Here is a 110,840-nt window from a genome sequence, read left to right as displayed (position 1 = left end):
CACATCAAAATGCATCACAATTTTTTCAAAACCAAAACGAGTGTCACTCCTGTTGAGCGATACTTCAGGTCTGAGAAAAATGCAATTATGCAAAAATTATGCAAAAATGACAATTATGCAATTTATTTATAGCCACTGAGATGCCAGCAATGTCTCCCATTTATGGGATTTCCATATTTTAGAGAAAAATGACCTGTATACAAAGCAGAGAATAAAAATAAAAGAAGCTGACAATCTATAGGGAAATCATAGTATCATGATTGGCCTCATCCTGTACTATACCTTTCGGCCCATCGTGCCAGTGCCGGCTCTTTGAAAAGCTATCCAATTAGTCCCATTCCCTTGCTCTTTCTCCATAGCCCAGTTAATTTTTCCCTTCAAGTATTTATCCCATTCCCTTTTGAAAGTTACCATTGAATCTGCTTCCACCGACCTTTCGAGCAGCATACTCCAGATCATTACAACTCGCTGCGTAAAAAAATGGGAGTAAGAGAGAGAGAAAATGTGCCCTGGCTTTCCATTACAAGGTCATTGCTGCCACTAAAAGTTTTTTTTTTCAAATCCTGGACCATTTGCACACTTGTGGATATATAGGAAAGCCATCAACAAAACAAAGCAAAAATGCAGTCTGCAGGAAAAGTACGAGAACGGCCTGGAGCTGGGAACAGTGGCTTACTTGTCAACAGCAAAATACTGCGGATGCTGAAAATCCAAAATAAAAACAGAAAATGCTGGAATACTCAGCAAGTTAGGCAGCATCAGTGGAGAAAGAAACAGAGTTAACATTTCAGGTCAATGAACTTTCGTCAGAACAGATGCTGCCTGGCTTGCTGAGTATTTCCAACATTTTCGGTTTTAATACTTGTCAACAGTCCTGTTTCTCCTGATATAATTAAATTTTATTCCAAATACCAATGCTTTTAAAATAAGCAAATTCTTCAGTTGTTGTAAGATCCTGACTTTTCCAGGATATAGTGTTCCGCTCCCTCAGACTATCTTTGGAAGCAATTTTGTAAAGTTACCAATTGTACAAAGAAATTTCAAACTGATAACCAGAAAGACATGCAGCAGAGCCTTTCCAAGTATAAATAGCTACTTGTTAAATATATGGATATTGCATCTTTCTAGGGAGTTTTTGGGCACACTGGATTTCTGGAACAGTCAGCAGCAGTATTATTTCCGTAAATTAATCTGAAAATTGACGATTTGAACTGGCCAACCCCAAAGCATCAGCTCTAGAAAAGGTAGAAATGTCTAAAAGCACAGGAGGGTTACTGGTACAAATGTTTCCTAGTTAAGGTGCTCTCAGGTCAGCATATAGGCCAGTCTGAAGCTCCAATTTCTGGATTAGTCAATAAACTGCTTTGGGATATATCCATAACCTCCTGAGTTCAGGAGAAAATCCAAAATAAATGGCCTTCATGGGAGGTGAAATGACTAAAAAAATTGATGATATCTTTTTTTTTATTCGTTCATGGGATGTGGGCGTTGCTGGCGAGTCCAGCATTTATTGCCCATCCCTAATTGCCCTTGAGAAGGTGGTGGTGAGCCACCTTCTTGAACCGCTGCAGTCCGTGTGGTGAAGGTTCTCCCACAGTGCCGTTAGTTAGGGAGTTCCAGGATTTTGACCCAGTGACGATGAAGGAACGGTGATATATTTCCAAGTCAGGATGGTGTGTGACTTGGAGGGGAACATGCAGGTGGTGTTCTTCCCATGTGCCTGCTGCCCTTGTCATTTTAGGTGGTAGAGATCACGGGTTTGGGAGGTGCTGTCAAAGAAGCCTTGGCGAGCTGTTGCAGTGCATCCTGTGGATAGTACACACTGCAGCCACAGTGCGCCGGTGGTGAAGGGAGTGAATGTTTAGGGTGGTGGATGGGGTACCAATCAAGCGGGCTACTTTGTCCTGGATGGTGTCGAGCTTCTTGAGTGTTGTTGGAGCTGCACTCATCCAGGCAAGTGGAGAGTATTCCATCACACTCCTGACTTGTGCCTTGTAGATGGTGGAAAGGCTTTGGGGAGTCAGGAGGTGAGTCACTCGCTGCAGAATACTCAGCCTCTGACCTGCTCTTGTAGCCACAGTATTTATGTGGCTGGTCTAGTTAAGTTTCTGGTCAATGGTGACTCCCAGAATGTTGATGGTTGGGGATTCGGCAATGGTAATGCCATTGAATGTCAAGGGGAGGTGATATCTAATGTGATGTTTGCTTAATTTTTTTCACATCATACATTTGTGGTATTTTCAGTTATATTACACTTTTCTTCTATTTTTAAACTGATGAGTGCTGAGAGACATGACTGGCAACACAATTACCTCATCACTTAACCTCTGGTCAGCTGGCGTCCCCACAGACCAGTTATTGTATCAAGGTCACAGGGACAGCTATAAGACCATGGCCCAGAATTTGCTGTCAAAATAACGGTGAGGCTAACGACGCTCACTTTTATTTATGCCCGAATCGCATTGCAACTTCAGGCGAGGATAGATGCACAGTTAAATGCTAAAATCAGAAAGTTACTGTCCAAGATGCGCTGCTCCACCATTAGCTTCACAAAAACAGCATCTCATTGTCTGACTCACCATTGAAATGCATTGAAGGGTGTGAACTTCCTGTACTTGCATGGTGGTGATGAACTAAACTCGCCACAGAAAGTTAGGGCTTGTCCATTTCAGTCTAAGTACCTTTTTAATGATGTGATAAGTGTTAATTACTCTCAGCCAACCTCTCTGGCACTGAAAATTAACTATTACAAGTGTGGAGTCCTTCAGGTTTAATTGTTGTCAGAGATTTTATTTAAATAATTTAAAATTGAAAATGTTCTTTTTTTACTTTACCTTTCTGTCTCTTTTTTTCTCTCTCTTAATCCAATCTTCCTCTTCCTCTCTTTATTTCTCTTTCTGTACCTGATTTGACATTGAATTCACCCATTTTAACTTACACTTCCTTCTCAATCCTTGCACTGTTCATTTCACAATCCTTCAATCTGACTGGTTAAGGAGATACACAGTTGCTTGCCCTGTTTACTCAGGTCCCAGATGCCCCGTTTCCATCTTGCACTTCCAGCAACTTGCATCGCAAAATATCATGGAGATTAAACAAGCAAAGGCAAATCTAACAAATGGGGGGTGCCGTTCATTGACCGGTTACAACAAATTCTGGGCCTATGTTACATTCTTGCAAAATTGCAGCTAATACTTACATAAGTCAGACCTGTAACATACATAGAAAAAATCTGCATATATTCCTTAATCCATCTAGATTGTTTGATAACACTCCTGTGAAGTGCCTTGGGATGTTTTATTACATTAAAGGTGCTATATAAATGCAAGTTGTTGCTGTTGTAGATTGACTTTGTTAAAATAGAAGTTTTTAAAAAGCAGAAACATGGGTACTTTAAAGTAATCACCATTAGTGATTAAAATAATAATGAAAATCAATTGCAGCCCAAGAAAATCAAATGTCTTCATGGTATCAAGTGTATCATAAAATGTACCACCACAGCATTCATTTGAACCAACTCCAGAATAATATAGAGCTTATTTGGTGCAACCAGGTTGAGCCAAATCCTACAATTAAAACATGAACATGCCGTGTAATTTGTTCAGATTTTGTGTCTGATTGAGAGCTCCTTTTGAATTTAGCAGTTAAATTCATGAAACCTCAGTAACTATTTTGAGAGTATTTATTAGCCTAAACTGTTCAAATCAAGAAGTTTTATGTAGAGATTTTGAAGATAGTCTCTGTTGGATTTCCAAAGGGTATTGGTTAAGGTAGCTAACTCTTGTGGTTGATGAAAAAGGAGACAAAAACACTATGTTTAATACTTATAATGATTAATTTAGAACAGAATTGAAAACTATTTATTATTTTCTACTATATACAAGAAGATAGCAAAGTTTAACAGCTTCTGTAAAATATATGTTAAATTTCTGCTATTTATTCACATTCATTTATTATTCAATAAATCCATTTGGCAGCTAAAGCCTATAACAAGGTCCATTGTAGTGTTAGTCTGCTGCTTCTCAAAGACATGGAGCATTCTGTAGAGGCACATGATAGAAACAATAGCTAAAGCAATCTAAAGAAGTGTTTTCTATTTGTTAATGTCTATTTGGGCATGCTATCAAACTTACTTAGATATCAGGCCGAGTGTAAACACTCTTAATGATGTCAGGAGTGAAGTCTCACCTAATCGTGCCATTTGTGACATAGAAGCTAAAAATATATAGAGTAAAAAAAGGTAAAGAGACCCAAACACATAAAATGGGCAAAATGTCTTACCTGCACAGATTCAACAATTTGAATGCACATTTTGGGGCCGATTTTCGGATGGCGGAGCAGGTTCGTTGGGGGCGGGGTGGGGGGGGTGGGGTGGTTCGTAAAATGGCGGAATCCAGGAGCGGGTTGGAGCCGGGCTCCAACCCGCTGACTTCTGGATTCCCCAGTGACACGTTCGGGAGCGTTTGCACCTCCCGAATGTGGGACTCCCGCCGGCAATTAAAGCCGGCAGGATGATCATTTACATAGTTTGACAGATAGTTGAGGTACTTGAGAGACCTCATTGAGTGGAGATTTTGGCAGGGGTGCAATTTTGAAGGATCCTCTGCGTGTTTCCTCTGCTGTGGGAAATACTCCCTGTTGCACCAGACGTGTTTCAGCCAGCAGCCAGTGGGAGATGCAAAGGATTATTTGACAGGTCGGGGGAAAACCTCATTTATTGCAGCAGGGCACTCTGTCACTTCAGACAAAGTTTTGGCTGCAAGACCTTTGTCTTTCCACTCAAAATTCTTAATTTATACCCTAAACTCTGCTGTACAAACACATTTACCTACTTTGTGTACCCCCTTAAACTCACACCGTTAAGATGGGGGGCGCCATGGCTGCATTCATCACTTCATCCGAGGACGAGCAACATCACCAGCCTCGCCAGGCACAGCGTCCACCTTCGCCACGTGGAGCTCCACAACACAGTGCTGTGCCACGGCACCTGCATGAGAGCACGGAGAGCAACAACAGATAGAGCGATGTCGCAGGAGGCACTACACTCACCAGAAGGTCTACAGACTGAGGCTCAGTTTCCTGGACCTCTCTGAGGAGCAGTGCATACGAAGGCTCAGACTCAGTCACCAGGTAGTCATGGACATCTGCAGCCTCCTTCATGCCGAGCTACTCCCGGCTGGCCCGAGCAGCATCTCCTTAACTGTCGCTGTCAAAGTCACCACTGCCCTCAACTTCTTCACCTCCGGATCGTTCCAGGGTACCACTGGGATATCGCCCTGGTCTCTCAGTCGTCTGCACACAAATGCATAAGGCAGGTCACCGACGGCTTGTTTTGCAGGGCCTTGCACTACGTCAACTTCCCCACGGATGACCTCAGCCAGACGGAGAGGGCAGTGGGATTCCACGCTGTGGCTGGCTTCCCACGGGTGCAGGGTGCAATCGATTGCACCCATATAGCAATACGAGCACCTCCACACGAGCCAGAACTGTTCATTAACAGGAAGGGCTATCACTCCATCAACACTCAGTTCATCTGTGACCACTGAAAGAGATTCTTTCACATGTGCGCCAGATACCCTGGCAGCTGCCACGATTCCTTCATCCTCCGGGAGTCCAACATCTCGCCCCTCTTCCACGCACCGAACACCCACAAGGGCTGGCTCCTTGGGCACAAGGGATATCCCCTGCACACATGGCTTATGACACCTCTGAGGAACCCCACCACCGAGCAACAGCATTGATATAACGACAGCCACATCACAGCTAGGTCTACAATTGAGCAGGCTATAGGGCTGCTCAAGATGCGCTTCAGGTGCCTTGATCGTTCTGGGGAAGTGCTTCAGTATGCACCAGACAGAGTGAGACGCATTATAGTCGTGTGCTGTGCGATTAACAAAAAGCAAATATAATTAAAAATCATGACAAACCGTCAAACACCCTTGTGCATTCCCTTTGTGCTCACAAAACCTTTGCCTTTCTCTCCCGACTACTTCTACGTGGTGCATCCCCTGTGGCTGCAGCAGAGATAGTGGCAGGTTGCTCTTGTTCATGCCCTGACCGATTAGATGCTTTGGGCCGACGCCCTCTGGGTTTCTGTGCCCGTGAGGGCCCCTCCAAAGACTGCTCCACCTGCACCTGTGCAGGGGCAGACTCGATCACCTGGAGAGGAGGCAGCATTGCGGGTACTGATTGAGAGGGGGACAACGGGTGAGATGTGGGGGCGCTTTGAGTGGCGTCCCCACTTCCATGTCCCCTTTCGCCATCTTCCCTCCCCTGAGCCAGGCCCGCACCACTCCTACCACTCTGCTGGTCGACACTTTGGAGAACATGTGTGAAGCCTTGTAAGGCCAGTGCCAGAGTAACTGCCTTCCTGTTCAGGGCGGCAGAATGTTGTTCATCCTGAGTCCGAAGGGCCGTTGTCAGGGCCTCAATGGACTCATTGGTGAGCTGCGCTTGAAGCTCCATGGAGGCTAGCCTTCCCTCCATCGCAGACATTCCCGCACTACCCGCAACACTATCTCAAAGATGCCCTCAATTCCCTGTGACAGTATCTCAGATATGCCCTCCCTTACCCGTGCCACCATTCCACTTATGCATGAGTTGGACTCCTCCATCCTCTGCATGATTGTGGAGAGCGAGCGTGGCATCTGTTCCAGCACCTCGCAAATGCGCTACTGCCCCTCGATCATTCTCCTTTTCATGGATGGCCCCCAGGTTTCAGCATCTGTGTCCAGCTGAGCAGAGCCTGGAGAGGAGTGCTCCCACCGACGCGGACTCTCCACAGATGCCCCTGCCACCAGTGTCTGCTCGTGCTCACATGTGTGTGGTGACTCACCATGTGCGATCCCAACTAAGTGAGGATGGGGACCCACCAAGGTGTGTGTATCTGCGCTGGTGGATGGCTTGCTTAGATGTGACGGTACCCCCTCAGAAGCCGGCAGGTCCTCTGAGGAATTGCCCTCCGCCATCACGGTGGTCGCTGAAGGCCCTGTAAGAGAACAGAATGCAATATTAAGTTTGATGACAGATGTTGAGGTGCTGAAGATGGCAAGGCATGTTAAAATCAATTCATAGTGTGTGTGGTGAATGTTAAAGTTCTGTCACCAGCCGTTTGTTGGGTGCCATTCTCGGCGTCCACAACGGACAGGCACTTGAGGGTGCGGCTCAGTTCCAACACCTCCTGCTCTGCATCTGTGAGGACGAATAGATGTTGTGGCCCCCCTCCGTTCTTCGCCTTCTCCCGTGCATTCTGGACTCTCTTCTCCTATAAAGGGAGATAGTAGAGACGCATGAGTGAGTGATGGTGACGTGGCCAACCGATGAATGCATTGGTTTGGGTGAGGCTGACCGTGAAAGAGATGCATCAGAGGGTGAGTATGAGACAGACCCATGACATTGTATGAGGATTGAGTTGAGTGGTAGTGGTGGGATGAGTACTGGGAGGTGAGGAAGTGGTGAGTAAGTGCAGGTAAGTTGAGGATAAGGTTTAGTAGGTGTGAGGAGTGATGTGATAGAGTAGTGTTGGCAGTGCAGAATGAGTTGTGGGGTGGGGCCGGTGATGTGGAAGATGGAGTGTAGTAGAATGAGTAAGTGTACTCACTTTGGCTGACCTAGTTAGGTCATTGAAGCGCTTCCTGCACTGTATCCAGGTGTGGGAGACGTTGCTGCTGCTGGTGACCTCCTCTGCCTCCTCGAGCCAGGCCTTCTTGGTGGCAGGGGCAGACCACTTCCTCCTGTCCGCCGGGTAGAACACATCCCTCCTCCTCCTCACCCCATCCAGTAGCACCTGGAGTGAGGCATCACTAAATCTGGGAGCAGCCTTTCCCCTGGACTGCTCCATTCTGTAATTTTGGGTGTTTGCTCCAGGAGCAGCATTGGAGGATTGCCCCTTTAAATAGAGCTCCTCCAGCTGACAGCTTGTGATGCGGGTGCGCAGTCCGTCCGCTGCGCAAGTTTACAACGGGAAACCCGGAAGCCACATTATGTGGCTCCAATTTACTCGCGATCGAGTGGGGAACGGACGGATTTTACTGGGTGGGTTACCCACGCTCCCAGTCGCCCTCCTGCTGCCATCCCGCCTCCCTGATAATATCGGGGCCTTTGTGTCAATTGAAACAAAAGGTGTGTGACTTAAAAAGATGCTGGCCTTGAAATGCTGCATGGGTACTCCCAGTCTAACATTATAATTTCAGTGGGAGACTGGTGGAACCTACAGAGAAATGGCATAAACGCTTGTTTTCAGCCATATTCTCTGGGGGTTCTACTGGTTTTCCATCAAAGTTATGGTTTGAAATCAGGAAAAAACCCACTTTATGTGAGACTCAACAACCGATCACTAAAATGGCACTGGAGTTTCTCATTAGGAACCACACAGAAAACATATATTGTTATTATGATTTTAAAATTTTCTAACGAAAACATCTGGCAGGATCTTTTCCAATCATTGATGATTAAATTTGTCCTGCATTGAAAATGGTGCCGAATTCTCCAAGTTCTAAATATGAAAAGATGTTTTACTAAAAACAATCTTGGCAGAGAAACTAATAAAATGAATAAAGGTAAAGTCCTCTGTTTTTATTCTCCCTTCTTTCCTGTAGAAGGAACTTCCACAGGGACTCCAACTTAGTATGCAGCCATCTTATTGATTTCAACCACAGGAGATACAAGTAGAAGTAATATCAGCTTGGTTCAGTGGTAGTACTCTTGACTATGTGTCAAATGGTTCAAGCTTACTACAAGTATTGAACGCATAACCTAGGCTGACACTTCAGTGCAGTACTGAGGGTGTGCTGCATTGTTGGAGCTGCTGCCTTTTGGATAAGACATTAAACAAAGGTTCTTCCTGTCTGTTCAGGTAAAAGATCCCATGGTACTTTTCTGAAGAAGTGCAGGGGGTTCTTCTGATGTTCTAGCCAACATTTATCCCCTCAACAAAAATAGATTAGCTGGTCATTCATTTCACAGCTGTTTGTGGGATATGCTGTGGACAAATTGGCCACTGTATTTGCCTACAAAATAATAGTGATTACACTTCAAAAGTAATTAATTGGTTATGAAGCTCTTTAGGACATCCTGAGGACATGAAACATGCAATACAACTACAAATCTTTCTTTATTAGTAGATTAGGTTCAACAGCACAAAAATCACATTGTTTTAGAAAAAGGAAACACAATGATGCACAACAGCAGGGCTGCATACTCAAAGCACTTATGTAGGGATTAATTATTTGGCAACACTGAAGCAATTATGTGTCCAGAGAGTATCCTTGCTGTTGTGTTAGATGATGGTTCGTCGTCGTCGTCATCATCATCATCAACAACAACAACAACAACAACAACAACAACTCACATTTATACAACGCCTTTAATGTAGTAAAATGTCCAAAAACTCTTCACAGGACCCTCCTGCTAGTGGAAACAGTTTCTCCTTAACTACTCTGTCAAAACCTCTCATAATATTGAACACCTCTATTAAATCTCCCCTTAACCTTCGTTACTCTAAGGAGAACAATCCCAGCTTCTCTAGTCTCTCCACATAACTGAATTCCCTTATCCCTGGTAAATCTGGTAAATCTCCCCTGCACCCTCTCTAAGGCCTTGACATCCTTTCTAAATTGTGGGGCCCAGAATTGGACAGAATACTCCAGCTGGGGCCTAACCAGTGATTTATAAAGGTTTACCATCACTTCCATGCTTTTGTACTCTATGCCTCTATTCGTAAAGCCAAGGATCCCTTAAGTTTTTTTAACAGCTTTATGAACTTTTCCTGCCACCTTCAAAGATTTGTGTATGTGAACCCCCAGGTCTCTCTGTTCCTGCAACTTCACTAAAATTGTACCATTTAGTTTATACCACCTCTCTTCAATTTTCCTTCCAAAATGCATCATTTCACATTTCTCCGCACTAAATTTCATCTGCCTATTTCATCAATCTGTGTAAGAAAATTAGAACAGAGCGAGGCTAGACTTCTCAATTAATATCAAGGATCTTCAAAAGTGCACTTCGAGGCCTTGTAGGGTGATAAATTTTGTCAGGTTGTATTCAAGCATCTTATTAGTATGTTTAATTGTACTCTTGTATTTTAACATCTTTGTTACTTATTATGGCTTCTTAATAAAATCATTATACTTTGCAGCAAAACACCTTGCGGTCTTTTTGATTAAAGACTAAACCCGTAAATGAGATAACTCACATATTGGCTCTCCAACGTGGGGCTCAAGGTTTAGTTTTGTACAAAGTTTAAGTACATGTTAAACGGGCGAAGTTGAGATCACACATTTTGGGTTGTGGGAGACCTGTGTAATAGTCCAGAGGCAGTACCGTGGTGGGTTGATTAATGTAACGAGAGATTATATCCTCACACAGGCTCACGATTTTGAAGGGGAGTTTTTTAACGTGACGAGAGATTATATCCTCACATGGACTCACGATTTTTGAAGGGTGAGTTGTTTAACGTGGCAAGAGATTATATCCGCGCACGGACTCACGGTTTATTTTAATTTTACTTTTTTAAAAAAAGGGGAGTGTTCAGCCATGGCAGGTGAGATTAATAGTTGCGGGAAGATGGAAGAAAAGCCAGTAAAAACTCTGGTGAATAAAACAAAGAAATATATTCAGGAGACAAGGAACTTGTGCTTTATTAGTTAAATAACTGTCAGACTTTGTGTGAGGTAGAGGATAAAATGAAAGAGTTAACTAAGGAGAAAAAGATCAAAGGTAATGATTGGAGCAGACAGGCGTTTCTGCGGCTGCAGATGTGATTCCAGGATGGTACTTTGCCTCCCTGGTGCCAGGGTCAAGGATGTCACTGAGCGGTTGCAGAACATTCTGGAGGGGGAGGGTGAACAGCCAGAGGTCCATATTGGTACCAACAACATAGGTAGAAAGAGGGATGAGGTCCTGCAGGCAGATTTTAAGGAGTTAGCAAAGTGATTAACAAAAAGGACCTTAAAGGTTTACTCCCGGTGCCACGCGCTAGCGAGTATAGAAATAGGAGGATAGAGCAGATGAATGTGTGGCTGGAGAGATGGTGCAGGAGGGAGGGCTATAGATTCCTGGGGCATTGGGACCAGTTCTGTGGGAGGTGGGACCGGTACAGGCCGGACAGGTTGCACCTCAATGGAGCTGGGAGCAATGTCCTCGAGGGAAGATTTGCAAATGCTGTTGGGGGGGATTTAAACTAATTTGGCAGGGGGATTGGCACCAGGATGTAGCATTGGAAAGGAGAAACAAGGGGCACAACGGATTGGGAGAGAAAGATAGCACTACAGCAAGAAATAGTACGATATTAGGTGGGATCAGACTAAGAGAGAGTACAATAAAGTCCAAGTCTGGTTTACAGTGCACGTGTGTAAACGCACAAAGCGTGGTAAAGAAGGTTGGTGAGCTGCAGGCGCAAATAGCAAAATGGGAATACAATGTTGTGGCGATACCGGAGACCTGGCTCAAAAAAGGGCAGGATTGGGTACTAAACATTCCTGGATACAAGGTGTTCAGGAAAGATAGGGAAGTGAAGAAAGAAGGTGGGGGGTGGGGTTGGCAGTATTGATTAAGGAGAATATTGCAGTGCTGGAGAGAGAGGATGCCCTGGGAGGGTCAAGGACAGAATCTATTTGGTTAGAGTTAAGAAACAATAGAGGTGCCATTACACTACTGGGTGTATTCTATTGGCCACCAACTAGTGGGAAGGTTGTAGAGGAACAAATTTGCAGGGAAATTACACAGAGGTGCAAAAGCTATAGAGTAGTGATAACTGGGGACTTCAACTACCCTAATATAGACTGGGATAATAATGATATAAGGGGTAAAGAGGAGGAGGAATTTTTGAAATGTGTTCAGGATAACTTTCTTGACCAGTACGTTTCTGGCACAATGAGGAAGGAGGCATTGCTGGACTTGGTTCTAGGGAATGAGGCGGGCCAAGTGGAGCAACTGTCAGTGGGGGAGCATTTAGGGAGCAGCGATCATAGCATCATAAGGTTTAGAATAGCTATGGAAAAGGACACAGACCACTCTAAAGTAAAAATATTCAATTGGAAGAAGGCTAATTTCAATGGGATGAGAACAGATCTGGCCTGGGTAAATTGGAATCAAAATTTGGCAGGCAAAACTGTAATTGAACAGTGGGCGGCCTTTAAAGAGGAGATGGTTCGGATACAGTCTAGGGACATTCCCATGAGGGAGAAAGGTAGGGCAACTAAAGCCAGACCTCCCTGGATGACAAAAATGATAGAGAGTAAGATGAAACAGAAAAAAGGGGCGTATGACAGATGTCAGGTTGATAACACAAGTGAGAACCTGGCTGAATATAGAAAGTTCAGAGGGGAGGTGAAAAAGGAAATATGAGGGGCAAAGAGAGAGTCTGAGAATAGACTGGCGGCTAACATAAAAGGGAATCCAAAAGTCTTGTACAGGCATATAAAAAGTAAACGGGTCGTAAGAGGAGGGGTGGGGCCAATTAGCAACCATAAAGGCGATCTACTCATGGAGGCAGAGGGTATGGCCGAGGTACTAAATGAGTACTTTGCATTTGCTAAGGAAGAAGATGCTGCCAGAGTCTCAGTAAAGGAAGATATAGTTGAGATACTGGATGTGTTAAAAATTGATAAAGAGGAGGTATTAGAAAGGCTAGCTGTACTTAAAATAGATAAGTCACCCGGTCCAGATGGGATATTTCCTAGGTTGCTGAGGGAAGTAAAGGTGAAAATTGGAGAGGGACTGGCCATAATTTTCCAAACATCCTGAGATATGGGGGTGGTGCCAGAGGACTGGAGAATTGCAAATGTTACACCCTTGTTCAAAAAAGGGTCTAAGGATAAACCCAGCAACTATAGACCAGTCAGCTTAACCTCGGTGGTGGGGAAACTTTTAGAAATGATAATCCGGGACAGAATTAACAGTCATTTGGATGAGTGTGGATTGATATGGGAAAGCCAGCCCGGATTTGTTAAAGGCAAATCATGTTTAACTAACCTGATAGAGTTTTTTGATGAGATAAAACAGAGGGTAGATGAGGGCAATGTAGTTGATGTGGTGTATATGGACTTTCAAAAGGCGTTTGATAAAGTACCGCATGGTAGGCTCATCATCAAGATTGCAGCCCATGGAATAAAGGGGGCAGTAGCAACATGGATACAGAATTAACAGGAAACAGATAGTAGTGGTGAACGGTTGTTTTTCAGACTGGATAGAGGTGTGCAGTGGTGTTCCCCAGGGGTCAGTGCTGGGACCACTGCTTTTCTTGATATATATTAATGACTTGGACTTGGGTGTACAGGGCACAATTTCAAAATTTACAGATGACACGAAACTTGGAAGGGTAGTAAACAGTGAGAAGGATAGTGATAGACTTTAAGAGGATATGGACAGGCCGGTGGCATGGGCGAACACATGGCAGATGAAATTTAACGTAGAAAAATGTGAAGTGATACATTTTGGTAGGAAGAACAAGGAGAGGCAATATAAACTAGAGGGCACAATTCTAAAAGGGGTACAGGAACAGAGAGATCTGGGGGTATATGTGCACAAATCGTTGAAGGTGACAGGGCAAGTTGAGAAAGCGACTAAAAAAAGTTAACAGGTTCCTGGGCTTTATAAATAGAGGCATGGAGTATAAAAGTACGGAAGTCATGATGAACCTTTATAAAACGCTGGTTCGGCCACAATTGGATTATTGTGTCCAGTTCTGGGCACCGTACTTTAGGAAAGATGTGAAGGCCTTAGAGACGGTGCAGAAGAGATTTACTAGAATGATTCCAGGGATGAGGGGCTTTAGTTATGTGGATAGACTGGAGAAGCTGAGGTTGTTCTCCTTGGAACAGAGAAGGTTGAGAGGAGATTTGATAGAGGTATTCAAAATCATGAAGGATCTAGACAGAGTAGATAGAGAGAAACTGTTCCCATTGGCAGAAGGGCCAAGAACCAGAGGGCATAGATTTAAGGTGATTGGCAAAAGAACCAAAGGTGACATGAGGAAAAGCGTTTTTACACAGTGAGTGGTTATGATCTGGAATGCAATGCCAGAGGGGGTGGTGGAGGCAGATTCAATCATGGCCTTCAAAAGGGAACTGGATAAGTACTTGAAGGTAAAAAATTTGCAAGGCTACAGGGATAGGGCGGGGGAGTGGGACTAGCTGGATTGCTTTCTCATGGAGCCGGAGCAGACTCGATGGGCCGAATGGCCTCCTTCCATACTGTAACCTTTCTATGATTCTATAATTCTATGATTCTATGGTTGGAAAGCAAGCGTACTGCTGTTTCAGCTTCAGCTGGTGGTCATATTAAAGGACAAATTTTAGATGGTTCAGGCTGAGAATAAAATGCTGAAAGATAAAGCACAGAAAGAGGAGGAGGAACGTAGCAAGACTGACGAAAATAGAAAATATACAGAGATGCTGCAGAGATCAGTGCAAACACAGGTATCAAGCAAAACACATGAGGCTACTCAAAGACAGGCAGAGTTGGAGGAATTTAAATATGAATTACAGAAAGCAAAGGCTAAAACAAATGAATTGACTGCGGCCACTAAAACAATGGCTGATATTATGAGAAAGGAGAAAGAGGCAATTGAACAACTGTGATGACAGAGAGCAGGTGCGAATGATACTATATGCCTATAGCACTGAGGTATTCAAGTGTCTGCCATCAGGGATACGGGAAGGCAGGCAGGGCTGGGCAGATACTACAGCTGTGGTCTGGAAAGCAGTGGGGATAGGATAGGATACTCTTGCTCCTATTTTCTATGTTTCTAAGTGGAGGTCAGGCTGCTATGCAAGATCTGATGAATTGTAAGCAAGAGAGAGATGAACTGCCCCACACTTTTGCCCCGTGGCTGTGGAAGCATTATAAGCATGTGTTCACGATTGGACCCGTTGTACCAGTACGGGACAGATTGGAGGGGGTGGAACTGCGAAGGTGGCTCAGGGCGATCATAGGTGGTTTGTATTGGGTTGTACAAGACAATTGGGGACGTATATGACCCCACCAGTGACCTGCACACCGAGGTATGGGTTCTTGCCTGGATGTATAGGAAATGAGAACAAAGTAAGGAAGAAAAGGGCAGTGCAGTACAGGGGACTGCAGACCGCAGGCAACCGTGGAAGGATGAGGGGAACATTAGACGGCAAAGAGGGGTAATAGAATGTTGGAGGTGTTGAGGAAACGGACATATATCCTGCTCCTGCCCCACTAGGGCAGCAGGGGGACACAGAGGTGTAATGGCTAAGGAAATGCCTACCAAATTCCATGAGGATAGTGAGTAGAATCATAAATTGGCTACTACATTTGCCTATAACAGCAGCGAATACACTTAAAATAGTAATTCATTGACTGTGAAGCACTTTGAGACAGCCAGAGGATGTGAAAGATACTATATAAATACAATTACTTTTATTCCTTGTCTTCCTGATTTAGTAATGAGCAGGTACTATTGCCCATTTTCCCCAATTGATTCACTTTTAGGTTCTTGGATACTTAGGGTTGTGGCTTATAAAACTCCTACTAATGGAAGTAGTGTTTGAACTCTGAACTTCAACTGGAACAAAATGACAGACAGTAGTTTCTTTCTTCTTCCCTCTGCTTAGCGTAGATGCTGAATTGTGCAAAAGATCAGCAAAATTGCCTCCGCAGTGAATGAGTTCTCAGTGGATTTAAATTCCCCACGCTCCAGAAAGCTGCAGTGATCGACGAGGTGGCTCCTCGTAGTGGGAAATTTCAATCTGCTTGTTCCCATTGCAGTTAAATCAGTGGAGGCAGATTTCTCGCACTCCAAATGTGACTTCATAGAATCATAGAATCATAGAAGTTACAACATGGAAACAGGCCCTTCGGCCCAACATGTCCATGTCGCCCAGTTTATACCACTAAGCTAGTCCCAATTGCCTGCACTTGGCCCATATCCCTCTATACCCATCTTACCCATGTAACTGTCCAAATGCTTTTTAAAAGACAAAATTGTACCCGCCTCTACTACTGCCTCTGGCAGCTCGTTCCAGACACTCACCACCCTTTGAGTGAAAAAATTGCCCCTCTGGACCCTTTTGTATCTCTCCCCTCTCACCTTAAATCTATGCCCCCTCGTTATAGACTCCCCTACCTTTGGGAAAAGATTTTGACTATCGACCTTATCTATGCCCCTCATTATTTTATAGACTTCTATAAGATCACCCCTTAACCTCCTACTCTCCAGGGAAAAAAGTCCCAGTCTGTCTAACCTCTCCCTGTAAGTCAAACCATCAAGTCCCGGTAGCATCCTAGTAAATCTTTTCTGCACTCTTTCTAGTTTAATAATATCCTTTCTATAATAGGGTGACCAGAACTGTACACAGTACTCCAAGTGTGGCCTCACCAATGCCCTGTACAACTTCAACAAGACATCCCAACTCCTGCATTCAATGTTCTGACCAATGAAACCAAGCATGCCGAATGCCTTCTTCACCACCCTATCCACCTGTGACTCCACTTTCAAGGAGCTATGAATCTGTACTCCCAGATCTCTTTGTTCTATAACTCTCCCCAACGCCCTACCATTAACGGAGTAGGTCCTGGCCCGATTCGATCTACCAAAATGCATCACCTCACATTTATCTAAATTAAACTCCATCTGCCATTCATCGGCCCACTGGCCCAATTGATCAAGATCCCGTTGCAATCCCAGATAACCTTCTTCACTGTCCACAATGCCACCAATCTTGGTGTCATCTGCAAACTTACTAACCATGCCTCCTAAATTCTCATCCAAATCATTAATATAAATAACAAATAACAGCGGACCCAGCACCGATCCCTGAGGCACACCGCTGGACACAGGCATCCAGTTTGAAAAACAACCCTCTACAACCACCCTCTGTCTTCTGTCGTCAAGCCAATTTTGTATCCAATTGGCTACCTCACCTTGGATCCCATGAGATTTAACCTTATGTAACAACCTACCATGCGGTACCTTGTCAAATGCTTTGCTGAAGTCCATGTAGACCACGTCTACTGCACAGCCCTCATCTATCTTCTTGGTTACCCCTTCAAAAAACTCAATCAAATTCGTGAGACATGATTTTCCTCTCACAAAACCATGCTGACTGTTCCTAATTAGTCCCTGCCTCTCCAAATGCCTGTAGATCCTGTCCCTCACAATACCCTCTAACAACTTACCCACTACAGATGTCAGGCTCACTGGTCTGTAGTTCCCAGGCTTTTCCCTGCCGCCCTTCTTAAACAAAGGCACAACATTTGCTACCCTCCAATCTTCAGGCACCTCACCTGTAGCGGTGGATGATTCAAATATCTCTGCTAGGGGACCCGCAATTTCCTCCCTAACCTCCCATAACGTCCTGGGATACATTTCATCAGGTCCCGGAGATTTATCTACCTTGATGCGCGTTAAGACTTCCAGCACCTCCCTCTCTGTAATATGTACACTCCTCAAGACATCACTATTTATTTCCCCAAGTTCCCTAACATCCATGCCTTTCTCAACCGTAAATACCGATGTGAAATATTCATTCAGGATCTCACCCATTTCTTGTGCTTCCGCACATAGATGACCTTGTTGATCCTTAAGAGGCCCTACTCTCTCCCTAGTTACCCTTTTGCCCTTTATGTATTTGTAGAAGCTCTTTGGATTCACCTTTGCCTGATCTGCCAAAGCAATCTCATATCCCCTTTTTGCCCTCCTGATTTCTCTCTTAACTCTACTCCGGCAATCTCTATACTCTTCAAGGGATCCACTTGATCCCAGCTGCCTATGCATCTCATATGCCTCCTTCTTCTTTTTGACTAGTGCCTCAATCTCCCGAGTCATCCAAGGTTCCCTACTTCTACCAGCCTTGCCCTTCACTTTATAAGGAATGTGCTTACCCTGAACCCTGGTTAACACACTTTTGAAAGCCTCCCACTTACCAGACGTCCCTTTGCCTGCCAACAGACTCTCCCAATCAACTTCTGAAAGTTCCTGTCTAATACCATCAAAATTGGCCTTTCCCCAATTTAGAATTTTAACTTCTGGGCCAGACCTATCCTTCTCCATAGCTATCTTAAAACTAATGGAATTATGATCACTTGTCCCAAAGTGATCCCTCACCAACACTTCTGTCACCTGCCCTTCCTTATTTCCCAAGAGGAGGTCAAGTTTTGCCCCCTCTCTAGTCGGGCCATCCACATACTGAATGAGAAATTCCTCCTGAATACACTCAACAAATTTCTCTCCATCCAAGCCCCTAATGCTATGGCTGTCCCAGTCAATGTTGGGAAAGTTAAAGTCCCCTACTATTACCACCCTATTTTTCTTGCAGCTGTCTGTAATCTCCTTACATATTTGCTCCTCAATTTCCCGTTGACTATTTGGGGGTCTGTAGTACAATCCTATCAAAGTGATCTCTCCCTTCTTATTTTTCAGTTCTACCCATATAGACTCCGTGGGCGAACCTTCGGATATATCCCCTCTCACTACTGCCGTGATGTTCTCCCTAATCAAGAACGCAACTCCCCCTCCTCTCTTACCTCCTGCTCTATCTTTCCTATAGCATCTGTACCCTGGAACATTGAGCTGCCAGTCCTGCCCCTCCCTTATCCATGTTTCAGTAATAGCTATAACATCCCAGTCCCATGTACCCATCCATGCCCTGAGTTCATCTGCCTTGCCCATCAAACTTCTTGCATTGAAATAAATGCAGTTTAATCTAGACTTCCCTTGGTCTTTGCCCTGCTTTCTCAGACCATCTGTCCGGTCATGTTCTGTACACTCTCCCTTACTGCCTTTTGTTTCTGTCACCATTTTATTTCCCACTGACTTCCTGCATCGGTTCCCATCCCCCTGCCACATTAGTTTAAACCCTCCCCAACAGCACTGGCAAACACTCCCCCTAGGACATTGGTTCCAGTCCTGCCCAGATGCAGACCGTCCAATTTGTACTGGTCCCACCTCCCCCAGAACCGGTTCCAATGGCCCAGGAATTTGAATCCCTCCCTCTTGCACCATCTCTCAAGCCACGTATTCATCTTAGCTATCCTGTCATTCCTACTCTGACTTGCCCGTGGCACTGGTAGCAATCCTGAGATTACTACCTTTGAGGTCCTACTCTTTAGTTTAACTCCTAACTCCCTAAATTCAGCTTGTAGGACCTCATCCTGTTTATTACCTATATCGTTGGTGCCTATATGCACCACGACAACTGGCTGTTCACCCTCCCCCTCCAGAATGTCCTGCAGCCGCTCCAAGACATCCTTGACCCTTGCACCAGGGAGGCAACATACCATCCTGGAGTCTCGGTTGCGTCCGCAGAAACGCCTGTCTATTCCCCTTACAATCGAGTCCCCTATCACTATAGCTCTGCCACTCTTTTTCCTGCCCTCCTGTGCAGCAGAGCCAGCCACGGTGCCATGAACCTGGCCACTGCCACCTTCCCCTGGTGAGCCATCTCCCCCAACAGTATCCAAAACGGTATACCTGTTTTGGAGGGAGATGACCGCAGGGGACCCCTGCACTGCCTTCCTACTCTTCCTCTGTCTGTTGGTCACCCATTCACTATCTCCCTCAGTAATTTTTATCTGCGGTGTGACCAACTCACTGAACGTGCTATCCACGACTTTCTCAGCATCGCGGATGCTCCAAAGTGAGTCCATCCGCAGCTCCAGAGCCGTCAAGCGGTCAAACAATAGCTGCAGCTGGACACACTTCCCGCAGGTGAAGGAATCAGGGATACAGGAAGGAGCCCTGAATTCCCACATCTCACAAGAGGAACATGACACGGCCCTGGGATCTCCTGCCATGACTTAACCCTTAAGTTAGCTTAACAACAACTGCAATGTCAAGAAAGTTATGAAAGGAATTGCAGAAACTGCAGTTTAAAGACGGTGCTGGAGGGATTACACCAGGCTCGACAGCTCCACTGACCCCACAGTGGGAGGGAGACTTCCACTCCTGCTGACCGGAACAGGCCTTGGTAAAGCTGAAGGTATCCCTTGAACAACTGCAGTGTGATGTGTATGGAAAACCCAATGTGGCTGTTCTGGTTAGAGGCCGCCAGAAAATATCTGTGGTCGATACAGGAGCATCCCGTACCTGCATAAGGGGATCCTCTCCTGGAGGAAGTAAAATCATGGGAACTATTGATTTAGGCAGGTTTGCCAGTGGGGTAAATACTGGCGTTTTGACAGAAACAACCATGAAGGTGGGCAATATTGATATGGAGTAAGCTGGAAGGTATGGATGGGATATTAGGGGCAGATTGGCTGGAACAATATGGAATAGCAGTAGACATGCATAAGCATTGCTTGTGGAAGATAGTACTACTCTGTTTGGAATGTATGAAAATAGAGAGGGAAGGATGTATTCATTTAGTCGGAATTCACAAGTGATATAATTTAGAGACCCTATTAACCCATGAGGATCCAGTAGTACAAGAGATCCTTGTACAGACGAAGTATTGGACTGCTCACAAGAATGATTGTGGAAAGACAGAACAGGAAGTGATGGTACAGAGACCCGATCCTCTGCAACCTGCCCGACGATATCGATTCCCGAAAGAGGCAGAGGGACCGGCAGCTGAGATTATACAGTCCCTAGTGCAACAAGGGGTTTTGTGAGAGACAGCCAGTTCTAACAACTCCCCAACAAGACCAGTTAAAAAAACCACACGGTTCCTGGCTACTGACTATTGATTATTGAGAGGTGAATAAGTACACACCCTTATGCGCACCTAGGTGAGCTCTTAGATATTTTCAGTTCTTGATATATCGAATGGTTTTTGGTCAGTGCCCCTAACCTCTGAATGCCATACCAAATTTGCATTTACAGTCTGTGAACAACAATATACTTGGAACTGTTTACCCCAGGGTTTCCATAACTCACCCTCAATATTCCATCAGTTACTAAATAAGGTGTCACAACGGTTTAGCCGACTGGAGGCCCTTGTCCAGTATGTAGACAATATATTACTCCATACGGAAACTATAGAAGAGCATTACTCCCTGCTCAGAAAACCTTTGACTCTCTTATGGGAGAGCGGGATAAAAGTAAACCCAAAGAAGGCTCAGAGAGTACAGTGTGGTATCTGGAAGAGATTATAGCATATGTTTTATGTAAGGTCAGTGAAGATAAAATTAAGGCTATAGGAGAGAATATGATTCCCAGAGCTGTCTCCTCCCTCTGATCATTCTTAGGACTGATGGGATACCACCAAGATTTTATACAGAATTTTGCTGCCCGTACAGTGACGTTGTATGCCTTCCTGTGGAAAGGGGTGACATGGGAATGGGGCCCTCCCCAGGAGCAGGCAGCAAAAGATTTAAAACAGGCTATGGCACAGGCACTGGTGTTAAAACCTCGAGAGAACAGTAGACCCTTCTCCATGGAGGTTGGGGCGTCGGACATGTCCTTGTCCGCCATCCTCCTCCAAGAGCGCCATGGAAAATTAGTTCCCATGGTTCATGCCTCCTGAGTATTGATACCGGTGGAGCAGACATATACTGCTAGCGAGAGGCGTTTGCTGGCAGTGTAATGGGGGACAGTGAAATTCTTCTACATTACAGGACTGGATAAGATCATTCTTTTGACCGCTCACACGTTATTGTTATCAGGGGTTCTCAGGGATGGGTCAGATTCTTACAGCCATGTAGGAAGGTGGACTTTAGAACTGCAGGAGAGAAATTTAGAGGTCTGACATGTCCGCACTCCTTTGTATTTGGCGGCTGGGCTGTTGCTACCTGGAAAGCCACATGAGTGTGCTTTATCCATCCCTGAGCTCGGCGAAGGGCCCTTTATCCCAGATCCTATAGAAGGCTCCACGCATGTTTTTGTGGACAGATCTAGTCACCTCACTCCAGCAGGATCGATAGCGGGGTTTGGGATCTATGGTCCAAGTTGGGGATTGAAAAATCAGTGCGGCTAAGAGGAAGTCACTCCGCCCAATAGGCAGAACGAGCAGCAGTAGCTTATGTGTGACAGATGTTGGAGCACCAGGGCTCTCTCAATATATTCTCCAAGGCACTTTAGCTACTTGTCTTTAACTGACTACCTACTGATTTGGAATAAAAGGGGATTTACCCCTGCGGACGGTAAGACGTTGCCTTCGGCAGGGCTGATCCAATGGATACTGGCAGAGGCTGAGAGGAGGTAACAACCTTGGAGGTGGTCAAAGTCCGAGCCCATCCTAAAATCGCCCCCTGGGCCAGTGAAAATGGCAAGGCAAGAGGTGTGAGATCATCCTGTGAGTATGGGAACCACCGTAGCCATGCAGGGCCAGATAACTAGAGTGCAAAGTGAAACACCCACTGTGGATCTTGCAGGGGTGCAAGATCAGGACCCCTGGATTAAATCAGTCCAGGTGGTCATCAAAGTTGAGGGCTCATGGCCCAAAGATACCTTTTACAGACGGGACAATTTTACAGTAGAGAATAACGTGGTTTTATCAGGGCAAATGGGTAGTCCTGCAGTCACTTTGTGATGAGGTGGTCCATTTTGCCTATGCCTCTAGTAGGCACCAGAAGGGTGACAGCCTGGTCCAAAGGCTAATGCAGCAGATGTGGTGACCTTGTATGGATCAGACTGTGAATGCTATCATTAATGATTGCCTAACGTGTGCCCAGTATGATCCTGGACCCAGAATTAAAATGCATCCTAGCCATCCGATGGCCTGTGGGGAAATTTGCAGATTGATTATGTTGGCAGAGGACACAGAAGGGTGACTAGTATGTCTTGGTTATAGTTGACAGCTTTTCTAAATGGGTTGAGGCTATCCCTGTGAGACAAGCCACAGCTACCCAAACTGCAAAGGTACTTATTGAGCATGTTTCCACTCGCTGGGGACTGCCAAATACAATTGAGTCTGATCAAGGGACTCATTTGACTGGTCAGGTCATGAAGGAGACACAAAAGTTCCTACGAATCAGGCAAAAATTTCACATTCCATATAATCCGCAGGCAACTGGGATGGTCGAGCATGTGACTCGTACTCTTAAGCAGTGAGTTATCAAGGCAGTGGGAATGGCTGGTAAGACTTTGGGCGGATCTCAACAAGAGAGTGTGACCATGGACGCATACAAGGAGCAATTACACGCTCATTTAAAACAGGTGTACCTAAGTTCTGCCCTATCAATTGGCCACAATAATAAGTACTGGCACAAGTTTGGCCCTTATGTTAAGGGTCTTGAAGTGGGGGACAAGGTGATGGTGAAACTAAACAATGTCACAGGAAAGTGGGCAAAGAGATCCAAAGGACCCTTCTTGATAATAGACAAATTGAGTAGTAATGTGATCAAAATTCAAGCTGATAAAAGGGATTCTATGATTAATTCTGAACCCTCCTTACGTGCGGATATAGATGAAAACAATTAAAAACACAAAGAGTTGGAAATTCCAAATTCAGTTGTCCTATGCACATTTGTATGTGGGCTAGACAGATTTAATTTCAGACAGGCTGCTAGTTCCAAAAGAGAGAGAGAAACCATGGGGAGATAAGTAAGAGAAGCTAGGCAGTCTCTCACATGTTTTTTGGGATTTGTTTTTCTGAATTTGTCACGGTCAAAGTAAAATATTCTTTGAAATGTAGTAATATTGTTGTAGCGCTTTAGTTTACTCTTGCCACATAATTGAATAAATAATTGTGTCAGATACTAACCAAGAACATACATTACATCTTGCAGGTATATTACATGTTACCAAGGTTGCACCATGAACCCATTGCTAGCTGTTGTGTTGGGCTGCATCTTCCCCCTCGGTGAAGCTGGACGCCTTCGGGACAGCTGGGACTCTGTCGACATGAGTTATACCACCAATGTTACCAGGTCATGGTCAAAACGGGACTTTTAATTATACGTACCAGCGGGTAAAGGGATTTGATTGGTGTGTACATGTATCGGCAATGGAAAAGAACCAACTGCTATCAAGTGGTATCGGATGAGTGCGATCACCAGTAAAGACAGTGACATTGGGGCTTTTGGCATGCCCTAAATGGATGATACTAAGAGCACCTTTGCATTCCCTAATGGGACATGGGCATTGACCAGCTCTCTCAATTTCCTTCAGGTCTGGAAGCAACATGCTGATTGCTATGGGTGCATACCTAGAGGAGCCAGTGGAGTGTCATCCTGGTCCTTCTGCTTTAAAATAATCAAGAATGTGAAGTCATCAGATGCAACCACTTTTTTGGCCTCTACCAGATGCCCGGTTGCAGACAAGGGCCCCAGCAATGGTTTATTAGTTTTCAAAACATATCAGATGCTATATAACGATGTGAGATTTGAAATCTTCCCTGTTCTGTTTAATTTTTCAAAAATTGCCCTGCTATCAGGTTTGTGTAATGAAACTTATGAGAGGCTCTACCAACAGATGTTGTCCGAGAAACTTAGACAGTTTGTGGAGAGAAATTCAGGTCGAGATATAGATGCAGTCCCAATGAATAACCCCACACCCCCCATTAGACAGAGAGGAAAACGAGAAGTAGCTGAATGGTTGGGTATAGGAGCTACAGCAGGGATGGCTGCTTGGAACAGAATAAACACAGAAAGCGGGAACATGATGAAGTCATGCATAAACAATTAAAGGGTATTACGAAAGGGTAGTGACAGGGTCGTTGGATGAACAGCAACAAGTTTTAGTGTCTTTGAAGGGGATGGATGACAACTTTCAGCAGACTCAGAAGAAAATTAATGAAGTAATAAGTGACACAGTGACATCTAAGATTCAGATCTCCAAAGGGATTATGTGCAGCATGTATGGCGCATTTATGCTGTCTCAGGTGCAAAAGCGATTGGAAGATATTGAGAGCAATCATATCCTTTCTGTTATAACTGGTGAGGAGCTCGATAAATGGAGTGATGATAATGGAGGAAACCATTGTAATGTTAGGCATCTGGATTTGTATGCCCATCTGTATGTGAAGTGCGGAAAGAAGGACAAGTTTTCCCTGTGACTATTGCCATTCCAAACCTTTCACTCAAACAGAAGCCTTTAGAGGTCTTCAAGGTGGAGTCCATAGGCATCCTCAAAGGTGACATACATTTACCTTGCTGTGCTCAGATCAAAGGCACATGGGTGTGTTGGTGTGATGTCACCCAGAACAGTGTCCCAGCTTGTGGTTTCACCTTAGATGAGCACTCCCCTAACTGTACTGTTAGTAAGGAATCTTACAACACCAGGTTATAGTCCAACAATTTTATTTTAAAATCACAAGCGTTCGAAGATTATCCCCTTCGTCAGGCGACGAAGGTGACGTCATTCACCTGACGAAGGGGATAATCTCCGAAAGCTTGTGATTTTAAAATAAAATTGTTGGACTATAACCTGGTGTTGTAAGATTCCTTACATTTGTACTGTTAGTATTCAAAGATGGAAATTGGGACAGGCAAGGCATGGATACAGGGGAAGAGGTTGTTACTGTGTGACGACATCGGACTTGGCTTACCATCATGGGAAACAGGAGTGCCCTGTATTAACTCAATCATTTTGCTTTACTCCTGAGTTACCTATGAGAATTGCAAATTCAGTCCTGATCCCAGTGAACATTCATAATGCTACGGAAATTCAGGTGGAAATCGGTTTAAAGGAGGAAGCCCAGAAGCCGGTTATATAGTTTGGACATCCAATTCCACCACTGTCACTGAGTCTTAAAACTATACTTGACTGGACCGTCAGAGCGTCACCTAATTGATCTACAATAACGAAATGCAGCCATAGAAAGCAATATAGGACAGCTGGGGGAACCTAAATAGTGGGAAACAGTACATAACGTAGGACAACACCCTTGGACTAGAATTCTCTCACAGGTTTTAATCCTTGCTCAGTTTGTTCTAATTGTAGTTGCTATCATAATGCTTTGTGTAGTATCCTCAATGTATAAAAATGGGCAAATGTATATATTGTGCTACCGAGCTGTGAACTAAGGATGGGACGGGAATGTCAAGGACAGTCAACACGGATTTGTTATGGGAAGGTCATGTCTGACTAGCTTGATTGAATTTTTTGAGGAGGGAGCAAGGAGGGTCGATGAGGGTAACGCATTTGATGTAGCAAGGCTTTTGACAAGGTCCCACATGGCAGACTAGTCAAAAAAGTAAAAGCCCATGGGATCCAAGGGAAAGTGGCTAGTTGGATCCAAAATTGTCTCAGTGGCAGGAAGCAAAGGGTAATGGTTGATGGGTGTTTTTGTGACTGGAAGGCTGTTTCCAGTGGGATTTCACAAGGCTCAGTATTAGGTCCCTTGCTTTTTGTGGTATGTATTAATGATTTGGGCTTGAATGTCGGGGGCTTGATCAAGAACTTTAAAGATGATACAAAAATTGGCTGCGTGGTTGATAATGAGGAGGAAAGCTGTGGACTGTAGGAAGATATCAATGGACTGGTCGGGTGGGCAGAAAAGTGGCAAATGGAATTCAATCCGGAGAAGTGTGAGGTAATGCATTTGGGGAGGGCAAACAAGGCAAGGGAGTACACAATAAATGGGAGGATACTGAGAGGTGTAGAGGAACAAAGGGATCTTGGCGTGCATGTCCACAGATCCCTGAAGGTAGCAGGACAGATAGATAAAGTGGTTAAGAATGCATACAGGATACTTTCCTTTATTAGCCGAGGCATAGAAATAAGAGCAGGGAGGTTATGCTAGAACTGTATAAAACATTGGTAAGGCCACAAGTTGAGTACTGCCTACAGTTCTGGTCACCACATTACAGGAAAGATGTGATTGCACTAGAGAGGGTACAGAGGGGATTTATGAGGATGTTGCCATGGGTGGAGAATTTTAGCTATGAGAAAAGATTGGATAGGCTGGGGTTGTTTTCTTTGGAACAAAGGAGGCTGAGGGGAGATTTGATTGAGGTATATAAAATTCTGATGGGACTAGATAGAGTGGATATGGAGGACCTATTTCCCTTAACAGAGGGGGTCAGTGACCAGGGGGCATAGATTTAAAATAATTGGTAGAAGGATTAGAAGGGAGCTGAGGAGAATTTTTATCACCCAGAGGGTGATGGGGGTCTGGAACTCACTGCATGAAAGGGTGGTACAGGCAGAAACCCTCAACTCATTTAAAAAGTACTTGGATGTGCACTTGAAGTGCTGTAACCTACAGGGCTACGGACCAAGCGCTGGAAAGTGGGATTAAACTGGATAGCTCTTTTTCGGCTGGTGCAGACACGATGGACCGAATGGCCTCCTTCTGTGCCGTAACTTTCTATGATCCTATGATTCTAATGTGAGCCTAAAAGGTTACCTCTGTAAACTCAGAAGAAGGGAATGTAAGAAAAGCATTATACAAGCTTTCTATAATATTGCTAACCTTGTTAGGGAAAAGCCTTATGTTGGCTTTCCCTGTGAACAAAGGCATTCTGTTCATCCGAAACAAGCTTTTGATGACCTTCTGCAGAGAGGGCCCCTTTGGGTAATAAGCATTTGGTGTCATTCTCATTTCCTGTTTATAAGATGTGTAAGGGGAGCTGTCTTTAGCTTTCGTATGTTTTGGGCAAAGATATGTCTTCTTGATAACTCGGAGACAACTAATCATATGGAAGGCATGATGTCACATGTTGTGCATCATTTGGAATTTAAGGAAGTAAAGCGGATGGCAGATTTATGAGACAGGGAGGATGATTGATGGGAGGCCCATATAGAGCTAGTGTCTCTAAAAACGTATATAAGATGAGAACATCTTTGTATTGATTAGAACGTTCTCGAAGCATGCTGGACAGCTCAACTAATATCAAGGACCTTCGAAAGTGCACTTCGAGGCCTTGTGGGGTGATAAACTTTGCCAGGTTGTATTCGAACTTCTTATTAGTATGTTTAATTGTACACTTGTATTTTAACATCTTTGTTGCTTATAAATTCTTAATAAAGCTATTATACTTTGGATCAAAACATCTTGCAGTCTTTTTGATTAGAGACTAAACCCATAAAATAGATAATTAACATGCAAACGTTCTCTCTTGCAGGTATGAAGATGGGGCCATCGCATAACCCATAATGGTGACGAAAGCTCTCCATCAAAAATTCTAGGCATTCTGTTTTAAATGGAGAACTGTCTCCACAATCATGAATGATGGGATAGCTGCACACACATAGTCTTTCACTGTCCTTGGACAGGAATGTGGACAATTTTCAGCCTGGTCCATGCAGTAATGAGACGGCAATCATGGGGCAGGAAAGTTGATGGACTCAGGTGACGCCAAGCTTTAGTTTTAAAACTGTAGGTTTAGGAAGACTAAGGAGGTGAGGGGCACCACAATGTTGAGATTTTGGGAAAGAATAAGTTAGAATAGGAGAAGGGGCAATGAGTCTTGATTTCAACAGAGAGGATGCAGGAAGGAGGAAGAGTGTGCAGGATGTGATATTTGGAACTGAGGTGGAACAAGAATGGAAAGTTCAGAGGAGCAAATAAAGAGAGACAAGGAAGGTTGTACAGAGAATGAGAGTGTAAGCTGGCCATGAGAGAGCGATGACCTATCAGATGACAAGCTTCTGTTATATTTCTGTTCTAACTCCATGCTTCTCCACAATGTATTTTTATTGAATTCAGCCCTAAAAGCACACGAGCTGTGAGGGATCACCTTATAATCACTTAACTGAAGGCAGCATTCATGCAATTCAAAGCTTGATGCCTCTTTACACTTTCTATTATGTGCTTCACTCCCTGTATTCTACAGTCACACAGTAATCCAGTAGCTGTTAGTGGTTTATATTTATAGTATCATAGTATGTTACAGCACAGAAGGAGGCCATTGGGCCCATCGTGCCTGTATCGGCTCTTGGAAAGAGCTATCCAATTAGCCCCACTCCCCTGCTCTTTCCCCATAGCCCTGTAAATTTTTTTCCTTCAAGTATTTATCCAATTCCCTTTTGAAAGTTATTATTATGACATGACAGTGAATCAGTTCTAATGTACACGTACTCATGGAGTAAGTTCGCTGATCCCACACCCTTGGCCACTAGCAAAGGGAGTGCGATTCAGAGATAGGGCTACAACACTGTCGTGCTGATTTTTCGACCCAAGCTCCTTTTGAGTCCAGCTCTGTACCCTAACTCTCCTGTCCCTCTGTATACTAACCCTCCCGTCCCCCTGTACACTAACTCTCCCATCTCTCTGTATACTAACTCTCCCGTCCCCCTGTACACTAACTCTCCCATCTCTCTGTATACTAACTCTCCCATCCCTCTGTACACTAACTCTCCCGCTGCTCTGTACACTAAACAACAATTTACGTTTATATAGCACCTTTAACAAAGTAAAACATCCCAAGACGCTTCACAGGAGCATAATCAGACAAAAATTGACACCGAACCAATGGAGACATTAGGACAGGTGGTCAAAAGCTTGTTTAAACAGATAGGTTTTAAGGTGGGTCTTGAAAGAGGAAAGAGAGGTAGAGAGGCGGAGTACCCTAACTCTCCCATCCCTCTGTACCCTAACTCTCCATCCCTCTGTACCCTAACTCTCCCATCCCTCTGTACCCTAACTCTCCATCCCTCTGTACCCTAACTCTCCCATCCCTCTGTACACTAACTCTCCATCCCTCTGTACCCTAACTCTCCCATCCCTCTGTACCCTAACTCTCCCATCCCTCTGTACACTAACTCTCCCATCCCTCTGTACCCTAACTCTCCCGTCCCTTTGTATACTAACTCTCCCATCCCTCTGTACCCTAACTCTCCATCCCTCTGTACCCTAACTCTCCCATCCCTCTGTACCCTAACTCTCCCATCCCTCTGTACCCTAACTCTCCCATCCCTCTGTACCCTAACTCTCCATCCCTCTGTACCCTAACTCTCCCATCCCTCTGTACCCTAACTCTCCCGTCCCTTTGTATACTAACTCTCCCATCCCTCTGTACCCTAACTCTCCCATCCCTCTGTACCCTAACTCTCCCATCCCTCTGTACCCTAACTCTCCCGTCCCTTTGTATACTAACTCTCCCATCCCTCTGTACCCTAACTCTCCCATCCCTCTGTACCCTAACTCTCCCATCCCTCTGTACCCTAACTCTCCCATCCCTCTGTACACTAACTCTCCCATCCCTCTGTACCCTAACTCTCCCGTCCCTCTGTACCCTAACTCTCCCATCCCTCTGTACCCTAACTCTCCCATCCCTCTGTACCCTAACTCTCCCATCCCTCTGTACCCTAACTCTCCCATCCCTCTGTACACTAACTCTCCTGTTCCTCTGTACCCTAACTCTCCCATCCCTCTGTACACTAACTCTCCCATCCCTCTGTACACTAACTCTCCTGTTCCTCTGTACCCTAACTCTCCCATCCCTCTGTACCCTAACTCTCCCATCCCTCTGTATACTAACTCTCCCATCCCTCTGTACCCTAACTCTCCCATCCCTCTGTACCCTAACTCTCCCGTCCCTTTGTATACTAACTCTCCCATCCCTCTGTACCCTAACTCTCCATCCCTCTGTACCCTAACTCTCCCATCCCTCTGTACCCTAACTCTCCCATCCCTCTGTACCCTAACTCTCCCATCCCTCTGTACCCTAACTCTCCATCCCTCTGTACCCTAACTCTCCCATCCCTCTGTACCCTAACTCTCCCGTCCCTTTGTATACTAACTCTCCCATCCCTCTGTACCCTAACTCTCCCATCCCTCTGTACCCTAACTCTCCCATCCCTCTGTACCCTAACTCTCCCGTCCCTTTGTATACTAACTCTCCCATCCCTCTGTACCCTAACTCTCCCATCCCTCTGTACCCTAACTCTCCCATCCCTCTGTACCCTAACTCTCCCATCCCTCTGTACACTAACTCTCCCATCCCTCTGTACCCTAACTCTCCCGTCCCTCTGTACCCTAACTCTCCCATCCCTCTGTACCCTAACTCTCCCATCCCTCTGTACCCTAACTCTCCCATCCCTCTGTACCCTAACTCTCCCATCCCTCTGTACCCTAACTCTCCCGTCCCTTTGTATACTAACTCTCCCATCCCTCTGTACCCTAACTCTCCCGTCCCTTTGTACCCTAACTCTCCCATCCCTCTGTACACTAACTCTCCATCCCTCTGTACCCTAACTCTCCCATCCCTCTGTACCCTAACTCTCCCATCCCTCTGTACACTAACTCTCCCATCCCTCTGTACCCTAACTCTCCCGTCCCTTTGTATACTAACTCTCCCATCCCTCTGTACCCTAACTCTCCATCCCTCTGTACCCTAACTCTCCCATCCCTCTGTACCCTAACTCTCCCATCCCTCTGTACCCTAACTCTCCCATCCCTCTGTACCCTAACTCTCCATCCCTCTGTACCCTAACTCTCCCATCCCTCTGTACCCTAACTCTCCCGTCCCTTTGTATACTAACTCTCCCATCCCTCTGTACCCTAACTCTCCCATCCCTCTGTACCCTAACTCTCCCATCCCTCTGTACCCTAACTCTCCCGTCCCTTTGTATACTAACTCTCCCATCCCTCTGTACCCTAACTCTCCCATCCCTCTGTACCCTAACTCTCCCATCCCTCTGTACCCTAACTCTCCCATCCCTCTGTACACTAACTCTCCCATCCCTCTGTACCCTAACTCTCCCGTCCCTCTGTACCCTAACTCTCCCATCCCTCTGTACCCTAACTCTCCCATCCCTCTGTACCCTAACTCTCCCATCCCTCTGTACCCTAACTCTCCCATCCCTCTGTACACTAACTCTCCTGTTCCTCTGTACCCTAACTCTCCCATCCCTCTGTACACTAACTCTCCCATCCCTCTGTACACTAACTCTCCTGTTCCTCTGTACCCTAACTCTCCCATCCCTCTGTACCCTAACTCTCCCATCCCTCTGTATACTAACTCTCCCATCCCTCTGTACCCTAACTCTCCCATCCCTCTGTACCCTAACTCTCCCGTCCCTTTGTATACTAACTCTCCCATCCCTCTGTACCCTAACTCTCCATCCCTCTGTACCCTAACTCTCCCATCCCTCTGTACCCTAACTCTCCCATCCCTCTGTACCCTAACTCTCCCATCCCTCTGTACCCTAACTCTCCATCCCTCTGTACCCTAACTCTCCCATCCCTCTGTACCCTAACTCTCCCGTCCCTTTGTATACTAACTCTCCCATCCCTCTGTACCCTAACTCTCCCATCCCTCTGTACCCTAACTCTCCCATCCCTCTGTACCCTAACTCTCCCGTCCCTTTGTATACTAACTCTCCCATCCCTCTGTACCCTAACTCTCCCATCCCTCTGTACCCTAACTCTCCCATCCCTCTGTACCCTAACTCTCCCATCCCTCTGTACACTAACTCTCCCATCCCTCTGTACCCTAACTCTCCCGTCCCTCTGTACCCTAACTCTCCCATCCCTCTGTACCCTAACTCTCCCATCCCTCTGTACCCTAACTCTCCCATCCCTCTGTACCCTAACTCTCCCATCCCTCTGTACACTAACTCTCCTGTTCCTCTGTACCCTAACTCTCCCATCCCTCTGTACACTAACTCTCCCATCCCTCTGTACACTAACTCTCCCATCCCTCTGTACACTAACTCTCCTGTTCCTCTGTACCCTAACTCTCCCATCCCTCTGTACCCTAACTCTCCCATCCCTCTGTATACTAACTCTCCCATCCCTCTGTACCCTAACTCTCCCATCCCTCTGTACCCTAACTCTCCCGTCCCTTTGTATACTAACTCTCCCATCCCTCTGTACCCTAACTCTCCCGTCCCTTTGTATACTAACTCTCCCATCCCTCTGTACCCTAACTCTCCCATCCCTCTGTACCCTAACTCTCCCATCCCTCTGTACACTAACTCTCCTGTTCCTCTGTACCCTAACTCTCCCATCCCTCTGTACACTAACTCTCCCATCCCTCTGTACACTAACTCTCCCATCCCTCTGTACACTAACTCTCCTGTTCCTCTGTACCCTAACTCTCCCATCCCTCTGTACCCTAACTCTCCCATCCCTCTGTACCCTAACTCTCCCGTCCCTTTGTATACTAACTCTCCCATCCCTCTGTACCCTAACTCTCCCATCCCTCTGTACACTAACTCTCCTGTTCCTCTGTACCCTAACTCTCCCATCCCTCTGTACACTAACTCTCCCATCCCTCTGTACACTAACTCTCCCATCCCTCTGTACACTAACTCTCCTGTTCCTCTGTACCCTAACTCTCCCATCCCTCTGTACCCTAACTCTCCCATCCCTCTGTATACTAACTCTCCCATCCCTCTGTACCCTAACTCTCCCATCCCTCTGTACCCTAACTCTCCCATCCCTCTGTACCCTAACTCTCCCGTCCCTTTGTATACTAACTCTCCCATCCCTCTGTACCCTAACTCTCCCGTCCCTTTGTATACTAACTCTCCCATCCCTCTGTACCCTAACTCTCCCATCCCTCTGTACCCTAACTCTCCCATCCCTCTGTACACTAACTCTCCCGTCCCTCTGTACCCTAACTCTCCCATCCCTCTGTACACTAACTCTCCTGTTCCTCTGTACCCTAACTCTCCCGTCCCTCTGTACCCTAACTCTCCCGTCCCTTTGTATACTAACTCTCCCATCCCTCTGTACCCTAACTCTCCCGTCCCTCTGTACACTAACTCTCCTGTTCCTCTGTACCCTAACTCTCCCATCCCTCTGTACCCTAACTCTCCCATCCCTCTGTACCCTAACTCTCCCATCCCTCTGTACCCTAACTCTCCCATCCCTCTGTACACTAACTCTCCTGTTCCTCTGTACCCTAACTCTCCCATCCCTCTGTACCCTAACTCTCCCATCCCTCTGTACACTAACTCTCCCATCCCTCTGTACACTAACTCTCCCATCCCTCTGTACCCTAACTCTCCCATCCCTCTGTACCCTAACTCTCCCATCCCTCTGTACCCTAACTCTCCCATCCCTCTGTACACTAACTCTCCTGTTCCTCTGTACCCTAACTCTCCCATCCCTCTGTACCCTAACTCTCCCATCCCTCTGTACACTAACTCTCCCATCCCTCTGTACACTAACTCTCCCATCCCTCTGTACACTAACTCTCCTGTTCCTCTGTACCCTAACTCTCCCATCCCTCTGTACACTAACTCTCCCATCCCTCTGTACCCTAACTCTCCTGTTCCTCTGTACCCTAACTCTCCCATCCCTCTGTACACTAACTCTCCCATCCCTCTGTACCCTAACTCTCCCATCCCTCTGTACACTAACTCTCCCGTCCCTCTGTACCCTAACTCTCCCATCCCTCTGTACACTAACTCTCCTGTTCCTCTGTACCCTAACTCTCCCATCCCTTTGTATACTAACTCTCCCATCCCTCTGTACCCTAACTCTCCTGTTCCTCTGTACCCTAACTCTCCCATCCCTTTGTATACTAACTCTCCCATCCCTCTGTACCCTAACTCTCCCATCCCTCTGTACCCTAACTCTCCCATCCCTCTGTACCCTAACTCTCCCATCCCTCTGTACACTAACTCTCCTGTTCCTCTGTACCCTAACTCTCCCATCCCTCTGTACACTAACTCTCCCGTCCCTCTGTACACTAACTCTCCTTTCCCTCTGTACCCTAACTCTCCCATCCCTCTGTACCCTAACTCTCCCATCCCTCTGTACACTAACTCTCCCATCCCTCTGTACCCTAACTCTCCTTTCCCTCTGTACACTAACTCTCCTTTCCCTCTGTACCCTAACTCTCCCATCCCTCTGTACCCTAACTCTCCCATCCCTCTGTACACTAACTCTCCCATCCCTCTGTACCCTAACTCTCCTTTCCCTCTGTACCCTAACTCTCCCATCCCTCTGTACCCTAACTCTCCCATCCCTCTGTACACTAACTCTCCCATCCCTCTGTACACTAACTCTCCTGTTCCTCTGTACCCTAACTCTCCCATCCCTCTGTACCCTAACTCTCCCATCCCTCTGTATACTAACTCTCCCATCCCTCTGTACCCTAACTCTCCTTTCCCTCTGTACCCTAACTCTCCCATCCCTCTGTACACTAACTCTCCCATCCCTCTGTACACTAACTCTCCCATCCCTCTGTACACTAACTCTCCCATCCCTCTGTACCCTAACTCTCCTTTCCCTCTGTACCCTAACTCTCCCATCCCTCTGTACCCTAACTCTCCCATCCCTCTGTACACTAACTCTCCCATCCCTCTGTACCCTAACTCTCCCGTCCCTCTGTACCCTAACTCTCCTGTTCCTCTGTACCCTAACTCTCCCATCCCTCTGTACACTAACTCTCCCATCCCTCTGTACCCTAACTCTCCCATCCCTCTGTACACTAACTCTCCCATCCCTCTGTACCCTAACTCTCCCATCCCTCTGTACACTAACTCTCCCATCCCTCTGTACCCTAACTCTCCCATCCCTCTGTACCCTAACTCTCCCATCCCTCTGTACCCTAACCCTCCCATCCCTCTGTACCCTAACTCTCCCATCCCTCTGTACCCTAACTCTCCTGTTCCTCTGTACCCTAACTCTCCCATCCCTCTGTACCCTAACTCTCCTATCCCTCTGTACCCTAACTGTCCCATCCCTCTGTACACTAACTCTCCTGTCCCTCTGTACACTAACTCTCCCATCCCTCAGTACCCTAACTCTCCTGTCCCTCTGTATACTAACTCTCCCATCCCTCAATACCCTAACTCTGTCCCTCTGTACACTAACTCTCCCGTCCCTAAGTACAATAACTCTCCTGTCCCTCTGTACACTAACTCTCCCATCCCTCAGTACCCTAACTCTCCTGTCCCTCTGTATACTAACTCTCCCATCCCTCAATACCCTAACTCTGTCCCTCTGTACACTAACTCTCCCGTCCCTAAGTACAATAACTCTCCTGTCACTCTGTACAATAACTCTCCCGTCACTCCATCATATTACAATCAGCATCTTGCTGGCTTTTCACAAGACTGCTGAGCACTGACTTCACACCCAACAGTGGAGCTGCACAATGTGGGCGGGGAATTCCATGTTGCTGATGTGCTGGTGTGAAGCAGCAAAATATATTCCCTTATAAGACTCTGTCTGAGATTCAGAATGGTTGCTAATGATAATATGGACATATCCTAAAACAATTCAATTCATAGTTCAACAAAGAACCCACTACCACCTTCGCAGGGCAACTAAGGATGAGCAATAAATGAGGCCTTGCCAGCATTGCCCACATGTTGAGACCAATTATAAAAACCAGTCGGAGGACCTCCTCGTGGGTCTGCTCTTGGCCCTGGCCAAGCTGGCCATCCACAGGTCCAGGTTGGACATGACCCATGGGGGCGGTTGTTCTGGTTGTCTGCCTCTCTTCTACAGTTTTATCCGCGTCTGGGTGACCCTGGAGGAGCATGCGGTGTCTGCCAGTACGCTTGTGGCTTTCCGCGACCGGTGGGCACCACAGGGTCTGGAGTGCATAGTGAACATGGGAAATAATATTATAATTTAATTTGATAAGTTTCCTTTGTCTTTTATGATTTGGGCGTTTATTGTTCGTGCCCCTCTGAAAAGGGGGGTACTTTTGTTAGTCGATTTGGGTTATTATGGGTTATACAAAAAAAAGAGTAGAACAAACATTCGAGGCACAATTTCTGACATTTCCCAGCCCTTGAATATTGTATAAAGTAACCAGAATCGAAAATAAATTGAAAGTGTTGGCATTGAGGCTGCAAAAATGTCAATCTCTGTCAGAGCCTATTGAAACATTTTGGAGGTCTGAACGTTTGACACAACGAAGGTGATGACTGTGAACCTGAGCCACTTCCCTCTGCTGTCACCAGGTGCATTTGTGTCAGTGGCCAGTCGCCCTGTGCTCACGTGCAGCTGGTTGCCTGGTGACAGTAAAAATCAACATTCCAGAGGAGGAGAGTCAGATCGCAGTTGTGAATTAAAACATTTCCCAAAAGTATTAGCTGTTACTTAAAGCGTAACCATAAAGTAAATGCACTATGTCCGGTGTCCTCCAACCTCTAAGACCTGTATATAAGGGGAAGTTCATCGATAAGGATCCCCTGTTGTACACAGTATGTATTGGGGTTTCTTCTAATTTTGTAATTTCTGCTCAATGTGTTATCTATGTCAATTATTGTAAAGTATAACTTGTAGGTTATTTCTGAAATTATTCACTAAAACATGTCGGTCTTTCTGTTATTTATATGCCATAAATTAACGGCTGAACCTACGAGCTAAAATGTGCAATGCAAACACGCCACAGTCTGATTGTAATGAATGTTTCTTTTGCAGGCGGGGAGATTAGTACCTATTACTGGAAGCACATTGGAATGTCTGACAGAAATTCAGCCCAGGGTATGTAAACACGCTGTAATCGTACAATTTTGGAAGTATAAATAATACTGACATTTAATTTTTGCGCAATGCCAATAGAAACTTATTTATCTGACGCCATTTAAGTACGGGAAGTTGGTTTTTTTGAGTAGACACGCATGCCAAACTAACAAAAGCTAATTTGATTAGAAGCTAGAAAAAAATGCTAATAGCCCCCAAAAGCTGAAAACTCAAGAAGGGACCAGACATGTGAAAACAAGTAGTTACATAGGCTTTGTACCTTAAGTGGGTGGTATGCACAACATTCTTCATTAGTGTTTGAGGAATAAGAAAAAGAAATGGTACATTAAAGCCTGAAAGGAAAAAAAAACAAATATTGAAGGCAGAAAAGGATGTTGTATACTCCCCTGGAAAAAAATGGCTAGCCTGCCCAATTCGTGGTGGGCTGAGTTTTACAGCCAGGAAAATTGCTGGCATTTTTTAAGCTTGGCTGATGGTCAGCTTATATGGTAGTGTAGTGGTTATGTTACTGGGCTAGTAATCTAGAGGCCTGGACTAAAATCCAGAGTCATGAGTTCAAATCCCACCTGGCGAATTTAAATTCAATTAATTAAATAAAAATCTGGAATTAAAATACTAGTATCAGTAATGATAGCCATGAAACTACCAGATTGTCGTAAAAACCCATCTGGTTCACTAATGTCCTTTAGGGAAGGAAGCCTGCCATCCTTACCCGGTCTGGCCTATGTGTGACTCCAGACCTACAGCAATGTGGTTGATTCTGAAATGGCCTAGCAAGCCACTCAGTTGTAAAAATCTCTTGCTAGGGATGGGCAATAAATGCCAGCCTTGCCAGCGATGCCCACATCCTGTGAACGAATAAAAAAAAAAGTTCCAAAGATAAATCCCTTGCTGGATTTTGCGGCTTTCTTGCTGTCTCTTCATCACCACTACTCCTGGTCCATTTGAAGCTCTGAGTAGGTTTCTTAAATGTATTACTTTCTGATTTTTGGTTGGAATTTTTTTTGTATATGATATTGCTTTATCTGCCTTTTTTATTGGTCCATACATTTTTTTGTTTTTTTTGCATGCAAGATTTTATTTCCAATTAAATTTTGTGTAGCTGTCTCGCTTCCAGCTGTTGTTTTATTTGTAGCAGGCAAAGTGGACAGGATGGGGATCTCTTTGGGGGGTTCTAATAGTATCATACCATGGTACAGCATAGAAGGAGGCCGTTCGGCCCATCGTGCCCATGCCAGCTCTTTGAAAGAGCTATCCAATTAGTTCTACTACCCTGCTCTTTCCACATAGCCCTGTACATTTTTTCCCTTCAAGTATTTATCCAATTCCTTTTTGAAAGTTACTATTGAATCTGCTTCCACCATCCTTTCAGGCAGTGTATTCCAAATCATTACAACTTGCTGCGTAAAAAAAATGTTTCCTCATGTCGTCTGTGTTTCTTATGCCAATCACCTTAAATCTGTGTCCTTTGGTTACCGACCCTTCTGCCAGGGAAACAGTTTCTCCTTATTTACTCTATCAAAACTATTCATGATTTTGAACACGTCTGCCAAATCTCCTCTTAATGTTCTCTGTTCTAAGGAGAACCACCCCAGCTTCTCTAGTCTCTCCACATAACTGTTGGCACTATTAGATTTGGTAAAAGAAGACCAGTTCTTGAGGGGATGAGAAAGGCAGTGCAACAGTGCCTCAGGTGTTATGTACGCACCCATACTTGCCCCAGAACCCGCAGTTACTAGCTCAGACAGTCCCACCTGGGTGTGTCGGTGGAGACCTATCTTTGGAGCCTCTGTTTCACCACATAGCTATGTCATTACTGAGAGGCTGACTTGCAGGCAACTTGTACCACAGGGATGGCTCTTCCCATGGGCCACCACCATGACATATGACAAATCAATCTGTTAGCTGCCGTTGATGCATCAAGCAAGTGATAGATACCTTGTTTGAAAGAGGTTTCATGTTCATCACTTTCCTTGTGGAAAGGAGGCGTTGGCTTGACGGCACAGAATTGTTCTGGGGTGCTAGGATTCCCAAGAGTGCAAAGCTTTGCATATGGCACCTATATGAGCTTGGCCACTGACATCTAACAACAAAAATACACTGTTGTCCTGTAGAGAGCGTGCCCTGAAATGTCGAACAGTATGCTGTTACTGCTCTGCCACTTGCCAATCCACTCTGTATAGTGCCTCCATAATAGATTTCCTTTCAGTTCATTTTTCTTTGACACTTGATTACCCCCAGCCTCCTTAGCCTTGGCAAAAACTGAAAAAAATTAAACTCCATTTTGAAGCTTTATAAAGACTAACGCAACCATTTGTATTAGTGGTGCCCTCCCCTTGGGGAGGGCACTTGTAGTGTGTCATTTAATGCCACTTAATGGTCCAAATCAAAATAGTCCCTTTGCCCTTACAATTTGTGCTCAAAATACCTTATCTTGATGGGCCCCTTGACATGGAGGACTACAACAGGTACCAATGATCAATTTTGGAAAAATAATTTGATCCATCTGAACCCAAATAGCTTCAGCTGCACCCTGTAAAGCAAAATCACCTCTCTCTAGAATAATTAAGTGCTTGCTAGCAAACACAGCACCTTCTCTTTTTTTGTACTACTCTGCTCTTTCAGAATCCCTTTTGCCCTGTTGCTTGGATTTCTGATGCATCACTAACTTCCCTTTTGGGAAGTTTGGAATTATTGAAGAATTGGTTGACAGACAGGAAACAGAGAGTAGGAATAAACGGGTCTTTTTCTGGGTGGCAGGCAGTGACTAGTGGGGTACCGCAGGGATCAGTGCTTGGGCCCCAGCTATTCACAAAATATATCAATGATCTGGATGAGGGAACTAAATGTAACATTTCCAAGTTTGCAGACAACACAAAGCTGGGGTGGAATGTGAGCTGTGAGGAGGATCTAAAGAGGCTCCAATGTGATTTAGACAAGTTGGGTGAGTGGGCAAGAACATGGCAGATGCAGTATAATGTGGATAAATGTGAGGTTATCCACTTTGGTTGTAAAAACGGAGAGGCAGATTATTATCTGAATGGTGATAGATTGGGAAAAGGGGAGGTGCAATGAGACCTGGGTGTCCTTGTATACCAGTCGCTGAAAGCGAGCATTCAGGTTCAGCAAGCAGTTAGGAAGGCGAATGGTATGTTGGCCTCCATTGCATGAGGATTTGAATACAGGACCAGGGATATCTTACTGCAGTTATACAGGGCCTTGGTGACACCACATCTGGAGTATTGTGTGCAATTTTGGTCTCCTTATCTGAGGAAGGATGTCCTTGCCATGGAGGGAGTGCAACGAAGGTTTACCAGACTGATTCCTGGGATGGCAGGACTGATGTATGAGGAGAGATTGGGTCGACTAGGCCTATATTCACTAGAGTTTAGAAGAATGAGAGGTGATCTCATCGAAACATATACAATTCTAACAGGACTAGACAGACTAGATGCAGGGAGGATGTTCCCGATGGCTGGGGAGGGGTCACAGTCTCATGATACGGGGTATGCCATTTAGAACCGAGATGAGGAGAAATTTCTTCACTCAGAGGGTGGTAAATGTGTGGAATTCTCTACCACAGAAGGCAGTGGAGGCCAAATCATTAGATGTACTCAAGAAGGAGATAGATAAATTTCTTAATGCTAAAAAGATCAAGGGATATGGGGAAAAAGCGGGAACAGGGTACTGAGTTAGGCGATCATCCATGATCATTTTGAATGGCGGAGCAAGCCCGAAGGGCCGAATGGCCTACTCTTGCTCCTATTTTCTATGTTTCTATGTTTAATATCTGAAGCCACATTCCAAGGAAGAAAGAGAAAGAAGGGAGGAGAAAATAAAGTTTTGAAACTGAGGGAAAGAAACAGTTTGTTTAAGAGAATTGAAGAATGACTGACTAATGTGAGATGGCTGGAAAAGACAAGAAAGACTGAAACAGTATGTATTCGCCTATGCAGCCACTTACCTTTTTAAGGGTGCACATCCTTTTACATTTTAGCTCCTTTGGGCTAAGTGTTAGCATAAGGCCAAAGCTGTGTTGGGACTTTATGCTAATCATTCAAATCATCTGACCCCATGATATTTGTCATAGTCACCTCAATGCACTGTAGGCTAGCTTGGTGTATGCAGCCAACCATTCCCAGCACAGATTTTGCTGGGATCGTAAAATTGGAGCTTTTGTCATTTGGTGGTGGCACACTAGCACTGGGTTGTTTTAATTTATTTAATAACTAATCTGTATTATTTAAAGTCTTTCATCTTGCCTTGCAGGCCTCAATTGTGGCCTCATAAACATGACACCTCAAACGGGTCACACCTCAAAGCATCACATATCCATTGGGCAAAATTTGGTGACTGGCTGAAATCAGCACTCATTTAGGGCATGGAATGCAAAACCAAAGAGGTAATGCTAAACCTGTATGAATCATTGCTTAGGCCATAGGTAAGGGGAAAAAGCAGGGGAATGGGACTAAATGAATGGCTCTTTCAATTGTGCTGGCTTAAACATAAAGGGCTGATTTGCCTCCTTCTGTGCTGTAAAATTCTGTTTCTCTCGTTAATCAAAAATCGAACTAATTGTGAACAAACCAGAAATTCAATTCAGTTGGTGTCAATGAGGAATGAGTGCTCAAATAAATAACAATTTTTCTTTTAAGTTTCAATCATGAACTGGTAAGTAGCAGAAATCAACCATGCTCATATAATTTTGTGAAGTTAGTTTGAGCAGCCATTTGATTTTTCAGCTAGCTTTAAAAAAAATACCCGTGTAAGTATAATATGTAAAACCCATAAAAAATGAAACAATTCAGAATAAAATGTACTATTGACAAGTACAGTGCAGGAGCCAAATACAGTGAATCTCAGCCCACTTGCTCTCTCAAATAGCTGACCAGCCTGAGTGCTTCTTGTCTGTTAGCTCCAAGTACTTCCCAGCCCAATTGTTTGCCTTCCAGCTCTGAGTACTTCTCTGTCTACCTCCGTACCTGGTGGCCTGTGTTTCGTGGCCTGACAGCTCATCCACTCCATCCTCCTGGTGCTTCCTTTTCTGCCTCAATTACTTTCCAGACGATCTGATTGCTTACCCATCCATCCAATGTGTTGCTCCATGGCCCAACCCTCCAAACATGTTTCAAGGCTTCCCTGCTCAGATATCCATTTATGTTAAATGAGTTAGTGACTCTGCTAAAAACATTTGTTCTCTTATACTGCTGGCTATTATTTCTGGAGTTATTAAAAAATATATTCCAATTCTTCTATTTAACTATTGGTTAGTGTGTTTTAAACCTAAATCAGACATCGTAACCTGAATAAGTATCTCGTATGTAAATCAAAGGTTTATTTTTCCATTGCTTATTCTTACAGCCTGTTACACCACCTGTGGTAAAAAAGTTTTTGAATAGTAGCAATCCCAAAGCTGGTGCTGCCACAATTTTCCATGGCAAAGCAGGTGATCCTGATATTGCACCACTTTTGCAACATGGGATTCCTAGCAAAGTCTCTAATTCTGTAAGTACTTATTGAAATGTTGCATTATTACTTTGGTTTCATTGCTAATGGCTGGAGTACTCTTTATTCTTGTGATATATTTATGCTTGTAGACATGATATACAATTAAAAACCTAGTAAGTTAATTACTGTAACAGTATTTTTTGTTTTGTGGAAAAGTACAGACATAACAGAGAATTGTGTTTCACTTCAAATGGATATCTTCAAATCCAAGTTTGGGTACTCATTATGATAACTATAGGTTGCAGTTAAAAAATGGGGAATGCGACCCCTTCCTGCCACGTACGTGCCTGCCATCATTTTCACGGTTGTGGGCTTTGTGGCGTGCGAGTATTTCGCCGTAGAGACAGGACACTTCATTAACACATTTAAATCTGGCTCTCAATGCAATTGGGAGCCTGATTTAAATTTAACAGTTGCCACGCGGGCTTCCAAGGGCTCGAGAAACCCGGCAGTGACAGGGAGGTGGGAGCTGCCGGCTCAAGAAGGTAAGTGCCTTTTACAGCACTCCTTGAGCTTCCCCCGGCCCCTCAAGGAAGCCTTCAGCCTCCTCTCTGCCGATTGCGGCTTCTCTTCCCCTTACCCCCCCCGCCACACCCCAGCTGATTGCAGACCTAGCCCCCTCCCCCAAGCACCAATGTCGCCTCCATGCTGCGATCGTGGCCGACCTCCACTCCCCAGGCACCGATGTCTGGCCTCCCCCCCTCCGATGGCCTCTCTCTTTTTCTGTTGTTAAATTCGGCAGGACCTCGCATTCCCTGGCCGTTTTTGGCCTCCCCTGTACCCTTCCCGCTTCCCTGTAAATATCCGAGCTCATGGGGGGAATTTTAACCCCCAAAAACGGATGTGTAGGGGGTGGGTGGGAAGTTAAAAGAACTTTTTTTCAGCACGACCGCAGCCCGGCTCCAATGTGCCCACTTCCGGGTTTAATGGAAGTGCGTTTGAATGCGTGCAAGTAACCTACTTGCCAGAGTCGGATCCCTAGTGATGTGCTGCGTCCTTCACAACATTGTGGAGCAGAGATGATTAGAGGTGGAGGATGATGAAGGTGCTCATCAATCATGTTCTGATGATGAGAACATTGAAGAAGAAGAAGAGGAGGACAATGATGAGCAATATGAAGATGGGGCACCCATCGCCAGACCAGCAGTGTATATTGCTGCCTGGGATGCCAGGATATCCTAATATCTCAAAGGTTCACTTAGTCAGAATGGGAATAAGAAAGTGGTGCAAATCAATAAAAAAGGAAACTTCACAATCTACATTTTTTCAAACACCCATGTGCATACCCTTGGTGAATTAAAATTGCTTTCTCTTACGCTTCCTACTGCTTCTATGTAGTGCATCCCCTGTGGCTCCAGCAGAGGTAGAGGCTGGCAGTTCCAATCCCTGCCCTGACTGCTGAGATGCTTTTGGCCCATGACCTCTGGGTTTTGGAGCCTGTGAGGGCACTGCCAAAGACTACTCCACTTGAACCTGTGCAGACTCGGTCACCAGGAGAGGAGGCAGCATGTCGGGTACTGGTTGAGGCGGGTCGGGGGGGGGGGGGTGGAGAAACGGGTGAGATGTAGGAGAGCTTTGAGTGAAGTCCCTGCTTTCATGTCCCCTTTCGCCATTATCCCTCTCCTGGGCCAGCGCCATATCATTCCTACCACTCCGCTGGAGAGCAGCTTGGGGCAGATCAGTGACGTGTTGCAAGGCCAAGAATAAGGTATCTGTCATTCTGTTTAAGGCAGCAGACAAACTGGCTTCTAAAGTCTGCACGGCCATGGTCACGGCCTGCATAGACTCATCTGAGAGCCATGCTTGAAGCTCTATGGAGGTGGCCACTCCTCTCTCGATGGCAGACATTCTCACAATTACCTACGACATCAATCCATTACTGTTAGAGTTGGCCTCCTCCAACCTCTGCTTTTGTGGAGAGTGTGCGTGGCACGTTTGCCAATACCTCGCAGAGTTGCTGCTGTACCTGAATCATTCTCATTCTCAATGATGGCCCCTGGAGTTCAGTATCTATGTTCAGCTGAGCAGAGCTTGGAGAGGAGTGTAATCTCCACAGCTGCCCCTGCCACCAGAGTCTGCTCATGCTCACTTGTGAATCACCAGGTGAAAACCCAACTAACTGTCTAACGAAAGATGTTTAAATTCTGTCAGCAGGCATCTGTGAGATCCCAGTCTTTCCATCTTTGATGGAGAGGGATGCAGATGTGCCATTTATCTCCATGGCGTCCTCCTCTGCAATAGTGAGCTGCACAATTTGTGGAGGGCCACCTCCAGTCCTCTCCCGCTCCCATCCGTTTTGCGCTCTCTTCTTCTACAAGGGGCGAAAGAACAGACCTGTGAGTGACTGAAGGTCACATATTCACCCGATGGAAGCAGTGCATTGGTTGAGGGTGACTATCAGACAGATGCATCACAATGTAAAAGGATTGGGGTGAGTGGCAGCGGTGGATGGATAAATGGGGAGGTCAGGAAGTGCATAGAAAGTGAAGGATGGGTGCTGCTGAAACTTAAGTGTGTGTGAGGACTGATGTGATGGAGTACGCTTAGCAAGATAGAGTGAGGGGGGGAGGTTGTACACCACAGGATGTAGGTGAATCAGCAACAGTATTCACTATATGATTAGGTCATTAAAGCACTTCCTGCACTGCTTCCAACAACGGGCCACAATGCTCCTGCTGCTCATCTCCTCAACCACCTCCAGCCACATCTTCTTGGTAACAGAAGCAGGTTTCTTCCTCCCATTGCTGGGATTAATTATTCCCCTCCTGCTCCTCACTGCACTGCTCCCAGCAATACTTCAAAGGAATGTGAGGGATTGTGGGTGAAAATCTGTGGACATGTGTTGGTGTGCCAACATGCTACACTACATGCCACAGCTGGAAAATATTGGGGGGGCAGTTATGATTAGGCCTCAGGCACAGAAATATGCGCAGCAGAGGGGAGGTTATAGCCAGATGAGGATTGGACCACAAAAGCACAGTCAAAAGTATGGAGGGGGGGGAGGCAAGGAGGGAGATAGACTAAGGCACTAAACATCAATCGTAGGGGCCCGGGTTCTTGGTGGGTTCAGAAAAAGGGAGACGAGGAATTGCAGTAGCTGGCCAGCCAGCTGGAGCCTGGGTCCTTGCGGGCATACAATGGACAACCGGAATATATTTTACAGAAACGGGGCAGGAGAATATTGAAAAAGAAGTTAAATAATGATTAATCAGATTGAAATGAAAATTAAACTAAAGCGAAAAATCTTACTCGAGAGCTGGGGAGGGAATGTGAGAGGCTGGCTGGAGGCTATGTGAAGGAACGGTATAGAAGAAATTTCGGAAAAAAGTGTTACCTGGAGTGGGAAAAATGAGAAGTTAATATATTCGTGTAGTTGAATATAAATAAAATGTTGAGATTTAACTAAACCGAAGATCTTGTCTAGTTACTTACCTCGCACAGTAGTAATTCAACATAGTGGCGAGATTCAAAGCTGAGGTAAGGAGGGAATTTTTCAACTTCAACAAAAAGGAAAATCAGGTGTGGTGTATAGTGGGTGGCCGATCCGCTACCCCCTGTTTAATGCCCTGCAGCCATTGAAAGTTCCACTCAGGACTCAACACTGCACCTATTAAAAGCATTAGAGGACAGGTGTCACTAGAGTTCTTAAACTGAGTCATTTGATTCTATGTAGAGCATTCCTTTGCCCCCATTGAAATCTGCCTCATCGCTGTGACTGAGTGAACTGAAAAATAGCAGGGGATAAACCTCTCCAAGCAGCATATCACCCTTTTACTTTACACAATAAGCAAGTGCTTTTGAAGAACACCCAGCATCTTAACAACCCAGTGATCACTATTGATTTTTTTTTCTATCAGCTGGTTGGGTAGGAAGAGAAAAACGATATCCTCAGTCTGATTTGCTTATTAATACAGACCTGACACAAAGGCTATTGGAATTTTTATCTGGCATGAAATTCCTTTAATGACTGTGGCAATCAAGCAATTAGTTCATTTCTGTTCTTATCCAATACTCTACCCACAAGCTATCAAGACAAAGGACAAAGGAAATCCTAACAGCTATAGCTCCAATTTTGAACCCCAGTGCATTGGCCTAGTTAAAATGAATGTGTAAAGATATAATATATTTTAGCATGATGACCTCAATCATCACAGTCATGACTGACGCAAGAAGTTTTATTATGAAAATTGTCTACTAATATCAGTAATACACATTAGGTACAGAGTCAAAATCTTCAATTTTGTTTGTTTCAATTATTTTACGGTTTATTTTATGGATATGTGTTGTGCCCTAGATTAAACCTTTTTATTAGCTACTAATGAATCACCTAAGCTTCTACTCATGGTGAGTTTGAGGAAATGATGGGGGAGATTTCCCAGGGTCTGTGCTCAGGTCCACTGGTGCAGCAAATATTGTAAAGTGGGGCGGGTCAGAATGTATGCCTGTAAAGAAACATGCCTGACTTTCCTTCCATTAATTTAAATAATGTGTGTGGACACAGACCGAGGAAATTCTTCCCAATGTGTGTTTCAGCAGTATTATTTGTTGTAATAGTCTGAGAGCAGTCACTCACCACCTCTGGAGCAAGTAACAGATGTTACCATTACAGCAAAAGTTTTGGCATATCTTGGCAGTGTTTTGCAGTTATCTACAGAAAGCAATGTGACTTCTTTTTGAACCATTGATTATCAGTGTGAATTTTGTGACTGCAATCCAATCAAAAGTGGCCAGGTGATTACCTTGAAGTGGGTGTAATAATGTAAATATCTTAAACACGTCTAAACTTGCTATTAGGTTGTGGTAGTGTACTATGTACAGTTGAAGATAAAGTAATGAGCTGCATTTAAAAACAAAGTTCAGATCAAAACCTTTATTTTGGAACCTTGTTTATTACCATATCCTGAGTCTTCATTAAATTATACATGATTTAACAAAAACCATGACTTTGTTAAAATGTTCAGTAGGCAGTCTAAAGGTTGTTGCAGGAGGCACAGTGTAAGCAAAGAGAGTCAGATTCTCATAGCTATTATTTTCCATAGGGTGGACCATCCCATTTCTACATCATGTTTTTCTAGCAGTGCATGTGAGAAGTGACTAAATCCAAACAAGATAAATGATTTAAAATTATGTGCACTTTTGAGCCTTGCAATCTGTTGGTTGAGAATCAAGAGGTCAGACATGTGAATCGCTTCAAGGATATTGGACTTCCAACAAAATTAATGAATGACTGTTAAAAATAAGGCAAAATATAACATCAATTAATGGCACGGGTTTTATTTGCAATTGAAAATAGCTCTTTCCTCATGAAATGTTGTTTTCCTTATTTCTTTTACAGTTTCACCCATATTTCTGTTGCTTTTTAAAGATCTAATAGGTTTCAGCAAAATTGATACCATGAAGATGAGATGAACTATTTTAGATGAATTCAGAGATAGCATTTGACAAAGGGATAACCAATACTTGCACTTGTATAATGCTATATTACCTCAAAACACATTGCACACAATTAATTGTTGTTAGATTACAGTGATCACTGCGTAGGTAAAAATGGCAGTCAATCTGCACCAACAATAGGGCACAAGCAACAGTTAGCAAAATGACCAATTAATCTTTTTTTTTGGTGATACTGACTGAGGGAAAATTGTTGGTCATAATGCCAGGAGAGCTCCCTGGTCTTTATTAAATAATGCCATGGATCTTTATTGTCCACCAAGACAAACAAATGGATCCTCAGTTTTAGTGCAACACACCCTTACTACTGCACTGGAGTGTCAACCTAGATTATATGCTCAAATCCTAGTGTGGGCTCACATCCACAGCCTTTGACCAAGAAACAAGTGTGCTAGCAACTGAGCCAGGCTGAACATGGAAGTGTAGAGCACAAGACCTGCTGAAATGTAGGCATCCAGCGAGACTAGGAACTGAGAATAAATAAGGAGATCATTGATGGAAATTAAGCATATTGTGATATCTTTTTATTTTGCTTTGCCATTTAGGTTGCATCATTGATAAATCCACCACTCAGGACTCAGGTTCAGCAAATATTCTTCGACAGAGTTAATTCATCCTATCCAAGCCTTAAGCGAGCTCCACTGGGCAAGTCTCATGATCAAACCCCAGGATTACCCAAAGGAATAGATATATATAGCACCACGTTCGGTAAAAGAGGACTCAAAGGTATTAATAATCAGAATAAAGAAGCAGGAAGCAGACAAAAGTATTAGACAATCTAGAGTTACATCTGAATCATTAAACTTCTGCCCATATGGAGGATAAACACCAACACAGGCTGTATGAGCCAAACGATCTGTGTTTGTGTTGTAATTCAGAGGTCTAGAACAAGGGGGATAGATACAAGATTAAATGTAAAAGATTTACAACAGAGAGCAGGAGAATTTCTTTTACACAGAGGGTTGTAAGTCTCTGGAATGCATTACCGGGACTGACGCAAAGACCATATCAATATTTAATAGTAGGTTAGATAGATGGTTGAAGGAAAGGGGAATAAAGGGATGTGGGAATACAGGGTAGCCACATGGGGTCAGAAATGCTGCTCGTGTGGAGGATAAACATAGAAACACAGAAAATAGGAGCAGGAGTAGGCCATTCGGCCCTTCGAGCCTGCTCTGCCATCAATATGATCATGGCTGATCCTGTATCTCAATACCATATTCCCGCTCTCTCCCCATACCCCATGATGCCTTTTGTGTCTAGAAATCTATCTAGCTCCTTCTTAAATATATTCAGTGACTTGGCCTCCACAGCCTTCTGTGGCAGAGAATTCCGCAGGTTCACCACCCTCTGAGTGAAGAAATTTCTCCTCATTTCAGTCCTAAATGTCCTACCCCGTATCCTGAGACTGTGAGCTCTCGTTGTGGACACCCCAGCCAGGGGAAACATCCTCCTTGCATCCAGTCTGTCTAGCCCTTTCAGAATTTTATATGTTTCAATGAGATCCCCTCTCATTCTTTTAAACTTGAGTGAATACAGGCCAAGTTGACCCAATCTCTCCTCATTTGACCGTCCTGCCATCCCAGGGATCAGCCTGGTAAACCTTCGCTGCACTCCCTCTATGGCAAGTATATCCTTTCTTAGGTAAGGAGACCAAAACTGCACACGTGTGGTCTCACCAAGGCCCTGTATAACTGCAGTAAGACATCCTTGCTCCTACACTCAAATCCTCTTGCAATGAAGGCCAAATACCATTTGCCTTCCTAACTGCTTGTTGCACCTGCATGTTTGCTTTCAGTGACTGGTGTACAAGGACACCCAGGTCCCTTTGTACATCAACATTCCCCAATCTATCACCATTTAAATAATACTCTGCCTTTCTGTTTTTCCTTCTGAAGTGGATAACTTCACATTTATCCACATTATACTGCATCTGCCATGTATTTGCCCACTCACTCAACTTGTCTAAATCGCCTTGAAGCCTCTTTGCAACCTCCTTACAACTCATGATCCCACCTAGTTTTGTGTCGTCAGCAAACTTGGAAATATTACTTTTGGTTCCCAACATGGAATCAACATGGACTATTTGGACCAAACAGCCTGTTTCTGTATGGTAATTTCTATGTAATTTTGTGTCATTTAATTGTTTGTATCATCATGGTGTATAGAAATCATCAGATGATTTTTGGGAACAGCACATAGTGGCCCCAGAGTCTGCAGCCATCTTGGTGTACACTGGAACAACTGGAAACTAGGTTGGGACCTGGAACAGTACCTTTGGCAATGCAACACACCCTCAGTACTACACTGAGATTGATAACCTGCAGATTTTCAGGGCCACTATTTCTTTGGATAAAAGTGATGTTCCACACAATCATAGACTTAAAACGGTATATAGTTACTTAAAGTTAGCATTGCACTGCCATATAGTATATGCTAATAATGAATGATACAGAACTAATGGGGTTCATTTAAACTGACATTAATATTACATCCATTATACTGAGGTTTAACAGATGAATATGGGAATTAGATCAAATCTGAAATTAAAAAAGAAGCATTTGGTGCTTACACAGGAGATAATCAAAATAAAAGCTGGGACAGATATGAAGAATATATAAGAAATTAACAAAAAAGGGAGATTATAAATGTTGAGGGAACATGAGGGAAAATTAGAGAAAACTTAAAGAGCAATAAAAAGGCTTTCTAGAGGCACATTAGTAGTAAGGGCAACTAGAGATAGGCAATAAATGCTGGCCTTGTCAGTGACTCCCACATCCCCAGAATGAATAAAGAAAAAGAGGATAATCCAGGTAGGGATAGGACCGGCAAGAGGTGAAGGAGACAAGCTTGTAGTGAGAGTGTGGGAATGGGCAGAAACACTAAATAAGCACTTTGCCTAAGTTTCTAAAGTGGAGGTGGCTATTGGCATTGCAGGACCACCAGTGAGTGTTTCAAAGCAAAATGGTACTAAAGAAGCTACTCAAACTTAAGGTAGACAAATAACCAGGACCTGTTGGTTTACATGCAAGAATCCTGAGGGAAGCTGGGGAAGACTCTGGTGGTAATTTTCCAAAATTCTGTGGAAAGGAAAATTATGCCAGAGGACTGTAGGCAAAATACAATCCATATCTTTAAATATGTGGACAGAGATAAGCCAGGGCTCAGGATTCAGGTTCAGCAAATACTCGTCAGATAAGCCATTTAGTTTTCAGTTGCTGGCCTCCAATATGAAATGAAATTATTAAGGACACGGAGAAACATACTTCTTTTCATATGCTTTTATGCATCAGCAAAGATCATCAAGCTTGCCCCGTCCAGTCATGCCGCAGCCATGTATACCATTGGTCCACCTCCTTGGCCGTGCAATTTCTGAACAGAGACAACAAAAGAGAAAAAAATCTGAGGCCAATTTAGGAAATCTCTGAGAAATTCCTTTCTGACTATCTAAACAATCCAGCAAAGTTCCAGAAGACTGATTGCCCATAAATTCTTCTAATCCCAGCTAACCTGCAATTTATTATCCAAAGCAAAATACTGCGGATGCTGGAAATCTGAAATAAAAACAGAAAATGCTGGAGAAGCTCAGCAAGTCAGGCAGCATCTGTGGAGAAAGAAACAGAGTTAACATTTCAGGTCGAAAACCTTTCGTCAGAAAACAAAAGATCTGTTGAAAGATCGTCGACCTTAAACATTAACTCTGTTTCTTTCTCCGCAGATGCTGCCTGACTTGCTGAGCTTCTCCAGCATTTTCTGTTTTTACATGTGCAACTTATTATCTTTAATTGTAAATACCCTCTTCTCTCAGGAACTTGTCCAACTGCCTTTAGAAAGACTTCAGGGAATCCATATTCAGCACATGTTTTGGTAATGGCCCTGATATTTTCGGGGAGGGTCCGGGGAAGTCGAAAACAGCTGAAGAACCTGGCAAGGCCGGGGACACTGAGATTGGCAGGACCTAATTAACATTTTGTAGTTCTGTCTCCTGCTCAGCAGCCAGCCAAATGGACAGCCTGCCCGGTGGGCGGGAAGGAACACCAGAGGCAGGAGGCCTAAGCCGGGGACACTTGGGGACGGTCCCCGGCAATCTGGTGGGGGGTGGTGGCATGTGATTGGGGTGGGGGGGGTGTGGCCCGCGATTGGGAGGCGGGGGGGGTGGGGGAGAGGCCCGCTATTGGAGGTGGGAGGGGAGAGGCCTGCGATCGAGGTAGTTGCGGGGGGGAGAGGCCCGCCAGCGGGGAGAGGGGTGGTCGGCGATCGGAGGTGCAGGGGCAAGCTGGTGATGGGGGCTGGGGGAGGCTGAAAGCTTCCTTGAGGGGCCTGGGGCCCCTGTCAAGGTGAGTGAGGTCAACTGTCAACCTAGGAGAGCCGGCAGCTCCTGCTTCCGTTTCACTGTCGAGTTTCCCGACCCCCGGGAAACCCGTGCAGCAGTAATAAATTTCAAATCGAGCTCCCAATTGCACTGTGGGCGCCCAATTAAATTTGTTAATTAAGCGTCCTGCCTCTCCATGGAGGGGCACACTGACGCCCCGATATCCGCTGCCGTTAAAAAGGAGTCGCGCGCAGCAGGTTGGGGTCATGTTCTGTGTATTTCAATTTTAAGCCCTCCCCGACCCTTTCCCTCCCGTGTTGGGTTGGGGGGGGGGGTGCGGGGTTGATATCAAGGCCAATCTGTTCCAAAGGACGAAGACTCTGTGGGGGAAAAGAAAATACTTCCTAACATCTAACCTAACTTGTTACCTAAGAATTTTATATGTTCTACAATTGTTATATGTCTCAAATAAGCTGTCTAACTGGACAGAATCTAATCCCTTCACCATTTTAAAAACTGCAATCATATCCCCTGTAAGCCTGCAGTTTGCTAATGAAAGTAGCCCCAATTACTTGAGCCTGTCCTGATAACTAAGAGCCCTAAAAGTGCCTATCGTTCTGGCTGTCCTGTGTACCTTCCTTAGGGCCTTGATATCCACCGCCATATATGGGGACCAAAATTAGACACAGTACTTTAAATATGGCTGTACCAAAGCCTTTTACAGCCATTTAATAGTGTTTTTAGTTTCATATAGTATCGTTGTGGCAAAAACTCTACTGGGGGAAAAAAAATTGGATAGGGCCTATTATTGGGCGGGGGTAGCGCGATCCGCTATTACCCTGCGCCCAATGGCCCCTGCGCAGGCAGGACAAGACTTTTGTGAGGCCTGAGGGCTTACCTTCAAGCAGCGTTCCGAATCAGCGTTGACACGAGGATTCAATGCAATTTTCACTTTCCACCAGCAGGGGGAGCCCCAATCTCTTAAAGGCAGGCTGTCTCTTAAAAATCTCTTAAAGATGGCAGGTAAATGTTATTTGCTGAAAATAACATTCTGCTGTCTGAATGGAGTCTGAACGGAGATCAGACATCCCACATGCAAAACACAGATGCAGCTCCCATCCCTATGTTTACAAACTGCTGAGTTATGTTAATACATTGGATAAAGGTTGCGCACTACTAAATCCCACATCCTCCAATCTGCATGCCAAACCTTACTAATCTGCCAATCTGAGTTTGTGCCAGGCCTGTGAGAGTCCATGCACCAAGGTTCTCTGTTGATGTACTAGAGGCCTTGGTGCAAGAGGTGGACAGAGGGAGGGACATCCTATATCTGCAGGGGGTGCGGGGGAGCAAGAGGCCCTGCAGACATATACCCAAAAGGCAGTGGGAGGCAGCGGGGGACAAAGTCAATGCCAGGCCACAGCATCATGAACATGGATGCAGTGCAGAAAGAAGTTCAATGCTTTGACACGAGTGGTCAAGGTGAGTGAGGTCAACTGTCAAGTGGCAGCTTCCACCAACTGCACCACATTCTACACCCCCCATCACCCACATACCAACAAACTCTTTCCATCAGTATTCAACTCTTCCAATCAGATGCTTCCTTTCACCCTTACGCATTACCACAGTTGCAAGCCGCCCACCCACAACTCACAGGCCACACACACTGTCAGCTATTCAACCACGACAGGCACATCACCCAGACGCACGTCCCGCTTTCTTGCAGGAGAAGGTGGCCCATATCAAGAGGCAGCAAGTGGCAGTGGCATTTAGCCCCTTGAGCCTGTTCCGCCATTCAATGAGATCATGGTGGACCTGTGACCTAACTCCTTATACTCGCCTTAGCCCCATTTCCCTTAATTTCCTTGGTTCACAGAAATCTATCAATCTCAGATTTAGAATCCACAATTGAGCTAGCATCAACTGCCATTTGCAGAAGAGCGTTCCAAACTTCTCCCACCCTTTGCATGTAGAAGCATTTCCTAACTTCACTCCTGCATGCCTTATTTGTCTTCCCAATGTCCTTGTCACAATGCTAATGCATCATTAATGATTTATCATCTATGACCTCCAGGTCTGTCAATTGATCTGTAATCTTGAGCAGGTATCCCTGCATGATATAAATATAATTGGAGTTTCCCCAAACCAAAATGTATAACACTGCACTTATCTACTTTGAAGAATATCTGCCACACACAGGCTCATTCCTCTAATTTATCTAAGTTGGCCTGCAATCTATTGATTTGGTCTAAATTCAATGTTCATATGTCTGGTATCACGTAAGACACTTATGGCAAATATGGATTTTCAGGGTAATGTGGCCACATGGACAGAAAGATGGTTGGAGGGCAGAAAGCAAAAGGTAGGGGCAAAAGGACTGGAAAGATGTCATGAATAGTGCTCCACAGGATTTTATGTTGGGATCGATCCTATTTACTATCTGGATTTAGGAATGGAGAGAACGATAATCAAAATTTGCTGATGACAGCAAACTGGTGGTATGGTATATTGTGAGGAAGATTGTGACAGACTGTAGGGGAACATATATAGGCCAGCAGAATGGGCAGATGCAGTTTTATGGAGAAAAATGGGAAGTAATGGGCCAGAAATCACTCTGAGCCGCGAGGCAACGGTCACCATCGCTCCTGTGAACTAAATTAACAAAATTACTGCAGGCTCTGTGGCGTCGAATCACCTGACTTCGAACTTTAAAAAAATTGTGTGCTATCAACCCAGCCTCTGAGCAGCATGAGTTGACGTGGCTGGAAAAGCCTGAGAGGAGAAGAAACGCCCACAAAATCTGTCAGGAAGAGAAGTTATGCCCACAGATTCAGCCTGCATTGCTCAAACAGGCAAGCAGACTTCATTCATTTAAAGTTAATATTTTGTGTGTAATTGTAAATAAAAATTTTAATTTTTTTAAATAAAAAGCCAAAGAAATAATTGAATTAGACAAATAATTGAATTAAACAAAAGAGACAGAAAGGAAAAGTAAAAGAAAATCTATAATTTTTTAATTTTAATTTTATTTAATGACCAAAAACTATTAAAATAAGGAGTAATATGAAATTCCACATTTTTAAAAGTTAATTTTTAGATGTTTGGCAGTCATTACAGCCTTGGTCCAAACATGGACAAAAGAGCTGAATTCCAGAGGAGAGGTGAGAGTGACTGCCCTTGACATCAAGGCAGCATTTGACCAAGTGTGGCATCAAGGAGCCCTAGTAAAATTGAAGTCAATGGGAACCAGGGAGAAAATTCTCCAGTGGCTGGAGTCATACCTAGCACAAAGGAAGATGGTAGTGGTTGTTGGAGGCCAATCATCTCAGCCCCAGGACATTGCTGCAGGAGTTGCTCAGGGCAGTGTCCTAGGCCCAACCATCTTCAGCTGCTTCATCAATGACCTTCCCTCCATCATAAGGTCATAAATGGGGATGTTCGCTGATGATTGCAGTGTTCAGTTCCATTCGCAACCCCTCAGATAATGAAGCAGTCCATGCCCGCATGCAGCAAGACCTGGACAACATCCAGGCTTGGGCTGATAAGTGGCAAGTAACATTCGTGCCAGACAAGTGCCAGGCAATGACCATCTCCAACAAGAGAGAGTCTAACCACCTCCCCTTGACATTCAACGGTATTACCATCGCCGAATCCCCACAATCAACATCCTGGGGGTCACCATCGACCAGAAACTTAACTGGACCAGCCATATAAATACTGTGGCTACAAGAGCAGGTCAGAGGCTGGGTATTCTGCGGCGAGTGACTCACCTCCTGACTCCCCAAAGCCTTTCCACCATCTACAAGGCACAAGTCAGGAGTGTGATGGAATACTCTCCAGTTGCCTGGATGAGTGCAGCTCCAACAACACTCAAGAAGCTTGACACCATCCAGGACAAAGCAGCCCGCTTGATTGGCACTCCATCCACCACCCTGAATATTCACTCCCTTCACCACCGGCGCACTGTGGCTGCAGTGTGTACCATCCACAGGATGCACTGCAGCAACTCGCCAAGGCTTCTTCGAGAGCACCTCCCAAACCCGCGACCTCTACCACCTAGAAGGACAAGAGCAGCAGGCACATGGGAACAACAGCATCTGCACATTCCCCTCCAAGTCACACACACCATCCCGACTTGGAAATATATCGCCGTTCCTTCATTGTCGCTGGGTCAAAATCCTGGAACTCCCTTCCTAACAGGACCGTGGAGAACCTTCACCACACGGACTGCAGCGGTTCAAGAAGGCGGCTCACCACCACCTTCTCAAGGGCAATTAGGGATGGGCAATAAATGCTGGCCTTGCCAGCGACACCCACATCCCATGAATGAATAATAAAAAAAATTAAGACTTAATTTAGACCTGGTATTTTTAAGCCTACCTGTTTGGTGGCGTAACGAGTTACTTTCCAGCTGGGCAGAAAAGCAAGTTTGCACTTTTTCAATGATTTCCCTGATTGCAGCATGCGGTGTCCCTTTAATTCAAAGCTGTCATATTGCCGGCGAACCACCAGGAGCAAGTTCCGGATTTCCACGTTTCACTGAGCCGGAACTTGCTTCTCCATTTTGCCACTAACAACGGAGAGCGCTGTCAAGCTCCTCCGTTATCTCCGGAGCGATTTCTGCCTCAATACTTTATGGAATTAAAAATAGGGAAAGGAAATACTTTTTAAATGATACATTTTAAATAGAGCAGAGGGACCTTGGTGTGCAGATGCACAGATCATTTAATGTGGCTGCACAAGTGGCCATAAAGAGGCAAACTGGATTCATGTTTTTTTAAATCTAGAGACATAGAATAAAAAAGCAAGGAGGTAGTTTTAATCCTGTACAAGAACGTAGTTATGCAGCAGTTGCTGTATTTTATATTGTTTTGGGTGCCCTGTTATAGAAACAATATGAAAGCAACAGAAAGGGTGCAGTGTGGATTCACTAGGATGCTATTCAGAGATGAGGGATAACAGGGACTTGAGAAGTTAAGGCTTTTTCACAAGAGCTGAGAAGGTTGAGTGTGACCCGATGGAGGTCTTCCATATTATGAAGGGTTATGATAGGTGAATTGATGTTAGATTGTTTCCACTGGTCAGCGAGATGGTAATGAGAGGGCACAAATTTAAGATGATCACAAGAAGGATTAAAGGGGAGGTTAAGAAAAAAAATCTTTTCAGTGTGGTTGGACACAGTGTGGGCTTCTCTGCCAAAATAACATTGTTGAAGTAGAGTACATATGTCCTTTTAGAAGGGAATTAGATCGTTGTTTGAAAAAGAGGAATATTGAATGACATGTTTTGTGCTGTAATATTCTACGATTTTAGTGCTATGTGGTCAGTTGTGCTGAAAAGGATGCCAATTCTTGCTGATCCCATGGAGCTCCTCATTGACTAATCTGTTGTTGATATTAGCTGAATAATTCATTGTTAACTGTCAACTTAAACTACTGGGCCTTCAAGGGTTATAGCAAGACAATCCAAAGCCAGGTTTGCCATCACAGGGATACTAACTAAATGAGAAAAGTACTTTACATTGAATTGCTTCCCCAACAGTTAAGGTTGCTTTTTAAAAAGGCTCCAGACCTGAGGTTTGTTTTTCCTCGTCAATTTTCTTTTCTCCCTTTCCCTGAAGACATTGAATCTTGGGGCGCAGTTCCACAAGTGCTAGGCCTCCTCCAACACCTCATCCAGGTCACCATTATTCATACACGAGTCTTGATAATGAGCTGTCGTGGCATTTGCAGGGGACATCACAGCCAAGCCTGATTCTGTCTTCACCCTCTCACCGCACTCTTGGCACGGATCACTGGATGTATTCAAGCTCAGGAACCCTGATAGATTTTTTTCCCCTTCCCTAGCCCAGTGACAATGATAGCAACCCAACGGCACCCTGGCTGAGATCAACTAATTTGGAGCAAGCTGCTGACTGAACCTAGGTTATCCCTAGTCTGTATGGCTTGGCAACTCACTTGATAAATTTGCTGAGTCACTGGAAGAAGCGCTAGACCTGAGCTTTTAAGGAAAAAGTTTAGTTCTGCCTTGACCCAATTTAAAAAAAGGTCAAGGTTCTATTGGAATAATTTCTCGTTGGCTGCTAATTTACTCATCCCTACTTGAAAAGCTTGTTCAACATTGTCATACCAGTGCTTATAGAAAAGTCAGTTTACTAATATCAAAGGGAATCACCCCCTCCTCATAAAAAAAACACCGTTGACCCTTTCTCCTTGCGAACTACTGCTCCATCTCCAACCTAGCATTCCCTACCAAAATCCCTGAACATGCTGTTGCCTCCCAAACCCGCAACTCCTCCTCCAATGCCCTACTTCTCAGTTTTGCAGCTTAGTGAAGTGTCTTGGGTTGTTTTTATAAGTTAAAGATGATCTATAAATGCAAGTTATTGTTGAGAGGCAGAACCTTCAAAATTTGCAGCACTCCTTAAATACTGCACTGAAGTGCTAGCCTGGTTTGATGCATTCAAGTCCTGAAGTGGAGCTTGAACCTACAATCTTCTGACTAAGATCAGTGTTGCCAACTGAGAAATCTGACACATTTTGATAGCTGCAGAAAAATAAATGTTTAAAGTGTTGAATATTTGTACTCTATGTAAATAACACTTAATTAGAACTTGACCACTTAAGACAATATTGACATTTTTATTTCAGGTATCTCTGTTGGAGAGCTTGTAAACCCACCAAAGTCTCGAGAACAAGTTTATAAAGAATCACAAGAGGGACATCCACTATATGTTGTAACACACAGTGATTACAATATTGGTAAGGAAACATGGGCCCTGATATTTATGTGGAGGCGGGGAGGGAGTGGGGGCACGTGTTTGCAGGGGGGAAACCCAGGAACGCAGAGGTCCTGCCGAATTTAACGGTTTTTCATTTTTTTCTTCCATTTGCCACCTGGTTGCGGGGTTGATGGGGGTGGGGGGCTCGGACTGGCAACTAGGAGAGTGGGGGGACCGGGAAACATTACGGGCGCTAAATTGGGCCATGTAGCGCCCGTTGATTCGGCGCTACACGGCTTCTTCGACATCCAAGATGGCGTCTTGGATCCGCACGCACGTTTCCTGCGTGACGTGTGCCAGATGCCATCTTGGTATAGGAGTTAGCGCATGCGCTAATACTGAACTCTGGAAGCATGTAAAGTAGGGAGAAAATGGCTGCAATCAGTGTGCAATGCTGATTTAAAGTGATACACACCATTTTCGACCTTAATGCTCAACTCAATGCACAGTCTTATCCCCAACCATCTAAACGTTTTTTACAGTGCCTGAAGGACTCCCCATCAGCGCTATTTAAAGGGCCATGCGGGTGTTGCAGGTTAGTTGCTGGATTATTGCTTCTGGCTGCTGGGTTTGGTGGGGTGGGGGCGGCCGATCGCAGCACAAGATTTGCTTGACGGGCCGGGGGGAAGCACTCCTGCTCCTCCTAGCCCACAAGCAGTGCTCTTAAAAGTACTTACCTGCTGGATCTGGCTGCTCCTCCCTCCCTTTAGCTGCTGGGTTTCCCAAGCCCTCGGAAACCCGACCGGCCAGGGTTACATTCAAATGGTTGCCAAAATCTATATTAATATAGACACATTTTATCAATATTTGCAAGGGATCTCTCATACACAAAAGTTTGAAAACTTTGAGTTTCCATGCAGATGGTTCTGTATTTGCCATTAAAATCCGTTAAAATAGCAGACCAACGAATTTCATACAATGGCATTTAGTGTTTAAACACTAATCTTCACACAGTGTAATTTCAAAGCCACTGAATTCCCACCTCTGTTATTGCACAGCTATATAATCTATGTGTTTTTGTGGATATAGAATCATAGAATCTTACAACACAGAACGAGGCCATTCGGCCCGTTGTACCTGTGCCCACTCTTTGAAAGATCTGTCCAATTTAGTCCCAGCTTTTTCCCCCACAACCCTGCAAATTAGTCCTCTTCAAGTACATGTCCAATTGCCTTTTGAAAGTTTCTATGGAATCTGCTTCCACCACCCTTTCAGATAATGCAGTCCAGATCTTAACAACCCTCTGTATGAAAACATTTCTTATCATTTCCCCTCTTGTTCTTTTGCCAATTATTTTAACCTCTGGTTACTGATCCACTTGCTAGAGGAAACAGTTTCTCCCTACCTGCTCTATCAAAACCCCTCATAATTTTGAATACCTCTGTTTACTCTCCCCTTAACCTTCTCTGCTCTACATACGAACATACAAATTAAGAGCAGGAACAGGCCATTTGGCCCCTCAAGCCTGCTCTGCCATTTGATAAGATCATGGCTGATCTGATTGTGACCTCAAACCTACTTTCCCGTCTACCTACTATAACCTTTGATTCCATTGTTAATCAGGAATCTATCTAACTCAGCCTTAAAAATATTCAATGACCCTGCCTCCACCGCTTTCTGGGGAAGGGAGTTCCACAGACTCACGACTCTCTGAGAGAAAAAATTTCTCCTCATCTCCGTCTTAAATGGGAGACCCCTTATTTTTAAACTGTGGCCCCTAGTTCTAGTCTCTCCCTCAAGGGGAAACATCCTCTCAGCATCTACCCCTTCAAGTCCCTTCAGGATCTTATATGTTTCAATAAGATCACCTCTCATTCTTCTAAACTCCAATGTATACAGGCTAAACTTGTCCAGCCTTTCCTCATAAGATAACCCCCTCATCCCAGAATCAGTCGAGTGAACCTTCTCTGAACTGCCTCTAAAGCAATTATGTCCTTTCTTAAATAAGGAGATCAAAACTACACACAGTATTCTAGATGTGGTCTTACCGATGCCCTGTACAACTGTAGCAAAGCAGCTCTACTTTAATATTCCATTCCCCGTGCGATAAATGATAACATTCCATTTGCCTTCCTAATTACTTGCTGTACTTTTTTTTATTCGTTCACGGGATGTGGGCGTCGCTGGCGAGGCCAGCATTTATTGCCCATCCCTAATTGCCCTCGAGAAGGTGGTGGTGAGCCTCCTTCTTGAACCGCTGCAGTCCGTGTGGTGACGGTTCTCCCACAGTGCTGTTAGGACGGGAGTTCCAGGATTTTGACCCAGCGACAATGAAGGAACGGCGATATATTTCCAAGTCGGGATGGTGTGTGACTTGAAGGGGAACGTGCAGGTGGTGTTGTTCCCATGCGCCTGCTGCTCTTGTCCTTCTAGGTAGTAGAGGTCGCGGGTTTGGGAGGTGCTGTCGAAGAAGCCTTGGCGAGTTGCTGCAGTGCATCCTGTGGATGGTGCACACTGCAGCCACAGTGCGCCGGTGGTGAAGGGAGTGAATGTTTAGGGTGGTGGATGGGGTGCCAATCAAGCGGGCTGCTTTATCTTGGATGGTGTCGAGCTTCTTGAGTGTTGTTGGAGCTGCACTCATCCAGGTAAGTGGAGAGTATTCCATCACACTCCTGACCTGCATACTAATCTTTTGTGCTTCATGTACTAGGACATCCAGATCCCTCTATACCTCAGAGTTCTGCAATCTCTCTCCATTTAAATAATATACTGCTTTTCTATTCCTCCTGCCAAAGTGGACAAGTTCACATTTTCCCACATTATACTCCATCTGCTAAATTTTTGCCCACTCACTTAACCTTGCAGAGCCCTCTTCACCACTTACTTTCCTACCTACCTTTGTGTCATCAGCAAATTAAGCAACCATACATTCGGTCCCTTCATCCAAGTCATTGATATAGATTGTAAATAGCTGAGGCCCTAGCACTGATCCCTGTGGCACTCCACTCGTTACATCTTGCCAACCTGAAAATGACCCATTTATGCCTACTCTCTATTTCTTGTTAGCTAACCAGTCCTTTATCCGTGCTAACATGTTACCCCTACACCATGAGCTCTTATTTTGTGTAGCAGTCTTTGATGTGGCATCTTGTCAAATGCCTTCTGGAAATCCAAGTACGCCACATCCACAGGATCCCCTTTATCCAAGTTGCTTGTTGCTTCCTCAAAGAACTCTAATAAATTAGTCAAACATGATTTCCCTTTCATAAAGCTGTGTTGACTTTGCCTGATTGCATTGAGATTTTCTAAGTGCCCTGCTATAACCTTCTTAATAATCGATTCTAGCATTTTCCCTATGATGGATGTTAAGCTAACTGGCTAAGGAGAACAATCCCAGCTTCTGCAATCTCTCCTCATAACTGAAGTCCCTCATCCCTGGTATCATCTGGATAAATCTCCTCTGTACCCTCTCCAAGGCTTTGACATCCTTCCTAAAGTGTGGTGCCCAGAGTTGTACACAATACTCCAGCAGTGGCCTAACCAGTGATTTGTAAAGATTTAGCATAACTTCCTTGCTTTTGTATTCAATGTCGCTATTTACAAAGCCAAGTATCCCATACGCTTTCTTAACTGTCTCATCAACTTTCTTAACTGTCTCATCACCTTCAAAGATTTGTGAATATGCATCCCCAGGTCCCTCTGCTCTTGCACCCCCTCAAAATAGTACCATTTAGATTATATTGCCTCTCCATGTTGTTCCTCCCAAAGTGCATCACGTCACATTTCTCCGGATTACGTTGCACCTGCCATGTGTCTGCTCATTTCACCAGTCTGTCTATGTCTTCCTGAAGTCTGCTACTATCCTCCTCACTATTTACTAGGCTGCAAAGTTTTGTATCATCCTCAAATTCGAAATTGTACTCCCTATACCCAAGTCCAGGTCATTTATATATAACAAGAAAAGCAATGGTCTTAATACCAACCCCTGGGGGACCCCACTGTGTACTTCTCTCCAGTCAGAAAAACATCCGTTCACCATCACTCTCTGCCTCCTATCCCTTAGCCAATTATGTACCCAAGTTACCATCGTCCATTTAATCCCATGTGGTTTTATTTTACTTATAAGTCTGTTATGTGGTACTTTAACAAATGCCTTTTGAAAGTCCATATGCACAACATCTACTGCACTACCTTCATCAACCATCTCTGTTACTTCATCAAAGAAGTCAAATCAGATTAGTCAGACACGATTTGCCTTTAACAAATCCATGCTGGCTGTCCCTTATTAACCCTTGCTTCTCCAAGTGACAATTAATTTTGTCCTCGACAATGGTCTCTAGTAGTTTTCCAACCACTGACATTAGACTGACTGGCTTGTAGTTACATGGTTTATCCCTCTTCCCTTTTTTGAATAGGGTTGTGACATTTGCAATCTTCCAGTCCTCTGGCACCCATATCCAAGGAGGATTGAAAGATTGTGGTCAGAGCTTCTGCTATCCCCAGCCTTGCTTCCCTCAGCAACCTAGGATCCCATCTGGACTGGTATTGAATGAAGGAAACAAATTACATTCTTTCAATACAGTTCAACCTCCATATACAGACTTTAAAGGTACCATATCCCTTGACTTAGCCCATTTGGATGGCAGCCAATTCATTTTGTATAAATTAAGCCATATATTTCCAAAACTGAGTGTGAATCCATAGTACATCGGCTAATAGTATTTTTTAAATAACTTTTTTTTTGTGATTGTATGACATACCCGATGCTTTTATTAGATAAGGGTATTGCCTGAATTCTTTTTAATCAAAGTACAAAAAATTTAATTCAACCTTTTGGACATGGGTTGAGAGGCTGGTTCACAATGTCAGTAACTGTTTAGTGGCAACACAATAATTTGTAATGAGAAATGTAATAGTGGTAGAACAATTGTATAGGTTCGAAGATTTAAACAGATTTCTTGAAATATTTCCATAGGGGAGCAGATGGACAGAAAGTATGACTGGTCCAGACACAGCAAATACAGTACATTTGGAGTAGAGACTCCTTATTTTAATGATGGAAGAATGACAGCAAAATCATTACGTTGGTTGCCTGAAATGCAACTGTAAGTATTTGTTACAAAGACTAGTACTGTCTAGTGCCGTGGCGATGTCTTGTTTCTCTCCTGTTCAATGAAACACAGCCCTGTTAACGAAACACAGCTGCTGACATTGTACAGGGATTGCTTTATAAATTTACTACCAGGCTTTTCTAGCTGTGGGCCTCTCATACAGCTGAGACATCAGAATGTCAGTGACTTCAAAAATAGGCATTTGAGTCTATAACATCTCTAAATTTAATAAAGGACTGTCATGGTTTTTAAAACCTTTTTTGGTACCTGTCCCACTCATCTCCATTGACCTCTGTTGGATCTCCCACCTCATTGGTCCTCAGTGCAGTTAAACACTTCAGAATAATTAGAAAGCTTAGACGATAATTGGGCCTTTGTCAGATCTGTCATCTCATTATTGACCCCCCGTCAATGAAACTTCAGACCAGTCAGCAAGCATAAAAATTACTCTACTGTCACAAGAATTACAACAGACAGTTTTAAAAAAAAATGATGGCCCAGAATTTGCTGTCAAAATAATGGTGAGGCTAATGGTGCTCACCGTTCAAGAACACAAGAACATAAGAAATAGGAGCAGGAGTCGGCGATACGGCCCCTTGAGGCTGCTCCGCCATTCAATAAGATCATGGCTGATCTTTGGCCTCAACTAAACTTTCCCGCTCTATCCTCATATCCCTTGATTCCCCTTGAGTCCAAAAATCTATCTATCTCAGCCTTGAATATACTCAACGACTTAGTATCCACAGCCCTCTGGGGTAGAGAATTCCAAATATTCAAGAACCCTTTTAGCATTATTTATATGCAAATGCTATAGCAACTTCAGGCGAGGGTGGATGTGCGGTTAAATGCGAAAATCCAAAAGTTGCTGTCCAAGATGCGCCGTTCCACCGTTAGCTTTGTGAAATCAGCATCTCACTGTCCACCTCACCATTGAAATGCATTGAACTTTGCGAAGTTCCCGTATTTGCACGGTAGATACAAACTAAACTCGCCACAGAAAGTTAAGTCAAGTCTAAGTGATAAGTGTTCATTACAACCAGTCAACCTCTCTGGCACTGAAAATTAACGATTACAATTGTGGCGTTTCATTCCTTCTGGTTTTAATTGTAGTTGGAGATTTTTTTTAAAAACTTAAAATTACAAAGTTTCTTTTTCCTTTTCCTTTCTTTTTTTTCTCTCTCTTAATCCAATCTTTCTTTTCCCCTCTTTATTTCTCTTTCTGTATCTGATTTGACATTGAATTCACCCATTCTAACTTATACTTCCTTCTCAGTCCTTGCGTTGTTCATTTCATAATCCTTCAATCTGATTAGTTAAGGAGATACACGGTTGCTTGCCCTGTTCACTCAAATCCCAGATGCCCTGTAGACAATGCCACGCTGTTTCCATCTCTCACTTCCAGAAAATTGCAACGCAAAATATCATCGAGATTAAACGGGCAAGGGCAAATCTAACTAATAGTGGATGCCGTTCGTTGCTCTGTAACAGCAAATTCTGGGTTGATATTGGATAGGTCAATGGAACTGGTATATTGCCTATCGAAGTGTGCGGGGGTATTAGGTGGCTTATTCACAATATGGGAATGTATTTGGTATTCATATTTACCCTCTGTTACTTTTGAGTGTGGGGCAGGCTTGATGGATCAGCTGGTCTTTTCCTGCCATCAGTTTTGTATGTTCATATGTTTTTCCTTTACTTAACCTTCCTTCCTGTGTTTTTTTTTAATGAGGTATCTCTTATTAAAATATTCACATTTAGTATTGCTTCTTTTCAATATAGGCAAAAATCTGCAAAGATTATATCAAAAAAAGTTGACGACTTCAGAGAAAAAACACATCATCAACTTGGAAAAGTCTTTGATCCGTAAGTTCAATTTAAGTTTTGGAAAAAAGATTTCAATATAAATCATTATTATAATTTTTCTGAGAACTAATGGGGGAGAAATTGGGTAAGTGTCCGTTCTGGGCGATGTTAGTGCACTCCGTGCCCGACGGACCCTGAGCAGGCAAGAAGCAAGTTTGGTCCCAAGGGAGCACTTTCCTACAATCAGTGTTCCTTTCCAGGCCTTGCATGTGAAATCAACGCAATTTGCACTTTCCACCACCAGAGGGAGCTCCATCTCTTAAAGGGAAGATGTTTCTTAGACATCTCTTCAAGGTAGCTTGTACCTGTTTTTTGCTGAAAATAACAGTCTACTGTCTGCATGGAGTCTGAACAGAGATCAGACATCGCACTTGTAAAACACAGATGCAGATCCCATCCCTATGTTTACACACTGATGAGTTATGTTAAAACATTGAATAAAGGTTGCGCATTACTAAATCCCACATCCTCCAATTTGCACGCCAGACCTCATCAATCTGCCGATCTGAGTTGGTACCAGGCCTGCGAGACTGCATGCACCAAGGTTCTCTGCTGATGCACTAGAGGTCTTGGGTGCAAGAGGTGGACAGAAGGAGGGACATTCTATATCCGTGGGGGGGGGGGGGGGTGGGGGGGGGCAACAGGCCCTCCAGACATATACTGAAAAGACTGTGGGAGGCAGCAAGGTACGAAGTCAATGCCAAGCGCACAGCATCATGAACATGATGCAGTGCAGGAAGAAGTTCAATGCTTTGACATGAGTGGTCAAGGTGAGTGAGGTCAACTGTCAAGTGGTGTCTCCTACTAACTGCACCACGCATTAAACCCCCATCCCCCACATACCAATAAACTCTTTCCATCAGTACTCAACTCTTCCAATCAGATGCTTCCTCTCGCCCTTACACATTACTATTGTTTCAAGCCGCCCACCCACAACCCACAGGCCACACACACTGGCAGCTATTCAACCATGACAGGAACATCACCCAGGCACACATCCCTCTTTCTTAGAAACATAGAAACATAGAAAATAGGAGCAGGAGTAGGCCATTTGGCCCTTCGAGCCTGCTCCGCCATTCAATATGATCATGGCTGATCCTCTATCTCAATACCATATTCCCGCTCTCACCCCATACACCTTGATGCCTTTTGTGTCTGGAAATCTATCTAGTTCCTTCTTAAATATATTCAGTGACTTGGCCTCCACAGCCTTCTGTGGTAGAGAATTCCTCAGGTTCACCACCCTCTGAGTGAAGAAATTTCTCCTCATCTCAGTCCTAAATGTTCTACCCCGTATCCAGAGACTGTGACCCCTCGTTCTGGACCCCCCCAGCCAGGGAAAACATCCTTCCTGCATCCAGTCTATCTAGCCCTGTCGGAATTTTATATGTTTCAATGAGATCCCCTCTGATTCTTCTAAACTCGAGTGAATACAGGCCGAGTCGACCCAATCTCTCCTCATACGACAGTCCTGCCATCCCAGGGATCAGTCTGGTGAACCTCGCTGCACTCCCTCTATGGCAAGTATATCCTTTCTTAGGTAAGGGGAAGGTGGCGCGTAGCAAGAGGCAGCAAGTGGCAGTGGCATTTAGCCTCTCGAGCCTGTTCCACCATTCAGTGAGATCATGGTGGACCTGTGACCTAACTCCATATACCCATCTTAGCCCCATATCCCTGAATACCCCTGTTTCACAGAAATCTATCAATCTCAGATTTAATATTCACAAGTGAGCTAGCATCAACTGCCGACTGCAGAAGAGCGTTCCAAACGTCTCCCACCCTTTGCGTGTAGAAGCATTTCCTAACTTCACTCCTGCACGTCCTGGCTCTAAATGTTAGGCTATGTCCCCACATCCTAGTATTGCGGTCTAGGAGACCTCCAAAAACAATTAGAAATGTCTCGGCAGCCAGAGGCAATAATCCAGCCACTAACCTGTAAATCCTGCATGGTCCCTTTAAATAACGCCGGTGGTGGGTCCTCCAGGCAATCTAAGACACGTTCAGATGGTCGGGGTTAAGACTGTGTGTTGAGTTGAGCGTTAAGTCCCAAATTGGTGTCTATCACTTTAAATCAGCATTACACAGTGATTGAAGCCATTTTCTCCCTACTTTACATGATTCCAGCATTTCTTATGTGCGCTTGCACAAACTCCTATACCAAGATGGTGAGTGGCGCACGTCACGCAGGAAATGTGCGTGCGCATCCAAGACGCCATCTTGGATGTCGGAGAGGCCGTGTAGCGCCGAAACAACGGGCGCTACACGGCCCAATTTAGCGCCCAATGTATTTAGGAAAAAGCCCCCCGCCCCCTCCCCCCACCCATGCAAATAGATCTAGTGCAATTTTGGAGCAGAAACTGTCTTCTCTCTCGACATTGATAATAATAGAGGAAAATTGGATCAAAAGAGCAATAGAGATGAGGGAGACCATTCGGCCCTTCATAGCTCATCAATCCAGAAAAAAACCCTCAAGTTTCCCCTTCATATGGGTAACTGGATCTCGGGGCTAAACTTTCCACCCATTGGCAATAAATGGGTAGTACATCTAGAACTACTGTTTTAGCCTCCATTACCTTAACCGAGACTATTCCAAATGTAATTTGTGGGCTAACACCAGAAAAATAACCATGAAAGCTTAAGGATTGTCATAAAAGCCCAACTAGTCCACTAATGTCCTTCAGGGAAGGTGCCTGCTGTTTCTATCCTCTCTACATGTGACTCCAGTTCCACACTATGCAGTTGACTCCTAATGCCCTCTGAAGTGGCATAACAAACCTCCCAGTTGTAAACAATCACTACAAAGTACAATAATAAAAAAAATTGGACAGATCTGTTGGCAGTAGTTGAGTAGGAGTGGCCCTGGGAGTCCGCAACATTGACATCGGACCCTATGAAGTCTCGTGGCTTCATGTCAAACAAGGTCCAGAAAACCGCCTGCCAACCACTACCTTCCGCTCCCTCCAACAGATGAATCAGTAACTCTAGATCTTGAAAATTACTTGGAGGAAGCTCTGAGGGAAGCAAAGCACAAAATGTATTCTGGGTGGCGAACTTCATTGTCCGTCGCCAAGAATGGCTCTGTAGTACCACCACTGACCGAACTGGCCGAATCTTGCTAGACTGCACCTGTGTTAGCTGATGAGGGAACAAACATGAGTAACCTACTTGACCACTTCCTTGCCAGTCTATCTGTTGCAGACAGTTCAGTCCATGATAGGATTGGTGGACCACTGCACAGTCCTTGTGAAGACAAACTCTCATTTCCACTATGAGGATGTCCTCCAGCATGTAATGTGGCACTAACACCATTCTAACTCAGTCAGACTAAAGACAGATGTAACAGCCCAAACTAAGGATCTGTGAGGTACTGTGAGCCATCATCAGCAGCTGAATTATATACCACCACAATCTGTAACTTTATGGCCTTGCACACCCCTCCCTTCTTGATCATCCTCAAGCTGGGAGACCATCCCTTGTTCAAGGCAGAGTGTAGAAGGCATGCCAAGAGCAACACCAGGCATTCCATAGAACAAGGTATGAACCTAGTGAATCTACTGGGCTACCCACATGCTAATCACCAAATGTAGCAGGCTATAGGAACATAGGAACAGGAGTAGGCCATTCAGCCCCTCGTGCCTGCTCCGCCATTTGATAAGATCATGGCTGATCTGTGATCTAACTCCATATACCTGCCTTTGGCCCACATCCCTTAATACCTTTGGTTGCCAAAAAGCTATCTATCTCAGATTTAAATTTAGCAATTGAGCTAGTATCAATTGCCGTTTGCGGAAGAGAGTTCCAAACTTCTACCACCCTTTGTGTGTAGAAATGTTTTCTAATCTCACTCCTGAAAGGACTGGCTCTAATTTTTAGACTGTGCCCCCTACTCCTAAAATCCCCAACCAGTGGAAATAGTTTCTCTCTATCCACCCTATCCATTCCCCTTAATATCTTATAAACTTCGATCAGATCACCCCTTAACCTTCTAAACTCTAGAGAATACAACCCCAATTTGTGTAATCTCTCCTCGTAACTTAACCCTTGAAGTCCGGGTATCATTCTAGTAAACCTACGCTGCACTCCCTCCAAGGCCAATATGTCCTTCCGAAGGTGCGGTGCCCAGAACTGCTCACAGTACTCCAGGTGCAGTCTAACCAGGGTTTTGTATAGCTGCAGCATAACTTCTGCGGCCTTGTATTCTAGTCCTCTAGATATAAAGGCCAGCATTCCATTAGCCTTCTTGATTATTTTCTGCACCTGTTCATGACACTTCAATGATCTATGTACCTGAACCCCTAAGTCCCTTTGGACATCCACTATTTTTAACTTTTTACCATTTAGAAAGTACCCTGTTCTATCCTTTTTTGATCCAAAGTGGATGACTTCACATTTGTCTACATTGAATTCCATTTGCCACAGTTTTGCCCATTCACCTAATCTATCAATATCGCTCTATGATTTTATGTTTTCATCTACACTGCTTACAATGCCACCAATCTTTGTGTCATCGGCAAACTTAGATATGAGACTTTCTATGCCTTCATCTAAGTCGTTAATAAATATTGTGAATAATTGAGGCCCCAAGACAGATCCCTGCGGCACTCCACTAGTCACATCCTGCCAATGTGAGTACCTACCCATTATCCCTACTCTCTGTCGCCTTTCGCTCAGCCAACTTCCTAACCAAGTCCGTACTTTTCCCTCGATTCCATGGGCTTCTGTCTTAGCTAACAGTCTCTTATTAAATGCCTTCTGGCATAGAGTGGGGTTGTTCGCCAATGATCCCACAGTTTTCAGTTCCCCCAATAATGACGTAGCCCTATCCAGCCTACACCAGGACCTGGATAACATCCAGCCTTAGAGTGACAGGTGGCAGCTAATAATCGTGCAACACAAGTGTCAGATAACAATCATCTCGAACAAGAGAAAGCCCAGCTATCTTCCCTTGACATTCAATGGTACCACCGTTCCGAGACCTTCCCCATCAACATCTGAGGGGGCTCACCATTTACCAGCAGCTGAACTTGAACAACCATATCAACACTGTGGCTACAAGAGCAGGGCGGAGGCTTGGTACTTTTTGATGAGTGGTTAATCTCCTGATCCCTCAAAACTTATCCACGAACTACAAGGTTCAAGTCAGGAGAGTGATGGAACACTTATCACTAGTATGGATGGATGCAGCCACAACAACACTCAAGAAGCTCTACACCATCCAGGACAGTGCAGTTTGCTTGATTGGTGTCCCTACCACTGGACTCAATATTTAACTTCTCCACCACCAGTGCACTGTGACTGCAGTACGTACTATGTACAGAATGCACTACAGTAACTCACCAAGGTTACTTCAACATCACCTCCCTCCACCACTAAGAGGGACAAGAGTAGCAATGTCATGGGAACACCATCATCTCCCAAGTTCCCCTCCAAGTCACACACCATTTGAATTAGACATATATCTCTGTTCCTTCATCATGGCTGGGTCAGAATCCAGGATTCCCTACCTAACGTTATCTTGAGAGCACCACCTCCACAATGACTGACCATCACCACATTCCAGGGCAACTAGAGATGAACATAAATATGGTCTTTTTAGTGTCGCCCACATCCTGAGAACAAATATTTAAAAAAATGTTGAACACTATTTCTGTGAATTCAAAGGATGTAGCAACATGAATGCATGTATCAATACTTTCACTGCAAATTGCACTGAATTGTAGATAGTGACACCTATAAATACTAAGAATTACTATAAGTAGAAATAATTTTTCTACTTATGGTCCAATTTGCAGTGTTGTTCTAAAATGCATCAAATATATATGGGCTACCAGGTCCAGATGGGATGCATCCTAGGTTACTGAGGGAAGTAAGGATGGAAATTGCGGATGCTCTGGCCATAATCTTCCAAACTTCCATAGATATGGGGATGGTGCCAGAGGACTGGAGGATTGCAAATATTACACCCTTGTTCAAAAAAGGGGAGCGGGATAAACCCAGCAATTACAGGCCAGTCAGCCTAACATCTGTGGTGGGGAAACTTTTAGAGACAATAATCGAGGACAAAATTAATTGGCACTTGGAAATGTATGGGCTAATAAATGAATGTCAGCATGGGTTGGTTAAAGGAAAATTGTATTTGACTAACTTGATTGAGTTCTTTGATGAAGTAACGAAAAGGGTTGATGAGGTTAGTGTGATTGGTGTTGTGTATATGGACTTTCAAAAGGCATTCGATAAAGTACTGCATAATAGATTTGTTAGCAAAATTAAAGCCCATGGGATCAAAGGGACTGTGGCAGTGTGGATACAAAATTGCCCAGGGGACAGAAAGCAGAGAGTAGTGGCGAACGGTTGTGTTTCAGACTAGAGGGAAATATACAGTGGTGTTCCCAGGGGTCGGTATTAGGACCTCTGCTCTTTTTGATATATCTTAATGATCTGGACTTGGGTATAGGGAATATAATTTCAAAGTTTGCAGATGACACGAAACTTGGAAATGTAGTAAACAATGTGGAGGATAGTAATAGGCTTCAGGAGGACATAGACAGACTGGTAAAATGGGCAGACACATGGCAGATGAAATTTAACGCAGAGAAATGTGAAGTGATGCATTTTGGTAGGAAGAATAAGGAGAGGCAATATAAACCAAATGGTACAATTTTAAAGGGGTGCAGGAACAGAGAGACCTCGGGGTGCACATACATAAATCTTTGAAGGTGGCAGGACAAGTTGAGAAGGCTGCTAAAAAAGCATATGTGATCTTGGGCTTTATTAATAGAGGCATAGAGTACAAAAGCAAGGGAGTTATACTAAACCTTTATAAATCACTGGTTAGGCCTTGCTGGAATATTGTGTTCAATTCTGGGCACCACACTTTAGGAAGAATGTCAAGGCCTTAGAGAGGGTGCAGAGGAGATTTACTAGAATGGTACCAGAGATGAGGGACTTCAGTTATGTGGAGAGATTAGAGAAGCTGGGGTTGTTCTCTTTAGAACAGAGAAGGTTAAGAGGAGATTTGATAGAGGCATATACAAACGTGGGGAAAGGATGCATCCTGTTTGTCCTTTCCCAATATGATGGCCGGCAGCTTCTGGTCGGAATTGTGCTCGCGTTTCCTGCCTGCCATTTTGGGGACTTAGGAAGCTGCGTAGAGCTGGAAAAATGGGCACTACCCAATTTTTAGGCCATTGAGTCAAATTTGTGATTCTTTTGTTGATCACCCCTTTCAAAATTTATTGTTGTCATTAACAACTTGCTTGGATTTAATGGTACTGCTTTTTGGTTCTTTCAGAAATGCAGATACCCGGAAGATTCCTCCTGATCACACATTTGGTGTTTTACTGCATCCTGATGAGTATGGTAATGATCTGAATCTAAACTGAAACTTCCAGAGGGATAAATGTACAATATTAACATCTGGCAGTTATCCATACCGAAAGTGGCTGAATGCTGATAATATAATTGCCTAATTTTAAGTGTCTTGATAGCACTTTCATTGTACCATTGTTGCATTTATCTCCCCTTTGATGTTATTTAGCATTTGTATTTGAACTTCCTTCCTGTGGAGATGGGGAATATCTGGTGTTCACTTTGGTAAACTATTGGGAATTTGTGGCAGTGTGAATGGGCAAGCATTCTTCATAGTATAAAGCTGCTATGTTTCCTACATTACAACACCACACTTCAAAAGTACTTAATTGTCTGCAAAGCGCTTTGGGATGTCCTGAGGTCATGAAAGGCGCTGTATAAATGCAAGTCTCTATGTTAGCAGAGGTCATGTATTAAAGGGCAGATTGAGTAATGATTGCAGAGGTTCCTGATAGTAATTTTGATTTGGGTTTCTTAGCATAGGAAAAAAATGCATTGGCGTACTTCTTTATAAGAATGTTAAATTATGATTGGCTATTTTGATTATAAGAACACAAGAATACAAGAAATAGAAGCAGGAGTAGGCCATATGGCCTCTTGAGCCTGCTTTGCCATTCAATAAGATTATGACTGATCTCCTACCTCAACTCCACTTCCCGCCCTAATAAGAACATAAGAAATAGGAACAGGAGTAGGTTTTGGCCAATGCATCAAACCAAACCATCTGCTTTTTGCTTGTTCATGCAAGAGCAGGTAGACAACCTGTGGTTCGGCTGTGGGCATCAAAATGATCTGACTCACTACTTCCACCGGGCTTCAAGCCACACGTCTCTTTTTGTACCTCCCTTGAATTTGAGGTAGAATTTACATCTTGAAAAGGCACCAAACATGACAGACAGTCCTTCTTGAAGTGGAGGAAGATTTTGAATCTGGGCTGGAGAAATTTGTGCTTAATTTATAATACTAGTTGCTAGCAATGGAATGAATATTTTTAATATATATAATATATGAAAACATTATAAAAAATTATAGTAGAGACAAAGACACAATTTTTGCAGTTCATGCCAGATTTACACAGTTTGTGCAACATAGGACGGTGTTATTACAGTTGGTACATGTGACACTGAAAGAGTTGATATTAGTATTTATGATACTGAAGGGGTTACCAATGTTGACGTGCGAGACTAAAGGGTTGCCAGTGTTGGTAGTGTGGTACTGAAGGACTTATTAATGTTAGTATGTGCAATACTGAAAGAATCAGGATGGTTATGTATGGTACTGAAGAGGTTATTTTGATTTGTATGATAGACTTTGAGGGATTAACAGGGTTTATTTTTATATATTGAGAAACCAATGTGAAGGACTAAAGCCCAAAGTGCAAGATACCACCAAGGTTGAAAAGAGTGAAACAGAAGCTATGGTAAATCAGGAAGCAGTGATTGGTTGACCCCATACTTAGGATTTAAAAGCCAGTAGGTATGGTAGCGAAGAAAGATGAGGGAGGTAAAATATTCCCCAGTTTTGAGGTCCTGTGAAAGAGTGAGTTAGAGAGTTGGAGACTGTGCAATGAAACTTGATTTCATTGTAATGGGAATATAGGGAAGAAGAACATGCAGAAAAAAGCTTAGAGGAGCAGTGACCATAGTAGTATTTATATAATCAAGACAAAATTAGGGGAAGAGATCTTGGGAGCTAGAGGTGAGAGACAACAATTCTTTTTTTTGTATCCTGTTCAGGTGTGCAACGGAGATATCAACAGGAGCCTCCTCAGATATGGGAGCAGTATTCAGGCCTTTAATAGACTTGGGCTTTAGGAAAAGAAGTGCCTGGCTGGAAAGACAAAACTGGTCTGTGTAGAGGCAGTTTTTGCAATGGAGATGTGGGAGTTCCATGTCAAGGTTATCAGCTCTAACGGGGTAAAACTTATTTTTAAATTTCTACAGTAGATCATCATCTATTTCAGGGTGATGATCCAAGCACTACAGCTCAGAGTTGTAATGATGGAAAGTAGCAGGCATTATAGTATGCTAATTCTCTATCAAGACTGCATATCTGACAAGGCGATTTAGCTCAGGATGGCAGGAAAGTTAGCAACATCAAAAGGATGACCTTAGATGCAAAGAGAAAAATCAGGTGGAAATACTATGAAGCAGTGTAGTTGTATATTTGACAATGCCAATTGCAAAAAAAAATCATAACAACCATGTGAAAGAATTTGCACCTTGATGTACAAATAAATTCTTAATGCTACAACCACTGTTGTACATAAAGCCACATATCGGCTGTAGATCTAATGGACGTTCAGAATTTTTTTTTTTAACTTGTCTGGCCTCATCTCAGTGAATGCATTATTTTTCAGGTGTTGGGGACCTTATTTACTATAGGACTCCTACCACATTCCTTCGAGGGAAAGACAGGGAAAAAGGGATCTTCACTACTGTCCGCCAGCATTTGAAGAAAGTTAACTTCCATAATTTCAAATCGCTTCTTGAAGCTTTTCGACATTATGACAAGGTGAATTATTTTAGTACTAGTATTATTCTGGTACTAAAAAAATGCAACAGTTGCACATCTAGTACTCAGTCTTATTCAGTCTTAAGCAACAATTAGTTACCTGTTTCTAATATTTAGTAGTTTTGTTTCTCATTTTTATTTCAAGATTACTCTAGTAGCTGTGGCCATCGAAGCAGCTCAGAGCAGGGTGACTAGAATGATATATAATCTTAAAGCCTTTCCTCGTAACTAAGAGCTCTAAGAGTTAGGGCTATTTGGAGAACCTCAGGTTTAGAGGGAGTAGGATTGAGATTTTTAAAATTATGAAGGAATTGGATAGGTTATTTGAGATGTATAGGGATGGTGAGGACTAGAGATGTAAAATCTACAGGCAAAAAGTTAGATTAGATGCCAGTAAGTAATTCTTTTTGCAGGGAATCAAAGCTCTCTGATCCAGACTTCCTAAATATGCAGTGGGAATGGATTGCCTACAATTCTTTAAAAGGGAACATGACAAGTTCCTGAAAGGAGAGGAGAGGAGATTTCCAATTTATAGAGGATAAATTGCTAGTTAGCCAGGATTTTGAAGCATTATGGATTACTGGAATTTCCTGGAGCCTTGCTTGATTGCCTTAAGGGCTTGCAGAGCAATTCCCCAGTTTTCCCTGAATTGGCTGCTGTTCATTTCTCTTTTTTTCTCCCAAGAGATTGTGTCATTAGGGGGTGGGTTGGTGGTGTATAATGTTGCACCATTGCCTGGATATGGTGGGCCTGATAGTTATTTCTTGTCCTTCTTTCCATATCTTCACATATGTTTGTATATTTGTGTAAAGCATTTATTCCCCCTGTTGTGTTGTGTTTGAACGTTGACAGCTTGAGTTTGCACTTTGCTGCTCCTTAGTCTCATCTACCACTCCTTCTGATAGATGTATTCAAAATAATGAGGGGTTTGATAGAGCAAGAGGGAGAAACTGTTTCCTCTGGCAAGTGAGTTTGTAACCAGAGGCCATAGATTTAAAATAACTGGCAAAAGAACAAGAGGGGAAATGAGGAGAAATGTTTTCGCACAGAGGGTCGTTAAGATCTGGAACGCACTACCTTAAAGGGTGGTGGAAGCAGGTTCCAAGGGAACTTTCAAAAGGCAATTGGACATGTACTTGAAGAGGACTAATTTGCAGGGTTGTGGGGGAAAAGATGGGGTGAGACTAAATTGGACAGCTCTTTCAAAGAGCTGGCACAGGCACGACGGGGCGAATGGCCTCCTTCTGTGATTTTTGGTGCATTGCACCCTGGCTGCCCACAGGTTTTCACTGGCAGCCTGCTGGGATTCTGATGGTCAGGTCTTCTTTTCAGTGTGCAGTGTGAGGATCTTGCACGTGCGACAGCCACATGCAGGTCTGTGATGATTGACTGGTGCTGCCCGCTTTCAGCCACCTCCCCCCATTCTTGGTACAACAGATCATTCCGGGGGGCAGAGAGTGGCCATCAATCCCATGAAATTTACTCTTATCTCCCTGAATCCATGTAATAGGGTTTGCAGCTCCTGGTTTGTATAATTGCCTTTCCTTACTCTGTAGCAAGAAATTCTACAACCATGTTGGTCAGTAAAGCATTTGTATTTTTACTGCTATTTTGGTTATTACTTGCTTCCTAATTGCAGTTCACAGCTGAGTAGGAGGCTGGCTGCTGTGTGGGAGAAATAGCATTTTAGCCCCCATACTGAAAGCAGCAAATTCGAAGGGTAATTTTACGAGTTCAATTTCTGAGCCTCACCTGTCATGAGTACCTATTGGGAATTCGGTTATATGCCCCCCGCCTGGATTTTTTTGCCCATTAAAACTAACGGATGGAAAATCATGGGGAGTGTGTACTTGAATTCCTGTTTTGCATTCCTGGCAGTCAGGAGCACAGTGTTGTAAAATTATGTGAAAACCAGCAGGCTTTGTAACTCCCAATTTTTTTTAGTAACTCACAGTTAGCCTCTGAACAGTGCATCAATTTCCAGCCTATACTGTCATAGTCCACATGTTAAAATTAATGTGGCTAGAAATTGGGCAGAGTAATCCTGGTGATTTGTATTGTCTTTCATATAAAATCATAGTTGTGCCATTAAAAGCCTTTATATTGATTTGTTTTTTTGTTTTGATTGATATAATTGTTCTTTCTGTCCAGAATGGTGATGGAAAGATTGACAGAGAAGAGCTACGAGAAGTCTGTATCCAGTTTAACCTGGATTTAGAGCCCAAACTGATTGATGAATTAATTGAATACTGTGATGTTGAAGGGGATGGCACAATCAACTTCTTGGAATTTGCAAATTTTCTGAATTGGAAAGATAAAATGCTTTTGGGAGAATTAGAACAAAAGATCATTACAAAAGGTACAAGATGTTGGTGCTAGTTGACTATATTTTTAACAACTGTATGCCTATTTAATAAACAGAAACTACTTCTCCAATAGGAGGCGGATTCACTGAAGATGGTAGTGGGCTAGTGGCACCTGGAGATATTGTACCATTGGATATTGGTAGCTCAGCCAAGACGGTCAGAACTATAACTAAAAAAGAAGATAGGGCTAAAGACCACTATCGCACAACCTCTTCATTGATCAATGCAGTCGTAGGGGGTTATTCAACAGCCAGTAAGTGTCCCTATGTCTGTCTTTGCATTTATCTAGCAAATAATTTTTTAAAAAGATTAACAGTTCTGTGCTTTTTGTATGGAGTACATGATTACATAGTGTTAAGGTTAACTCTTAAATACTTGAAAATACATTATCTGTAATCTGCACTTTAATTCAAATTTTTGGTTTGTGTAGTTAATAATTAAATAATTAAATATTAGATATTCCACATATAATTTTGAAACTCAATTAAGACACTCCATAAGATAATTTATTACAGGGTGGTATGATAGTGTACCGCATTGGAGCTTATGTCTGTGGTTCTCCACCTATTGGGGTCGATTTTCACTGCCTGGCGTTCCCGGGGCAATAGTGACCTCAAAATGGGATCGGTAGCCTTACCACTCTGTTAACACTGGCAATGCGGCCGGCTCCATTTTGAAAGGAGCCTACCGCCGATTGACCAAAGCGCCTGCCGGTTTATTGGAGAGTTAGACGAGTGAGTCAAGCACTGCTCCTTAATTACCTGGTTATTCCCCAGTTTGCTGCTGCAATCTTCTGCCAGAACTATGTTATTAAACGCTGCACTCCAATTTTCATACACTCCAGCAAATTTCACCTGTTTTACATGCAAATGAGCTGACCCAGGAAACCCTTGTGTAAATACCTCTTCAGACCACCGACGGCCGCAAATCTTCGTTCATTGGCGTGAAAGTGACACAGCTCACCTCGTGGAAATTCACCCACATTAAGTTTAATTGTAGGACCTCCTATGGCATGCAATTCGTGTCTTCTGCAGTGAATATTTCCAGGAGGCAATCATTTAGTGTGTTAATTATTTTTAGTTCAACTTCATGACAAGAACTTTTCCCAATGTCCTAGCAATCTAAATCCCTCTTTTCTACACCATGGCCTAGAAATTGGCATGCAATCTGGGAGCAGGGAACGATCCCTGTGTCGAAGTGGGTAGGCCCGAGGCACACCCAGTATTGGGCCGTGTGCCTCATTTACATGAAACGGGCGAACTGCAGACGCCTACTGGACATCCCCAGGCAGCTCGTGTGAAGAGGATTTCAATTTCAGGCCACTGCGTCACTGGCAGCAGCCCTGGGTTAGGTCCTGGGAGAGGGGAGGAAGCGATCGGGAGGGAGGGGCAAAGCGATCCGGAGGGAGGAGGGCGATTGAGAGAGGAACAGGAGCGATCTCGGGGGGGGGGGGGGGGGGGAAGCAATCAGAAGGCAGGTGGCGATCGGGAGAGAAGGGGGAGCGCTGCTGCTCCTCCCAGCTCCACGCTCAGGAAAGTATTTTTTTTTAAATACGCTTTTTAGTGGTGGTCTCCAGCGGTCCCTTTAAGGACCACTTGTTAGGTGCATATTGACCATGTTTTCTTGAACACAGATGGCAATTGAAAATTGTAGTTAACCAGATTAGTTTGGGAACAGAGTGGGTAAGTTCTCCGCTCCATTTTAACTGTCCTCTTGCCCAGTTTCTGCCGAGTTGGGGGCTAAAATTCCTCCCATTATTGTCATGAGTCAATGACGTTATAACAAGGGGCATAAGTTTCAGATTAGTATTTATGGCATGAAATGGGAAGATAGAGGAATTTTTTTACACTATGGGAATGCATTGCCACAAAGTGACTATTGAAGCAGAATCAGTCATTGTATTAAGAAGGAATTATGTGTTAACACCTGAAGAAAAATGCTAAAGCAAAGAATAGGGAATGGGATTAAAGTAGACAGCTCCGATGTGATACCAGCACCAGCATAGGCAGAGGCGCAATGGACCAAATAGACTTTTTCTGTGCTGAAAATCGTGTGATCCTGTGGTTTTGTGATCAGGAACCGTTGGCTCTTGGTGAATCTGGAAAAATGCAATTTGGAGCCATCATAGGGTGTAGAGAGTAGCCAGTATTTTACTAATTTTGAGATCAATTTCAGGAAAATAAACACACATAGAAAACATTAAAACGATTGAGTAAAAAAATACAGGAACTAGTAAGGAATATGACTGCCAGAAAAGTAGGGAAAAAGAAAGACAAGGAAATTAAATTAAAAAAGAGAGATGAGAATGCACTAAAAAACACCATCTCACTTAATGTGACCTTTGGATATCTCACACGGCCTTCAGATCTCTAATAATCAAAATAAATGAATTAACAGAAAAGTAAAACAAAAAGGAAACCAAAAAAAGAAAATATAAACTAAGAAAAATATAGGGGTAAATTTTCATCTTTTCATACCAGGAATTTTGGTGCACACCTCCCACAATTTTCACATGGCAACATAGTAACGTTTTGGGCAAGAGAAGATCATGGGGTAGAACCTCCGTGACTGCAGTTCTCCCAATCTCTTGCCATACCTTTGATGAACTGGATTCTTTTTTCCCCTCAGTTTGGTTCAGTAAACACTGAGTCGAATACACCTTTAAAGTTCAACACAGCTTTAATAGCAGGTCTTAGTCTGTAGCTTCAATTCAGACTCCTGAGGGAGTCCGGATGATTCTAACAGAATAAGGAGACAAAGACACATACAGAAATTCATACCTTTATACAGATCAATATGGGTTGGAACATCTTTAACACAAGAGTCAACACCAATCATAAGCTGGGCATAGGCTGGCCATGCTAGGTTACATGATTTCAAGCCAATCACAGGTAGCCCATGGCCTGATCATGCCGCAGTGACAGACACTGATGGATGCATCCTTTCTTCTCACTAGGAATGTGCCTTTTGGTCTTGCTAAGGTGTTACCAATCTTGATTAGCTCGCAAAATGGAGACACTCAGACCAGACCCTGAAACACATCAAAGACTCTACATTGTTAAGACAATGCAGGCCTGCTGACTACGCAAACATATGGCCCAGCAGTGGGGGGGCCCTTTACCAACCTCAGCTATCAACTTATTAACCCTTTCCTAACCATTTTGCATTCTGCTATTTTGCCACGTAGGCATTTTAATATTTTACTGGACACTGACCACACAGGGATTCTCACCTTCGATGGAAAATCGGTGGAAACCCTGCAGAAATGGCACAAGGAACAGCTATTAACACTTTTTTCAGGGTTTCCGCCAATCTCCCCACCGAACTTACGACAGGGGCAAACTCACATAGAAATTCCAGGCACATTGGTCCATCCAGCCTATTCTTCCAAACTATCCATCAGTTTCCTTACTGTAACTCTGCAACTAATCACCATGTATCCCTTTCCCTAACAGGAATTCATCTAGTCATTTTTAAAACCTGCCATGGCTTTCCATTCCACTATCTCCGCTGGTAATTGGTTCCACAATTCTATCATCTTCTTACGAAAAAAAAATGTTGCCTATTTTCTTTTGACTTAACTTTAAACTCTATCCCTTAGTCCTCAATTCTTAGCCTGATAGGGAACTTTCCCTGATCCAAATTCTCCATGCCCATGAAAATCTTAAAGACCCCTATCAAGTTTCATCATTATCCTCTTTTTCTCCTGAGAGAAAAGTCCCCATCCATCAATTTTAATGGATGGGAAATTGTGGGGGCATGCACCTGGATTCCCAACGTGTGTTCCCAGTGTGTGAAGCTCAGCACTAGGAGTGCTGAAGGTGAAAATTCATCCAATAAGTTTATGTCAAATGAGAATTAAGAAGATAGAAAATGTTTTTTTTCCCAGAAAGAATAAAGTTTTAATTTAATAACTATTAATGATGAATTGCTTCCTTCCAGGTCTTTGAAAAATGAACCCATGTAATATTTCTAGTTATGAATAATTTATTTTTCAACTTTTTGTGTGACCTGCCTAACCATATAGATACTTGAAACTAAAGCTTTTGCTTGGTTTACTGAGGGCTGTATATCGTAACTGACCTATAACAGCATAAAATGCTGTATCTGAAAGTTATGAACTAAGGTGCAATAACCATACATAGATAGAATTACGATTTAGGTTTGATGAGTTACATTGCGTGTAGAATATATAACTGCTGTTTAAAATGAGAATATCTTGGTCTGATTATTGAATATTTTATTCTGAACAGATTATCGAACCTTTGGTGTACCTACTATTCGTACTGACTTAGCGGCCCCTCGTTTTCGTCGTATCAGTGATAGGATTAACTATGGTGATGAGGCAACTGCTTCTGCCTTGCTAAATCCTTCTATTTTTGCCCAGTGGGGAGTTTATGAGAAAGACATTTTTATAGGCAGGTCTAAAGAAGAGGTAAGTCATTGGTAAAGACCTTTTAACTCTTCTTAGCCCAAGACCTTTACAAGAGCAAAACACTCACAAAGGAAACTTGTAATCATTTCCTGCATTGATGAGAATATACAGCGATGTCATATTTAGATGCCACTTTATGTAACAGTAAGTAAACCTTAAAGTAAGCTGATAGACAATCTGATAAGGATGCCTGCAAGGGATTAAATTTTATGAATTCACACCCTTAGTGTGGAGCCCCTCCGCTGGGAATGCATTTAAGGAATTTGGGCACAGATATTAGTGGGCCCTGCCGGAAAACCCTCTGTGCCAAAATTCCTGATCTGTACTTCTGATGGGTGAAGCTCCATGCTGGGAGTGCAAATTAGTAAAACTACTGCTAAGTTTTTCTATTTTTAAAAAGTTGTTGAGGTCCCGAGGTACTTGCTCTCGAGGCAGTACAAAGAAGGTTCACTCGGTTAATCCCGGGGAAGAGGGGGTGGACATATGAGGAGAGGTTGAGTAGATTGGGACTCTACTCATTGGAGTTCAGAAGAATGAGAGGCGATCTTATTGAAACATATAAGATTGTGAAGGGGCTTGATCGGGTGGATGCGGTAAGGATGTTCCCAAGGATGGGTGAAACTAGAACTAGGGGGCATAATCTTAGAATAAGGGGCTGCTCTTTCAAAACTGAGATGAGGAGAAACTTCTTCACTCAGAGGGTAGTAGGTTTGTGGAATTTGCTGCCCCAGGAAGCTGTGGAAGCTACATCATTAAATAAATTTAAAACAGAAATAGACAGTTTCCTAGAAGTAAAGGGAATTAGGGGTTACGGGGAGTGGGCAGGAAATTGGACATGAATTTAGATTTGAGGTTAGGATCAGATCAGCCATGATCTTATTGAATGGCGGAGCAGGCTCGAGGGGCCGATTGGCCTACTCCTGCTCCTATTTCTTATGTTCTTATGTTCTTATGTCCCATTTGAATTAGTTGCAGAAGCCAGCATTTGCACCATATACACTGTGTGGCTCTCAGAACATAAGGACATAAGAAATAGGAGCGGGAGTAGGCCATACAGCCCCTCGAGCCTTCTCCGCCATTTAATAAGATCATGGCTGATCTTCGACCTCAACTCCACTTTTCAGCCCGATCCCCATATCCCTTGATTCCCCTAGAGTCAAAAAATCTATCTATCTCAGCCTTGAATATACTCAACCACTCCATAAGACCATAAGACCATAAGAGATAGGAGCGGGAGTAGGCCATTTGATCCCTCGAGCCTGCTCCACCATTCAATGAGATCACGGCTGATCTGATTTTTACCTCAAATTCACTCTCCCGCCTTTTCCCCATATCCTTCGACTCCCTTGCTGATCAAAAATTTGTCTAAGCCGCCACAGCTTTTTTGGGTAAAGAATTCCAAAGATTCACGACCCTCTGGGAGAAGAAATTCCTTCTCATTTCCATCTTAAACAGGTGAACCCTTATTCTGAGACTATGCCCCCTAGTTTTAGATTCCCCAATGAGGGGTAACATCCTCTCAGCATCTGCCCTATCGAGTCCCCTCAGAAACTTGTATGTTTCAATAAGATCTCCTGTCATTCTTCTAAACTCCAATGAGTATAGACCCAACCTGTTCAATCTTTCCTCAGAAGACAACCCTTCCATACCCAGAATCAACGTAGTGAACCTTCTCTGAACAGCCTCCAATGCAAGTATGTCACTCCTTAAATAAGGACTCCAGAACTGTATGTAAGGAATCTTACAACACCAGGTTACAACACCAGGTTATAACCTGGTGTTGTAAGATTCCTTACATTTGTCCACCCCAGTCCATCACCGGCATCTCCACATCCAGAACTGTACACAGTACTCCAAGTGTGGTCTCACCAGCACCCTGTACAGTTGTAGCATGACTTCCCTGCTTTTATACTCCATCCCCCTAGAAATAAAGGCCAATATGCCGTTTGCCTTCCAGATTACCTGCTGCACCTATATGTTGACTTTTTGTGTTTCATGTACGAGGACACCCAGATCCCTCTGTACCGCAGCATTTTGTAGTATTTCTCCATTCAAATAATATTTTGCTTTTTTATTTTTCCTCCCAAAGTGGATGACTTCACATTTTCCCACATTATATTCCAGCTGCAAAATTTTTGCCCATTCGCTTAACCTGTCAATATCCCTTTGCAGACACTTTGTGTCCTCCTCGCAACTTGTTTTTCCACCTATCTTTGTATCATCAGCAAATTGGCCACAATACACTCTGTTCCTTCATCCAAGTCATTGATATATATTGTAAATATTTGAGGCCCCAGCACTGACCCCTGCGGCACCCCACTAGTTACAGATTGCCATTTTGAAAATGACCTTTTTATCCCGACTCTTTGTTTTCTATTAGTTAGCCAATCCTCTATCCATGCCAGTATATTACCCCCAACATCATGAATTCTTATTTTGTGCAGTAATCTTTTATGTGGCACCTTATCGAATGCCTTTTGGAAATCCAAATATACTGCATCCATTGGTTCCCCTTTATCCACCCTGCCCATTACTTCCTCAAAGAACTCTAATAAATTTGTCAGACATGATTTCCCCTTCATAAAACCATGTTGACTCTCCTTGATTGTATTATGAGTTTCCAAATGTCCTGCTTCTACTTCCTTAATAATGGATTCTAGCATCTTCTCAATGACAGATGTTAGGCTAACTGGTCTATAGTTACCTGCTTTCTGTCTCACTCCCTTCTTGAATAGGGTGTTATGTTTGCGGTTTTCCAATCCGCTGGGACCTTTCCAGAATCTAGTGAATTCTGAAAGATTACAACCAATGCATCCACTATCTCTGTAGCCACTTCCTTTAAGACCCTCGGATGCAAGCCATCAGGTCCAGGGGACTTGTCAGCCTTTAGACCCATTAGTTTACCTAGTACTTTTTCTCTAGTGATTGTTTTTAGTTCCTCCCTCCCCTTTGCCCCTTGATTTTCTACTATTATTGATATTTATTAGTGTCTTCTACTGTGAAGACAGATACAAAATATCTGTTCAATTCCTCTGCCATTTCCTTGTTTTCCATTATTATTTCCCCAGTCTCATCCTTTAAGGGACCAATGTTTACTTTAGCTACCCTCTTCCTTTTTATATACTTGTAGAAGCTTTTATTGTCAGTTTTTATATTTCTTGCTAGTTTTCTCTCATAATTTATTTTCTCCCTCTTTATTATTCCTTTAGTCATCCTTTGCTGGTTTTTAAAGTTTTCCCAATCTTCTGGCTTACCAGTAATTTTTTCCATGTTGTATGCTTTTTCTTTTAACCTGACTTCCTTAGTTAGCCATGGTTGGTTCACCCTTTTTGTGGAATCTTTCCTCCTCACAGGGATATATTTTTGTTGCTAGTCATAAAATATTTTTTTAAATGTTTGCCACTGCTTATCCACCATCATACCATCTAATCTGTTTACCTAGTCCACTTTAGCCAATTCCGCCCTCATTCCTTTATAATTGCCCTTACTTAAGTTTAATATAGTAGTTTCAGACCCAAGATCCTTGCTCTCAAACCGGATGTGAAATTCTATCATGTTATGATCACTGCTTCCCAAGAGATCCTTTACTTTGAGATCATTAATTAGTCCTGTTTCGTTACCCCTTACCAGATCCAAAATGGCCTGTTCCCTGGTTGGTTCCCCGACGTATTAGTCTAAGAAACAGTCCCTAATACACTCTATGAACTCTTCCTCAGGGCTATTTTTGCCAATTTGATTTGTCCAATCTATGTGAAAGTTAAAATCGCCCATGATTATTGCATTACCTTTTTTACAAGCCCCCCTTATTTCCTGATTAATATTTTGCCCTACAGTGTAGCTACTGTTAGGGGGCCTATATACTACTCCCACCAGTGATTTCTTTTCCTTGCTATTTCTTACCTCCACCCAAATTAATTCGACATCTTGATCTTCTGAGCCACGATAATTTCTCACTATTATACCAATTTCATCCTTTATTAACAGAGCAACCCTACCAACTTTACCTTTTTTCCTATCCTTCCGAAATGTTAAATAACCCTGAATATTTAGCTCCCAATCTTGGTCACCTTGCAACCATGTCTCTGTAATGGCCATGAGATCATACCCATTTGTTTCTATTCGTGCCTTCAATTCATCTATCTTATTATGAATGCTGTGAGCATTCAGATAATGAACCTTTAATTTTGTCCTTTTACCATTCTTTCCTACCCTGGCCCCATTTGCTAGTGCACTCTTATGTTTGTACACTCTGTCCCTTCCTGACACACTCTGTTTATCATTACCCCTATCACTTTCCTGTACTACTTCCTTGTCTTTTCTCTTTATCAATCTAAACTTCGCCCCACCTGAGCCCTCCCCCCTTCTATGTAGTTTAAAGCCTTTTCTACTGCCCTAGTTATTCGGTTTGCCAGAATACTGGTCCCAGCATGGTTCAGGTGAAGCCCGTCCCAACGGAACAGCTCCCTCTTTCCCAGTACTGGTGGCAGTGCCTCATGAATCAAAACCCACTTCTCCCACACCAATCTTTGAGCCACGCATTAATCTCTCTGATCTGATTTACCATGTGCCAATTTGCTCGTGGCTCAGGTAATAATCCGGAGATTATCACCTTTGTGGTTCTGCTTTTTAATTTAGTCCCTAGCTACTCAAACTCCTTCAGCAGAACCTCTTTCTTAGTCCTACCTATGTCATTGGTACCTACGTGGACCACGACAACTGGATCCTCCCCCTCCCACTCTGAGTTTCTCTCCAGCCCTGAGGAGATGTCCTTAACCCTGGCACCGGGTAAGCAACACAGCCTTCGGGACTCTCGCTCTTGGCTGCAGAGAACAGTATCTATCCCTCTAACTATACAGTTGCCTACTACAACCACATTCCTTTTTACTCCCCCCACTTGAATGGCCTTCTGAACCACGGTGCCGTGGCCAGTTTGCTCGTCCTCCCTGCAGTCCCTGCACTCGTCCACAAGGGCTGCAAGAACCTCATATTTATTGGACAAGTGCAGAGGCTGAGGCTCCTGCAATGCTACCTCCTGGATCCCCATACCTGCCTCACTCGCAGTCACATCCTCCTGTCCCTGACCACGTGCCAATTCTGCAGTATTTAGTCTAAGGGGCATGACTGCCTCCTGGATCAAAGTGTCCAGGTAACTTTGTCCCTCCCTGATGCATCGCAATGTCTGCAGCTCAGACTCCAGCTCCTCAACTCGGAGCCGAAGTTCCTCGAGCTGTAGACACTTACCGCAGATGTTAGTCGCCCTGGACAAAACTGTACAGTAGCTCCCACATATTGCAGCTGCAACACATCTCCTGCCCTGTCATAACTATTTTATTTATTTAATTGATTACTACAAAGCCAATCAAATTATTTTATGTTGAACCAAGTACTGGCCTTGTTTAATTTATTAAATTAAGTTTAGTTTTAAAAAAAAAAATTAGTTTTATGCTGTAAGTTACTTAGCACACAGTCCTAAGAAAGAAGAAAACAGAAGAGATACTCACCACCAACCACCTACCTTCCTTACCTGTGACGTCACACTGCAGTTTTGTTTTGCCGTTGCTGTGTCCCGCTCTCGGTACGCTCCTCTCTGCTGTCTAAACAAATGCACCTCACTCCTTACGGCACAAAATCCCCTCACTCACCAAATTCCCAATTATAGACTCTGTCAAATCCAGACTCCGTCGATAGCTGCTACTCCGTGCTCCCTTACTCAGCATTCACAGCCTTCTGGGGTAGTGGATTCCAAAGATTCACAACCCTCTGAGTGAAGAAATTCCTCCTCATCTCAGTCTTAAATGGCCGACCCCTTATCCTGAGACTATGCCCACTAGTTCTAGACTCTCCAGCCATGGGAAGCAACCTCTCAGCATCTACCCTGTCAAGCTCCCTCAGAATCTTATATGTTTCAATGAGATCACCTCTCATTCTTCTAAGCTCCAGACAGTATAGGCCTATTCTACTCAATCTCTTCTCACAGGACAACCCTCTCATCCCAGGAATTAATCTATTGAACCTCCATTGCACCCCTCTAAGGCAAGTATATCCTTCCTTAGATAAGGAGACCAAAACTGTACTCCGTACTCCAGGTGAGGTCTCACCAAAGCTCTGTACAATTGTAGCAAGACTTCCTTACTCTTGTACTCCAACCCCCTGCAATAAAAGCCAACATGCCATTTGCCTTCATAATTGCTTGCTGTACCTGCATGCTAAGTTTTTGTGTTTCTTGTATGAGGACATCCAAATCTCTCTGATCACCAACATTTAATAGTTTCTCACCATTTAAAAAATGTTCTGTTTTTCTGTTCTTCTTTCCAAAGTGAATAACCTCACATTTCCCCACAATACATTCCATCTGCCACCTTCTTGCCCACTCACTCAACCTGTCTATATCCCTTTGCAGACTCTTTGTGTCCTCCTCACAGCTTTCCTTCCCACCTAGCCTTGGATATATTACACTTGGTCCCTTCATCTAAGTCATTAATATAGATTGTGAATGGCTGAGGCCCAAGCACCGATCCTTGTGGCACCCCACTAGTTACAGCCTGCCAACCTGAAAATGACCCGTTTATTCCTACTCTCTGTTTTCTGTCAGTTAACCAATCCTCTATCCAAGCTAATATATTACCCCCAACCCCATGAGCCCTTATCTTGTGTAACAACCTTTTATGTGGCACCATATCGAATGCCTTTTGAAAATCCAAATATACTACATCCACTGGTTCCCCTTTATCTACCCTGCTAGTTTCATCCTCAAAAAAAACCCTAATAAATTTGTTAAACATGATTTCCCTTTCATAAAACCATGTTGACTCTGCCTAATCATATTATGATTTTCTAAGTGCCCTTTTACCACTTCCTTAATAATGATCAGATCTATACACTGTGCCTCAAAAAAAACTGGGCACACGTATACCAATTTCTACCCACTATTTCCTCTGGTGGGAGAATGCTGAATAAAGGGACACAATTTTAAAATTAGAGCTCGGCCTTTAGGAGTGAAATCAAGAAGTACTTTTTCACACAAAAGAGTTGTGGAAATCTGGAGTGCTAGCCCCCAAAAGGTTGTGGGTGCATCATCAGTTGAAATTTTCAAGACTGAGATCAATAGATTTTTTGTTAGGTAACAAAACATTTTGTTTGGTGGCAAGGGATTTCAATCAAAGGCAGGTAAATGGAGTTGAGGTACAGATCAGCCATGATCTGATTGAATAGTGGAACAAGCTCGAGGAGCTAAATGACTGAATGGCCTACTCCTGTTCTTATGGGCTGAATTTTCAAAGTGAAAATGGGTGGGTTGGGGGTGGGGGGCATTGAAAATTGCCATCATTTTAAACCTGCCTCCAACCCGCCCATTTCCAGTTTTCACCGGTGCGGGAAGAGGGCCGGACGACCAACCCGCTCCCAGGAGGTGGGTCGGGCCTTAAAACCTTTCAAGGAGGCATCGGGCCTCCATTTTTCTGGACTTCCTGATTTCAACCCCAGGAGGCCAGATTCCTGGGCCTTCTGTGTTACGCCTCGTGAAAAGAGGCGAGAAGGTCCGAGACTAACAGGTAGGTGCCTAGAAAGGCACAGCTTGTGGCCTGGAGGAGCAGGAGTGCTTCCCCCAGGACAACATGCCTACCTGCACCAACACCCAACGATTGCGGACACCCAACCTCTGATCGCGGACACTGCCCTCCCGATTGCGGATCTTCGACCCCCGACGCCGATACTCCCCCCCCCCCCCCCCCCGATCCTCTGACCCCCAACCCTGATCCTCCCACCCCGATCCCCGATCCTCCCCCTCAACGATCGTGGACCCTCGCAATGACCCCCGACCCCGACCCCCCCCCACCCCATGACTGACCCCCGATCCCTCCGCCCGTGACTCACGACCCCTGTGTCAACCTGCGCCCACCCATGCCCCCCTCCATCCATAGAATTAATTGCAGACTTACCTGAAGACATCCTCTCCCTGGCTGGTCTCCCGTCCGACTGAGACCATTCCGGCCAGTCAGTTGGACGGGAAACCAACAATAAAAAATAAAAAATAAAAAATAAAATAAGGATGTCTGGGAAACCCGTACTAATGGGTTTCCAGTCCTCAATTTGCACCCCCCCCCTGCCCTCGCCCCCTACCCGGTTCGGTTTTAAAATTGAGCCCTGTGTCTCTTTCTCTCAGTTATGTACAGGAGTCACCTTGCTGTAGTTTGAAAATAACAACTTTGAAAATAACAACATAGAAGCGGTTTCAATGAGGCCAGGACAATGCCAGAAATATTTAATATACAGTCTGTTAGAAAACAGTGCTCCTGTCAACTTTGATAAGTTGCTGCTCCATTCTGCCAGGATGTAGATGGTATAACAGACTAAAATTGGGACTAGCAAACTTGCAGAAACTTACTGAGAGTTCATTGTGTCAAGGTTGAGCTTCTATATTGCCTATAATTGAGCTTCAGTCAAGAAAAAGGGAAACATTTAATAGAATTTGTTATATTGAGAGTGAGTTCAGTGGATTTGCTGTTCATTCATGCTTGAGCCAAGAGCAGTGTATCTTCCCCAAGGCAGTTTCTTAACCATTGTGTGCTCCTTAGGTGCTATAGGTGCTGATCTCTTTTTTTATTATTCATTCATGGGATATGGCCGTCGCTGGCGAGGCCGGCATTTATTGCCCATCCCTAATTGCCCTTGAGAAGGTGGTGGTGAGCCGCCTTCTTGAACCGCTGCAGTCCGTGTGGTGAAGGTTCTCCCACAGTGCTGTTAGGAAGGGAGTTCCAGGATTTTGACCCAGCGACGATGAAGGAACGGCAATATATTTCCAAGTCGGGATGGTGTGTGACTTGGAGGGGAACGTGCAGGTGGTGTTGTTCCCATGTACCTGCTGCTCTTGTCCTTCTAGGTGGTAGAGGTCGCAGGTTTGGGAGGTGCTGTCGACGAAGTCTTGGCGAGTTGCTGCAGTGCATCCTGTGGATGGTACACACGGCAGCCACTGTGCGCCGGTGGTGAAGGGAGTGAATGTTTAGGGTGCTGGATGGGGTGCCAATCAAGCGGGCTGCTTTATCCTGGATGGTGTCGAGCTTCTTGAGTCTTTAAAAGTTCAATTAATACAATTGGGGTGTTTACCTAAAATATTAGATGAAGTATAGAGTGTCATGCTTATTTTGTTGTGTGAATGTCTGTTTTTACATCTTAATCTAGAGTAGATAGTAACAAAGATCAGTGTACCTATTTTATTAATTCGTAGAAAATTTGACCATCAATTAATACTTTTCTTCTCATTAGAAACATTCAAATTATCCTCAATTTCAAATCTTCCTTTTGATGGTTAAATCATCTTTACAGATTATTCAATTTTTAATCACTTACAAAATATCGATTATTTCTACTGCAGTAGGGTTTATTAGGGATGGGCAATAAATGCAGGCCTCGCCAGCGACACCCACATCCCATGAATGAATAAAGACAAAAGTAATTTGATCTAAAATATGGACTTGAAATTGCATTGACACTCAAGTTTCCTATTTCCATTTATATTTGATCAGATTAAGCAAATATTTTGTCATGCTGGAGTGGACATGTCCAGGGAGACGTTTGAAGAGGTGTGGAAGCTTGCTGCCATGAAACATCCAAAGGGAGAAGTTTGTGTGGAGACTTTCCGGAATGTTCTAGATGAAATTCAGACATCGCAGATTCCACCTTGTTGAGCAATTATAATTTCTACACAGAATTTAAGATATTTTTTATTAAATGTGTGGAGTTTTGGATTTGTGTACATAAGTCAGAAGAGCTGTCTCAAAATTCTGATTAATTTTAACTTATGAATGAGGTGCTGTACACTGAATCACTACTCACGGGCAATAATACACTAACAGTTGTTAAGCAGCTAATAAATCTTTTAAACAGTATAATGTAAATTCACAGATCCCATGCTCCCAGCTAGGACTGTGCTTGAATGGAGTACAGATTGGGGATAGGACTACAACACTGTTTTAATCCTATCCCCATGTTGTCCCCTCCAAGATGTGTGCTCACCTCAGCCACAATTCCTTGTTTGAATCCCCCCAGTTAGATTTATGCCCCTCTCCTACAGCACTGAAATGACCCTAACTAAAGTCACAAATGGTATTCTCTGTAACTGTGATGCATTATCTCTCCTCGACCTCTCCACAGGCTTTGACACAGTGAACCACACCATCCTCCTCCAACGCCTCTCTGTCCAGCTCTTTGGGACTGCCTTTTCCTAGTTCCACTCTTACCTATCCAATTGTGGCCAGAGCATCTCTAGCATTGGCGTCTTTTCCCACTCCCTTTGAACAACATCATGTACAGACATGGGATCGACTTCTACATGTATGCCAATGATACCTTGCTTTACCTCTCCATCACCTCCCTCTACTCTTTCATTGCCTCTATGCTGCCAGTCTGCTTGTCCAACATTCAGTCTTTGATGAGTTGTAACTTCAAAAGTATTTTATTGGCTGTAAAATGCTCTGGATGTTATGTGGTCGTGAAAGGCCCTATATGAATGCAAGTCTTTCTTTTTAATTTCTTCTTCAGCTTGGCATGTCTTAAAATTAAATTTAGACCAGCATACATTGTTGTTTTAGCGCTGATTCTCTAACTACGTTCACCGAGCATAACTCCTTGCTGGGATTGCAGGATCAGTGAATTTACCTTCATAAGTATTCCTAACTTCATAAATGCAGCTATAATGTGTGTATTAGTCGGTGAAAGTGGAGCGATAATAACAGCAGAGTGCAAGTGCAATTCACCAACAAACCCTGAAAGTGCTCATTCAAGGGGTGATGATATTTTGGAGCAGAATGAAATCACCCTGTTTCAATAAACAGGAGGCAAGCCTGGGATGATGGTAAATGTTGTTGTATAGGTGAAAAATATTGCAGGAGGTACTGAAAAAGCTGCAGGACCTAAAGAAAAGCACCAAGGTAACCAATGAAGATTGTGACATCATAGTAAAGGTCATACATTGACATGAAGGAAAGCTCCAGATGCAAAAGTCTTAGTCTATAAAAACTGTAAGTTCGCAGGTAACGTGTCACAAGTGAAGCTAGCATGGTTATGCAAATGTTTTTTTTTATTCATTCATGGGATGTGGCCGTTGCTGGCAAGGCCAGCATTTATTAACCAATCCCTAATTGCCCATGAACCGCTGCAGTCCGTGTGGTGAAGGTTCTCTTACAGTGCTATTAGGAAGGGAGTTCTAGGATTTTGACCCAGCGACGATGAAGGAAAGGCGATATATTTCCAAGTTGGGATGGTGTGTGACTTGGAGGGAAACGTGCAGGTGGTGTTCCCATGTGCCTGCTGCCCTTGTCCTTCTAGGTGGTAGAAGTCGCGCGTTTGGGAGGTGCTGTTGAAGAAGCCTTGGCGGGTTGCTGCCGTGTATCCTGTGGATAGTACACACTGCAGCCACGGTGCACTGGCGGTGAAGGGAGTGAATGTTTAGGGTGTGGATGGGGTGCCAATCAAGCGGGCTGCTTTGTCCCGGATGGTGTCGAGCTTCTTAAGTGTTGTTGGAGCTGCACTCATCCAGGCAAGTGGAGAGTATTCCATCACACTCCTGACTTGTGCCTTGTAGATGGTGGAAAGGCTTTGGGGAGTCAGGAGATGAGTCACTCGCCACAGAATACCCTGCCTCTGACCTGCTCTTGTAGCCACAGTATTTATATGGCTGGTCCAGTTAAGTTTCTGGTCAATGGTGACCCCCAGGATGTTGATGGTGGGGGATTCGGCGATGGTAATGCTGTTGAATGTCAAGGGGAGGTGTTTAGACTCTCTCTTGTTGGAGATGGTCATTGTCTGGCGCGAATGTTACTTGCCACTTATCAGCCCAAGCCTGGATGTTGTCCAGGTCTTGCTGCATGTGGGCACGGACTGCTTCTTTATCTGAGTGGTTGCGAATGGAACTGAACACTGTGCAATCATCAGCGAGCATCCCCATTTCTGGTCTTATGATGGAGGGAAGGTGATTGATGAAGCAGCTGAAGATGGTTGGGCCTAGGACACTGCCCTGAGGAACTCCTGCAGCAATGTCCTGGGGCTGAGATGATTGGCCTCCAACAACCACTACCATCTTCCTTTGTGCTCGGTATGACTCCAGCCACTGGAGAGTTTTCCCCCTAATTCCCATTGACTTCAATTTTACTAGGGCTCCTTGGTGTCACACTCGGTCAAATGCTGCCTTGATGTCAAGGGTAGTCACTCTCACCTCACCTCTGGAATTCTTGTTTGGACCAGGGCTGTAATGAGGTCTGGAGCTGTGTGGTCCTGGCGAAACCCAAACTGAGCATCGGTGAGCAGGTTATTAGTGAGTAAGTGCCGCTCAATAGCACTGTCGACGACACCTTCCATCACTTTGCTGATGATTGAGAGTAGACTGATGGGGCCGTAATTCTCCGGATTGGATTTGTCCTGCTTTTTGTGGACAGGACATATCTGGGCAATTTTCCACATTGTCGGGTAGATGCCAGTGTTGTAGCTGTACTGGAACAGCTTGGCTGGAGGCGCAGCTAGTTCTGGAGCACAAGTCTTCAGCACTACAGCCGGGATGTTGTTGGGGCCCATGGCCTTTGTTGTATCCAGTGCCTTCAGCCGTTTCTTGATATCACGTGGAGTGAATCGAGTTGGCTGAAGACTGGCTTCTGTGATGGTGGGGATATCAGGAGGAGGCCGAGATGGATCATCCACTTGGCACTTCTGTCTGAAGATGGTTGCAAACACTTCAGCCTTGTCTTTTGCACTCATGTGCTGGACTCTGCCATCATTGAGGATAATGTGGAGATGCCGGTGATAGACTGGGGTTGACAATTGTAAACAATTTCACAACACCAAGTTATAGTCCAACAAATTTATTTTAAATTCCACAAGCTTTCGGAGGCTTCCTCCTTCCTCGGGTGAATGTGGAAAAATTCACCTGAGGAAGGAGGAAGCCTCCGAAAGCTTGTGGAATTTAAAATAAATTTGTTGGACTATAACTTGGTGTTGTGAAATTGTTTATCATTGAGGATGGCGATGTTTACAGAGCCTCCCCCTCCTGTTAGTTGTTTAATTGTCCACCACCATTCACGACTGGGTGTGGCAGGACTGCAGAGCTTTGATCAGATCCGTTGGTTGTGGAATCGCTTAGCTCTATCTGTAGCATGTTGCTTTCGATGTTTAGCATGCAGGTAGTCCTGAGTTGTAGCTTCACCAAGTTGGCACCTCATTTTTAGGTATGCCTGGTGCTGTTCCTGGCATGCTCTTCTACACTCCTCATTGAATCAGGGTTGATCCCCTGGCTTGTTGGCAATGGTAGAATGAGAAATATGCTGGGCCATGAGGTTACAGATTGTGCTGGAATACAATTCTGCTGCTGCTGACGGCCCACAGCGCCTCATGGATGCCCAGTTTTGAGCTGCTAGGTCTGTTCTGAATCTATCCCATTTAGCACGGTGGTAGTGCCACACAACACATTGGATGGCGTCCTCAGTGTGAAGGCGGGTCTTCATCTCCACGAGGACTGTGCGGTGGTCACTCCTACCGATACTGCCATCGAGAGATGCATCTGCGACAGGTAGATTGGTGAGGATGAGGTCAAGTAGGTTTTCCCCTCATGTTGGTTTGCTCACCACCTGCCTTAGGCCCAGTCTAGCAGCTATGTCCTTCAGGACTCGGCCAGCTCGGTCAGTAGTGGTGCTACCGAGCCACTCTTGGTGATGGTATCGCATTCATTACGATGAGAGAGAAAAAACATACTATAGAAAGTACCTTCCAGTGGCCAGTGTCTCCCGCCTCAATGCTCATGCCCTTTGTTTAAAGAGAATAAAGGGGTTATTTTGCACTTCCAGCAGGGAACCTGGCCTGTTGGGATTGCATGTGATTTTTCGTACATTTAAATCACTATGGATCAGATTTCCAAAATCTGCTCCCTGGGGCAGAGCAGAAAAGGATGTAGAAGGTGTGGGGGATGCTGAAATTGAAAACGTGGCAGAGCTCTTGGCAGCACGATCTTATTCAAACAGTGACACTGTTACACATACCTGTCCACACAGTGACTGCTGTCTTGAGACTTGGAACTCTTCCCACTGTTTCTGTCAGTTCACAGCACTTTTTACTTGTCACTATACACACATTTTACAAGTCTGTTGCTCTTCTTAAAGACTCTTTCCAACAACAAGAAATTGCTAACATGGTTGAATGATCTACACATTATTACACTTTTTACAACCATCTCATGTACCTAATAAATGTAATGAAAAGGGAAATGTTGATCATTGTTGGTCTTGCAACACTGGCATTTTAACTGATTTAGTTAAACACATTTCAAAAATATATTTGCATAAATCGTGTCAAATCTTGCTTTTTTGCCAACAGGAAGCCACATTTTAAAAAGCTACTTTTTCCTTTCAAGTACGGTGTCAGCCACACAAACAGGTAGTGACACGTTGGATGGATTCACTGCTCCTATAAGCTCATTTGTCTGTCCCAGTCTATTTTGAGCCACAGCTGCAGCATTTGATGTTTCTTCCTATTACTAGGGGCAGGATCATAAAGATATGAATTTTCTTCAAAATTAAAATAGATACCAGGTTTTGTGCCAAGATTAATGCTTCCTGTAAAGAAATCTAACCATCATGAGCAGCTTCTAAATTAAACTTCACATTTGAGGAATTACAATATGATATGAAGCACAAGTGTCTCCTCCCCCAGAAAGGAATAGAGAAGAAATACGAAATTCTATTCCTACATCAACTGAACTTGAACTATATGCAGTTTTTGATACCACCAGCATTACTTGGCTTGACACACATTAACAAAATTCTAACTGTAAGTAATTGTAAAAGGTATTTTATAGGGTGGAATAATGCTTCCCCAAATGGCGCAGTGAGTTTATCCAGTGGGAAACTTAGCCTTGTAAATCATGAGGATCCCAGGGTTGAACCCCCAGTCTGCACTAAGCTTATCTCAGCTGGGATTGGTGGTAGGGGCCTTACAATTAGCTTGAGCACTGATGCTTTAGGGAGGGAAACATTGGCCTGGATTCCTGTTCCTGATTGCTTTCCATAGATTCCTACTGGAAGTATGCAGATGTGGAGGTTGCATAAGCACAGGATGCTCCTCTGAAACTGTGCAGGCTCACACATGAACAATAGCTATTTAGGGGAGGGATGGGAGAGTTACTGGTCCCATCGAAAATCTATCTTAGCAAAGAAACATCACCTTCAGGAATTAGAGGGGAGGAAGAAAATTGGCAAGAGAAAGAAAAATAGGTTAAATAATATATTCACCACAGTTGAAAAACAATTTATTTACACACTGATCAGTAACAGATTCACTGGGCTGAAATTGCTTGGCTGTTCTAAGGGCTCCCATTGTAACTCCAATGGCCGCATATTACGCCTGGACCAGGTACACCGGGTCCTGGATTTGCACCTGAGATTGATGTGGCCATTGTTAGGGAGGGGGCATCTGCATGGCCTATACAAGGCATTCCTGTGTTCTCAATCTCTCAGAAACCTGATGCATCTTTGGAGGGCGGTAAGCTGAGAAGGAAGAGGCACTAGGCCCCAGGATTGGTGGGACTAGGGCCCAAACCTTAGTCGCAGCCTGAACCCCTCTCCAAAAGGTAAAGAATTTTTTTAAATTGCTTTTATTTGTTAATCTTCCGGGTGAGGGGGTTGAGGTGGTTGGAACCTGGCAAACTTCCCCCAGATGGCAGCAAGCACCGGACTTTCCAGCCTGTGTGAGATAATGGTGCGCAAGTCACCATATGTATTTAATTAATGAGTCCTCCCACTGACCCTGGACACTTCAGTGAGGTCAGCACTGGAGGTCCCTTGTGTGTGCAATCCAGATGTAAACAATTTTGAAGCCATTCTCTCTGCAGACCAATCTTATCACTTTCACTCCTTTGCTTTTCATCTCTGGCTAAAGAATATCCAGCAACTACTTGCATTTCTACAGCTCTACTCGTGCACAGGGAGATGGTTCAGTGTACTTTTGAGGAAAATAAACAATGATGCTGAGCAGGAGCGGAGAAGGAAAAAATGGAGAAGTTTAAAGTGGGGATCAAATGCATAGTCAAATAAATTAATTTCGAGGGGACTTTTGAAAGCAGTGAGTGAGGTGTCAAAGTGGAGGAAGCATGGCAGGGAGTTCTAGAGTTCAGGAGTATGGTGATTAAATGAAGGTCAACAACAGTGGAATAGAGGCAATGAAAAAGAGAAGCTCGGTGTTAGCGGAACAGAAAGGGCGTAAGTGTTACAAATGACAATGCTCGTAGTGATGAAGGTGCAGAACCAAAGTTTTAATAATGCAGCAGGAGAGGTAGTGGGTGAAGGTGGACAGTGTTGAAGATGTGGAAGAAAGTGGTCTTAGTAATTGAGCAAATGTGGGGGAGGAAGCTGAGTGGGTCAAGAATGATGCCAAAGTTGGCATCTCTTGACTCAGCCTGAAGTGATAGTTGGGGAGATAATGGAATCAAGACCAAGGCAATTAGATGTCAGCAGAAGCCAAAAAGGATAGCTTTAGTTTTGCTGACATTAAGCTGAAGGAAATTTTGGGTCATCAAGTCTTGATGTTGGTCAGCCACAATCTTTGAATCAATGGAATAGACAAAGAGGTAGAGCTGGATATCAGCAGCATAGATTTGAAAGCTTACCCCATTCTTCTGGCTAATATCATCAAGGGGTAGAATATAAATGATGAAGAGGATAGAACCAAGAATGGACCCTTGGGCTATACAGAGGTGACAGTATGGATAGAGGAGAAGAAGTAATCAGAAGCGATGTAGGGGGTGAAATTGGTCTGCGGTGGTAGCGCAAAACAGGTGATAATGAATCGGCAGCCGGTTTTACAACCTGCCCAATTTTCTTTTCCATTGAAGTCCGTTTTCTATTACCGCCGAAGATGTGCCAGGATAAAAAGCACTCAGGTGTCTCAGACAAACTTTTGTTTTCCTGGGAGGTCTTTGTGTTTAGACTGGTTTTAATGTTTGGCATGTTGAACACCTCAGTATGCTCATCGCAACATGACACATCTGTGATGATGCTTATTATTGCCTTCTGTTCTCTTAAAGGCCCTTCCGCGACCACAGTGATGGCAGAGGGCGATTCCTCAGAGAACCTGCCGGCCTCTGAGGGCGCACCATCCACCAGCACAGATACTCACACCTCAGTGGGTCCCAGTAGTCAATTAGTTGGTTGGCACCTGGTGAGTTACCACACACAAGTGAGCACACGCAGACACTGGTGGCAAGGGCAGCTGTGAAGTGTCCGCATCGGTGGGAGCAATCCTCTCTAGGCTTTGCTCAGCTGGACACGCATGCTGAACCCCGGGTGCCATCCTTTAAGAGGAGCATGATTGAGGGACAGCAGCATATTTGTGAGGTACTGGAACAGGTGCCACGTGCACTCTCCACAATCGCGCAGAGGATGGAGGAGTCCAACTCCTGCATGAGTGGAATGGTGCACAGGTACGGGAGGGAATCTCTGAGATCGTGTCGCAGGGACGTGAGCATCTGTCTGAGATAGGGTCACACGTAACTGTGGAAATGTCTGAGATAGTGTCGCAGGTAAGTGCGGGAATGTCTGCGATGGAGAGAAGGCTAGCCTCAGTTGAGTTTCAAGCACAGCTCACAAATGAGTCCATTCAGGCCCTGACAATGGCCGTTCGGACTCAGGGTGAACAACATTCTGCAGCCTTAAACAGGTTGACAGATACTTTAGAAGTGGCCTTCCAAGACATCATACATGTCCTCCAAACTGTTGTCCAACAGGGTGGTAGGAGTGACGTGGGCCTGGGCCAGGAGAGGGATGTTGGCGAAAGGGGACATGGAAGTGGGGACGCCACTCAAAGCGCTCCCACGTCTCCCTCGTTGACCCTCTCTCAACCAGTATCCGTAATGCTGCCTCTTCTCCACGTGGAGTCAGATCCTGCACAGGTGCAGGTGGAGCAGTCTTTGGAGGAGCCCTCATGGGCTCCAAAATCTAGACGGCATAGGCCAAAAGCATCTAAGCAGTCAGGGCATGAATATGAGCAACCTGCCACTACATCTACTGCAGCCACAGGGGACGCACTACATAGAAGTAGTAGGAAGAGAATGGCTAAGGTTTTGTGATCACAAAAGGTATGCACAAGGGTGTCTGACAGAATGTCATGTTTTTCATTTATATTTGGGTTTTGTTATATTCATCACTACTGCCACGTTTTGCCCATTCTTGATTGGCTTTTGTGATAGAGCCCTTTCATGAGGTTCACCATGAACGGTGACACTTGATGCCACCCATTGGGTCACTTTACAGTGGGTGTAACTGTAGTTGCAGGACTGTTTTGTCCAGGGAAGGGGGGAGGGGGCTGGTGTTGGCGCTGGTCTTTCCAGGTGGTGTGAGGACTGGACTCTTCACACATTCTGATGTTAAGAGAACCGTTCACATATGAGTAACTGCCTGGCCTCACGAGCAACCAGGTGAGTCGCTGCTCTGACCATGAGTTCATCCTCCTCTGCCGCCGTCTCCTCATTCTCAATGTGGATGGCAGATGTGGATGGGGCCTCCTCAAGCTGCACCCCTCTCTGTTGTGCCATGTTGTGCAGGACACAACACACTACTATAATGCGTCCCACTCTATCTGGTGCGTATTGAAGCGCTCCCCCAGAACGATCAAGGTACCTAAATCGCATCTTGAGCAGCCCTATAGCATGCTCAATTGTAGACCTGGTGGCAATGTGGCTGTCGCTGTATCGATGCTATTGCTCGGTGATGGGGTTCCTCAGAGGTGTCATGAGCCACGAGTGCAGGGGGTATCCCTTGTCCCCAAGCAGCCAGCCCTTAAGGGTGTTCGGTGCGTAGAAGAGGCCCGGGGCTTTGGATTCCCTGAGGATGAAGGAATCGTGACAGCTACCAGGGAATCTGGGGCACACGTGAAGGAATCTTTTGCGGTGGTCACAAATGAGCTGAGTGTTGATGGAGTGATACCCCTTTCTGTTGATGAACAGTCCTAGCTCGTGTGGAGGTGCTCGAATTGCTATATGGGTGCAATCGATTGCACCCTACACCCGTGGGAAGCCAGACACAGAGTGGAATCCCACTACCCTCTCTGTCTGGCTGAGGTCGTCCATGGGGAAGTCGACGTACTGCGAGGCTCTGCAAAACAAGCCATCGGTGACCTGCCTTATGCACTTGCGTGCAGATGACTGAGAGACCCGGGCAATGTCACCCGTGGCACCCTGGAATGATCTGGAGGCGAAGAAGTTGAGGGTGGTGGTGACTTTAACAGTGACAGGTAATGAGATGCCACCAGGCCCAGCTCGGCATGAAGGAGGCTGCAGATGTCTTTGACCACCTGGCGACTCACTGTAAGCCTCTGCTTCTCAGAGAGGTCCAGGAAGCTGAGCCTCGGTCTGTAGACCATCTGGCGAGGGTAGTGCCTCCTGTGATGTTGCTTCCTCTGTTGTTGCCTTCTGTGCTCTTGTGCGGGTCCCTGTGGCGCAGCACTGTGTTGTGGAGCTCCAAGTGGCGGAAGTGCACGCCATCCCTGGCGAGGATGGTGATGTTGTTTGTCCTCAGATGTACTGGTGAATGCAGCCCTGGCGCCCCCCCCATCCTGATGGAGTCAGTTTGAGGGGGTCCAAAAAGTTGGTAAATATAAGTAAACAGAAGAATTCTGAATGTAAACCAAGAATTTTCAGTCTAAACACAAAGATCTCCCAGCCAAAAGTTTGTCTGTTTCACCTGAGTCCCCTGCTGCAATAACTTACCTTTCATCCCCATCTGTCAAACAGGCATTTAAACGGCCAACGGCTGCTGCCTGAAACATGTCTCCTTGAACTTGGAGTGTTGGCCACAGCACGGGAAACACGCTGAGGCTGAATTAAAATCGCAACCCTGCCTCATTCGCCACAAAATTAACGACTTAACCAAGATCAACTATGTCAATAAGTGGTTTAACTATCACCCCGTCGGCTTTAATTGTCGGCGGGACTTCCAGATTTGTGAAGCGCGCCCGCACACAGGTGCGTCTCTGGAAACCATGGAAGTCAGTAGGTTGGAGCCAGCTTCCAAACCGCTCGGGATTTTCGCCATTTTCGCAGCACTCCCGCCCCCAACGCACCCGCAATTTTATTTTAAAATTGAGTCCATGGAGTCTACCAGCAAGCATACAAATTCCCAATCAAATACTCTCATAGTGGTGTAGCTACGTTGAAAAGTTCAACAGTACCAGCCACCCAAAAACATAGCTGCAGACACAAAACTGAATTAGAAAACAACTTATATATTTGTTAAAAATATTCAAACCACATAGGAATTATGATTACATTTATCTTGAATTCAATTTTCAGGGGAGGGAAGGAACTGAATTGGACATACCGTTCAATTAGGGGCTGTGGCCAAATTCCAAAGGTCCTTTAGGGACTGTGGGTAAACTATTTTGAAGGAGTACTTTTCAGTCTCATCACGCTTGAAAATAGATAAAGGATTTATCACAAAATTTATTAACTGACCAGATTATCGCAGGCAATACTGAATAACCATTAGGATGAGTAACTTAAATGAAGAGAACATAAACAAGACCAAATATGGTAGATACAACAGAAACAGGCATAAATAACATTGTAATTTCTAAATACAATTTTGCTCAAGTTTTGTTGATGGCAAAATGTACACGTTCAAGCAGTTTTGGAGCACTTTAAGAATTAGAACTGCATTTAAAATATGGAATTAGCCTTCTCTGTTCAGTTAATAGATGGTGGAATAAACCCTTTATCTATTTTAATTGAAGCATCCTTTATTTTATTACAACAATAATTAACTTTGTGACAAGACTTATCAAACTGTGTAAATATGGATACAATGCACATTCAGTTGGGGATACCTGAAATAATTACATGGTGGACCTCCAGCTTTAAAATATCATTAGCACAAACTGTTTCACAGCATTTAATTTGAAATATTTAGCAAAGCAAACATTATTTCTATCCCTCTTCATATATATGACAATGTTAATAAACACAGAATGCATTATATTAACATGTAAATTAGTCTTGAGCAGCAGTGTGGTATATTAAGCTTAAGGATTCCATTACTGAGCAGATATTTAGCAGTTAACTGCTGTATGTTGAAGATCAAAATAAAAGAAACACCTCTGAGGTAATCTTCCCTGAATTCCATTGAGAATACATTAACCTTTAACAGATGCAACTTTTAGCAACCATTAACACATCAAAATGTATTTACTTTGCGAGTGGAAGAAAATTAAGAATTGGCTCTGCTGGAAAGAGGTTATTGAAAATTAGGGAATTAAGACAGTTAATCTCTTTGGAATCAAGTTGTCATTGGAAAAATATTGTTCTCTACTACATAATTTTATGAATTATATTTGGCATCTTCATTTTCTGCCATACAGGTTACATGGTACATTTTTAATTTGGTGCATCAAGAATAATTTCAAAGGTAATGAGTACCAACTGATTTTATACCTCTGACTGTAAGTAGCACTGAGAATTAGTTTTAAGACATCAGAATTGGAGAAGTCCTAGCATGCCTGATAACTTCCATTGGTAACAGTGTCGATCCTGTGTGATTGATTTTATCAGGTATATCACTTTACAGTTTGGATGATTGGTAGTGGGGGGAACAGTTTCAATGTTCTGTGAAGGGGGAGACAGCAGGTCAGCAATGATCTCCATAGTTAGTAGGGCATGGAAACCAGGGTTGATTCCGTAATGAGCAAAGCGATTGCACTTCCTCACAGCAATACTCTTTCCTCTCTCTGCTCCTTGTCTCTTCCCCTCCCCTCCTCTACCCCTTCCTCTCTCTTCTTTCTCTCCTATCCTCTCTCCTCCCCATTCAATCCCCATCCCGCTCTTCATGGCTCCCTCTTTCCCACCACTCCTCCCCATCTCCTTCTCTTCCCCCTCCTCTAGCTCTCCTCTCCCTCTCCCTATTCACCTCCTTCATCACCCATTATCCTCTCCCATTTCTCCTCCTGCCCTCCTTTCCTAATCTCCCCCTCCCTCACCATCTCCGTCACCCCTTTCCCCTTGTATCTTCTTTCCCTACTCTTCCTCTTTCCTTTCCCTGCTCTCCTCGCTTCTTCCCCTCCCCGTGTCTCTATCTTCCTCTCCTCTCTCCATTTCCTCCCTCCACTTCTTCCCCCCCTAAATGCTGATCATTGGAGAGGGTGGCTAAGGCTGAAAGGATGGTCAGTGATGGGGCCCCAGGTTGAAATGCTGTCCATGGCGGGAGGTGGGGTGGGGGGTAAAGCTAGGATGCAATGCTGAGTTGCTCCCACTGCACCCCATTGATGATATAAATTTTTAAGGAAGGGCCTATACAGAAAGATTTATATACTGTAAATCTATGGCCTCGCACCTTCCTATCTCTGTAACCTCTTCCAGCCCTACAACCCTCTGAGATCTCTGCGCTTCTTGAATTTTTGCCCCTTGCGCATCCCCGATTTTAATCGCTCCACCATTGGTGGCCGTGCCTTCAGCTGCCTAGCCCTAAGCTCTTTAAAGTTCGTTGCCTCTCTACCTCTCTCTCCTCCTTTAACATGCTCCTTAAAACCTACCTCTTTGATCAAGCTTATAGTCACCTGTCCTAATACTTCCTCATGTGGCTCGGTGTCAAATTTTGTTTGATAATGCTCCTGTGAAGTGCCTTGGGACGTTTTACTACGTTAAAGGTGCTATATGACTGCAAGTTGCAGTTGTTGTTGAGAAGCTGAAATTATAATTGATTGGGGTACAATTGGAGTAGCAAGTTTTGCCTGATCTGTACAACCAATCTCAAAAGTACAAATAATTGACCTGATAATAAGACCATAAGAGATAGAGCAGGTGTAGGCCATTTGGCCCTTCGAGCCTGCTCCGCCATTTAATGAGATCATGGCTGTTCTGACTTTTACCTCAACTCCACTTTCTTGCCTTTTCCCCATATCCTGTGACTCCCTTGCTGATCAAAATTTTGTCTAACTCAGCCTTGAATGTATTCAATGACTCAGCCTCCACAGCTTTTTTGGGTAAAGAATTCCAAAGATTCACAACCCTCTGGGAGAAGAAATTCCTTCTCATTTCCATCTTAAACAGGCAAACCCTTATTATGAGACTATGCCCCCTAGTTTTAGATTCCCCAATGAGGGGTAACATCCTCTCAGCATCTACTCTATTGAGTTCCTTCAGAATTTTATATGTTTCGATAAGATCTCCTCTCATTCTTCTAAACTCCAATGAGTATAGACCCAACCTGTTCAATCTTTCCTCATAAGACAACCCTACCCGGAATAAACGTAGTGAACCTTCTCTGAACTGCCTCTAATGCAAGTATTTCCTTCCTTAAATAAGGACACCAGAACTGTATGCAGTACTCCAGGTGTGGTCTCACCAGCACCCTGTACAGTTGTAGCATGACTTCCCTGCTTTTATACTCCATCCCCCTAGAAATGAAGGCCAATATTCAGTTTGCCTTCCGGATTACCTGCTGCACCTGTATGTTGACTTTTTGTGTTTCATGTATGAGGACACCCAGATCCCTCTGTACTGCAGCATTTTGTAGTATTTCTCCATTCAAATAATATTTTGCTTTTTTATTTTTCCTCCCAAAGTGGATGACTTCACATTTTCCCACATTATATTCCATCTGCCAAATTTTTGCCCATTCACTTAACCTGTCAATATCCATTTGCAGACACTTTGTGTCCTCCTCGCAACTTGCTTTTCCACCTATCTTCGTATCATCAGCAAATTTGGCCACAAATCACTCTGTTCCTTCATCCAAGTCATTGATATATATTGTAAATAGTTGAGACCCCAGCACTGAGCCCTGCGCACCCTACTAGTTACAGATTGCCATTTTGAAAATGACCCTTTTATCCCAATTCTTTGTATTCTGTTAGTTAGCCAATGCTCTATCCATGCCAGTATTACCCCCAATGCCATGAGCTCTTATCTTGTGCAGTAACCTTTTATGTGGCACCTTATCGAATGCCTTTTGGAAATCCAAATATACTGCATCCATTGGTTCCCCTTTATCCACCCTGCCCGTTACTTCCTCAAAGAACTCTAATAGATTTATCTGACACGATTTTCCCCTTCATAAAACCATGTTGACTCTCCTTGATTGAATTATGAGTCTCCAAATGTCCTGCTACTACTTCCTTAATAATGGATTCTAGCATTTTCCCTATGCCAGATGTTAGGCGAACTGGTCTATTGTTACCTGCTTTCTGTCTCACTCCCTTCTTGAATAGGGGAGTTATGTTTGTGGTTTTCCAATCCGCTGGGACCTTTCCAGAATCTAGTGAATTCTGGAAGATTACAACCAATGCACCCACTATCTCTGTAGCCACTTCCTTTAAGACCCTTGGATGCAAGCCATCAGGTCCAGGGGACTTGTCAGCCTTTAGACCTATTAGTTTACCTAGTACTTTTTCTTTAGTGATAGTGATTGTTTTTAGTTCCTCCCTCCCCTTTGCCACTTGATTATTTACTATTATTGGTATGTTATTAGTGTCTTCTACTGTGAAGACAGATATAAAATATCTGTTCAATTCCTCTGCCATTTCCTTGTTTTCCATTATTATTTCCCCAGTCTCATCCTTTAAGGGACCAATGTTTACTTTAGCTACCCTCCTCCTTTTTATATACTTGTAGAAGCTTTTATTGTCAGTTTTTATATTTCTTGCTAGTTTACTCTCATAATTTATTTTCTCCCTCTTTATTATTCTTTTAGTCATCCTTTGCTGGTTTTTAAAGTTTTCGCAATCTTCGGGCTTACCAGTAATCTTTGCCACATTGTATGCTTTTTCTTTTAACCTGATACCATCCTTGACTTCTTTAGTTAGCCATGGTTGGTTCACCCTTTTTGTGGAGTTTTTCCTCCTCACAGGGATATATTTTTGTTGCGAGTCATAAAATATCTTTTTAAATGTTTGCCACTGCTTATCCACCATCATACCATCTAATCTGTATACCCAGTCCACTTTAGCCAATTCTGCCCTCATTCCTTTGTAATTGCCCTTATTTAAGTTTAATACAGTAGTTTCAGACCCATGATCCTCGCTCTCAAACTGGATGTGAAATTCTGTCATGTTATGATCACTGCTTCCCAAGGGATCCTTTACTTTGAGATCATTATTTAATCCAGTTTCATTGCCCGTAACCAGATGCAAAATGGCCTTTCCCTGGTTGGTTTCCTGATGTATTGGTCTAAGAAACAGTTCCGAATAAACTCTATGAACTCCTCCTCAGGGCTATTTTTGCCAATATGTTTTGTCCAATCTATGTGAAAGTTAAAATTGGCCATAATTATGGCATTACCTTTTTTTCAAGCCTTATTTCCTGATTTAAATTTGCCCTACACTGTATCTACAGTTCGGGGACCTATATACTCCTCCCACCAGTGATTTCTTTCCCTTGCTATTTCTTACCTCCACCCAAATTGATTCAACATCTTGATCTTCTAAGCCAAGATCATTTCTCAATACGCTTCCCTTCAGAATGACCAGATGGTACACCTTGCTGGAGTAACCCATAGCACCACGGAGTGTTTGGACATCAGCTTGTGTTTGCTATGAAAAAAGATTATTGAAAGTTAACCTCGGGGGGAAGAAGTGGCGGGAGGAAAGGGAGAGAGGCGAGGAAGGGGAGAGAAGGGGAGGGGAAGAAATGAAGAGAGCAGAGAGAAGGAAGAGGAAGAGTGGGGAAAGAAGGTACAAGGGGAAAGGGGCGGCGGAGATGGTGACGGAGGGGGAGATTAGGAAAGCAGGGCAGGAGGAGGAATGGGAGAGAATAATGGGTGATGAAGAAGGTGAATGGGGAGAGGTAGAGAAGAGCTGGTGGAGGGGGAAGAGAAGGAGATGGGGAGGAGTGGTGGAAGAGAGGGAGCCATGAAGAGTGGGATGGGGATTGAATGGGGGAGGAGAGAGGATAGGAGAGACAGAAGAGAGGAAAGGAAGGGGTAGAGGAGGGGAGGGGAAGAGACGAAGAGAGCGGAGAGAGGAAAAAGACATTGCAGGGAGTTTCCCACAAACTGCAGAATAAGCCAGGCAACTGTGCCTTGGTCGTTTTCTGTTGCATTAAGATGCCAGAAACAGTTTCTAAGGACTCTGGTGGTTTCTGCAATGGCAGCTCCCATTGCTTCAATAGATGCCTTGAGGATCAGTCTGAACACCACACTTGCAAAGGGCTTCTAAGACCCAGTTGGGACTATTCAGTCTTTAATGACACTGATCAGTAGCACCTCTGTGTCTGTGCCCAGCAGGAGTGGGCTGTAATGAATGGGTGCAGATGTCACTGTCTCTCCAGAGAGTGGCATTGAGTCTGCTTCCTCTCCAATGCCTACACATCAGGGAGTTACAGACATAGGCCTGGAACCCCTTACCACTGCAAGGGAAAAACTGCTGAAAGTTTGTCCTTCTGGTTCCCTGAGACCATAGAAATAGAACCATAGAATTAGAACCATAGAAAAGATACAGCACAGAAGGGGCCATTCGGCCCTTCGTGTCTGTGTCAGCTCGAAGAACAACCAGGTGCCCATTCTAATCCCACCTTCCAGCCCCTGGTCCGTAGCCCTGCAGCTTTCAGCACTTTAGGTGCTGGTCCAGGTACTTTTTAAAAGAGTTGAGGGTCCCTGCCTCTACCACCAATTCGGGAGGCGAATTCCATACACCCACCACCCTCTGGGTAAAAAAGTTTTTCCTCATGTCCGCTCTAATCCTTCCGCCAATCAGCTTAAATCTATATCCTGTAGTTCTTGAACTCTCCGCTAGGGGAACAAGTACTTCCTGTCTACTCTATCTAGGCCCCTCATAATTTTGTACACGTCAATCAAGTCTCCCCTCAGCCTCCTCTGCTCCAAGGAAAACAACCCCAGCCTATCCAATCTCTCCTCATAGCTGCAATTTTCAAGCCCTGGCAACATTCTTGTAACTCTTCTCTGCACTCTCTCCAGAGCAATTACGTCCTTCCTGTAATGTGGTGACCAGAACTGCGCACAATACTCCAGCTGTGCTCTTACCAGCGTTTTATGCAGTTCCATCATTACATCCCTGCTTTTGTATTCTATACCTCGGCTAATAACGGAGAGCATTCCGTATGCCTTCTTCACAACCTTATCTACCTGTACTGCCACCTTCAGGGACCTGTGCACATGCACTCCAAGGTCTCTCACTTCCTCTACCCCTCTCAATATATTCCCTTTTACTGTTTACCCTCCCCAAGTGCATGACCTCACACTTCTCTGGGTTGAACTCCATTTGCCACTTTTCCGCCCACTCCACCAACCCATTGATATCTTCTCGGAGTCTACAGCTATCCTATTCACTATCAACTACAGAGCCAATTTTTGTGTCGTCTGCAAATTTGCCAATCATGCCCCCTGCATTCAGGTCCAAATCATTAATACATACCACAAACAGCAAGGGACTCAACACCGAGCCCTGTGACACACCACTGGAAACGAATTTCCATTCGCAAAGACATCCATCGACTTTTACCCTTTGTTTCCTGTTACTGAGCCAATTTTGGATCCAATTCGCCACATTTCCCTGTATCCCATGGGCTTTTACCTTTCTGACCAGTCTGCCATGTGGGACCTTGTCAAATGCCTTACTAAAATCCATGTAGATGACATCCACTACACTACCCTCATCAATCCTCCTTGTCACTTCCTCAAAGAATTCAATCAGATTTGTAAGGCATGACCTTCCCTGAACAAATCCATGCTGACTATCCCTGATTAAACCATGCCTTTCCAAGTGACAGTTTATCCTATCTCTCAGTATTGATTCTAATAGTAAGAGGTAAGACTGACTGGCCTATAATTGTTCGGCCTTTCCCTCGTACCCTTTTTAAACAATGGTACTACACTTACAGTCTTCCAGTCCTCCGGTACCTCCCCTGTATCTAGTAAGGATTGGAAAATGATCCTCAGAGCATCCACTATTTCCTCCCTGACTTCCTTCAATAGCCTAGGAAACAATCCATCCGGCCCAAGACAAGTGTCTCCTCCATGTTCTTCCAT

General features: G+C 44.2%; 1 protein-coding gene across 1 annotated transcript; it reads left to right on the top strand.

Moving 5' to 3' along the window:
* The first annotated feature begins 36,758 nt into the window (after positions 1-36,758).
* efhb (EF-hand domain family, member B) lies at positions 36,759-93,984 on the top strand. Its single transcript, XM_067998768.1, has 13 exons — positions 36,759-36,910; positions 37,131-37,193; positions 42,555-42,698; positions 48,698-48,878; positions 59,115-59,225; positions 64,161-64,290; positions 66,076-66,159; positions 73,451-73,518; positions 75,887-76,041; positions 78,193-78,400; positions 78,481-78,660; positions 82,661-82,842; positions 92,364-93,984. Exons 1-13 carry the CDS (start codon positions 36,836-36,838, stop codon positions 92,523-92,525), a joined length of 1,743 nt encoding a protein of 580 aa, XP_067854869.1. The 5' UTR covers positions 36,759-36,835; the 3' UTR covers positions 92,526-93,984.
* Positions 93,985-110,840: the final 16,856 nt, after the last annotated feature.

The sequence above is a fragment of the Heptranchias perlo genome, chromosome 2 (genome assembly GCF_035084215.1).
Source record: "Heptranchias perlo isolate sHepPer1 chromosome 2, sHepPer1.hap1, whole genome shotgun sequence".
Taxonomy (NCBI): Eukaryota; Metazoa; Chordata; class Chondrichthyes; order Hexanchiformes; family Hexanchidae; genus Heptranchias; species Heptranchias perlo.
The sequence above is the reverse complement of the archived record's forward strand: the minus strand, read 5'-3'. Positions and strand labels throughout refer to the sequence as shown.

What these genes read in the sequence shown, in the direction of transcription:
- efhb (XM_067998768.1), top strand. Translation starts at nt 36,836, where the DNA reads ATGTCCGGTGTCCTCCAACCTCTAAGACCTGTATATAAGGGGAAGTTC. An exon ending in AGGATCCCCTGTTGTACACA is followed by an intron (nt 36,911 to 37,130) that starts GTATGTATTGGG and finishes TTTCTTTTGCAG; the next exon opens with GCGGGGAGATTAGTACCTAT. An exon ending in CTTTTCGACATTATGACAAG is followed by an intron (nt 76,042 to 78,192) that starts GTGAATTATTTT and finishes CTTTCTGTCCAG; the next exon opens with AATGGTGATGGAAAGATTGA.